The 104,690-nt window shown below is 38.6% G+C and overlaps 4 protein-coding genes across 8 annotated transcripts; 1 reads left to right on the top strand and 3 right to left on the bottom strand.

Annotated features, from left to right (window-relative positions):
* Window positions 1-30,451: 30,451 nt before the first annotated feature.
* Window positions 30,452-39,768, bottom strand: LOC121511424 (monocarboxylate transporter 12-B-like). The gene is made up of 9 exons (XM_041790106.1): window positions 39,651-39,768; window positions 37,946-38,164; window positions 34,346-34,449; window positions 33,830-33,973; window positions 33,078-33,173; window positions 32,786-32,942; window positions 31,510-32,055; window positions 31,169-31,428; window positions 30,452-31,017 (listed from the first exon to the last, which is right to left on the bottom strand). Exons 2-9 carry the CDS (start codon window positions 38,077-38,079, stop codon window positions 30,875-30,877), a joined length of 1,584 nt encoding a protein of 527 aa, XP_041646040.1. The 5' UTR covers window positions 38,080-38,164; window positions 39,651-39,768; the 3' UTR covers window positions 30,452-30,874.
* Window positions 39,769-44,491: 4,723 nt separating this feature from the next.
* pank1a (pantothenate kinase 1a) lies at window positions 44,492-80,832 on the bottom strand. 2 transcript variants are annotated; one of them, XM_041788837.1, is made up of 8 exons: window positions 79,935-80,832; window positions 63,452-63,598; window positions 62,945-63,150; window positions 58,270-58,523; window positions 55,268-55,444; window positions 53,737-53,860; window positions 50,164-50,289; window positions 44,492-49,626 (listed from the first exon to the last, which is right to left on the bottom strand). In XM_041788837.1, exons 1-8 carry the CDS (start codon window positions 80,212-80,214, stop codon window positions 49,567-49,569), a joined length of 1,374 nt encoding a protein of 457 aa, XP_041644771.1. In that variant the 5' UTR covers window positions 80,215-80,832; the 3' UTR covers window positions 44,492-49,566. The 2 variants fall into 2 exon arrangements, with proteins under 2 accessions (XP_041644771.1, XP_041644772.1); XM_041788838.1 differs by lacking the exon at window positions 79,935-80,832 and adding an exon at window positions 79,171-79,366.
* On the top strand, window positions 79,530-98,841 carry nphp1 (nephronophthisis 1). Of its 4 annotated transcripts, XM_041788834.1 has the most exons (21): window positions 87,699-88,009; window positions 88,625-88,686; window positions 88,877-88,937; window positions 89,048-89,181; window positions 89,346-89,526; window positions 90,389-90,490; window positions 92,386-92,501; window positions 92,578-92,629; window positions 92,752-92,839; window positions 93,027-93,121; window positions 93,271-93,399; window positions 93,534-93,608; window positions 93,769-93,879; window positions 94,050-94,132; window positions 94,691-94,767; window positions 95,013-95,112; window positions 95,265-95,377; window positions 95,467-95,540; window positions 96,212-96,256; window positions 96,442-96,741; window positions 96,973-98,841. In XM_041788834.1, the coding sequence occupies exons 1-20, from the start codon at window positions 87,944-87,946 to the stop codon at window positions 96,718-96,720; spliced, it is 2,043 nt and encodes a 680-aa protein (XP_041644768.1). In that variant the 5' UTR covers window positions 87,699-87,943; the 3' UTR covers window positions 96,721-96,741; window positions 96,973-98,841. The 4 variants fall into 4 exon arrangements, with proteins under 4 accessions (XP_041644770.1, XP_041644768.1, XP_041644769.1 ...); XM_041788836.1 differs by lacking the exon at window positions 87,699-88,009 and adding an exon at window positions 79,530-79,595 and having other exon boundaries at window positions 96,442-98,841; XM_041788835.1 differs by having other exon boundaries at window positions 92,581-92,629; window positions 96,442-98,841.
* On the bottom strand, window positions 84,233-87,160 carry zgc:65997 (uncharacterized protein LOC794398 homolog). Its single transcript, XM_041788839.1, has 4 exons — window positions 86,812-87,160; window positions 86,007-86,184; window positions 85,052-85,146; window positions 84,233-84,935 (listed from the first exon to the last, which is right to left on the bottom strand). Exons 1-4 carry the CDS (start codon window positions 87,151-87,153, stop codon window positions 84,744-84,746), a joined length of 807 nt encoding a protein of 268 aa, XP_041644773.1. The 5' UTR covers window positions 87,154-87,160; the 3' UTR covers window positions 84,233-84,743.
* Window positions 98,842-104,690: the final 5,849 nt, after the last annotated feature.

Raw genomic sequence — 104,690 nt, 5'->3', positions numbered from 1 at the left:
TCCTTCTACTGCTGGTATCCCCTTGTGTGAAAATACATTTTCATCTTCAATAGGGAAACCTTTTATGACTTCTTCTTCTCAGACTGAATGTAGCTGATCCTATAACAGATGTGGTGGCAGCTCTCACTGCACTACTGAATTGTTACACAGGGTAAATAATCAGGATCTGTTTGAGCAAGTTCTTAGAACCGGCTTGTTTGCAAATGACACATCATTATTTTATTATTATTTCCAGCTTTGTTATTATCTTCTGCTCATTCATATCTTTCACGACAGGCATGCACGCTTTTGTCATGGGGATTTCAGCTGCTGTCTGATAGTTTAAAAAGAAAAAAAAAAAGGCTGGGAATCAGCTTTCACTATGCAAGAGTGTACAGTCATACAACCAAAATCTGATAAAAATATATTCCACTAGTCAGATGCAGCTGACAAAACTATGGTTGCCTGTTGTGCTGGTACACGGCATAGCAAATGATGCATGCTAAAAATCAGACCGACTGAAAACCAGTCAAACATCAGGTCAGAATAAGGTTTGAAGTTATGAAGTGTACACCTGACTTTAAATTAAAAAGCTGCATTTTAGTCCAGTATAATGATTTAACTATTCTTTATTATTGATATGTTTATTGTTCCCTATAAGGTGGTATTTATCAAGTCAGAAATTCAATATTCCCACCACTAATGTGGCCTCTTGTTTAATTTCTAAACAATTTATTATTTTTTTGCACCCTTGTCTTATATCCAACTTAAAGTGGGGGTATTTTGCCTTTTTTCAAGGCTTTACACCATCTCTCTGATACCCACGTAGTAGCTTTACATGGTTTACAGCTCAAAAAACTCCTCATGTTTCTCACACTGGCGTCCTGAAAAACCCTTATTTTAACCTCCGTCTGAAACGCTTCGTTTTTGCTGTTGTCTCTTTAACCCCCCCCAGCTTTCCTCCGATTGGCCAATTTTCCGGGGCTGGCCGTCGACAGGACTCAATGTTTTGTGCCCGACCCTCCAATATGGCAAATGTTATTATGCTAGTAGTTGAAAACTTTGAATGAACCGGTCCGACTGAGTAAAATATGGCGAATTTTGATATACGTCCGTACGTGTTAGACCCAGAGTCTGATCCTGATAGTTTGGAGAGAGAGGGGGAAGAAAACCAGCAGTAGCGAAGGATAGAGCAGGACGTATCTGTTGGGTAAGTGTTTAATTACTCTGCTAAGTGGCTAAATGGCTAAAAGGCCTTGTGGGGGCGGTCTGTTCCACTTTACCGGCAGCACGGACGAACCACGAACCAGTCAGGAGATCCTATTGTGATGACCTCATCAGTTTGGTCCATCGCAGTCTCGGTAGAATCTCGGCAAGATTTTCAACGAACCATTTTCATCAGTTCACACGCTAATTCCAAGATTACTGCCACATACATCTATCTTGCGGTTTGAAAATTTGCATACGTGGAGTATGGACACCTAACATTTTTGACTTTATATTTATGTTTTAAAAATCGGAAAAGTATAACACCCCCACTTTAAGGTCTGTCTTCATTAAAAGGTTCTGTTTAATTAAAACGTTTAACAAATGCGCTATCAGACCTTTTCATACATTAATAATATTCCTACAAATTTCCCAACATTTTTATTGCAAGTTGCACATGTGAAAGCAAACAGACGCATTTTCACCCAACTTTATCCAAATGTTTTCCAGCTGGCCCCCTCATAAAATTTCCAAGAGAAGTTAGGGTGAGCTGATGTGCAAATGTAGCAGATAGTATTGTTTAATGCATGCTGAATCTGCTTCATTATCTTTTCAATTTGCCAGCATGTTCTTTTCCACTCTTTTGTTGAGACAACTATCATCTAATAAGACACAGCACTAGTATAAAAGCAAATTCTGGTGTCATAGATCATAAAGATAACGTCTGTTTTCTGTCCACTGTCTCACACTGTTTCATCACAGCATATGAGTGACAGATATTAAGTTGCATTGTGCAGCATCGCATGCTGACTGTCCTCTTTGCATCCATCAGATAGTCAATTCAGTGCTCTGTAAATTTCTTAGACAGTATCTAGACAGTATGATATCTACTGCATTTATTTTTGAATGCTGAAAAATGAAATGTGGGGTTTATATTAAAAAGTATTAAAGCACAATTAACGAAATAGGTTGCATTCACGTGAACACATGGCACAAGAACAAGCACAGCATTACAAGCACAGATGTAGATAATATTAATGCAGCTCTGCCTCAACTTTGTTAGAAGGAAAAGTTAACAAGCTTTTTGACACAGGGAGTTAAAAAAAAAAAGAATACATTTCTGTCAGACAGTCCTTATTCAGGCATCTCCTTCTTTCCTTGTATCTCACACATCTCACCACGATTGACAGAGAGAAAAATAGATAAAGCGACAGGATTAAAACCGAGTGCTGCGTCTTACGGCTTCATAATGCATTGCTTGTGGGCTGACAGGACACTGTAAAAGGAATCGATGTAGTTTAGCTGCTGATGCTCACTTGTATCACATGCTGTTAGGACATGCTGCCACATATATTGTTAACCTTCTGTCTTTTTTTGTTTGCCTCCCTAGACTCCTGGACAGAGAAAAGCTCCTACTGTTAGGGGCATGTGTGAAAGTGACACTCAGGAAGATTTCAGGGTCAGGCTGTTGTAAAAAATGTCCAAATTCTAAAGAGGGCATGTGTGGAAAAAGGCTGCATTAAAAGTTTTCAAGTATTTTCATGGAAATTTTAGGGATGTTTGGGGATATTTAAGAGGATTTTATTAGAATTTATGAGGAAAATTTACTTTGATTTTCTTTTTCTTTTTCACGGGAATTTGTTTGGATGTTCTAATTTATTTGAACATTTTTTTGCATTTTCATGTAAATTTGTGAAATATATTTGAAAGTTTTTGGGAATTTGATTTGGAATAAGAGGGGGTCCTTCAAGATTTTTGAAAATTTTCACAGAAATTCCAGGGGATTTGTTTGAATATTATGAGGGATTTTCCGTCATTATCATGATATTCGGGGGAATGTATATTTGTAAAGTTTTTGAAATATAGTTAGATTTGCTTGAAGGAATTTGCATGCAATTCTTGGGAATAATTTCATTGGGACATTTGGGCTTTATGGAAAAAATTTCACTGAAACATTTGAACAATAATTGAAGACATTTGGAGTACTTTTATGATGTACTTTGATGTACTTTTAAATAATATGGTTAAGAATTTTCACATAAGTTTTAGGTAATTTATTTGAAATTTTAGAGAATTTTGGAATGGAAAATGTCAAAAAAAACATCTAGAACTTTACTTGTACTTTACAAGTCCCTGTGCTCCATCTGTAGACATTTGTGTAATAAAACTGTGTTTGAATTCCAGCTTAAATGGAAACACATGTATGATGTTAAGCTGTTGCAGGAGGAAATATTTTTGTTTGTTGTTCTATGATAATTTACTGATATTCCTTTGATTGTGTGTTTTTAGCAGCTCACTGAGGACACTGCTTTGAATATTGAGCAATTATGAGTAAATTGCACTTCTTCTACTTTGAAGAGTTATTCATCTCATTTCTGAGTAGGCGATAGTTAGTCGCAGCTGTAATGAAATGACGGATTCAAACAAAAAAGAGAAAAGGTGATTAGCTTAATGTGTTTCTCATATGAACAATGAATGAAACAAAGACTCAGAATCAATTCCCTATTGAATCCATCGAACCAACTGCAGGGCGTGCGTGTTTGTGTGTTTGGTAATTTAGGCCTAATGGAAGCCAATTGGTTCCCATGCAGTGAACCAGGATGCCCCCATCAGACAATACTGACCACCTGGAGCATAAGTGTGTGTGTTCATCTTAATATTGACTAGTTGTAATGTGAGAGGTCAGGACACAATAGCACTGTGACTCTGAAGACCTAACAGCATGCTGTGAGAGGTCACAGCTAAGTGTTACACTGGAACACACACACAAACACACACACCCCTGTAACACTTGTCCATCTTCATGTCAGCTCGGCTTTACTCACACTGAAGCTGTTTTGTCTTCACATGTGACTCCAATTTCTTTCTCGTTCCATCTGGATATGCAGCATGAACATCACTGATGACTGACCATTACTCTCATTTTTCATGTTTATAGTTTTGGTTTTTAATGGTTACTGGTAATTATGAGCAAATACACTAGTATGTGTGTTTTATACAGACTTTCATCAAGCCTTCAATTGATTGCTGCCAAGACATCACATGCTAGCTTGAACGTAAAAAACCCTGGCCTGACAACCAGACAAATCTGAGATTTCAAGCTCCTCTGGAAAATGCATTGGTCCCAACAAGACTGATTCTGAGATGACCTGATTGGGGTCAAGCCAATCACATCCAGTTCTTGTTTAAAGATGTTGGAATACTGTTTGGAAAGTGTAGTTCAGGCACTGGCATGGACTGTTGAAATGTTCTAAATTTACAAAAATGTCTGTATTTCAACTTACAGACAAAAGTGTTGCTAATTGATCATCTCATTTTAACGCCCAATATTCAGTTTTTCTTTATGTCAAGAAAGCAAACACAAGCATAAAATACCCAAACTGACAATTTTTCATTTGGTCTCCCTTCAGCCGTGACTGTACTGCACATTAAAACCTCTCAGTCCCAGTAAGGTATGTTTACATTTTTAGTTCACTTTAGTTTTAATTAGGGATGTCTAACAATTACAATGTCTGATCGCAGTTAATTTTAGAATTTCTGTTATTAATCGCGATTAATTTTATCCTTTATCACATTTTAAAATTCCACTTTTTTGCATTTAAAAATTTTTCTACGGTCTTAAACTAAGAGTTATTGACTTCCTCTTTGGATACAGATCTACTTTTATAGGTAAACTGAAGTTTATAACATGAACTCAACCATGGAAAAAGGAACCTGTTATTGATCATAAAGAAAATAAGAGGATCATTAAGGGAAAAGTATTTAATAACATAATGTGCAGATGATTTTAAATTTATCCAGCTGTGTGAGACATTGAGGAGAAGTGGGAGACTTATTTTATATCACTATGGCTGCAGGGAGAAGATGCAGTGGCTTAACCAAAGTGTGCTGAGAGCGATCATGTGATTAACTGCAGTTAAAAAATGTGTGCATTGATTGTGGATCTTAGCGAATCATGATAAATGCAATTAATCTTGACAGCTCTAGTTTTAACAGACATCAGTTTTGGCCTTATAAAATGCTGGATTTACAAATGTTAGGGTACATTTCTGGATCATTCAGAAGGTATTCAGACCCCATTTGCTTTTTTGTTTGTCTTATGTTGCAGCCTGATTAAAAAAATATTTTTTATTCTCATTAATTTACCCCATCATTACAAAGTTAAAACAAAATTTTAGCAAATCTCGAAAATGTATTAAAGATAAAAAACTGAAACTTTATATTTACCTAAGTATTTGCAAAAACATGCTGTTGCTGTACCCCATTCATGTTGTGTACTACCTACTTGTGATGGACTGTGATTATTCGCTGGCGTTAGCATGCCTGCTCAGCTACGCCCACATCAGCAACTTACTTCTAGTTCTGAAATCAGGACTCTTTGAAAAACTGCACTCCATAAAGTGAAGTAAGAAAAAGGAAGAAAAGCTGTTAAAATAGCCCTCTTGGTTCCCCATGCAAAAACATTAGGATTTCTAGTAGTGATAATGGTCATAGCCTAAGCCAGTTAACGCTGTGAGCAATCCCAGAATGCTTTGCGAGTTGCTCCTCGTGCAAACCAGGGAGGCAACTGTTAACACATTTTCTCCCTCATTATGTTAATTTCATCCATGAAATGAAGTTAGTTTACTGTTTGGTAAATATACCTGATCACGTGACTCGCATCCAGCTTATTCAGTGGTCTACTTAAAGGTCACATATTTCACCCCTTTAAGACAAGTTTACATTGGTCTCAGAGGTCCCCAAAACATGTATGTGAAGTTTGTTGCTGAAAAAACACTCCAGTATTGGATTTTTGCATGTCTGAAAAGCCCTCTATTTCAGCCATGCTCGGAATGAGCTGTTTCTGTGTCTGTGGCTTTAAATGTTAATGAGCTGTCCCTGACCTCGTCCCTCTTAGGAAATGGACGTGGCTTAATAGATGATCCTGAAGATCAGGAGAGGAGGGTGGAACTTTCCCCCAAGCGGGGAGGGCCAACTGAACCTGGGGGCGGTGCTAACTCCTCACATGACATCATGAGGGTAAAATCTGAGAACGGTTTGTTTTAGCACACATTTTCTGAAAAGTGGAGGGGGGGGATATTTTTGGGGTAATTGTGGACAGGCCAGGGGCACATATTTTTGTTACAAAAAACTGAAAAAGTGTATCTTGCATAATATGTGACCTTTAAGCTGCAAGATTTCCAGTCTTCCTCTGCTCTGTAGTTGCCTGCTCTGCTCTGGATCGACACTGTGCTCTCACGTTCAACCCACCTCCACCCCAGCATCCACCTCTTGGCTCTGACTGGGGGTTTAAGATGTTATCTCATCAGACCTCAAATTCTGCATGCAAGATGAAACTCTGGGGAGAGATGAAGTCTGAGCCTGACTCCAAACATGTTACGTTGCCATAATAAATGCTTGATTTAATTACAAACATGAGATGACTGACTGAACCAAACATTTGGAGATATTTACAAATTGTTTGTTTGAATTGATTATCTTGTATTCAAATTTCAACTGGAGGTGTACATAGTGCTAAAATAGATTTCATCAACCACCCAGCTGTATATTCTGATTCATTCTGATGTTTCACTGTCAACTATTAGATTCGCTTTGTTGTTGACTGACATGCGTCCTGCTGTATACATACTAAGTGGAGATTATTTAAATGAATGGTGCAAAGTTTATCATGAAAACCACACTATTCCCTGTGTTTCATTGTCTGTCTTTTTTTTTTATTATTCCCATCTTTTTTCCCTACCGTTCCATCAGCCTCAACCCTCAATCTTTATCTCTAAACTCTGTCTGGAAATCTGCTTGTTTATCTCCATTAGGTGGTGTGTTGTGAAACAGGATATGCTGGACAGACTGAAACACATTGCTGCATGCCTGTTTGTGTGTGACTGAGTTTGTCTGGTAGTCCAGTTATTCTCACTCTGCTGTGATCAAACAGAGGTGACGGACACACTCTTGTACACACACACACTCTATGGCATGCAGTGTACTAATTAAACACTTTTTGTTTGTTTAGGCTGATAGGCTATTCACCATGTTGTCATTCCTTACTAGCTATTTCCTAAGAAATAACTAGTCTTTAATGTGTTCCCCCTAAAAATACAGAGAATAAAAAAGGCAGTGAATCTTACAAGGAAAAATGAAAATAAGATAGATGAAATGATTAATGACTGCATATGACGTCTAAGGGAAATCATGAACTAAACAAATAGATGCAGTTTAAATAAGAGAAAACACATCATTTTAAGTCCCATTCACTATACATTTAGGGTCCTTTGAGTAACTTAATATGTTTAAAGGTTATGGTTAGTTTGAGCAGGTTGCTCACTGAAAATTAGATTTGAAAATGTGTGTGTTATTGTAAATTGTATACTGATGTCTGGGCCCCTATGTAGACAGATCAAGCTAGTTTCTAGTCCAGTTAAACAAATAACTGTTTTAAGAATAACTGACTAAATGTATTTGGATTTTAATTATTTTGTGAATAAACCTGTGATCAAACTGTTTTCAAAGCGTTTAACATGCAGTCATAGTTTTGGCAAGAACTGATGATAAAATCAGCAGCCAAATCATTTATATGCAACAATTAGCTTGTTATATCATTGCATAGTTTCATGCTTGGTGGAAATAACCCTGTTTTCTGGGGCTGAGTTGCTAAGGAGAGAGCCATCTTACATAAATACAATCTTTGCTGGTGGTTGCACACAACAGTCCCCAGCCAAATTAAGGACCGCCCACACTCTTTGGTTCCATGGCTAAGATTACATGAAGTTACAGATGACCTGCACCTTACACCCAACTGATTTAAAATGTATGTTTTCTAGTGTCTTAAATAAACTTCTTATGCCATTTTAAACAGGAGAATTCATTTTTAATGATTCTTGTTTTTGTTTTTTTTTCTTTTAATGTTGCCAGACTTCCCCCTCACTTTCTGACTATTGCTCCTCTATGTTTGGGGATTCAGATCTTTGGATAAATAGCTCCCCAAATCAGTACAGAGATAAATATATGTTAGTTTAATTTCTATCCATCTTATAAAACATGCTCCACCAAACTACATTTTTGCCAAAACTGTGGATAGTGCATATGCAAGTCTTCAGACTGACAGAGTAGATGTAACAAACTCTTAGAGGAAAGTAATTTGGGGGGCTGGAAAATAAAAGAATGTGGTTAGTGAGTTACCTGAAAGGCTCTGTGTGAAGAGAGGAAATGGAAAAAATATACATGGTTTCTCTAATAGATGGTTTCTGAAGAACTTGTGTGTAAAAGAGTCTGAACTGCAGCACGAGTTCAAAGAAGTGAGTGGAAAAAAACAATGTGACATGCACACACACGCACACACACACACTGCTCTTTGTTATCATCAGACTCAATTTCAAGAGAAAAGTTGTGAGTGTGCATAAAATTGCTTTTTTGTAAGTTCTTGATTTGACTGATGATTTTTTTCTGTCATGAAACTATTGCAGACTTGCACACAACTTTACATAAAGTTTAAGTTTGGGTGATATAGTCTCCTAATGCCTTCATTCTGTTGTGATCTGAAGATCGTGGTTTTAATGTTGGATCCAATAGGCTGAACTGGACACAGTGAAGCAGTTTTAAAAGGTTTATTGAAGGGAACTCAGGCAGAGGAGGGAGGGGGGAATCCAACATGCGGGGTGGGAGGGGCTTCGTGAGGACTGCAGACGTGAGGTCTTGAGGCGAGAGGCAGGTGAGTGAATCCGGAGTGAGAGTTAGGCAGTGTGGCAGAGACTGAGCTGCACTGGTGGCTCTAGGAGGCACTGGAAATAACAGAGGAGAAGGCGGGATTAATATCAGGCAAACACAAATAGGAGAGTTACTCAAATTACTCAGAGAGACAACTAGAGCTCGAGAAGTCGGCCGATACCACTCTGAAAGCAGGAATCATCTGGCGCCGGAGAAGACAAGGAGCAGAGCTTAAGAGCGGGAGGTGATTGCAGTGATGAGACTCAGGTGTGCAGGTGCCGGGAGAGCCAGTGCGGGGGAGGTGCCCAATCTCTGTGAAGAGAAAACAGAAGACTCCACACGGGAAATAGTCAAACAGGAAGTTACCAAAATACAAGTGAAAACTGCAAATCACCACACATTGCCTTCTTACATTATAATTAAACCCATATTCATTAGCGTATTTGAGTCAGAACTGTTTTACTTAAAGATGCAGTTATTGTAAAAGTTTATGCTGATGTTTAAATTAACTATTTAGCTGATGGCCGATACTGGTGCTGTTTTTTAATCTCTTTTTCAGTGCAACCCTCCCACAATGCCAACATTTTCTCTAATGTTTGAACATGAAAACAGGTCAGTTTATTCAACAGGTCCCATCTTCTACCCAATAATACATCTCTTCTGAAAATCAGTTGGCTGGTGACCATTCATCTGAGATGCTGTATATCTCAAATTGTATATACATGCTTAACTTTCCAAATAAAATCAGATGAAACTTCTGTTTGGGATCAGGGTAAGGGTTGACATAGGGGTAAGGATAACAAAAATTAAAAGTTAAAAACCTCACTCACAAAACCTGGTTACAAAACATTTAATAAAGCTGAGTAAACAGTCCGCTTACTGGAAGAAAGCCTAACACAGAAAGCGTAGCTTAAGTAGCTTACATACCTTTGTAAGCTGCGTAAGTTACGTAGATCATGTAACTACATAGCTAACCTAGCTATGTAGCTAACATAGCTACAGCTAAGCTCATAAAGCAGCTATGTAAGCTATATATCTTCATTGTATACAAACCTACTGTATGTTAGCTTTAGCTAAGTGCTCAATCTTTGGTTTCTAAATCTTACTTAGCCATAGATAACAAGGCTTCATAACTAATGGAGCTATGTAGCTCATGTAGCTAATGCTAAGCTCACAAAGCAGCTATGTAAGCTATGTAGATACCTTATCTACATAGCTTCATTAGCTGACTGCTGAAACTAACTAAAGCTAAAGCTAAGCTAAAACTCCCTTCGCTAATGCTAACTTAGCTATAGATAACAGAGCTACATAGCTAACATAACACATGTAGCTAAAGCTTAACTCACTAAGCAGCTATGTAAACTATGTAGATACATTATCTGTGTAGCTATGTTAGCTTTAGCTCCATTTGCTAAAGCTCACATTGCTTAAGCTACCTTAGCTACATTGGCTTATGTAGTATAATTTATAACATAGCAAGAATAGCTTTGTTAGCTTTAGCTTAAGCTAACAAAGCTAAAGCGAGCCACTGTTTGTGTAACTACTTCCAAAACTAGTCCACACATAATTGAATCTATGATGACACCTCTGACCTTTTTCTATAGTTTATGTATGAAATGTCTCTTAGTCTGTAATGTTTGCAGGGTTTTTTTTTTTTCAAAAATGTTACTGCCAGACTTTGTTTATAAATAAAGTTGAATTTAAAAAAAACAAATAATCTAAAACTGGAAATACATTGTACCGGCAAATTACGGCACTTCTGTACTGAGATAAACACCACCTCAGTTGAATGGTCTGTGAGAGTAGCCATCAGAGATGAACGGTCTGCAGCCAGACCCCTCGCAAAAAATTAACATCTACAGTTGAAACCAGAAGTTTACATACACTATATAAAAAGGCACATAAACTTTTTTTTCTCACCGTCTAACATTAAATCAGACTAAACTTTTCCTGTTTTTGGTCAATTAGGATTACCAAAATTATTTCTATTTGCTAAATGCCAGAATAATGAGAGAGATAATTTTTTAGACAATTTTTTATTATTTTCTTGAGAGTCAGAAGTTTACATACATTTCGTTAGTATTTGGTAGCATTGCCTTTAAACTGTATGACTTGGGTCAAACGTTTTGGATATGCTTCCACAAGCTTCTCACAATAGTTGCAGGAATTTTTGCCCATTCCTCCTGGCAGAACTGGTGTAACTCAGCCAAGTTTGTAGGCCGCCTTGCTCGCACATGCCTTTTCAGCTCTGCCCATAAATTTTCAATGGGATTGAGATCAGGGCTTTGTGATGGCCACTCCAAAACATTGACTTTGTTATCCTTAAGCCACTTTGTAACCAGTTTGGCAGTATGCTTAGGGTCACCGTCCATTTGGAAAACCCATTTGCGCCCAAGCTTTAACTTCCTGGCTGATGTCTTGAGATGTTGCTTCAGTATTTCCACATAATGTTCTTTCCTCATGATGCCATCTATTTTTTGAAGTGCACCAGTCCCTCCTGCAGCAAAACAACCCCACAACATGATGCTGCCACCCCCATGTTTCACAGTTGGGATGGTGTTCTCAGACTTGCAAGCTTCCCCCTTTATTCTCCAAATGTAACGATGGTCATTATGGCCAAAAGTTCAGTTTTAGTTTCGTCAGACCACAGAACATGTCTCCAGAAATTAAGGTCTTTGTCCCTGTGTGCATTTGCAAAATGTAATTTGGCTTTTTTATGTTTCTTTTGGAGTAATGGCTTCTTCCTGGGAGAGTGGCCTTTCAGTCCATGTCGGTACAGGACTCATTTGCCTGTTGAGAATGACACACTCTCACCAGCTTCAGCCAGTATCTTCACAAGGTTTGCTTTTGTTCTTGGGTTGAGATGCACTTTTCGGATCAAAGCACGTTCATCTCTGGGACACAGAACCCGTCTCCTTCCTGAACGGTATGATGGCTGGACATTCCCATGGTGTTTATACTTGCGTATAATTGTTTGAACAGATGAATGTGGCACCTTCAGGCATCTGGAAATTGCACCCAAGGATAAACCAGACTTGTGAAAGTCCACAATTCTCTTCCTGATATCTTGGCTGATTTCTTTTGATTTTCCCATGATATTACACAAAGAAGCAGTGTGTTTCAGGTGTGCCTTAAAATACATCCACAGGTGTGCCTCTAATTAACTCAAATGTTGTCAATAAACCTATCAAAGGCTTCCAAAGACATGACATCATCATCTGGGCTTTCCCAAATCGTTTAAAGGCATAGTAATCTTAGTGTATGTAAACTTCTGACTCCCAAGAAAATAATAAAAAGAAAATTCTAAAAAATGATCTCTCTCATTATTCTGGCATTTAGCAAATAGAAATAATTTTGGTAATCCTAATTGACCAAAAGCAGGAAAAGTTTAATCTGATTTAATGTTAGATGGTGAGAAAAAAAAAGTTTATGTGCTTTTTTATATAGTGTATGTAAACTTCTGGTTTCAACTGTACATCTGATATCTGTTCATACCTACATTATTTGCTGATGGCTGATGTTTGCCAAAAATAATGCTTAACTGATGCATCTTGTTTACAACAGAAATGTAAATGAGATAAGAACTTTTTAAAGAAAATAATAAAGTTGTAGACAATTTTAGCAATGTTACAGAATGGCCTTCCTCAGAAATTTGCAAGGTATCAAAAGGTTTGGAAACAGAGAAATGGTTGATTTTGAGCAAAGACTGTCAAAGCATTTATACCTTACGTTTTTTGTACATAAATTACATCAGGACTATGAAAAAAATCAAAGGAAAGGTTTTCCCCAAACACTCCAGCATCCAAATTCAAGTGTGCATGCAATAGAAAATCTCATGCCAAAACAATTATCAATAAAGCAAATAGCAGGATTCACGGTCAACAGTATGACTGCATAAGACTTTCTCAGCAGAAACATCAAATTCTGCTGTATGTGAAACTTCAGATCTCAGTTTCTTGCTTTTTAATCTCAAGTACAAACCCCCACACAGGTACATACTTGTCTAACATATGTTAGGCAAATAAAACCCACTACAAAGACAATTAAAAAAACATGATATTTGAGAGACAGGATGTAGATATTAAGATGAAAGATGCAGAGGTACATATGTTTGCACTCGGTGTTTCCCCTGTAGGGGGTCTGGTAGGGTTTAGTCCCACACAAACATATACCCCAAACTGTTAGTGCATGAATGCTGACATTCTAAGTATAATCAATGTAGCTAGCTTTATTTATCAAACTAATAACAGTAACGTGATGAGTGTAGATGCATGAAAGGAGGATTTTTAATGGCACTCGTGTGGAATTTATGGTGTATGATATGTATGTATCTGCCCTGACTGGTGGAGCCTTGAGCATATTTATCATTTTCCCTCATTTCATGAGGAAAAACGGGTACAAAAGCTATTGAGTGATGCAAAACGTGGACTTGAAAAGGGCTAATCATGCCTGCTCCCTTTGCAACCTGACAGAGCTTGAGCAGTTTTGCAAAGAATGGAGTAAAATGTCAATCTCCTGATGTGCAGATTGAGACCTATTCACACAGAATCAGTGCTGTGATTGCAGCCAAAGGTGCATCTACTAAATACTGACTTGAAGGGTGTGAATATTTATGCAGTCACTAACTTTCATTTCACTTTTGTTTAATTTACATTACTTTTTAGAAATCTGTTTTCACTTTAACATTAAAGAGTTCTTTTCTTTTTTTTTTTTTGTCCAAAAAGCCTAATTTTATTGTCCATGATTAATGTATAAAATCAATAAAAAGGCAAAACATCCAAGGGGGTGAATAATTTTTATAGGCACTGAACATCTGCATATCCTCCTGTAATACTCTGCCTTTTAAACATATTTGCCTTGCCTTGTGTCTTTGTCTTTGAATTATGTTTTGTTGCATTTGGGGTCCAGACTGCAACTTTATTCATTAAATAAATTTTAGTGGTTGGAAATTTTCAATGAAATGGTTTGCAATTTGTCTTAAGGAGGTGGTCCTATGTGTCTGCATGTGAATGTGTGTCTGTTGTGTGAAGTTTCCATAGAGAAGAGTGGGCTGATTCAAATAAGAACCCATGGTTTCTTTTTTAACCCGAGAGACAGATGATGAGTGGAAAACTCGTTTTACACACACAAACCTACAACACTATTTAAGAAAAAACGACACACACAACCAAGGAACATGCCCTCACCAAACTAGAAGCAGCAATCTCACATGCACATGCAAAGACACATTCATATGGCATATATATTGTGGAAGAGGCATAACATTACACCCACCTGCCCACACAAACACACACACCTTTGTTAGCAGGGAGCGGTAGGCACCGTTCAACAGCCAAAGCTAACTGCTCCAGGGTAACGACTGAGAAACACACGGGGGGGGGGGACACAACAGGAAGACTGCGAGAGGTCAAAGATCAACATATGATCCAACACAAGACAGAATTCACACAATATGGATGCAGTCACTGGAGGAGCAATAGAAGAATTGTGTGTTTTGAACAAAGAGAGATTATTACTTGAAGGAATAAAAACCAAAGCATTACAAATTTGTTCTCTTTGGAATGAAGATACATTTTACCCTCAGAATATTACACCTTCACTTTTTTGTTATTTAAACAGCACATTAGATGAATGGAATCCTACACTATGGCCAGAAATACACACATCTTTGCTGAAGAACTGAGAACTACCATTAGGACTTGGGTGAACTCATTCTGCTGTCCTGTGAAGTTTTTATACATTTCTGTGTAGCTGTAACCATCATCTGGAGGTGAACCAAAACAGCCAACAGCAAGCTGTCTTTGTTGTTTCTTGCACACTGTGAGGTTTAAGTAATTAAACAGAAATTTTGTTTCATGCAGTGACTGTTAAAAACAAAAAAAAAAAAAAGAAAGAAGTGAAGTTGCCCCAAACCAGGGTTATTTAGTTTCATTTTGAATGGCTTCCATTCTCTCTCTCTCTCTCAATGATAATACTTTATTTACTCAAAAGAGCAGTCAGCTTGTTAGAATTTTTTTATGATCATGTCCTCATTCTTTTTTTCTCTCTGATCATCTACGACAGTAGTGTCTGTGTGTGTGGGAGGGTGGGGATGCAAGACTGGAAAGTATTTGTATTAAGGTGTGAAAAAAACGTCTGTGGTTTCTTTAGGCCGGCTGGCTTTAAAAACGTGCAAGAAAACAAGAAAAAAAAGATTGCAGTGTAAATTTGCAGCAAAATTACCTACATGTAACCACCCTTATGCAGGCACACACTTACATTTGCACAGACTCACAAACACTCACATTAAACTGCTGAAAGGAAGCACATGGACACACACTGACACAATTTAGGCATTACAAAGTAAGAGGTTTATGAGACAAATCCATGATCTCTTAGTCTGCTTCTGTTGAAGCTACTGTATAATGCGTATTCTGAGAACACTGTAGTAATTATATGGGCAGCAGATTTGGCATGTCATCAGATATTCTTTGTGTTTGTGCATCTCTTCAAGCTCCAGGAACTGTGTCACTGGGAAATGTTACAAATGTTACAGCCTGGTCATGCAAAAACTACAGACGTACAAAGAAGCCTCTTCACTTACAGTGCCTTTAAAAAGTAATCCCTTGGATGTTTTGCCTTTTTATTGATTTTATAGATCAATCATGGTCAATATAGTTTGGCTTCTTGGACAAAAAAAGACCAAAAACTTCTTTAATGTCAAAGTGAAAGCAGATTTTAAAATTTCATTGACATTACTTTGTTTAAATCCTTTTTTCCTCTGACATTAAAGAGGTCTTTTGTCATTTTTTTGCCCAAAAAGCCAAACTATATTGACCATGATTGACCTATGAAATCAGTAAAAGGCTAAAACATCAGAGGAGGTGAATACTTTTTATAGGCACTGTATAAACACAACGTCTCACAGCTTTCTGAATCAGTACCATAAGGATAACAGTGCAGTTTACAATAAAAGTGCATTTAAGAACACTTGCATGAAGAATCTGACATGTACAGCCCTTAAATTGGTCATGTGGAGCAATAACTCATGTGGAGGGTTGTCCTCACAGAATCTGCTGTTGAACTAACTCCCTCCTCAGGCACATGCGAAAACATCTGAGTAATAAATACCTAAAAGTATGATACATAAAGAGGAGTTTGAGCTTGGAGGAAGCTTGAGATGTTGAAGTTTGACAAACCATTTGGACATGGTATTCCAGATTTGATTCCTGTTGGGGAGTCCACCCTTGATCCATGGTGTTACCACTCTGTTCTTGTGTTTTGTAACAACTATGGAATTGGCGTAAAATACTAAATTGGCATGTGTTCTTTTTCAAGTTAGCAGTTGCCAATCTTTGCAGATCTTAATATAAAAGGCACAAGCAACAATATCCTTCAAGTGTTGAGAGCTCATGGTAGAAAGACAGCCTTAAACAATTTGTGTCAACATGGTCCCTTTGCTTGTCCTGGAGATGTGATTTGTGAGGTTATATGACCATTTTACTAAGATGTGGTGAGTTGACCTGATTACAGCTTTGTATCTCCACATACACTATATTGCCAAAAGTATTCACTCACCTGCCTTGGCTCACATATAAACTTAAGTGACATCCCATTCTTAATCCATAGGGTTTAATATGACATTGGTCCACCCTCTGCAGCTATAACAGCTTCAACTCTTCTGGGAAGGCTTTCCACACAGTTTAGGAGTGTGTTTATGGGAATTTTTGACCATTCTTCCAGAAGCGCATTTGTGAGATCACACACTGATGTTGGACAAGAAGGCTTGGCTCTAATTCATTCCAAAGGTGTTCTATCAGGTTGAGGTCAGGACTCTGTACAGGCCAGTCAAGTTGATCCACACCAAACTCTCTCATCCATGTCTTTATGGACCTTGATTTGTGCGCTGGTGCACAGTCATGTTGGAACAGGAAGGGGCCATCCCCAAACTGTTCCCTCAAAGTTGTGAGCATGAAATTGTCCAAAATCTCTTGGTATGCTGAAGCATTCAGAGTTCCTTTCACTGAAACTAAGGGGCCAAGCCCAACTCCTGAAAAACAACCCCACACTATAATCCTCCCTCCATCAGACTTTACACTTGGCATCATGCAGTCAGACAAGTACCGTTCTCCTGGCATCCCCCAAACTCAGACTCGTCCATCAGATTGCCAGATGGAGAAGCGCCATTCGTCACTCCAGAGAATGCGTCTCCGCTGCTCTAGAGTCCAGTGGCGGCGCGTCTACACCACTGCATCCGACGCTTTGCATTGCACTCGGTGATGTATGGCTTGGATGCAGCTGCTCGGCCATGGAAACCCATTCCATGAAGCTCTCTACACACTGTTCTTGAGCTAATCTGAAGGCCACATGAAGTTTGGAGGTCTGTGGCGCAGAAAGTTGGCGACCTCTGCACACTATGCGTCTCAGCATCCGCTGACCCCGCTCTGTTTAATTACGTGGCCTACCACTTCATGGCTGAGTTGCTGTCATTCCCAATCGCTTCCACTTTTTTATAACACCACTGACAGTTGACGGTGGAATATTTAGGAGCGAGGAAATTTCACAACTGGACTTGTTGCACAGGTGGCATCCTATCACAGTACAGTAGAAACAGTCTGCAGCCTAGGCGCTTGATTTTATACATCTGTGACCATCGAAGTGATTGGAACGCCTGATTTCAATTATTTGGATGGGTGAGGGAATACTTTTGGCAATATAGTGTATGTTGAGAATCACCAAAGTGGCCCTCTGAATCTATCTCCTGAGACTGTGCTTTTAAGGTCATTGCTCCAATTCTTTGGAACTCACTTCCATTGGGTTTAAGATCAGTAGACACTGTTGACTCATTTAAAAAGCAACTTAAGACCTACTTGTTTGGTCTGGCCTTTTACCTAATTTGTTGTGTTGTGCTGTGTATTCTTTTATTGTACCTTTGCATCATGGCCTGTGTGTCTTTTATCTCTTTGTAAAGCACTTTGTGACTTTGATGTTCTTGAAAGGTGCTATATAAATAAACTTATTATTATTATTATTATTCAAAACAAGAAGAATCAGATTTTTTCATATTGTAAGCGGTCCCTTAATTCACTCTGGTTTCAGCTGATGACAAAGGTTGCTTTCAACTGTCCAGTGGAGCAAGTAAGCCTTGTGACTAAATGTGAAGCCATCTCTGCCACATAAAGGAGCAAAGAGCTCAGTTTAGATCACACTTGCAGGACTGCACAGTCAGTTTAGCTATCTTCAGTTAAATAAACCTGATTATCTTCCTCAGTTTGGGAGGGCAAACTGGTTCAAACTAGCCTCTTCATTCTCAGCTAGAGCTAAGAAACAAGAATCCATCCTATTTAAGATCAGCCTGTAGTATGTTCTGTGGTTTCTAAACACATGACTCCCTAAACCAGGTTATATAAAAAGGAGTATTCTTTAATTTAATTATTGTAATAGACAAAGATCCAGAAAAAATCATGAAAATGGAGAAATTCCAAGATAGGTTAGCCCTAAGGACAAGCAGGTCAATCCAGGTTAGCTTATCAGCCTTTATCAGACTCTTGAAAACAACCATTACATTTGGGTCTTGCAAATAAAATGACTTGTTTACTTCCTGCAGCCTTTGATTCTGACCTCAGGACTATTCAGTACGATGGGCAACTCCCTAAGAAAATTAAGTAAATTGTTAACACAGAAATATTGTGAGAAAAATCAAAGTAGGTCAGCAACCAGAGCAAGAAATTAATTTTAAACTTCAGAGGGGGTGGTGAGTGAGAAATATGTTTCAGAGGTCAGAAACTAAGTTACACCAGTAATACTGAAAAGATGTGTTCACCCTTGTCCAAAAGTTTGGCACTTACTTTAAAAAGAAGAGATATTGAACTTTGTAAACCTGTTAACCTGGACAAACACCACATCCTGAACAAGTGACTACTGAATCACACATATCAAACCATACCATCCATTAGTTCAGTGTTTCTCAACCTTTTCAGCCCACGACCCCCAAAATAAAGGTGTCAAAGACTGGGGACCCCCACTGTACCTGAAGGTGGTTGAACACAGCCATGCACAAAGAAATATAATGATGTGCAGACAAGGCTGCCCATGAGGGGGGAGAGCTTTCTGGGGCCCAGCCAAACTGAGGATCAATGGAGGTCAGCAAAATCATGATCAATTGTTAAGTTAAGCTGTGATATCCATATTTTATATTCAACCTGAATAATAACCACTATTATCAAATAAACAAAAAAAAAAATTTTCTGCCATAGAAAATAGCCTCCTTAAAAATGTAAAGCCCTTTTCTTAAAAACAGAATTAAAATAGGAAAAGAATGGAAAAAAATGGTGGTAAACAGGATGAAATGTGGGTGAAAAACTGGTTCAAATGGGGAAAAAATGGGTTAACTGTGGCAGAAAAATACGCAGAAATGGGTTAAACCAGCAAAAATGGGCATAAAAAATGATGAAATGTGGTTAAAATGGGCATAAAAAGTGGTTAATAGTGGCAATAAGGGGTCAACAGTGGCAACAATAGGCTGAAAGTGGCAAGAATTGTTTTAGAAGTGGCAATAACAGTCAGAAAAAAAGTGGTGGAAAGACTTTGAAATGAGTTTTAACTGGCAAAAATGTGCTAAAAGCAGCAAACTTGGTGGGAAAAAGTGATGAAAACAGGTCAAAATTTGGCAAAATTGGTGTAAAGTTGCAAGTGTGTCATTAATAAAACATTCTTAGTTTTTTTAAGGCATTTTGGAGACTCCTTCTAAGTGTCTCACAACCCCCAATGGGGTCCTGACCCCCACGTTGAGAATCAGTGCATTAGTTAACCACTGTGTATCTTTACTACAAGCCAATCCTACCTGCTGACTGATCTAAGCTGAGTATAACTTAACCTTTGTTTAATTTTGATGTTGGGTTAATTTCAGTCAGATTTGCTGTGAATTGTAAGGTACTGCAGTAAGTTTTACAAGGCAATATACTGTAACATGTCCATGTACCATTTACCTTTATAATTATGGGCCATATGAACTTTATTAGTAGAATTTAGTGTGGTCCAATAAATAATGAACCACAGGCCACTGGTGGCCCACATGTAGTTTCTAGTTTCACATATAAAGAGAGCATAAATGAGCCGTACTACCTCACTAGTGGTGGAAAGTAACCACTTACATTTATTTAAAGTACTGTAATTGAGTATTTGTTTTTGGTGTATTTGTACTTTTTTTGAGTACATTTTGAGATCAGTTCTTTTACTTCTGCTTAAGTAAGTTTTAACCAGAGTAACTGTACTTTTACTAGAGTAAATACTCTTGGGCTTTTTCCACCTCTGTTAACTACACAGTAGCACATAGTGAGAGAATGACTCCACACACCATCCAAAAACCAGCTTTTGTAAACAGCAAAGAGTCAGGGTTAAACATTTCAGAGTTGATTTCAACTCCCAAAGTGTGATTTCACCTTCATTCTGTGTTGAAATGGTGTTAGTTGACAGTGTCGATCCACCAGTGTGAGTTCAACTCTGTAAAGACTCAATTGAACAAAGCTCCACCAACTGCGATTTTGAATTTTGGTGTATGTGTGAGCTTTCCCCATCATGCCCTTGGGAGGTGTTTAGATGTGTTATATATGTGCTTATTTTTAGGTTTGAATGTTGTCTGTTGTACAGTGATCCCTGTTGGGGTTCTTTTGCTCATGTTTTTGGTGGACTGTTGTTGTTTATTTTATATGAGACACATTTGCACCATGAGTGAAGTTATCTATCGAGTTTGAGGTCTCAAGGTGCCAAGAAGACACATATAGCATTAGTATGCATTACCTTACTATGAAGATGACTGCTTTGTTCTTGCCAGAGGGGACGCACCTTACCCAAATATTTCATACATTTTAAAGTGTAGTTAACTATATGAAGTGTGGATTAATAATGACACTTTAATAGTGTTAGATTCAACTCTATTGTAATGATTGTATTAATCTGAAGTTTTGTGTGTGAACCCAAGAGCAGAGCCGGTGACTAGGAAGCAGTTTTAAAAGGTTTAATGAAGGCACACAGAAGTGAGGGAGGGGGGAGTCCAGGTCCGGGGAGTGAGAGGTTTCCAGTGAAGCAGAGGCTTGAGGGGGGGGAGGTGAGCGCGAGGATCCAAGAGCTTGAGTCGGTGCGAGAGTGAGGCAGTGTGGCAGAGACTGGGCGATACTGAGGGCACGTGGAGGCACTGGAAAAGGCGAGAGAGAGGCGGATTAGTCGAATATCAACAAACAATTCAAAAGGCAGTAATAATCTTAATCTCTGAGGAGAATCTCGAGACAGCCACGATACCACAGTGAGCGGGAATCTTCTGGCGTCCGCTTCTTCTCAGAGGAGAGCTTAAGAGGGAGTGGTGATTAAGGTGATGACGTGCAGGTGCAGTGGTGCAGAGGTGCCAGTGCCCAATCAGTGCAGGTGCGCCCAGTCTCTGTGAAGAAAACAAAAGAATACTCGCGGCAGGAAGTGGCTCGCAGGAACTTATCAAAATAAAACAAAGAATGTGCAATCACCACAGTACCTCCTCCTCAACGAACGCCTCCTGGCGTTCGTCCAGGTTTGTCCGGATGTTCCGCATAGAAGTCACGAAGAAGACCAACATCCAGGATTAACTTACGAGAGATCCAGGACCTTTCTTCCGGACCGTAACCCTCCCAGTCAACCAGATATTGGTACCCACGTCCACAGGGTCTTACGTCCAGAATCTTGGACACCGTAAACGCTGGGTGGTCGTCGATGATCCGGGGGGGTGGTGGGGGAATGGTCGGAGGGCTGAGGTCACTGGAGGCTACTGGTTTGAGGAGGGACACATGAAAGGTGGGGTGAATCTTGAGGGACGAGGGAAGCTTCAGGGTCACCGAGGAGGGGTTGATAATCCGGGAGATGGGAAAGGGTCCAATGAACCGGGGAGAGAGCTTGCGGGAGTCAGTCTGGAGGGGGAGATCACGAGAAGAGAGCCAAACCATCTGTCCAACCTTGTACTCAGGGGCGGGGGAGCGATGACGGTCAGCCTGCTGCTTACTTGTAGCTGAGGATCTGGTGAGAGCCTCCTTAGCCCACCTCCATACCTCCTGGATATGGACAAGATGGTCCTTAATGGAGGGGATGGCTATTTCATGTTCCTGGTGATGAAACGGGGGGGTTGATACCCGTAGCAGGCCATGAAGGGAGACATACCAGTAGCTGTGCAGGTGAGAGAGTTGTGGGCATACTCAATCCAGGGAAGTTGTGAGCTCCATGAAGCAGGGAAATGGGCAGTAACACATCGTAAAGCTGTCTCCAGGTTCTGGTTGGCCCGCTCTGTCTGGCCGTTGGTTTGGGGGTGATAGCCGGAGGAGAGACTGGCAGTAGCGCCCACTGCCTTACAAAACTCCTTCCAGACTTGTGAAGCGAACTGGGGCCCCCTGTCGGAGACAATGTCGTGAGGGATGCCATGCCATTTAAAAACGTGGAGGACCATGAGTTGAGCTGTCTCCAGAGCAGAGGGTAATTTGGGGAGAGGCACGTAATGCACCGCCTTGGAAAATCGGTCTATCACCGTGAGAATGACGGTGTTTCCTTCGGAGGGGGGGAGACCGGAGACAAAATCCAGAGCAATATGGGACCAAGGGCGACTGGGGACCGGCAGAGGGCGCAGCAGGCCAGCAGGAGGTTGGTGAGAGGCTTTACCTCTGGCGCAGACAGAGCAGGCTAGGACAAACTCCCGAGCATCCTTGCTCATGGAGGGCCACCAGAAGTGTCGTTTGAGGAAGAGGAGGGTGCGTGTTACTCCAGGGTGACAGGCAAGCCGAGAGGAATGGGCTCAGTTCAAAAGGCAGTAATAATCTTAATCTCTGAGGAGAATCTCGAGACAGCCACGATACCACAGTGAGCGGGAATCTTCTGGCGTCCGCTTCTTCTCAGAGGAGAGCTTAAGAGGGAGTGGTGATTGCGGTGATGATGTGCAGGTGCGGTGGTGCAGAGGTGCCAGTGCCCAATCAGTACAGGTGCGCCCAGTCTCTGTGAAGAAAACAAAAGAATACTCGCGGCAGGAAGTGGCTCGCAGGAACTTATCAAAATAAAACAAAGAATGTGCAATCACCACATCTTTATGAGTTTCATTAATTCAATTATTCAATAGTCATGTTCTTTTCCACCTCCTGTTGCTACCTGATGGTAAAGCGGATATCTATGGCTGTGGCTGGAGGAGGCACTAGTTTCAGGTAACACTGGATCTTTTGAACAAATATCTTGTGCACATCCCTAGATAAGGACACATAGGGAAATGTGTTGTTTATAAAATTGATTCCATTCATTTTAAACTGTAAGCAGCAAACTTTTTGCTGCCTTGGAAAACTCAAACTATGATCCCTTGGGTGCTGGTGTAGCTAGGTTAGTAGAGCAGGCTCCCATAAGCAGAGGCTGTAGTCCTCAACGCATGCATCACAGGATTGTTTCACAGTCTTTCTGCATGTTTGGTGCATCTCTTCCCTCACTCTCCCCTCTCTCTTCAACTATCTTATCAAATAAAGGTAAAATGCCACAAAAATAATCTAAAAAAAACAAACAAAAAAAAAAAAACCCAAAAAAACCCATAAACTTCCATCCCTTGACACATCACTCACCTGAGAGGACGTGCGACATGCTGAACCTTCAACACATTTGTCCTCTTCACTGGCAAGTGAAAAGAGGGATTCTTTCCCCATTAGGCCAATGGAACACTGCAATGAAAACAGTTGCATTACCAACTCGTCTTCAATGTACACAGCCAAAACAAGCAGAGAGGTGGTCTTTCACAGCTGCTCATTACATAAGCACTAACTACAGTAGCAGGTAGAGGGATTACATGACCACACACATTGGTGGAGGCCTTGGAAGTCAGTTGGAACACAGTTCATAGAGACTAAATAAGCCAGAGGAGAACCAAAAATTGTGCTGACCTCACTTGCCAGAGTCTCAACTTTCACACTCTCAAATAAAGAAACTGCTGACTGGACAGGTTTAAATGCCACAGACTGACTTTATGGTCATTTACATACACATGAATATACAGAAGCAACATGCATTGAATAAGGGCGTTGAAGACAGGTACATATTTTTTAAAAAGCCAGTAGGTGCTTGTTGAAGACCTGTGCATCTTTGACTATACCAGCAAATGCTCAGTCAATCCTGGTGAACTGTACTCCCTGTTTCTATGCATCCATTTGATCCTAACCATGAGGAAATTCCTGCTGACACATAAAAAAAACAGACACACAAAAAGCAGTATCTTCTTTAAGCAACACAATTACAGTTTTTCGTTTAAGAAATTATTCTTACTCATACAAAGATCACATTCGCTGCAGTCAAGTAAATATGACTATACAGTCATGGACGAAAGTATTGACACTCCTGGAATTTTTCCCCCCAAAAAATATACAATTTCTCCCAGAAATTTACTTCCTTTATGTGCATTGGAACAACACAAAAAGACAGAAAAAAAGACAAAATTGACATAATTTTACACAAAACTCAAAAATGGACCAGACAAAATTATTGGCACCCTTTTAAAACTGTTGGTAATCATTTTATTTCAAGCAGATGATGCTCATCTAAACTTACCTGTGGCAGTAACAGGTGCTGGCAATCTAGAAATCACACCTGAAGCCAGTTAGAATGTATAAAAGTTGACTTAACCTTTGTGTTGTGTGCCTGTGTGTGTCACACCAAGCATGGAGAAGAGAAAGAAGAGCCGAGAATTGTCTGAGGACTTAAGAAGCAAAACTGTGGAAAAACATGAACAATCTCAAGGTTTCAAGACCATCTCCAGAGATCTTGAAATTCCTTTGTCCACTGTACATAAAATAATCAAGAAGTTTATAACCCATGGAACTGTGGCTAATCTCCCTGGACGTGGACGGCAGAGAAAAATTGACAAAAGAATGCAATGCAGGATAGTTGGAATGGTGGATAAACATCCTCAGTCAACTTCCACACAAATTCAGGCTGTCCTGCAGACTCAGGGTGCTAGAGTGTCAGCTCGGACCATACATCGTAATCTGAATGAGATGAAGCTGAGACCGAGGAGAACCCCACTGCTGACAAAGAGACACAAAAAAGCCAGACTGGAATTTGCAAAAATGTAGCTGAGTAAGCCTCAATCCTTCTGGGAGAACATTTTGTGGACAGATGAGACTAAGGTAGAGCTTTTTGGAAAAGCATGTCATTTTATTGTTTACAGAAAATAGAATGAGGTCTACAAAGAAAAGAACACAGTACCTACAGTCAAACATGGTGGAGGTTCAAGGATGTTTTGGGGTTATTTTGTTGCCTCTGGCACTGGGTGCCTTGACTGTGTGCAAAGAATCATGAAATCTGGAGACTATCAAGAGATTTTGGGCCTCAATATAGGGCCTAGTGTCAGAAAGCTGTGTCTGCGTCAGAGGTCATGGGTGTTCCGGCAGGACAATGACCCCAAACATACCTCAAAAAGCACCAAAAATGGTTGGAGACAAAGCGCTGGAGAGTTCTGAAGTGGCCAGCAATGAGTCCAGATCGAAATCCCATTGAACACCTATGGAGAGATCTCAAAATTGCGGTTGCAAGAAGGCACCCTTCAAATCTGAGAGACCTGGAGCAGTTTGCAAAAGAAGAGTGGTCCAAAAATCCAGTTGAGAGGTGTAAGAAGCTTGTTGATGGTTATAGGAAGTGATTGGTTTCAGTTATTTTTTTCCCAAGGGTGTGCAACCAAATGTTAAGTTGAGGGTGCCAATAATTTTGTCCAGCCTATTTTTGAGTTTTGTGTAAAATTATGTTAATTTTGGCTTTTCCTCTGCTTTTTTGTGTTGTTCCAATGCACATAAAGGAAATAAACATGCATGTACCCAAAACATTTGTAATTGCAACAATTTCTGGGAGAAATTGTGTATTTTGTGGAAAAAAATTCCAGGGGTGCCAATACTTTTGTCCATGACTGTAGAAAGATAATGAGTCTTTTATAAAGGAAGATTAAACTTAAAAGAGGAGCTCTGACATTTACAGTATGCATCTGTGTGGAAGTGTCACATGTGTCCTTTTCATCTGAGCTTCCTCAGGAGTATTGTGTGTTTCGAAGAGTGTTTGTCTTCCCACAGTGAAATGTGTATGAGTGATGTGGTAACTCAAACACACACAGTGGCAGTATGCACCTGGCTGCAGCATGACGAGTGTTTATCAGTGAGTGAATCTAGTGTAAACCATCATTGCAGGTGTCTTGTGTTATTGTGTGCATGCCTGTATGTATGCATGAGATCACATTTCCTGGCTGACATCAGCAGTGGGTTTCTGCAGTTTGAAAATGGCCATACCTAAAGGAGCAAAAATGTGATGATCAGAAAGTGCAGATAAAGCTGTGGTAGTTTTTACAACAAAGAATCCTTTTGGATTTTGAATTTTAAATGTGGTTTTAATTCCCTTAAATTTTATCATTTCCTCCTCAAAATCTGAATAACAGCAGCACTTTTTGAAGAGCTATAGTTTCAAGATTGTAAGAACATGTAGTACAATTTAGACAAATATCTCACTTGACAATGCAAATGGCAAACAAAGTTTGCTCTTGTGAATCAAAATTTCCTGACTGCATGAGAGATTCAAAAAAATCAGAAGCAGGTCTAAAGAATAATCTTGCAAAATTAATCAAGGTTTTTCCAGTACTTTAAAATGCACAAAGCACATGCTTCTACGTGGTCGCCATGTCTTCACTCAGCAACAATATCATTTGGCTTTGCCTCCCCCCTGTGGATTAGAAGTTAATAACCAGAGGGGTGAACCATGGACACATGCTTGCTATGCAGGTTCTGACTTAAAGGATTTATTATCATATGTATATCATGTCTGAAGAGGAGTTTGCTGTTGGAAAATATTTGGTTCAAAGAACGGCAAACTGTATTAAGACGGCATCATTTGTGTGGAACATATAAAACTGATATAATCTTTATTTTGTCTATGTTGATCCATATCCATTTTTAAAGCTGCGGTAGTCATAGAAACTGGATTTAAAGTGATACTGCAGGATTAAGAAGATAAGGAGTGTAAGAGAGGCTTGTCGAGCACAGTCAGAGAGACAGACCAGAAAGCACCATAGATTAGAGAAGGTGGTAGAGGATAGTCCTGAGTACAGAAGTATTTTATAGAGGAGATGCACTTGAGGCTATTTTGTGAGAAGTAAATGTTTCAAGATCAGAGCATTCTAGGGACACACAACACACAGCTGCAAAGTCATGTAGTGAAATGCATAAGTTGCATTAATGTCTCAGTATTTGTTTTAGTATCAGATGCAGTATACAAAAGCTGACCTGTAAAGACATTGCACATCGAGATAAGCTTGACACAATGTGGTTTCTTCAATGGTTTGAATTCAACTGAATCCAGATACTACATAGGCTTGTTTGTTCCTCTTTTTATATCAGACTCTGACAATCTATAGCATTTTTTCCCCAGATTTTCTGACTCTAACAAGTTGCTTTCAAAGTGATTTAAATATATAACAAATAACTTTGAATCTTCCCAAAATCCAAGCACTATTCTAGCCCTGACTAGGTGTAATGTTAAGCATAAACAAGTTTTTATATTCCTCACAAAATTTTTAAAGATTTTATTTAAGTTGTGGGTGTTTATTATAGACCTATAAGATAGTATGTACATTAACATGGCATGCCTATAAAAGTATTCAGCCTCTTTGATGTTTTACCCTTTTATTAATTCTAATAATCAATCATGGTCAATATAAGTGATTGTAGTATAAAGACACCTGTGCCTGAAAGGTCCAGTCACTGGTTAATCAGTATTCCTGGCTACCATTACACCATGAAGACAAAAGAACACTTCAAATAAGTCACAGAAAAAATGTTATTAAGAAGTATAGGTCAGTGGATGGATAGAAAAACATTTTCAAGGCACTAAACATCCCCCAGAGTTCAGTTAAATCCATCATCAAGAAATGGAAGAAATATGGCACATGTATAAGTCTGCCTAGATCAGGCCTTCCCTAAAAACTGTGTGAACATGCAAGAAGACTAGTGAGAGAGGCCAACAAGACACCTCTGACTACTCTGAATGCAAAATATAGGAAAATCCTGAAGCACAATGTTTAGTCTGCAAGAAGAGCTATAGCTTTGTCACTTCTCCTTTGTTACAGACCTGACTGCAAACAGGTTTTCTCTACCTAGTATTTGATGTACTTTGGTGTTTCACATCAATTAAAATTATTCAAACCTGTGTTTCAGGAGGACTAAAAAGAGAACAGAGGCTTTTTCAGTTTGAATGTGTGTCTTTGTTTGTGTCATTACGGATGCAGGGGGAAGTCCTTGTCTCTTCTGAGTCTCGGGGATGCCAACCTCAGAGGAAACCCCTCCTCCGCCTGCCTCCCACGCATCCACCTACACAGTGGAAACTTCTGTCTGAAAAAAAAAACCAAACCAAACGCACGCAAACAGAGAAAACAGTGTTTGATCTCAAAGCCTGCCCGCGGACAATTTCAGATGATGTAGAAATGCATCTTCTGGCAGCCATATTGAAAAGTCATGCAATAGGGGGCAATGGTAGGATTTAACACTTCTGAAGGCTAATTAGCACCAACAGTTTGACACAGCCTAACATCCCATTAATAGCTGTAATGGTCACAAAACTGTGGTTGAGTATGGATTTATAAATTATGACATAACTGAGAGTATAGGCATCATTCATTTTAGTAACTTTGAGACACAGACTGATGAATATCTAGTTTTGTTTTGATATAAGAATGCTATTTAAGTTTCTCTTTAGCTAAGGAAGTGAGAGGCATTTTGTCAGTAACACACATACTATAATCATTCAGATAGTTTCAAAGTTAATGAAGACTTCTACAATGTAAACGAAACATCAGTTACTAACAACAGATCCACAAACCTGGAAATCACAGGAACAAAATTATACCAAAGCAGGCAAAGCACGTACATTGTGACTGATAAAGACAAGAGCCAGGAGGATGCAAAAGACATGCAACATTTCTTGCACCAGCAAAACCATGTAGACCTCTTCATGTGTGGGCAGATACAAGAACGGGATCTTCTCTTTGGTAGAAACACACAATCACACACAACCAGAGCAAGCACACAACAGCACAGCAAAACAAGCATGTTCAGAAACACTTCTGAATTCTCCAACACATGTAGGCATAAGAGTAAACCGGTAGAAAGCTAACAATTCTTTGAACAGACATGGCAATGCTGCACATGATAATGGTACACAAAAGAACAGCTTGTTGTTTGTTAATGGTCTGATATGTTGTAAACTCACTGATGTATTTTTGATATAAAAATGGGCAAAGAACAAGAAACAACATCAGAAACCTGTAGCAGATTCCAACAGAAGATGCAACTGATAGAAGCAACCTGTGCCAGACTGATCTGCCAATTCCTCATTCACATAATAAATATAAGAAAGCTGCCCTCAGTGCCTCTTACTCAAGACTGCCAACTTCCATTTGTAATTTCTGAAGACAGCTCTAAACCTTCACCCAGTGTTGGAGAAATCACCTGCAGCTGCTGCTTAGAATAACATGTCTGCAGTGTTATTTTTTTAGATATTAAATTTTCCTAGTTTGTTAATATTAAAATCCCTGTAAAGTGATAATAAATATTTATTTTAGTTTGTTGTATGGCAGGCCACTATGTTATGAACCACAAGGCCAAATTTCAGTCATGAAAAACATATCTAAGTTTATAAAACTAAGCTTCAAAATCATGAAAAATTAAGCCGTGATATCAGTTCTAGGATGGTGTGGGCATGTCTGTTGAATGAGCTAAAGCCACGCCCACTCACGAGAAATATGACCCTATCAGAATTTAGAAAAATGCTTCTGATCAGAGCTCAACTTTTGGCTCTGTGCAAGAGAAGAGAGACAGAAGCTGGGGATTAAATTCACTGTTTTCTGGCAAAAATCTCTGTTATGATACCTGTAGTCCATCATGGCTGATCGATTTGGGATATTTACCTCACAACGACCAAAAACACAGCATGCAATTGGCTGTTAACTTTAAATTGAAAGCAGTGACATCAGCTAACAACAGACTGTAGATGAACTGCTCAATGATTTTATATCATTGTTGTGTTAGAGTGGTGGGGTAATTTCCCATCAGGACTGGTGATGTCATGGGCCTAGACTTTTGCCCTTCCCAAATTAAAACAAGCCAGGAAAGAGTTAAACAACTTTCTAACCGTCCAAATTAAAACAATCAGTCACACGTAGGTCTCAGAGTTTTCACAAGTTGACGTGTTGATGTTATTCCAGCATATCTAGTGTGTTAAGACTCAAAGTTTGGATTTCACTTTACAGCAGCTCTAAGAATTGTATGACAGTCAAAATGTTTTAAAAGTGAAAAACAGGGAGTATATGTGTCAGTCCAAACAAATAATTTACTTTATTCTGATGATTCAAGCTCGAACACTGTTACAAGCATATATTTTTGATTTCCTGTAATGCATTACTTATATGATTAATGATAGAAGATATTTAACTGGCTGTGTGATTCACAATAAATTACACCTAGCAGAGAATTAAAAGACAGAGCCAGAGAGATTTTTTGAATGTTGTTGGAATGAAGTTTAATTCTGAAATTGCTCACATTTTGAAAACACAATAACAAAATATAATCTATCTGTAGTCAGTTTGTAAATATAATTACTTTTAAAAAACATTTTTTTTTCAATGTCTCTGAATTACAAATGGGCATCCATGTCACAAACTTTGGTTTCAGAGAAGAAAAACTTTAGTTTTACAGAAATAATACTGTCATTACAAAATAAACATACAAAAATATAACTCATTGTTACACAATCCCCTTAGTCACAACTTCTTTTCTTATGAAATCAAAGGCACAGTCTGATAGCTTTGGTTTCTTTGGAGCATTCTGAGCATCAACAGTGACATATGACATTAAGCACTTTTCTTTGTAAACCCACATAGAAGTCAAGGTTGATATACAAAAGAGATAGGATAAAATCTTTTGTCATAATGCTGTGCTAAGCCACATCAAGTTTGATCTGAGTTTGATTTGACCCTTTGACAGTGTTTGACTAACACGGCAGCTGCTAATATCACAGAGCTGAACATGAAGGAAGCCCCACTGATGAAGAAGGTGGCAGCGTAGTTTCCTGTCATGTCTACAAACCAACCTAGAGGCAAATGAACAGGAAAAATGTGTTAAACTGTGGCCAGTGGAAAAGGAAATACAGCATCTGAAAGAATGAACTTAAAGGAGTAAGACCATTCAATTTAAGATAAGAAAAATTAGCCATCACTCTTTAAATTTAACTGCGCACTTACCTCCTATTGGTGGGCTGACTAGGTAGGGAGCAGCATGCAGGAAGTAGACCACACCGAGAGCACAGGTCAGGTAGGTGGAGCCCACCACATCAGAGGTAACCACTGGGATGAGAGTGACATATGCCCCATCAAAGTATCCATAGAGTATAGAAAACATGAGCAGGAGGGAGAAGGAGTTGAGGAGGGGGAGGCACATACAGCAGAGACCCTCCATGCCAACTGCTACCATGTAGGTCAACACGCGGTATCTTTTCAGACACCTGGAGAGAGACAAATCTGTCAGAGTAGGGCTTTAAGTAAATGCTGCCACAAATAACACAATCCCCCACAATCTCCCTTACTTCCTGTCCGTGATCCAGCCAAAGGTGATGTTACCCACAATGCCACTGACTCCAAATAAAGACATGAGGAGGGCAGCCTGCTGAGGTCCCACCCCCACACTGAGGGCATAAGGGACCAGGTAAACCATTGGAGTGCTGCAGCCATAAGCCAGAAACAAGAGAGAAACTGACAAAAACAGAAAGTCAGGTAACAGCAGAAACCCAAACTCCTCTGTGGACCTCAGGCAGAGAAAACGGCCTCTGGATGAAGTTTTTGTGTTCAGTAAAGCCTCAGTGGAATGGCTATTGGTGTCATCAAACACATGGGGATCCAGTAGTTTGGCTTCTCTAAGTCCTGATTCTTCTTTTTTAGCATTGAAGTCAGCTGCTTTGTTCTTTAAGTTCATATATTTCACTGATTTTAAGTCCACAATAGTGTTGCAATTTGCTATTTTAGAATTTAGGGGACTGATCTCTTTTAGTGTTGTCTCTTGTTTCGTGTTTTTGGAATCCTGCATTGTTGTTTTGCAGTCCTTCTCCAGGTTTTCCATGTTCTTCTCCAATATCCTTTTGAGAGAACAGAAAAAAAAACACAAGTTAAAGTGACTCAGGCATATAATCGGTTTCTAGCAAAAAGTCATGAAGATAGGGGCAAGACACGGTCAGCTTAGCCTAGGAAAAAGGATGAAAGCAGGGGGAAAGAGTTATCCTGGCTTTGTCCAGAGTTTAGACATAATTTAGCATCACTTTTTGAGTGTGTTCATAACTTCAATTAATTATGCTGACAAAATTTAGGAAGAAATTACTCAATGCGAGACTTCAGTTGTTTGTGTGTCAAATCTACTGTAGACAGAATCAGTGATAAAAACATATCCTTTTTATGCATTGATCTGCAAAGTTTTAGGTTTTAATGAACATCTTTTCTGTTTCATCTCCCTCTCAGCACTAAATGAATTGGCTTTTCATATTAGCACACTGACAGATTTTTGTATTATTATTTTTTTTAACCTAAATCATAATGACCCAACAGCATAAAACATCTAAGGGGGTAAATAAATGTTGTAGTTTCTACTAGGACTAAGCTTTGATTATTTATATTCAGTGGGTTTATCAGCTGTTATACAAATAAGTCACTACATTAAACATTCAATTTAAAATATTTGACATTAAGCTGTCTCTTTTGTATTTTTTATTGTCAAGATTATAAATCCTATCTGGCTTTAGTCCTTTTACAAACTAAAATAATACTTAACTTGATAGAGATTTTAGTACAGCTACATTTGAGCTTAGGACTTACCTTTCACCTTGTCTTGATGCCAATGGCCTCATGAGAGCTCCACAGACACACAGGTTTGAAACAAATCCTCCCAAAACAAGCAGAGCTCCCCTCCAGGAATAACACTCAATAAGCAGCTGGACTGCAGGTGCCAGGATGAAAGTCCCGATGCCATTACCTGAAGATGAGGAGAAAGTAAATTTGGGTGGATGAGGCACGAATAAGTCAAGAAGATTAAGAGGGACAGGCAGAAAAACTTCAAAACAAATGTGTAAAAGAGAAAAGGGTAAAAGGGTAGTAGGGATGTTGCTACCAGACAGGGCGAGTCCATAGGCCAGAGCTTTCCTCTCACTGAAATAACTCCCAACCATTGCTACTGCTGGTGTGTAGCTGAGAGCAAAGCCAAGACCTGAAGAGGATAGATACAGCGGTTAGAAGTGTAGGGAAATATGGTAATGATGTCAAAATCACCTCATGAACCAGCTTGAACACATTTGATTCAATACTCATCTGAAGTTACTGCAGTAACTACAAATACAAATCAATACAGCAAAGCCTGTTTTTGTGTGTACAACTCTAAAACAATCAAGGAGAGGTGTATGTCACTGGCAGTGATTCAGGTTACAGAAATTATAATGTTGAATGTAACCAAAAAAATGGGAACTCAGGGAATATCTCTTATGACACCTCACAGCACATCCAGAGGATGTATTTTGCACAGCTGGTAACATACTTATTTTGCTGTATCTGAGTGTAGCATTACATTTTGTTATTGTTTAGTTAATTAGTAGTACTAAGTGTAGTTAGTGGTAAAAAAGGAGGTGTGACTGCCTTTTCTTCAGTGTAAGCTATACTAAGCTTTCCAAGATTCAGAAATTTACCCCCCTGCACAGCCAGCTCTTATTTAGTTAGGGTAATGTTAAACAATTCAAAATGTTCCAACATAAATGGGTAAAAGAAATCACTCTTTAAACAATCTGATCTTTCTCTGTCCTTCAGAATTATTTAGTGCTTGTTGAAGACCCTGTTTAATCAATTGTAATGGTTGATAAGGTGGCTGTTTACCTGTGAGGATACCCATGGTGATGTACAGATGCTCCACACTGGAGGCAAAGGAGCTGAGAACCAGACCAGTAGAGGACAGCAGACCTCCAAGGATCACTGTAGCTCTGCAGGAGAGACGGTTGCCAAGGAAACTACCCAAAGGAGCTGGAGACACAGATTTAGTGGATTACTCATGTAACACTGACTAAAGGGTTAAATATCAGTCCAAATACTGTATTCCCCAACAGTATTTGGTGGCTGCAACTTGTATGACATCCAGTCATTTTCTATACTACATACTATACAAACCATATTCAATAGTGTCAGACTATCACAGTGATTCAAAGCTAAAATTAAAAACATTTGACCTTGAGTTTTATAATCTTGAATCCTGATCATTGTGTAATACCTTGCAGTATTCAATCTGCATCTGGATCAGTATCAAGTGCGAGCAAATACAGGATGATACATCAAGCTTTTCTTAATTAAATCTGGACTGCAGCCTAATTTTCTTTCATATGATACATTTATACTGACCACAGAGCATGGTGGTGGAGTCGACCAGGCTGTGGATCCAGGCTGTTGTTGAATAATCTTTCTCAAAGTGCAGCTGGAACTCCACAAAGAACATGGAAACACATCTGGATTCAGAGGTAAGAGAAGGCTGCATAAGTACACTTTTACATCATAACAGTGAAAAATATTAACATTAATTAGCACCATTTGAGTCTTCTCTTTAGTGCACTGATGCATTTTTAAAATTAAAGTCTTATCACAAAACATTGTGATTTTCTGTTAAAGTGTTGTTGGAGACTGTTTGGAGTCTCCTCTTAAGAAAAATCCTCCACCGGACACACGTGAGTCATTTTGTTTGAAGCATAAAGAAAAGTACAAAGGTTAGCGTAAGCACTTCCTTAAAGGAAATCCAAGACAGTTATGCTTTTAATATCGTCACATTAAGTTTTATGAGTCTGCATGTTTTTCATTACATTAAAACATATCAAATTCAAAGAGGAATTAAAATAGTGCAACTGATGAGAACAGAAATCTGAGAGTGACTGAAAATTAAAAATCAGTGTTTTGATTTTCTGTCTCAGGCCAGAATGACCATGCAGCTAATACATTACTATATATTACTGCTGGTTGACTTGAATCATATCACCTACTCATATTGGGCATCATAAAGCTAGAACTGAAATGAAAAGTTAAGTTTGATGTTTATCATTTTATGGTTGCCATTCATATCCACCAAAGAGCTCTGCACTCCATGACCTGTGTTTTTATGCCTTTCATATCTATTATGTAACTCAAGACAGGGTTCTTCCAGGTGTCACGGCATCCTACCACTGTACCCATACCACTGTTTCCTTTCCTAAACTTATTCCTATAGCTAGCCTTGAAGAATGGCCTACAGCGAAACTAAATACATGATATTGTCTACTATTAAATACTTATTGATGGCATTTTTGGGGAGTGTTGACAAAAATGAACCCATCTTCTGTTGTCATTGGTATGCATTATATGATAGTTCACATGAAACCAGCAAATACAGTCATGGAGAAAAATATTGGCACCCCTGGAATTTTTCCAGAAAACACACCCTTTCTCCCAGAAACTATTGCAATTACAAATGTTTTTGGTATACAAATGTTTATTTCCTTCATGTGCATTGGAACAACACAAAAAATCTGAAGAAAAAAGACAAAATTGACATAATTTAACACAAAACTCAAAAAATGGGCCAGCCAAAATATTGGAACCCTTTTAAAACTTTGGTAAATCATTTTATTTCAAGCATGTGATGCTCATTCAAACTCACCTGTGGCAGTAACAGGTGCTGGCAATATAAAAATCACACCTGAAGCCAGTTAGAATGTATAAAAGTTGACTCAACCTTCGTGTTGTGTGCCTGTGTGTGTCACACCAAGCATGGAGAAGAGAAAGAGGAGCCGAGAACTGTCTGAGGACTTAAGAAGCAAAATTGTGGAAAAACATGAACAATCTCAAGGTTTCAAGACCATCTCCAGAGATCTTGAAATTCCTTCGTCCACTGTGCCTAATATAATCAAGAATTTTATAACCCATGGAACTGTGGCTAATCTCCCTGGATGTGGACAGAAGAGAAGAATTGACTAATACATGCAACACAGGATAGTTGGAATGGTGGATAAACATCCTCAGTCAACTTCCACACAAATTCAGGCTGTCCTGCAGACTCAGGGAGCAAAAGTGTCAGCTCAGACCATACGTCGTCATCCGAATGAGATGAAGCGCTATGGCAGGAGACTGAGGAGAACCCCACTGCTGACAATGAGACATAAAAAAGCCAGACTGGTGTTTGCAAAAATGTAGCTGAGTAAGCCTCAGTCCTTCTGGGAGAACATTTTGTGGACAGATGAGACTAAGGTAGAGCTTTTTGGAAAAGTACGTCATTCTACTGTTTACAGAAAATGGAATGAGGCCTACAAAGAAAAGAACACAGTACCTACAGTCAAACATGGTGGAGGTTCAAGGATGTTTTGGGGTTATTTTGTTGCCTCTGGCACTGGGTGCCTTGACTGTGTGCAAAGAATCATGTATTCTGAGACTATCAAAAAATTTTGGGCCACAATGTAGGGCCTAGTGTCAGAAAGCTGGGTCTGCGTCAGAGGTCATGGGTGTTCCAGCAGGACAATGACCCCAAACATACCTCAAAAAGCACCAAGAAATGGTTGGAGACAAAGCACTGGAGAGTTCTGAAGTGGCCAGCAATGAGTCTGGATCTAAATCCCATTGAACACCGATGAAGAGATCTCAAAACTGCTGTTGCAAGAAGCACCCTTCAAATCTGAGAGACCTGGAGCAGTTGCAAAAGAAGAGTGGACTAAAATTCCAGTTGAGAGGTGTAAGAAGCTTGTTGATGGTTATAGGAAGTGATTGGTTTCAGTTATTTTTTTCCGAGGTTGTGCAACCAAATATTAGGTTGAGGGTGCCAATAGTTTTGTCCGGCCCATTTTTTTTAAGGTTTGTGTAAAATTATGTCAATTTTGTCTTTTTTCTTCAGATTTTTTGTGTTGTTCCAATGCACATAAAGGTAATAAACACATGTATACCAAAACATTTGTTGAATGTAACAATTTCTGAGAGAAATGATGTATTTTCTGGAAAAATTCCAGGGGTGCCAATATTTTTGTCCATGACTGTATATATTTAATCTGGTGGCCTTTCTACTAGTCTCCCTCATATCCTCGTCTAGGCAAATTTACACATGTGCTATATTCCTTCCATTTCTTGATGATGGATGAAAATGAAATCCAGGGGATGTTCAGTGCCTTGGAAATGTTCTGTCTCTATCCACTGACTTATACTTTTCAAAAACCTCCCCTCGAGTCGTTTGTCTTTGTCTGAGTATTCTTTTGTCTTCATGGTGTAATTGTAGCCAGGAATACTTATTAACTAATGACTGGACCTGCCAGACATAGGTGTCTTTGTACTACAATTACTTGAAACACAGTTGCTGCAGGTGATCCCATTTCACTAACTGTGAGACTACTGGCACCAACTGGCTTGACCTCTGTTGAAGTAAGTTAGTCACTTCAAGGGGTTGAAAATTTTTTCTGTCACTTGTTTTACCTTACATCATCATTACCTTAAATAATTTTATTAAATTTTAGAAATCTTTTTTAACTTTGACATTGAAGAGGTTTTAAAAAAAGCCAAATCATATTGACCATGACTGATTTATAAAATCAATTATAGGGTAAAACATCCAAGGGGGTGAATACTTTTGAGAGGTACCGTAAAGCCCACATGCCACGCAACATGACAGTTTGTTTACAAGTTTTATATTTCAGATAGAATCAGTCTCCCTGTTCCTTTGTTGTTCCAGGTAAAAGTGTTTCTTCCTTTGTTTTTGCATTTTGAAAGAGCTAATAACTTTCACCTAATTGGCAAAAAAATCCCTTCCACTAACTTTCCCAATCCTTTAACCAAAATTTGACCCACGAACAGAAAAAAAGCTCCTCTAGTTATGTTTACATCTTATGTGAGGTTTCTCCTTTGGGTCTCTTATACTTAACGGTTCTTGGTAGGTATACTGTAGTAGTTCCAGCAGAGGGGAATCAATGCAAACATACACAAACTCCCTCAGACATTCACCTGGTGACTGCTCGAATGCAGATAGTGGCGAGAAAACATCCAGCAACAATCATCCAGCCCCAGCCTCCCTCTGGAGGGGTGGCGACCTTGGACACCCTTCTGGCCCCCTCCAGCTTTTCCTTGCTGACTGCCATTGCTCCGGCCAATCACAACACAGATTGTCATCAGTGGCTGGAAGTTATGACTCCACTCCTCAGTTTTCCATAGGTTATGCTTGCTCTGTTAAAGTTTAAAAGCAGATTCGAGTGACAAGAGCAGAAAATGAAACCATGAACGTGAGCAACAGAGTTAACTTTTCTCTCCTGTCCATCATCAAGTTTATACTTCACTAATAAGGTGAGGGGTTATATTAGCTTTTGTTGAGTTGAAATACAAAATGTATCTAATACAGTTTTGAATTACTGCAGCAAGCTAATGAATACTACTTTAAATGTATACACTGGTACTACTTTAAAGTAAATTATTTACAGGATAAAACTTGAACCCTCACCAGACAGTGGTATTTTAGCTCAGCTACTGTTTAAACAGAATGATTATAATTATTGATCACAACTTTAAACAGTTGTTTGCATAATTAGGAAGGCAATATTTTATTTCCTAAATTTAAATGACAACCAGTAGCTAATATCGTTATAGGCTGGACTAAAATGAATGACTCAGCAGCTGTTCTAGCAGCTCAATAGATACAGTGTTGACCTGCAAACAGTAGATCCTGTTCGTTTGCATTTGATTATCACACCCGGAGGTTAAGCTCCACACTCTCAATGTATCTAAAATACCTGCTGGTGCAAAACCAGCAGCAGCGAATCAGGTTGTTTCCATTTGAAAAGGGCAGACCCTCATCACCAGCTGGGCTGCTTTGAGAGTGTAAATCTGAATGAACATGCTAGGTATTGTTATGTGTGCTGATAGGAAGTTTGGGCAGGGAAGAAACCTCAGTGACATGGAAGCAAAATGTTGCTTAAGAGATAAAAATAAAAAGTTGGCATGCTTGAAATGCTGAAATTACTCTCAAGCTTCTTTCATTTTAAGTTATTTTAACACACCAAGTTGAAAGTTTGTATTGACTGACAAATTTAAGTCTACATAGAGGATTCCCTTCCTTTATATAGATTTAATTATCATAGAACTAGGAAATCTGACTGGTTTGCTTAGCTTTATCAAAAAATGTTCCCCACCATCGATCAGCTTAGGTTCAGGGATCAAGTTTGAAAACCTTGTAGTAGTTTTAGACTCAAACAGAATGGATTTCAGGAGAAAAAAAGTGAAAATACTTTTCAATTTTCAACTGTGTTGTTTTGGGAAACTTTGTATAAAAATATGTCATAACTGGAACGTGCTTAGCCCTGCCAATAAACACCAAATTTTACAAAATAGACAAAACAAAATGCTGTTTTACACCAGAAAAAACATTTGCAACTACATTTATTTGAATCTGTGAATCTGAAAAATACTCGAGTTTAAACGTAATGTCATCTGCACGTTCTTTTTATACAAGATGAACTCTAGGACAGACCTCTGAATATTGGAAGAAAAAAAAAGGCTCAGGCGTATGATACACTGTATCTAGGCCTACATCTTTCACGGGATTTCCGGTACTAATGCTTGAGAGAGAAACGAAGATACAAAGTATAAACTGATATTCTTAATGCAAGTTAAACAAAATAAAATAAACGCACACCCATATAAAGCGTGTTTTACTTACATTAGCGTCCAGTTTGCCTGCGCTCCTCCTTGCAATCACTCGGTTGAAGCACCTACAGGCGATTTACCATGATGTTTCACTGCAGCCTGACCTGCAGACACCACCGAGGTGCTGCTGCATCAACACTGAGCTGCAATCTTAGGATAAGAGACCTGGGAGGCGGGGGGGGGAGGGAAGTCCCTAAATACTCCCTCAAAGACTCCAAAGGTGTCTCCCTGCAACACTTTTAAACTGCTTTTATTGCTATATTATATAATAATGTTGCGTTATGGTCTGGAACAATAGGGCCCTTAAGTTATACAATTTTGAAACTGTTAATCTCATGTGGTAAAGATAAGGTTGTAGCTATGGCCTTATGAGTTTTGTTAACGCCATAATTATTTGATTCATTTAGCTTGTGTTTTTTTCTTTAGATTTTCAACTACCCATACAGCATCCAAAAATACTGATGAAGTTTCTCTGATAAGTAAACAGATCAAATGAGTCAGACTTGAGATACTTCACCCCTAAAACCATAGGTAACTGTCATTTCCCTGTGATGAATGGGTGAAATATGAAACAAACCAGTAGTATAAAGCAAATTAAAAACCCCCTTCCATTGTTAAGTTCCCTAGGACCAGAAATGTATTTAAAACTTGCTAAATAATGCTGGATTCAATGCTGAAAGCTACAACAGAAAGCAAAAATAAAAAAGCTTCTAAGTCAGTGTGAATCTAGGCAAAGAACTTTTCATGGTAATGCAAAAATACGAATAAAGTCTTCTCGTTTTTTTTGAAATGGCTGTTCAAAAACTCCGTGTATAACTTGCAGTTCACACTGTTTTATCCAGCAAGTTAATGCTGACAAATGACCGTTAGCTGCAGAGAGCTAGCTTGCTGGTAGGCTAGCTAACTATAATGGCTTAGGGATGATTTAATGTATTTTTGACCCATCAAATTAGACTCTTCAACTTATGAAAAACTTGTAATGACCTATTTCACTGTTATATTTATTTAAATGACACTGGATACATCATTAAAATGTTTTAAACATGGGCTAATAGAAAGCATAAGGCGATTTGTTAACTGAACTGTGCGTGAAAAATATATTTTCATCAACTCAAAAACAACATAAAAACACTTTAATCAACATGTAAAAATGACTAACTGATGATCTACTGTAAGCAGCTTCAACACTTTTAGTACATACGGCTACCTGCAGGGGAGAGTGGGGTGAGTTGTGCCAGTTTTTACTCAAAGTGACTTTAAAGTGAGGCCATGACAGTAATGCCTCCAACTTAAGTACAGTGCTTACCAAATTTATTAGACCACCTGTCATATTTGTCTCAGAGACCACCCAGCATCATGAAGTGCTCTAATGCGGACTCTTGATTTTCAGTGAGCTCTCCACGTTTTACCATTTTGAACAGGAATGAGGAATTTCAAACTGAATTCACCTTTTTATACCCAAATTTGAGCTGGCTCACTGGGCTTCTCTGAGAAGTCAGAAATGAATCAAGCATAACATTCAACCACTAAAACTCATTTTTTTCTGTTCAGGAATGCAAGTAAATAACTACAATTTGACATATTAATCAAGAAATAATAATGTGCTTTACTATTATTTCAGTTTTTTTGTAAATCAGTAATTTGAAAATTCATGGATAACAATAATAATTATATTTTAGCATTAAAAATATCATTTGGGTTAAAGAGCTTCTACATATTGGTGTATTAATCATTGCAGAAAAATAAAAAAATTATTTTGGTAATTACCAGTGTTGTTAATTTAGGGCAGCTGTGGCATAAACCTTACTTTGGGTGGTGGTCTAATAAATTTGTTAAGCACTGTATGTACATATATTTCAAGATGTAGCGCATCCCTGGGGACAATAACTTTGGATCTGAAAAAACTGTTTAAGAAATATAGCTTTCAGAAAAAAAGTGGTCTCGTGGCACAACTTGCCCACGGTGCGGGGTAAGTTGTGCCTTTGGGGAAAATACGTTGGGGTAAATTGTGCCAGTGATTACTGAAGATTATTGAAGTAAAACAGAATATTTTAATGTCATAAACTGTAATGCTATATAAAAGCAAGACAAATTAAATACAAAATTACTAATTTAAGGTTTATTTAGATATCGTCACCCTATTAAACTAATGGCAAAAGACATATTTTCTAGTTTTTGGGAAAACACAAAAAATTTAAATATACAATATATGATATTTGTAAATCATTTCAAGCAACAAGGCTTTGGCAATAGATGCCTGTTGACAAACATAGAACGCTGTCTGTAAATTATATAATATATACAAATAAAGTGACTTAGGCCAGTTTCTGAACATCTCATTGTGGCTTAGGCCTTTTAAAAACTGAATAAAACTGCTCTTTAATAACATAGTGCAAACTCAAAACTGAAATCAGTGTTGGCTAAATTAAACAAATGGCAGGTAAATCAAACACTGATGAGGCATGTCCATCTCCTCACTTCTCCAGCTGCTCTTGGACCTTCTTTGCTGGGTTCTAGGTGTGTAGGTCTCAGTGTATGGTTATGTGGATTTGCTTGGGTGGGTGTGTCGGTGTGTGTCTGGGTGAGGGGGTGTATGGGTTAGAGTCTAGGTCTGTTGGTCTGGGATTTGTGTCTCTGGGTGTGTGGGTCTGGATTTGTGGGTATTTGGGTCTGGTTGTGTCTGTGGGTCTGGGCTTGTGGAAAAAAAAAAAAAAGAAAAACCCAAAACTTTTTTTTAGAGCTAAAATGTGATTACCTGTCATGCCATGTGTCTCTCTTTTACGCAGGATGGGTTAAATTTATGGCTCTTCAAAATATGTGGTCACATGACCAATTTCTTCTATGGTTTTCTATAAACAAGGGGTGGCACTACTTCCCCACTGGCACAAATCACCCCACTCTCCCCTACCCATTTAGCCTACTCCTCCTCACTTTACATATAGACGCAGACATTGTTAGGCACAGCCCCTGTGACAATGTCATTTTTCCAAAGTTTTTCCCATGTGCTGTTAAACAGATAAAACAGGATGTTTTACACAGCTCTTCCAAACATACTGTTATTTCATTCTGCACACAGAATCAGAATTATTTCACAAAAAACAAAAACTACCAGGGTTAAAACTATTAGCCCCCTTTAGAGAAGACTTTTTTGTTGGGCCATAGCATAAACCACTGTTGTGCAATGATGTGCTTATACTGTCTAATGGTCAAAGCTTGTAAAATCAAGTTAAAACCAAGGGTTATCTTCCAATTTACACACAGTAGGCTATATAAGGTTCAATAAGGGCTTGAGCTGTCACTGAAGAAAGCATCATGGCTAAACGAAAGAAATCGGTTTAGGCTTCAGAAAAAGATTTGTTGATGCTCACAAAGCAGGAGATGGGCATACAAAGTTATCACAGTGTTTCCAAGTGTCAAGAACTGGAGTACGAAGTTTGCATCAAGAAGTTTAAAGAGAGCCACACAGCACAGATCAAGCCTGGCAGAGGTAGGAAAAGAAAGTTTTCAAAGACTCTGGAAAGAAAATTAGTGACAGAAAGAACAACCACCTAACCTGGCACACCAGATGGACACCACTCACAGACAGCGTTTGGGAAAGGACAGAGCCTTTGAAAAAAAACTCGGAGGGTGATTGGATGAATTTTTTGTCTGTCACATTTTTACGGGCCAATCAACAAAACACATGACATAGCCGCTAACAAGCTGCGCCCTTACCAAAGGAGTGAACTCCATAAAGAACGTCATAACGTGAACCATGGCGACTGTAGACAGGTCAGTACATGACTTTTGTCGTTTTTGAAAAGAAAATAACATGCTGTTATTTGTTCTTCTTTTAACGAAGAAATGTCAAGTTCTGATAAAACTGGCGCTTTAATAGCATCCATGCCAATGTCTTCCTCCATAATTGCACTGGCCTCTCCTCACTGCTTGCTTACATCACAACTCTGCTGCGCCCGAAAGTACTGCCCCTCAACGCTGATTGGTCCTGTCACTTTCTAACCGGGCCCAAATGGTTCAGACTGGAGCTTTGCCAAGATGGATTCACCAGTGAGAAAATGGTGTATCCATCTGCTTTGCAAGGTTAACAACTGCCAAGACTTTAGTGAATGACTTAGCCAAGTTGGGGATTTTAAGACAATCACTAGAGCTCTGCAAAAGAATGGACTGTGAGGTTTCAGACCAAGAAAAACTCCACTTCTGTAGAAGAGACACCTTCAAGCCAGACGGAAGTATACTAAGGACAACCTGGAGAAAGATTGTGGATACTGGAAGCATGTCCTTTGGTCAGAGACCAAACAAGAGCTCTTTGGCCACAGAGACGTTGCTTATATTTGGAGAAAGAAGGGAGAGGCATGTAATGAATGAACACCGTCCTCACAGTGAAACACAGCAGAGGGAGTGTTATGCTATGGGGATGCTTCAGTGGGTCTGGAAATTTTGTAAGGGTGGCACAAATCATGAAGAAAGATATTTGAAGATTTTGAAAGAAAACTTCAAGCAGTCAGCATCAAAACTGTGTCTGGGTTGTCTCTTTGTCTTCCAACATAACAATTCAAAACTTACATCTCTCCTGGTGAAGAACTACCACCAGAAGACTGTTACTGACTGGCCTGCAGAAAGCCCTGACTTGAATCCCATTGAAAATCTGTGGGGTGAACTGAAGACCAAGGTCCATGCCAGAAGACCATCAAATCTGGACAAGCTTGAGAGATTTGCCAAGAAAGACTGGGCTGGGATTCCTCAGATTTGTCTGATTCTTTTTGAAAACTATAACAATCAACCGCAGGCTGTAGTCCTGCAAAAAGGTGACACATATATAATTAAAAAAACACCCAGAACACACATTTCATCCAGTTTAGTTTAATTACTTTTTAGAAAAAAAGAAAATCTCTTCACTTCAGTACATACAGATTGCACAAGGCAGGGAAACATTTTTTTTAAATTGCCATTATTTTCTTTGTAACCCCTTTCTGTTTTCAAACCGGATTTAAAAGCAGCAGCAGCAGAACTGACGCAAACAACCAGCATTGGGTTTCCCGAAACGATCACATTTGAAGCTGAATCACAGAGGAGCTGATGTGAACAACTGGCACAAAAATCCTGCAGACAGAAGCAGACACCTGAACTTAGGCCACTACCACTGTAAACATTTGATTGAACACTAAAAGTTCTTATTTAATATTTCCAAATTTCCCCATTAGTAATTATGACGATTAAAGGTGAATACAATTAATGTAGAGTGATCATTTGTGGATAAAATAAAATGGACATGAATGGGACCAAAATAGAGCCAAATAAAAAATACATGTAAAATAACTGGTTGTTGTATTACACATGCTAGAGCTTACAGCAGGGCCAGAAATTTTAGATAACAATAAAGAAACTATTTTTTAAGAGGAAAATCACATCATATACAAGGATTTAATTAAACCAGACCCCTTAAAGTATCACTAACTCCATTACAGCTCTGATAAAGTTAGACTGACGAAAGCTGCAGAGGGAAGTGGTTCATCTAGATCTGTCTCCTGCCTGCTTTTGGATTTGTAAATGAAGTGCCGAGTCATGTTTGGGAAACCTGGCCCTGAACAGTTGAAACAACTTTATCAACAGACAGATTGCTGGTGTAGAATATATCATAATAATATTATTTACAAAATCTCTGTACAATCAAATACACAAGGAGGAAAAAGTCTGTCCTGACAGTCAAGCATTTCAGAAGACAGTTTAAAGGCTGGATGGGGTTCCCACGACAGGATGTTTGACCACACAGAGAATCTGAGGAAATCCTGAAAAGTTTAAGAAAACCAATTTGGTATGCAACATTTAATAACTGTCAAAGGAATTGAGCCTTGTTTTTTTAAGCCTGGATTCATCCAACAAGATCCACAGTTTGGATGAAATCAAGGTGACTGTATGATTAATGACTACATACTATAGGGCCATAGCTCATCAAGCATGGCTGAAAAGACCCACTTGGTATGCTCATTCTGGTGCATAACTTGGCCTTAAACATCCTGATGCGAGCATCCACCTTAAATAGTTAACATGTAAATCAGCAGGACAAACATTGGGAGGAGAAACTCTCTCCATCAAGATTCAAACAGGATACCTTAGGGTAAAAGTTACAGGCTTGCATATTCTTTTCAAAAAAACATTTACACACTAGTTTAACTCTGGTAGCTGTAGAGAAGAGGTGAGTTATTTAAGAAGGACAAAGAGATTTATGGATGAGTTACTGCATAGCCTGAAGGTCAGAGTTCATTGTGGATGGCAGAACATTTGCCAATAGGTTTGATGCTTCCAACCAAACCTTGAACCAGTTAAGAGTACACATGGTCCCGAAGGAAAAGGAACCCAAAACTCCAAATCAGTCACTTAAATGACCAAAGTCTTGCTTGATACTGAGCGCTGTAGTGGATGAAAATGTGTGAAAACACTTTGGGTAAACTCACAAAAAGTCAACTACAATGCATGCTGTGATACTGCTTAGAATGATGGGTTTCATGAGTGCAGTTAAAAACACTGGAGCTGCAACAGTAACATGAAGTCATTAAGTTCCCATGATAGTTTTACATCAGTTGAGTTTGGAAATAATGGTACAGCTTGCAACTCTATTTTCACAGGAAACACACAAGTACACTCTAAACACTTTGCAGAAACACTATAATCTCACAAATTTCCCATGTACGCATGTCTTCATACCTTTGTTCACAACAGATTTCTAGTTCTGACACATGGCATGGGGATAAGCAGTCCAAACTGGCTTCCATGAAAAGAATCTCAAACAAAGTTGACATTTACTTGTTTTGAGGTTTTTTATATAATCTAGATAACAATGATGGATGTTGCAGTGAGATACTGATCTCTGTCCTTAAGTGCTGCAAATCTTCATCAGCATGGCAGAGCATGAAAGCAGGGAAAAACAATCACACTGGTTCTTTTGTGCCAACCACAAACAATCAAAACATGAAAAGAAATTCAGTACAATGTTTTTAAAATCACATAGGAAATGAACTCACTTTCCGTACTTTCTACTGGCCAAAAACAAGGATAAAAAATAAAAAGGACAAGTTTATGAAACTGTTCCCAAACCAAAAACAAAAATGCCAGAAAACTCAATTTTTCCAATCCAGTTGTCATAATTTCTGATCCGTGACACAGGCAGAAAGGAGTCTCTTTCGGAATTATGTTACCGTACACGTGTGAAAAGTAAAAGAAAGAAGAAAACAAAAACATAAAGCGAGGGTGAAAGATGAAGATGTTTCTGTGTGCACAGCATTACAAAAACACTGAGGTGAAGGTAGACTACTGAGAAGTGAAATTACACAGGAGACTGAAGGGCACAAACATGATGTAAACGGGCAAACACAGTGAAGGCAACTGATGGGGTTTCAGCTGAGTGGCACCTGACAGCTCGAGGCCACTGACTATCCAAATGTGTTGGAAAAAGGCAAATTAAAAAGAAAAGAAGCACAAAAAGAACTTTTGTGGTGTCATGAAGCTCAATTAACCACTCATGATTCAATGTTTTTGAAGGAAATTACGTGAAAAAAAAAAACTAAATTAGTGTTTTTTTTGTTTACACTGGTGTAAATGTTGGCATGTATACTATTATGGCATATCATGGGTAGTTGTTGAAGTATGCACAACAGAGAAATACTAAATGCCAGTGTAATAAGTCAATGTGAATTAAAAAACACCTGCTAAAAACATCAATTTCCTTGCACTTTTTAGGAACAAACATGTAGAGTAAGTCAGAGTAAAGTGGGTACTCTAGACAGGAGGAGGAAATTTGTCCAAAGACTTTCATAACCATCTACTTATTTGACAAGCATTTTAACCTTGTTAATATATCGAGGGTCCAGTAAAAGAGATGTATTACTTTGTATATCAGGCTCAGAAACACATAAACTCACTCATGACAAGGTGGGGTAGTTATGATTTGGAGGTATTTTCAAAGAAAGTGTTCTAGAATAAAAAAAAGCTACAAGATGGATGTGATAAAGGAAAGAGCACAGTTTCTCTGCAGGAGAGTAAAGGCATGTAAAGTTCAGACACTTTGTTATTCAGCTTTATAGTGTAGCTGCTTTGACATTATGCTGAGATGAGATGAGAGGCTGTAAAGGTCCAAGCTGGGGGGAGGTGGGGGCACAATGGCTATGATCTAATGGTTACATAATGTGACTATAGGATGGGGTTTTAATTTCATTTCAGTTCTAGATTCTCTTAATTACTACAGCTCCACAGCTGGTTTAGACCACCACACATCTGGGGGAGTATTCTGGTCTAGGACCACAGCTTTCAGGGTGATTGGCCCAGATCAAGCTGTAATGTGAGGGTTTCACAACTTCACAGATCCAACCTTAAATGTCCAAAACTCCTAACAGGCTCTTTGGATATGTCCACTCAATATCCAACATGTTTGATATTAGGATATTAAATTTAAATGAAAAGTTCTGTACTTTTCAAACCAAACCATGACAGCCAATGAGAGAGACAATAAGAAGAAGCTGACAGTATTTCCTAGCTTTTAACCATACCACCGTTGGCAAACATTTGACGGCTGAATCTCCTCAAATGTTTCTCATCTAAACCGGTTGAATGATCTATATTTGTTTCTTTCACTGCAGAAGCTTTTCTACAATGGTGAATCTACTTACATGATATCACTGGAGATTACAACAGATGCTAAGTTGCTCCCTCAGGTAAAAGTGACAATAATCAACAAGAGCATGAACATTCTTACTGAACCAGCCTGGTCCTTAAATGTGTTACTATGATCTACATTTACATCCGCAGCAGAAAAGCTAAACTTTTTCAATGCTATGATTCATATGGTCTAAAGAGTGCATTACATTACACTACAGTATTCAAACAAGGCAGCAGGGTGTAAAAGAACTAAAAGGTGTGGGAAAAGGCCTGCTGAAGTGTCATCTTGCCAGACACACTGATAGACAGGGAGGGGTGGGACTACAATATCACAGCTCTGAAACAAGACTGGACTGAAGTTGCAGTGAAGCCAATCAACAGAAATAAACACCTTAGACAAAGACTTGGTCCCTTCATCTATCACTAAACCCAGCAGGTTAGCTCGCTATGCATATGAGGGCATAATATAGTGTTGCTAATGTTATGTTCATGTAGGCAAATGAAGGAGAGACAAACAAAAAACAAAAGGCCATGAGCAGCAGAGCAACAAAAAAAGAATCAAAAATGCTTTTTCAGCATACTGTCTGATCTAAAGGAGGCAGAATTAGTATGAATCACAACAGGATTTGGCTTCAATGCACTCCTTAAAAGACTGCAGCATGGTGGGCAACTTTTTGTCCAACAAAATGCCTCCCAGACCTTTTCTTTTCTTTTAACTGTTCCTCATCTGCAACCTACAGAGTAGTTACCAGTGACTGCAGCCCCTCTGAAAACACATTTTAAAAATTACATCCTTTCTGTGCAGAAGTCCTGCCCAAATATTGTTGCCCAAATAGTCACCAAGGCACCACAGCCTCCATAAAGCTACAGTAGCTATTCACACAAACTCACACAGTAACAAAAAGAAAGGAAAAAAACGAAGACTAAAATCCTCAATGTTTCCTGACACCGGCCTGAATCCAGGACACAACAGAGGTAATTACAGGAAACCATAAATTAAAGATTACAATATTAAACCTCTATAATAGGGGGAACTCTGGGAAATGTAGGAGATGAATGTTAGAGGTTATTACTATTTACAAGAGTTAAATTATTAAAATGGCTTTTCTCAGTTTCTGTGTCTGTCTCTTAGTGTTCCTTCAGCAGCCCTGTATGAACGGAACTGCTCAGCAGCGTTAAAAGTTGATGATGTCACAGCATCAAGTTGATGACATCACAGCGTACAGGGGTTGGGTGACATCGTCTTGTTGACAGTTGATGATGTCTGGGCAAGACCTCCTTCATGGGTCCTCTGTTGTTTTAAGCAGCTCCATCAGTGCTCCGACAGCTCCGAAATAACCCTGATACAAAAACACATACAACAGTTGTTTAAGCACTTACAGGTGTCAGAAATAGTCTATTTAACTGCACGCCGACAAGTGATTGAATAATGTTTTTTTAAAACTCTTGCGGTAACACCGTATACCCCAGTAAAATCTGGGGAGGGTATGATAGAATTTAAAAAATGATTACCTCACAATCCTATGATTGGCTAAAATAAATTTATAACTATTAACAGATTGGTTATCAGCAGAATTCCAATATCATCTATCTCTTGTCTGCAGGTATATTGTGTGTACTTTGTAGTGCAATAAATGCCTACAGAAAGCAATGCAAATAGTCAAATCTTCTTGGCCCCTTCTGTAAATACTGTAGATGCATCCATGCATGTGCAAAAAAATCCCCTGCCCTCTTAGTATAATCAACTGCTGCTCAGTTTTTATCCACTCCTACATAATGCACTAAGTTTTACTTGCCATGGTTTCCTGAAACACAAACAGGAAAAGTCAGGATCTCAAGGCCAAAGCTTAACTGTGCTACTTTTTATACTTGCTCACCTCATGCTCCAGGAAGAGGGCCCTTAGTTGTCCTTTAGACCAGAAGTCCATGGCATATGCTAGCAGCTTTGTGGACACCGTGTTAATACGTAGGAAGTTACCAACAAACACCACACGCTCGATTTTCTGATAAGAAGAGAGAGAAGGGAAAATGTGAAGCCCTCTATAGAGTATTAAAAGTTTAATCAAGTCTAAAAACAAATAACACACTTTAGAATAAGTGCTGGGCCCTCAGTAGACTTATGTTGTTGAAATAGTGGGTGTGACTCAGTAGGCATAGACGGTGATCTCTCAACCAGGTTGGAAGGATTTAATCACTACCTCCTGCATTCATGTGTCCATATATCCTTGGGCAAGACAATTGACCCAAAATTGCTCCCAGTGCAGTGTCATTGGCATGTAAATGTGTATGAATATGTATAAATGGGATTAACTGACACCAATGGTCAATCTACATGGAATGCTTCGCCATAGGTGTGAGAATGTGGAGATAATGGGTAAGTACGAGCTTTGGTGTAAAAAGCGCTTTGTGTAGTCAGATGACAACAAAAGTGCTATTAAAGCTCAGATCTGTTCAAGTTGATGTTCAAATATTCCTGCCTGTTAACAGCTTTGAATTCAATGAGTCTTTGTGTATTGTGAAAAAAGGAGGACAAAGGAGGATGACCATTAATATCAATTTAATTTTCATCCATAGATTCTACTTAAAATTTACAATCTGTACTGGAGGGTCTGGATTGTTACCATGGTAGGTGTTCTGTTTTGTAGTATCTTTTTAATCTCAGCTGTTCTGACCAATCATGTATTGCATTAATAATCTACATCATAATGTTGTTACTTTGGCAAACTAAATTTCAGTCAGTTGCAAGTTATTCTCAAGAAAACTGGTTTCTCTTTAGGCTCATTAAGCTAAAGTGAGCCAGAGTTGAAGCCGCTGTGTCACTTATTATTCTCTGCCGAGCTGACAACAACCAGAGTCCATGAACAAACATTATCCCAGAGAATGTCGTGTACCAAGAATTGACAGTGTTTGCAGTGTAGATGTAAACACTGTTTACACTGTAGATGTAAACACTGCAGGGAAAAGAGAGTCTTTGCCAGAAGTCACAGCAGGCTTTATGGAGAAATCAGTATCTGCTCCAGTGGACAGTTATTGTCATCACAAGATGATAGACTACCAGATCAACTCTCTATTCCAACATGTCCTTCTCACGTCACAAACGACTCCAATAAACACATAAAATAACAGCTGGAATATAATAAGTTAACAGAATTAAAGATAGGCCAAATGGGCAAATGTGACTCTAAACACAAAAGACAGATGGCACCGTGTTGTTTATGTGAAATAAACATTGTAAATGCTTTAATCAGCACAGGGATTCCGTAAAAATAATTACATCTTTAAAAGTCGTTATTTCAACAAACACTACATGTGCTTCGGTTTAAAACAGATGTAATCTTTTTTACGTGAAAGAGATAGCTGAGCATAAAATGCAATACCCACTGCACACCACATGAGAGAGCTACTGAGCTGATAAACTGGTACCAGTGAGCCTCCTGCTCTGTAACAAGTCAGCCTTACTTGACACTGCACAAAGTGAATGCTGTAGTTACCTTTTATAACTATAATTGTGGTGCACTGATATAATTATTCATTTTTCTGATCAAATTCACTTATTAAATTGGAGAACTCTGTCGAATCATTAAAAAATTATTCATCAATAGACATAACCACAGGAGATCCCTTCAGCAGCTCCAACTCAGTTACTGATTGCTGCCGAGTTTTGTTATCTAACTAAACACAGAAAAAATACCAAAATCAAAGTCAAAGTCAAAGAAAATCATTATTAAAATTAAAAGGCTATTTATAAATTATTGTGTGTTATGAAAAGGGGTCATTTGCTCATCCATATTTCTATAAATAAACCAATGCAATGACACGTTTTTGTTTTTTAACACACATGTAGGAAAAGAAAAGAAGGCTGAGTGAAGCTGTACTTTGAAGATTAAATCTTTTACTCCACCTGAATTTGGTTAGAGAATGGTCTGTGGTATTACCACAAAATGAATGATGAATGAACAATGTTAATGAATGGTTTAAAAGTCATTTGGCTAGTGAAACTGTGAGCGTTGTTGACGAGAATATGGATGAAAAAAATAGTTCATTGGTAAAGTGTTGTTAGGAATTTGTTCTCTTGTGAAGATATGTGTACAAGTCAGAGGTTATCTCAATGCTGTAAAATGCATTATGCAATTTGATAACTATCTCCATATGAACTTAGAACAAGATGAGAGTGTATTTGTTTTTTTGCAGGTCTGTTATGGCATCACTGGAGCAGTCTACTGACATGCTTATATAATGAGCAAATACATGACTTATTGATATGCAGTTATCAGGTCATTTACCCCGACAGGATGGAGGTCTGTCCCATATCTTAGTGTAAAACACTTTTTTGTTAAAGTGCTCTTTGATGCCTCTTATAAACATATTTACCTTTTCATTGCAAGGTTGGAAACACATATTTACTTGTCCACTAAGTAGGTTTGTAGGGTGACTTGGTCCTGAAGCCTTTCAGGTTTTGTTTCTGCCCTTGATCCCTTTAACTATTTCTTACATTAACATCTGACATGTAAAATGGGTGGGTTGATAAATGTTCCATACAAATATAAAGATATCAACCCCCAGGGTTCTTTTGTGTTTGCTGCAGCTCAGTGTGCAGTGATAGCCCTGTACAATGCTGCTTGATCGCCATGCCACAAGGCAACACTGTAAAGAAGCTCACAGCACACAGAAACACTCCCGGCTGGTCCCACTGAAGAAAAATTCTGAAATCCAGCTTTAGCAGTTAATCCATTTTTGGTTCCTTAAACTGTTAACTCCACAGTTGCAGTCCATAAACTATTCAGATAAAGTATGTTGGTTCTGTTTTGGTTGGGCTGACATATGGGTGTGTTAATCATAACATTCATTTATTTAAAAGGCCCCATCATTATTTCATCAGAGTAAATCTGCTATTGTTATGCCTCAGATTTTCTACTGAAACGATAGTTAGAAAAGAGAGTGTAGATTTGTGGTGTCTGCTAAATACATCCTTTTAAAAGACAGACTTTTTCAGTGGCTACTATAGCTCCAGTATATTTACTGAAATGTCATCAGTCATTTGGACTTGTAAAATCATGGACGGTCTGTATTTGGCGTTAATTCAGCATTAGTAGTTCAAGGTTTTCTTTGGCTTACATTCCTCAGAAGTTTATAGCCTCTAAGTTTGCTTCAATTATATACAGTGCTACTGGCTCTATATTACACCTCCTCTCCTTCACAAGGGTGACTAGAAGGGGAAACACGGTTTAACTGCAGGTATCTGTGTTACTTTAATACTGTAAGTTACACCTAGTAAGATGTGAGGTTTTAATAATCCTTTTATGGTATTCTAAATTCACAAACAGCAGTGGCGGTTTGGCTATCTTGGAAGTGGAACCATCACCTTTCATGTTGTGGTATAAACCAATCATTCCTGTTGTTCTTTTTGTGATAAATGATGACAGACCAGGATCCTTTTTGTGTTTGTGTACCTCATTGACTGCACACATCCGTGCAATGGATCCTATGTTGTTAGTGATGGTGACCAGTGTGGCTCTGGCCAGGTCTTCTTTACTGATGCTGTCCCGTTTCTCTTTGCTCATCATGTGACCGAAACTAAAAAATAAACAATAAGAAAAAAAGTAAATGAAAAAAGGCATCAAGTACAACAGATAAAAATAAAAAACTCCTGATCTGCAAAAATATATACAAACAAGGACACTCTCACAATGGGTACTATACCAGTGTACTGAACTTTTATCAAGTTGACAGAAACAAGATGAGAGCCAAGAGCAAAGACCTTTACATCTGATAATGTCACATTAACCTTCAGAACAACACTACACAAGTGCTATTTGTCAATCGCTATGTGTTGTGTGGGGTTGTTTTTTTATGTTCAGCAGATGTTAAAATGGAGACCCATAAAAACAAAATAAGGAACACAGACTACTGATCGAACTATCTTTTCTCTTTATGGTTCAACCTTTGAACACAGAGCAGCAGGTTTATCGTACACACACACACTAAACCTGAATGAGCTGTAAAGGCTTGGTTATGCCAGTGCATGCATGTAAACTTAATTCTACTATTACCAGGCAGATATTGGATAGTAACACGATTTGCTGGTTTGTGTGTTAAGTGTTTCTGATATTAATGTGTGTGACTGTGCAGTTGTTCTGTTAAGCCAGTGTTTACTGTGTGATTTCAAGCTGACTTTATAACAGTTGTGGTGTAATTTTAGCTCACACTGTGTGACTGAATCCTTACAACACACTGCCAATGCACAGTACTCAAGGTAAGGGTGGGCCACAACCTGAGTGCTCACACTGTATGAGTGAAGCTGGAAGGGACTGTAACAAATGTCAATGCCGTCTTCTTTGAAAAGTCTCGCACATGGAGGTTGAAGTCAGACCTACTGTCTTGTTTTCACACTTAAAATAGCTACCAGCAGCGACAAAACTGCTCTTGCCATCACACAACAAAAACTCTGAAACAAACAAAAGGCATTCCTGCTGTTTTCATAGTGCAGGAATCCAAGTGCAAGAGTGCGCAGTTGTACAACCAAAATAACAAATGTGCCTTAAATCCATCCAACCAGTCAAAGTTTTGCAACTAACAATCTATGTTGGCTTGGTTCCCCTAAAGGTGAGGGTCTTCAGCCCCTTACATCCTGCATCGCACTTTCATGCTTTGCTTTGTGTGCAATAACACAATAAAAAAAACAGCCATTTTCGGACTTGCAAAATTTTGTTTGCCTCATCCATGAATGTTTACAGGTACATTCGAAATTTAAAGAGCTCAGATTTGAAGACTTTAAGAGAGAAAGATTTGAATAGGACATGTTTTCTCCAATTTGGGTTCTGTCTTCATGTCTAGTTCTAAGAAGTATTTGATTTGAATTGTTCCACACTTAGAGAAGTCATTACTCATCACATTCAACAGGGTTAAGAGTTTCTGTATAATCAACCATGTGATCATTGTAAACTATTGCAAGGCTTTCAAGAGGACCATTCCAGTGCTTACCTGGATGCAACAGCTGACCCCTGCAGGCCAAAGCGCTCATAGTCTCCACCATAGATATCTTTAACCAGTTTGTCCACGTTGGTAGAGTCACCCTTGCTAGCCATTTCCAACGCCTCCTCAAACGTCTCGCAGCCCGTTAGCAGACAGCAAAGGCCTAGGAATGTACCACCTCCAAGACTGGGCGAGACAGACAGAGAGAGGATAAAAACACATAAAGGGGCGTGTGAGAGGAACAATATCAGACAGAAAAGGCAGTAAGGAATTAGAGAGGGAGAAACTGGAGAGTTAAAAGAACATGTAAGATGTCCTGAAATGCCTCCATTAAAGAATTCTGTTCAGCTACTCCATGAGTTGTATGAATCCAGCAGCATAAAAGCCACATACACAACAGCTTAAAATGTTATTTACTATACCCAGAAGAGAAAATGGAATAATATTTGGAATAGAGATGCACCATATTGGATTTTAAATGTAGTTAGGACCTAAAACTTTAGTTCTTTGAACACACTCTAAAGTTTGAGGATGAAAAATTTACACATTTCAGCCAATAAAGCACAGTTAAATGGTTCAGGAATGATGGTAAATTAAGAAAAAAGACTTCGGCTGACATGTCTGTTGGCCCAGACTAAAACTTTACAAACATATTTGTTCCAATAACCAATATAGCTGATACAGGCATATTTTAAAAGCCAACATATGTGTAATAAATATGAGCAGAAATGATATCAGAGTTGGTTTTGTGAGCTTACATCTGCCTATACTTATACCATGCCAATAATGTGTGACAAAAAGGGAGGAATTAAATGAATATTGGATATCTACTTTTAAGCAGAACCCATATTTTTAGTTTCCAAGCTTTATAATGGCCCGCACCTATTATGTTCTGTAGACAAAGAAGTCATGTTAAGTAAATACAAACATGATATAGAGAATGAATAAACAGGATATATGGCATTTAAAGACTAAAAACCCACACACAAACTTAACATCTGACACAACCAGCCTCCTGATATGACCTCACACCCACAACATCTAAGTTTAGTTAACATCTTTTCCTCTTCATGGAGCAGTTTGAGAACTGTGAGCCTTCAAAATGTACACATACACACAAAAATGTCGCCATAAACACAGGCTTGACAAGTTTAATGAATGACTTGTGTTGTGAGTGATAACAGTTTGCTAATTTTAGATAAAGGAAAAAGTAAATGTAAAGCAACTTAGGTGGATCTTTCTTTAATTCTCCATTTTAACCACCTTATCAAAATGGATGTATGAAAGTACCTAAAGTCGGGTATACACTGTGCGATTTCAAGACGACTGTATGATGGTCGTCTTGAAAGCCAACGGTCGTGGCAGAATGTCATCTCACACTGTGCGACTGTGTGTGCTTGTGTGCTTACACTGTGCGATCCGACGGTCATGCACGACCTGAGTGCTCGGGACGGACTGTGACAGAAACCTGCGGAGTTTCCTTTTTTAAAGGCTCACAGATTCAGGGTGAAGCATCTCAGGTCATATCCTCTCTCTCTCCCCCCATATCTCTCTCGCTCTCTTTCTCTTGCACTCTCTCTCTCTCACTCTACCTCTCCCTGTGTGTGTGACACAGGAAGCACCTCTGTGTCTGCAGCTAGATTAGCAGATGGGAATATTTCCTGCTCATTTATTTACTTTATCATAGTGGGGTGCATCAAAAAGTGATTCCAGACGTTGTCATTGTAATTTAGGACGTTGTCTGACCGTTTACAAAGGAAAACAATCCTCCAAAGTTGTTTATTCTGCTCGCATTTCTGCTCTGACTGTTAAGTGTCTGGAGTTGTACGACCAAATATCAAACATGCCAGAAATCCTCACAACCACTCGGGAGCTGATCGTAAGGTCGTAGTCGGGCCGTGGTCGGCCGTCGTATGACCCTGTACACAGCACGAGAAACGACGCCCTATCCGACTGAGAGTTGCACGACTTCAAAGCAAGTCATGCGACTCCAAATTCGTGGCTAAATTGCAGGAAAATCGCACAGTGTACACCTGGCTTAAGATGAATGCAAATTAAGACTTTTAGGAATTCAAACATCTGATTCTTCTTTATCTGTGGATCTACAGCAGTTATAAAACTATTAAGCCACTTTCACCTTTTGCACATATCCATTTATGCAAAATAACCTCAGGTTCAACACGCATTGATTTAGAGCTCAAGGTGAACAAATGAGTTTAGTCTAATTTGTTTTTACCATAACTTCAAACTCTTTGCATCTGAACTGAAGAGAAACTAAATCATGAAACAGCTGCTTTCATTGGAGGCTTTTACAGACAAGGAGTCACAGTGATCTTTATTTTCCAGTAATATTAAGCCATAAAAATTGACTGACACTGTTTAGCATTTTGTTTTTTTTCCTGCACATACAGATTAACTACTAGTTATAATGGTGCTAAAAAATCTTAAAGTTTCAGTCTAACCAGATTGAGCTTTGGTTGTCAGGCCTCATTCAAGAGGCTGAGACCAGGACTCGATCCCACTGCCAGTGCAATGAGGACTACAGCCTTTGTGTATGAGCACCTGCTCTACCAGCTGAGCTGGTGCCCATGACTTAAAGATTTAAGAAAAATATTAAAGAAATACAGAAGTGTTTTGTGTCGACTAGATCATCACTCCATTTCAACAACAAGGAGCAATTTGACTGATATACTATCAAAAGAAAACACAGTTTTACAAATTCTGCTCTCCCAGCTGCGTATCAACACTGTCAGTGGGCTGTTCTTTTCTCGTCTTATCTCTACAGTATATCATATACAAGTTTGTGTCAGAAAACTAGTTTTACCATTTTATGTCAAACCTTTTCATCTTTGTTTGTCAGAGATCAGCTCAACTTTTTGTTTTTTTTTCTATTGGTTTCTAAAGCCCAAAGTCTTTTTTAAGATAAAATCATCACACAAATTAAAGATTTATATAGTATTCTTATGGGTACTGTTTTTGTTTTTTAATGTCTAAATGTCTATCCTCTTTACCTGGTTCCAGTCACGCGCTTGTAATTGTTCTCCGAGTACACTGCCAGTATGGATACCCCAGACCCGATGTTGACCAGCAACATGGGGAAGGGGTTGTCCAGAGTACAGGGCTTCTTCACGCAGCTCTGGGTGTCTGAAGGATTCTGGAAGTAGTAGCACTCTGGGTGTCCATTGAAGCTCACCCGGTCAACAAATAGTAGACCACGGATCAGGCAGTCGAGCTCGTCGAGCTTCAAGAGCTCCAGGTCGGCCATCTGCAGCACAAAGGAAAGTTAAAGTACTTAGAGGACTCTGTATTAACAGCTGAATGCTGTCAGAGGGTTTTTAAGAGTTCAAGATGATTGAAGGTAAATAATTGTTACATTCCATGGAGGCATTGATTTTTGGTGTCATAAAGCAAAACAGATTTTTTAAAACACCTAAAGACTGGTGTGGACAAGCTGTACAGTTTCCGTGCATGTACCGCAGTGCTTAGAGAGGGCTCATTGATCGTACTGCACTGCAGATAGGGTCAATGAACTCAGGTAAACAGGCACTGGGGCAGACGGATAGGATTTCAAATCACAAGAAAAAAACAGCAGCATTGTAGGTTAGTGGAAGTCAAATGCAGAGACGTCAAGACAGTACATTTTGTATTAACATGGATAAATATGCACAGTTATCATTAAGGCAAGAGAAAACAGTACAAGTAATGCCTGGTATAATGCTTTAGCACTTAGAGTTACATTAAGTTTTGTTTTAGCCAACCAACAGCAAAATCCGATTGAATCTTATGAAATTGAATTGAGAGAGCCTTTAAATATTAGGCATGTTTTCTTTACACCTAATTAGGTGCCAGTTGACAAATTTATCAACCCTCGCATGATCACCCTGAAAATTAATTGTGAAAATCTAGAGACATTGGCCATGAGTTAAGGTGAATCAAAATACACTATATTACCAAAAGTATTAACTCACCCATCCAAATAATTGAAATCAGGTGTTCCAATCACTTCCATGGCCACAGGAGAATAAAATCAAGCACCTAGGCATGCAGACTGTTTCTACAAACATTTTTGAAGGAATGGGTCACTCTCAGAAGCTCAGTGAATCCCAGTGTGGTACTGTGATAGGATGCCACCTGTACAATAAGTCCAACATGAAATTTCCTCGCTCCTAAATATTCCACAGTCAACTGTCAGTGGTATTTTAACAAAGTGGAAGTGACTGGGAACAACAGCAACTCAGCCACGAAGTGGTAGGCCACGTAAAAATGACAGAGCGGGGTCAGCAGATGCTGAGGCGCATAGTGCACAGAGGTCGCCAACTTTCTGCACAGTCAATCGCTACAGACCTCCAAACTTCATGTGGCCTTCAGATTAGCTCAAGAACAGTGTGTAGAGAGCTTCATGGAATGGGTTTCCATGGCCGAGCAGCTGCATCCAAGCCATACATCACCAAGTGCAATGCAAAGCATCGGATGCAGTGGTGTAAAGCACACCGCCACTGGACTCTAGAGCAGTGGAAACGCGTTCTCTGGAGTGACGAATCGCACTTCTTCATCTGGCAATCTGATGGACGAGTCTGGGTTTGGCAGTTGCCTGGAGAATGGTACTTGTCTGACTGCCCTGTGCCAAGTGGAAAGCTTGGTGGAGGGGGGATTATGGTGTGGGGTTGTTTTTCAGGAGCTGGGCTTGGCCCCTTAGTTCCAGTGAAAGGAGCTCTGAATGCTTCAGCATACCAAGAGATTTTGGACAATTCCATGCTCCCAACTTTGTGGGAACAGTTTGGGGGTGGCCCCTTCCTGTTCCAACATGACTGTGCACCAGTGCACAAACCAAGGTCCATAAAGACATAGATGAGAGAGTTTGGTGTGGATCAACTTGACTGGCCTGCACAGAGTCCTGACCTCAACCTGATAGAACACCTTTGGGATGAATTAAAGCAGAGACTGAGAGCCAGGCCTTCTCGTCCAACATTAGTGTGTGACCTCACACGTGCGCTTCTAGAAGAATGGTCAAAAATTCCAATAAACACACTCCTAAACTTTGTGGAAAGCCTTCCTAGAAGAGTTGAAGCTGTTATAGCTGCAAAGGGTGGACCAACGTCATATCAAACCCTATGGATTAAGAATGGGATGTCACTTAAGTTCATATACCAGTCAAGGCAGGAGAGTGAATACTTTTGGCAATATAGTGTATTTGATGATCTCTAATCCACTTTCACAATATCTTAATTTCCAGCCTTCATTATAGTGAGCTTGATGAGAGGTACTTAGAAATAGATAAATGTCTTATGCTACTTTATGCTGCTGTAAAAAAAAGTTGCTGGTACCTTAAAGGTTATCAAAAGTGTTGATCCACCTAGAAAATTGCCAAAAAATGGTTACATCAACTACAATTAGCTTTCAACCAATTCCTCGCTTAAACTTAAGATAACTAAATAACTTTACTATTAGATGGATATAAATGCTTTTGGTATTTTACATGTAAAATTATCAGGTACGGGGTGTGGGTGGTCTGGGGCCTGCCCATGTGCACAGTCAGCCTGGGTCTGGCCTATAGTGCTTTCCTGCATGTCCCTCCCCAACTCTCTCATTCCTGTATCTGATTCTAGCTACTGTCCTCTGCTATCAATAAAGGCATAAAAAGCCCAAAAAGAAATCTAAAAAAAAAAAAACTATCAAGTAGTTCTGTTAAGTTATGATTTAAAACAAACATTCAATGTTGTTGTACAGAAGCTGTGGAGGCTCAATGTCCTTCAAAGTCTCAATAACCAGGGTCTGACATTACAAGTTGCCCGAATGCCCGGGAAAACTTTAAAAAGCTGACCGGCAGCAAAACTTGTAAGGACTTGCCCTATCAGGCAAGCACGACTCTGAGCTTTTCTATTCATTAATTTTATCATTTTCCTTTCTTGTTTCTGTTACTACGGAGCACTCGAGTAGCCAGATGCAGTGCGTCGCTGCCTCCATTGGCTGAGCGTGTCTGCTGACGTGCAAACAGCTGCACAAACTTTTACTAAAAAACTTTATGAAGGTAAACACTGTCATTAGTAAAGAGTCATGGTAGGTCACATCAATAAATCTGTTACCCACATGAAGAAGACAGGCTTTAACTTCCAAATTTAAACGTTTATTATTTTAAATCCATATTTTATTACCGTCAGATGCGCTCGACGGAGGAGCGTGTGTAAGAGAAGAGTGCAGAGGAAGAGAAAGGTGGTGCGTCTCTTCAGTAAGCTCATTCATTGAGGTGTGCTGTCGTGTTTAATCTGAAGCTTCCCATTTCCTCGTTTTAACTTTTTCTCCAGCCACATCCTGCCGATGCTCTCTCACACCCAGATCTTTTGACAATTATGCCCCATAAATGCCCAAATGTGAGATATAAATGCTCAAATAGCCAACCATCATTCATAATTTTCTTTGAAAAGCATCTCAGACCTCAAACTCAGAACATTTGAATATCTTAAAAAAATCTTAAAGCCAGGTGGAACTTTCAAAACGCTGGTGATGTGCCAAAGATTAGTATCTCAAAAACGATCATTTTTCAGGGAATGAAAAGTGATAATTTATAAAAATGATACAAATATGATTTATAAAAACAAATTAAAATCATGAAAAATTGAGACACAATGTTTTTGCCTGCTGTCAGTGATAAATAAAATAAATATATGCTCATTATCAGTGACAGATTGGTTCTTCTGACTCTATACAGACATTTGTATCCCATTTAACCTCATAATTATCCACCAATCCACTGTTTTATTTCATTTCAACTACAGATTAACTGATCTATTATCTACCTTACATTCCCAGTTTGTATTGTGGCTCTCACTAAAGTATTTCTTAGATAATGTGGCTCTTTGGTAGAATAAGGTTGAGTACCACTGGTCTAACTGTTACAGTTACAGGGTGGAACTGTGAAATAGCACTTTAAAGTGGCACTATGTAGTTTTGGGGAAGACATTTTTAATCAAACAAGAAAAATCTTGATTGGTTGATTTTCACATGTCGGCAAAATTTCTTCTGTTTTATGATGAATAAACCAAATAAAAACAGAAGAAAAGCAACATTTTATACTTGGCGCATATGTAGCAGACCCCTCCACCTCTCTAGTGTTAGTGTTTTGCTGACCTCATTTTCCTCTGAGGACAGTTGGTTGCATCAGTTACGAAAATATATTTCTGAGATTGTATTATTACCTTATTAGTATAGTAAATTTGAAATTCCTGAGTTTGAATTTCTTCAGAAAACAACCTGGTGCAGCTTTCACATTACACTGATCTGTACAAAGTTAAATATAATTTTCAGTGGGCTAGCACATAGCTAATAAATACAGTTTTCTTAAGAAAGAAGTGTTGTGTATTGCTTTCCACAGTCGACAGGCAATGGATTTTAGTTCTAAGTACGTTGTGAGCAAAATGTATGCACTTGACAGAAAAAGTACCTCTAGACAGGGCAAGTAGGAATTTAGATGGGACAAGTAGATTTGGGAAGCACTTGCCCTGAAGGGCAAGTAGGAAAAAACCTCAACGTCGGATTCTGTCAACATCTATTGTCTTTTCCGTTGCTGATCAATCAGGATGTGTTGAAGGTTTACTGGATTAGTTGAACTGTAGCCAAACAGGATGACATAGGAGCAAGATTTGAGTTTTACAAATACAATCACTGTGTGAATATGCTGAATTCACTCACTGTTCTGAAGTCATTTTCAAACTTGTATGCTCCGCCTCCCGTAGCGCAGAGCGTTGTGTGCAGGCTGGAGAAGTTCTTGTCGTGACCCATCTGGATGAACCGAGGCATGGCCTGTGTGGGGAAGCGGATAAAGTGGAGGTTTCCCGTCCTGCCGCACATGGTAAGGTTCCTCAGCTCCAGATGGACGTCGCGGACGCCTGTTTTACCTGAGTGAGGGAGAATTTATCCACTTTATTTTCTATCAAAAATGTGAAGTTTTTTGAATAATGACAAGTTTGTATTGTCTTGTTTTGTGATGTTGTTTTCAACCTTATAACTTTAAGGGTGATGGATTTGACCAAAGCTTAACTTTAAGCTTCAAGACAAAAAGACTCTGAAAACTCCTCCTTAATCTTTGCGGAGAAAGAGAGACACATTGTAAAATACATCCTGGGAACTTCTGGTAAAGTGACCCCAACCATTTTACTATGTGCTTGCTTGTGTGTATGTGGGTGTGAGTGGTCATACCATAGGCCACATTTGAGGTGAGATATCGGCGGATAGATTTGAGATTTTCCACTTCTTCTTGTTCTTCCTCAGCAGTTATATCGACTGGCTCAAAGTACACCAACTTCACTAACGTACCACCGATGTCCATACCAAACCAGGGGAAGGCTGGAGAGGAGGAAGGGAAAATGAAATTACATATTTACTTTCAAAACAAACTCTTTTATATACACATTGCATGGGAAATATTTCACATCCATGTGAGCAACAGCCCATACATCCTACATGGGAAGAGAAGAACCTTCAGAACAACTCAGAAAGTGATTGGACAAACCTTCCGTCACAGCCATTAAGGGCCAATCTGAGGGACCAAACATGACATAGTTGTTATGCACCGCCCCAGGGAATGAACTACATAACGCAAGCTCGACATGCAGATACTACTGGGGATCACTATCACTGGAACCAGTTGGTATATAAAACTGTGCCAGAGCTGGCTGTGAGAAGAGTCAAAGCGTCTATTCCCCCTAGAAAATATTTCAGTGTGATTCCTTGCTCTTCCTTTAATAAAGAAATGATGCCCAATTCTGATAGGACTGCCACTATAGCTGCATCCACGCTAATCTCATCACCTTCTGCCTTTGTTTACAGACCTGCAGTCACTTCACTAAAACCACACTGGTAGCTACTGCCTCATTCTCCTGAAACGAAGCTGATTGGTGTGGTCCTTCTCTGACTGTGAACCAGCATTTCAGCTTGAAGCTGTGCACTATGGATCCACCTGATGACATACTCAGAATCTGACCAACCTATCTGCTTTGCATGCTTAGTTCTTGTTCTTCCCCTATCTGCTATCAAAGTGATACTGGTAGCGCAGATAACTTCCTGCACAGAGGAGTGGAGAGAGGCAATAGTAAGTTGGGTAGAACATTGGGTTCTGCACAAAAAAAAAAATCTCCCAGCACAACCAGCTAGGAAAAAAAAACACAACACAGCTCTACATGAGCCATATCACCATGGAAACAGACAACCCCCCCCACTCTTCCATCATCTCCGTCTCTCTCACACTCCTCAGCCTATTTTCTCTTCCATTTAGTGTTTCCTCTCCATCTCTCTGCATCCATCACATTCTCATACACACCATCCATCTTTCTCCCTCCATCTCCACCTCTCTGTCTGCACCAACCACATCACCCTCTGACACTGGCTTTCTTCCCTTTTCACGTCTTATTTCTCCTTCCTTGAGCCTTAAGTTCCTATTTTTGTTTCTTATTTGCTAACAGCATTTTTTCCTTCTTGCATCTGTATCTTTGCTCTGAACCAGTTTTAACTCAAATCAAGATTTACTGGTCGATAAGGAACTGGTACTGTAAGATGGTTTCAGTGCAACTATTCAAATAAAAGATGTACATCAGTCTTTCTTCTTTTGACTTTGATAATTATTCATCAAACTGTTTTAATAATCAAGTAATATTGAAGTTTATTTTTTGAACACAACAGACATTCTTGGGGTCCTCCTTGTCTGTTATAAAGCGAAGGTGCCATTTTTTTTATCTGTTAAACTATGCCACATTATAGTCATTTCTGGCAATAAGACTCTCCTTTAAATGGTTGTAAAATGTCAAAAGAGGCTGACAAACATGTTTTCCAGATTTAAATCTAACTTCTTCAGTATAGTAAATAGAGATATTTCTTTTCTTGGTAGTGAATATGTGCTGCCATTTGCAACGTGTTAGCCACTTGCATTGATAAACTTCTCTTTGCATTGGCAGTTTACCAATGATCAGGTTTAGCACTTTGAAGTAGAGAGCTTAATGTCGACAAACATTTACTTTAGTGAAAGTCAAGTTGTGTCAATAAGTTCAATGAGGTTCATATTACAGAGAGCGCCTCAACATTAATGGTTCAAAAATTGCTTTGCAGTCAATAAGTGAGAAGGAAAACTGAAGATCTCTTTTTTTATAACCCTGTGAAGCCGTTTCAGACAAAAATGTTCAATTTAACATATTGTTGCAGCTGTGAGCAGCAGCAGCAGAGTTTAACAGAGTACCAAGACTTGATCCCAATTCATATGGAGAGTCGTGAATTAATATAAAGTAGGGGTATCAAAACTGGGATTGATCTCTCTTTTCTTTGTCACGTGTTTAAATTCTATTATTTGCATTTAAAACAGTATTTGCTTCATTTTTTATTTCTGTACTTTCTTATCCAAGGGTTACTGACTTTCTCTTTGGATACAGACATGCTTTTGTTTTGAAAGAAAATAAGGACTTTTGGGTGAATTGAAAATCATGACATGAAATTAACCACATAATAAGAAACTTATTATGGATTGAGAAGGAAATAAGGGACCAGTAAAAAGGTAAATGCTTGATAACACAAGTAGATGACTTTTGACTGGTCCACTGAGTTGTCTGTGAGTTTTCTTCAATTGAAATGAGGGCAATCAGTGGTGGATTTATTTAACATCACTGTGGCCTCAGGGAGACTTTGCAGTGGCTTAATCAAAGTGTGCTGAAAGGGACAATGAAAGATGAGATTAATGAGATTTTTAAAAAATGCTCTAAATTCTGACCTTAATTGCTTCATAATAACTGAAGTAATGCTGACAGCACTAATATGAAACCACTGTGTTATGTTATTTTTATTTATATGGGATTTGAAAAGCTTCTGCTACCATTTCATGCTATGGTAGCAACAAGGCAGAACATCTTGACAGAACAGTCTGATTTATAGATGTTCATACAGGCATCTTTAAATAAATCAAAGAATTCTAAACAGGTTAACTCATTATGAGACATAATAAGACATCAATATGATATGCCAATAGTAAATTCATTAATCATTGATTGTTTTTGTAAGTGCAAGAAAGTCAATTTCTTCTGCTGTCTTTTTATTTTTTTCTGTAATAATACCAGAAAATCAGATCAAGATTTTCCATATCTGACTGGACTTTGCTAAACTAAATATCTGAATTACTGTTAGGGCACTTTAATCAGAAATGGTTTTTGCGAGTAAATGTTTAAATCAAGGAAAGAAAAAAAAGGTAAAAAAGCTTACCAGTTTATCTAGTCTAAAGGGAAGTGACTACAAAAGAAAAAAAATAATAAAAACTGATGAGTGGTACTGAGTGAAGGGAAAATTTGCAGCAGATAAAAGGAAATATGTGCACACTTTCATTTTCAACAGGTCTCGTTGTGCCACCAGCTGATTTTTTTTATTAATCTGATATGCCACTGAAAACAAAGAACCATAGAAGCAAAAGAAATATTCTCAAAACTGCCCATTTTCACTTGTAAAACATTTACATTTACTCAACTAAAGCAGCAAATTATCAATAATGGGGCATTTTCTCCTGGCTTTTGTCCACCTTTAACGATAAGCATCATTCAGAGACCATTGGAGACATTCTTTCTTCCTTGAATGTGATAACACTGTTGAAAATGAATTTAACAACGATGAATCAGCATACCAGATCTGTCTGCATGTGATTGGTGACTAGTTAACTTCTGTTGGTCTTCAGTCATGGCATGATGATAAGGAGCTGTGACTGTTTCACAACAGACTTTTAAAGGAACAAAATGATTCTGTCTGGCTTATGAGGCAAAGTCCACTTACAGATTAGAGGCACCAAAAGTGAGTTTGGGATTTCAAGTCATGGGTGAATTACATGAACATGCATGAAATGCTTTTGTGCTTCATATGGTGTTAGAAACCAGAGTGTGGGTATACATTTTCTCTTGGGAGGGCAGTAGCTTAAAAAGTCACCCATCACCTCTTTTAATGTTTGAATGACTTTTGTCACCATGCCCTCTTACCTACCGACCCGCTCTAATCTTAGTAAACATGAGCATAGAAGCAGATTTTAATGATGACAGGTTCAGTAAACTTCTGAATTTGTTTTGGGTGCAAAGAGATTTGGAAATCATCTGACAACAACTTGAACCTGCTGTATGTTTTGCTAAGAAAAGCTTAAACTCAACAAACCTATGATATTTTCCACTTTCCAACTTTAAAGACCTTTGTAAAGTAATATCTACTACAACACATGTACATCTTTGCTTCCCACAACTGAATTTAAGCAGCTAATCCATCCTAAACCATGACACATTAAGATTTTACACAAGCCTCAAAATTTAGGCTGAAGAGGAGCACAGTGGAAACAGAAACCTGATCTCCTCCGTTTTAATCATGTGTTGCTCAGAGCGAAGCCACAGAAGCCTGCCAAGGAACAAACATGATGTTGTGTGGCTAACGTGACAATCTCACCTTCCTTCACAACCTCATCCAAAATACACACGTCAACAAAGACCTTGCTCTTCACGTGATCATACTAATAAATATGCCTCTTCTATATTGACACCATAGTAGTGCAAGGAGATTAATAAGACTCTATTTTAATTACCATTTTGGCTTCCATGATCATGAAAACAAGATGATAGAGACTTGACAATTACTGTGCCACTGCCATGTCATTTTTTCCATAGGATTTGTCATGAGTGGTAAATGGAGAGCACCTGTGCTTCTTTCACAGCACAGCACAAAAGAATCTTCTCCCACCAAAACAGCTCTCATCTTAATTTAAGTGATGAGCAAAGGGAGCTACCACACATACTCTAGTTAGTTTGAAAAGCAAGAGTGCAAAAGAAGATGACAGAAAAGGCAGCTGGTGGGTCAAAAAAGATAAAATGACCATTTTGAACCACTTTTGTTTAAAGAGTCAGACCCCAACAATGCAATGCAAAATATTTGTTTCAATATTTTGACTGCCCCTAAAAGCAACATGACAAATGTAACTAATTATTTGAAATTCACACAAAAAAAGTGGTATATAACCAAGCAATTACAGAACACATAGAAGGTAAAAGCTGCAATGCAACCACAGCACAGTTGGTTTTTTAAGGACATATTCCAAATTCCCCTCTGGGGCAAAAAAGTATATCTTATCTTATATTATATTAAAGAAATAACAGAGGATGTTACATCCATGCTAGCTAAAGACATTCTCCCTAGAAAATTCATTAGCAAAATGGGGTTCAAGAAACTGGTCCTATTTAGGCCACATGAGAACATCACAACTATCTACAAAAATGTAGTTATTTTTCATTTTCTTTCATAAATTATTTTAATATATTATACTTTAACTTATTGTTATTTATTGCCTATATTTTAATTTGTCCAGATTGTTTAACAGTGAGTTTCTGGGAATGTATGGGATGCATTTGGATTAAAAAAAATTAGTATGTAATCATGTCTAATGACTGGGATCTCACTATCAATCAAATGGTTGTGCTATAACCAAGCAGTGAAAATAGCTCGACACACAGCCATTATTGTCAAATAGCTGTTAAAAAAAGTGATTAAACCTCACAGTGAACATGTCCAAATTGTGCCCAAAGTGTTAATATTTTGTGTGAGCACCATTGTTATCTAGCACTGCTTCAATCCTCTTAGGCATGGAATTCACCAGAGCTGCACAGGTTGTTACTAGAATCCTCTTCTACTCCTTCATGATAACATCAGGGAGCTGATGGATGTTAGACACTTTGTGGTTCTTCACCTTCCGCTTGTGGATGCCTCACAGGTGCTCAATTGGTTTCAGGTCTGGAGACATACTTGGCCACTCCATCACCTTCACTTTCAGCTTCTTCTCTTGTGAGCCAGCTTCAGAAGAGGCTTCCTACTGGGATGACAACCATGCAGATCAACTTGATGCAGTGTGCGGTGTATGGTCTGAGCACTGACACACTGACCTCCTGTTTCTTCAACCTCTGCAGCAATGCTGGCAACACTCATGCGTCTGTTTTTTGAAAGCCAACTTCTAGATATGACGCAGAGCACAAGGACTCAAGTCAATCCAAGTTTCATTTCTTTAGTATTGTTCCTTGAGAAGATGGTTGCTGAAATGTGAGGGGTGTACTCGCTTTTGTGAGGTACTGTATCTTTAAATAAAAAACAGCTGAAGAAGTAACATTTCTTTTTGTTGACATTGAAGCTGGGACCTTACATTGAACCTTTGACACATGTTTGTCAAGAACCTGCATTTCACTTTCCCTTCCTATAATCAGACACCATGTTGTCTTAGTGGTATTTCCCCTTGTGGAAAAAAACACTACAATGAAACCATCAATCACTTTTTCTATTTAGTCAAACAAATAAATGACAAATCAAACTGGCAAGAAGTTTTTCTTCTTCCAACCAGGAAGTTGCTTCAAAGCATGACATCAAAGATGAAAAAAACTTAAAGCTAAAGTGTGGGATGAGGAATGAGTAAAGAGCTCATTATGCTCAACTTAACAGTGTCATCACTTTGGGATTGTTTTGGTTAGTTTTGATTCCACCCTACCTCCAGTAAAAATATGCTGAAACTTCCAAAGTTAAGACAGCACTTGCGTATTTGTTGATGAAAGTGTATTGCCTAATCAGTTTTGTCAATGGTAGGTCTGAAAAGGTTTTGGTCTCTTCCTGAATTCTCTTTTTTTGCATATTTGTCATACCCACATGTTTCAGATCATCAAACTAATTTTAATAACAAAGATAACCCAAGTAAATAAAAATGCAGTTTTTAAATGATGATTTCATCTAGCAAGGAAAAAGAAACACCCAAACCTAACTGGCCCTTTGTGTAATTACCCCCTCCCTTATTAAATCATATATTAATTCTGATTAACTACATTTTTTGGAAAGCTGAGTTCAGTTTCACCAGACACACACAGGCCTGATTACTGCCAGACCTGTTGAATTAAGGAAGACTAAAAGATTTCAAAAAGCTACACATCATAACACATTCTAAATAAATTCAAGAACAGATGAGGGACAAAGTCTTCTTGAATTTCTTTCGGGATCGATATAGTAACTATTTAATCTAGTCTAATCTAATCTGACATCTATCAGTTTGTACAGGGTTACAAAGCCATTTCTAAGGTTTTAGCCAACCACAATGAGAATCATTATCCACAAATGGAGAAAACTTAGCCTTGCACAGCAGATGGATATGCCCATTTCCGCTTGGCAAATCCATCTTGCAAAGCTCCCATCTGAAGTGTTTGGGCCCGGTTAGAAAGTGACAGGACCAATCAGCGTCGAGGGGTGGTACTTTTGAGTGAGGCAAGGTCATGATGTATGCAAGCAGTGAGAAGAGGCTGGTGCAATTATGACAGAAGACATTAGTGTGGATGTTGCTAACGCATAAGTTTGACCAGAACTTGATGACATTTCTTCGTTAAAAGAACAAAGAACAGCACTGGGTTGTTTTCTTTTCAGAAGCGATTAAAGTTGTGTACTGACATGTCTACCTCGGTGGCAGCTACGTCACATGTTTTGCTGCTATGATTGGCCCGTTAACATGTGAGAGACAGAACCTTCGTCCAATCACCCTCCAAGTTTTTTTCAAAGGCTCTGCCCTTTCCCAAATGCTGTCTGTTGAAGATTTCCAGGTTAGAGAAAACTTGGAACAGTGGTGAACCTTCCCAGGAGTGGCTGGCCAACCAAAATTATTCCAAGAGTGCATCTACAAATCATCAAAGACTTCACAAAAGAACCTTGAACACAATCTTAAGACCTGCAGGCCTCATTTGACTAAGTCACGGTCAGTGTTCATGATTCAACAATAAGAAAGAGACTGGGCAAAAATGGTAACTGCCATGTTCCAAGGCAAAAACCACTAGTGACAAAAATGAACACAAAGGCTCATCTCACATTTGCCAGAAAAACATCTTGATGACTCCCAAGACTTTTGGGAAAATATTCTGTGGACTGACAAGACTAAAGTTGAAGTTTTTTGGAAGGTGTGTGTACTGTTACATCTGGCATAAAACCAACACTACTTTTTTTAAAGAGAACATCCATCATACCAATAGCCAAACATGGTGGTGGTAGTGTGATGGCCTGGGGCCGTTTTGCCACATGAGGACCTGGACGACCTGCCGTAACGCAAGGAACCATGAATTCTGCTCTCTACCAGAAAATCCTGAAGGAGAATGTTCAGCCATCAGTTTGTGACATCAAGCTCAAGCGCTCTTGGGTTACGCAGCAAGACAAGGATCTGAAAAAACCCCAGCATGTCCACCGCTGAATTGCTTAAAAATGATGGTTTTGGAGTGGCCAAGTCAAAGTCCAGACTTAAATCTGATTGATGTGCTCCAATGTGGCTGAGTTTAGACAATCATGTAAAGAAGAGTGGGCCAAAATTTCTTCACAGTACTGTGGAAAGATTCATTGCCAGTTATCCCACACACGTGCTTGAATAAATTCATTAACAAATAAAATCAACCTTTAAAAATGGCATTTTTATGTACTAAGGTCATGTTTGTCTATATCAAAATTTGTTGGTTAATCTGAAACATCTGAGTGTGACAAATATGCAAAAAAAAAAAAAAAAAAATCAGAAAAGGAGCAAATACTTTTTCACAGCACTGTAAATATATTTGCTGCATTTAAAAATAAAACATCTGCAGAAACACAGGATCTATAGTGGCCCAAAGCTTCAGCAATTTTTTGTCAATCCTCTTTCCTGAACCTTGCATTTAAATCTCTGACAGTCAGTCAGGTTAAAAAGGGTGAATTCTGAAAAATAGGCTACTGAAAAAGTAAAACTCTGAAAGTTCAAAAATCAAAATCGATTTAGATCTCTGTCTTTCCCACGTGTCCAACAAATCCAGGGTTTCTATTTAAAAAACACACAAATTCCACCATGTCCAGCCAAAGGTCAGTGTGACAAGGAGCGGGGTCAGGTTGCGACTGGTATTCATGTAGGTGAAAGGTCTCTGGCTGATCAATCCTCCACACTTGTAAATATATAACCTATATATTTATATATACAGTCTGACTCAATAAAAAATCTCAGAGAGGCCTCAAAAATATTTTTTGATCATGTCAATTATTCAAACGTTCACCATAATCTCTGGTATTATCTGCAGCAAACATTTCAATTAAAGTTTCTATTGCCTAACCTTTAATCTCAGGTTTTACAGAGAGCCTGCTCTGTGTGTTACTTCATTGCCCAAAAAGCACAGGACAAGAACTGCACTGGCACAGTACACTTGTGTGATAAGACAAGAACGCAGGCTGCAGCAAGCTGCACACTGTGTGTTAAATATTCAATAATATTGTCCTACTCATTACAGGAAGTTGTTTGATGTTATTGTCATCACTCATTCAGAATTCACTGTATTTTTCAAGGAACTTCTAGATGTATTCTTGCAATATGACTAACACATGACTCCCAATATTATGATAATATCACTACAGGCTTTTGGTTCCCACTACCTCCACTGCTCAGGCCTCTGTCACTACAGCTTTAAGTATGAGTTTCTACATAAGATCTGCTACTATGAGTAGAATTATCCCTGGTCTGTTGATAAGAGATGAACAAAACAAGATCTGTAATACTAATTTTAATGACTTTTCTCCAAGCTATAAGGCAATTTTTTTTAATATTTGCAGCTTCTTCCTGTGTCCTACTTTTGTCAAGTGAGTCAACAATTAACTAACAACTTTAATTATTTGAAGGACTACGTAATCTGAAGAAGAGATGCAACATTAGGACTAATAGCAATGTTTTACATCAAAATTTAGCCAACTGACAATTCAGATACCACAGTTTTTTGGTTATCACTTCTTTTGAATTCTTTGAGGCTGTTTTTCACAAAGGGGCTGTAAGATTTATGATTGGATGGAATTAAAATGTTGCTAGTAACCTCTGCCATTAAATTTCCAAAGGTACGTGTCTTAAGTAGGATGCACACTACAAGATAATTGTGCTGACTTTAAGCCTCAAAGTCAGCAATGGCCCGATAATCAGACCATTCAAAAAATTATCTTGCAGGATTGTCCTTCAAGTATCAAGTGTGATCTTTCCCTCTTCATCCTGCTCAGAGTGGCTACCATTTGAAATTGTAAATATTAAACATGTTCAATATCTACAATCAAAAATTCTGTTGTGTGAGAGACACAGAGGGCAGCTGAGTACATGCTCAGTGACTTGTCATGTGGAATGGAACAACAGCCAATCAGGGAGCAAGCTGAATAAAGAAGGAAAAACAAAAAACACAGCCAAGGCAATTTGCAGTATTAAGTCAGAAGGGTGTCAGAAATGAAGGAAAGACTTGCTGATTTGTGAAAACAACATAAGTATTTATAAAACATGTCCCATAAAACATACTATAATTGAACTGACAAGGGAAGGATCAGTACTGAAATTGCTACCACAATGAATGTAACAGCAGCTAGCAGCTAGCCTAGTTTGTTTATTCTAAAAAAATATTGGTATAGTCAAATATAAAATTTCTGCTGATATTTACATCAGATATATTGGCCATTCAATATCTGCAGTATAAATCATACATTGGCCTTAAATAACAGCAAATGTAACATTTGGAATGGTTTGTTGTCTAGGCCACACACTTAAGTAGTCACCTGGTGAGCCCTGAACAGCCCATGAAGCTCCAAAACATAAAACAAAAACAAACAAACAAACAAAACAAACAAACAAACAAAAAAAAACAGACTATCTACTTCCCAACTCCTCTCTCAGCTTTGCTTGGTTTAGCCTCTCTTTGCACAAGAGACACTTGGTGGCTTTACAAAATAAAAGGTGTGTATATATCGGCAATAGCTCAAATTATTTTGAAAATAGATATCGGCAAGAAATAAATAATGTGCAATTCCAACCATTTCCTTTTACATTTATCAGTAAAAAATAATCAGAGTTTGTTAAACCAGTTATAACTTCTAGGGCATCAAATACAGTCAAAACAGTACACCTGTACATGCATGCAATGTTTTTTTTACATGTTTTATTGTGTCACAGTGTGAAGCCAAGCCTTCTTGACGATGATTAAGCCTGTTGCATCTTTGTATAACCAAGCATTAAAAATAGTGGCTAAATACAAATAAAGAAATAATTAATAAAACAAACTTCTGCTCAATAAATGCTAGGGGTGGGTATCACTAGTGGTCCCACAATATGATATTATCACAATACTTGGGTCATGTTTCAATATTATTGCGGTTTTAAACATTTTGCGATACAGTAAGTATTGCGGTTTATCGCGATGTATACCATTTTTTCAACTGTCTACCTGATGTAGCACTAGTCTTGCCCTCATGTTTGTCATATTTCCGCAGTATTTCATTTTCATGTCGCACTTCTTGCAAACCTCATGTGCCATGTCCATCTCATTCATGCACTAATTGCGTTCCTAAAGTCCTTCCCCTGGTGCTGCCATGTTTGTTGTACTAACTTTCTCCTGCTCTATGACCGTCACCTCTGCTGACCTCACTGGTCAAATAATTGTCCAAACAATTGATTTTATTTTTCCATTATCATAGACTTCAGTTTATATTAGCAGTTAATTTGAAAAAAATCGAGACTTGGTGGACAAGACAATACGATATATCACCAGACAAAATATCGCGATACTATGCTGTATCAATTTTTTCTCCCACCCCTAATCAATGCCCAATACATCTTCTCTGAATCAGCAGTTAGGCAAACTAGCTAGCCAGCATTAAATCAATGCCAACACTACAGATAAACATGGACTACATGACATTGATACATGCCACATTATTTGCAAGTTAACCAGAGTTTGTCAACTGGGCTGATATCAGACAAAAACAATTTTCAACAGTTTACAGCAGTGCATCCCTACTCTGAAGATTATTTTCACTAATAACACAGAATATTTAAATAAACAAAATAAAATAAACTACCATCATGGAGGAGCAAAGGGAATAGAAAATATTCACATTCAAAAAGTTGGATCAGAAAATCACAACTTCTTTCTTGAAGAAATTATTAAAAAGGATTAATGATGAAAAAACACTTGTGACTGATTAAATAACAGACAGCTTATGAGTTGTCAGTAAATCTTTCTGCTTGTAGTGCAAATATTACTGTACATCAACTCTATTACTGTTACTACAACCACTACTTCTACCACTGCTGCAATGGGATTACTGCACAAATTCTTTAATACTTCCTTCTAACATTTTCCCTGCAGCTTTGACTTCAACTAGGCTTACACTCGACTAAAAATGAGGGCTTTCACTAAATGAAATCTGCACTGGCAGGTTACATGCAGATTATCAAGGTGTAAGTATCCGGTAAAACAAACCAAGAGTTTGGCTGCTGTAAAAGTAAAACAGCACGTCATTTCTTATTTTACTTTAGTTTTCTGCAAGTTTCACATAGGAGGAGCTGTTTCAAATGGTTTTTGGGTGTGCCACAGATCAAACAGTTCCCCTCATCTTGATTTACCTGAACCCTGACCCTCACACAACCATCACCCCAAACCCCCCACGCCCTGATTGATACTAGAACGCACGCCCTGTTTGTGATTGTCTGCAGCAGACTGTAGCTGTAGAGCATTGACCTAACCTGTGGCACAACTTTTGACCAAGCAGTATCTTTTTATGAGAGTTATTCTTTTACTACATTAACATACACACATTAGAGCTGTACCTGCTGATCGAAACCAGTTGTATATTGGGTGTGTAAGAGGATGGAATCAAAGGTTCTTTTCTTTAAAATAAACTGAATTAAAATCTGTATGATATGTCAGTGATTTAAAATAACTTTACAGAACCGTAAACCAAATTCCTTAGCCTGCTCACTGAAATCCCCCTCAACCCTTGTGTTAAAACACAATTTATCACTAAACACATTCTCAGAAATATTTCTTTCTCATCGCTTCATTGGAAGGCTTCGTTATCAGTAACAAATGTGAACTGCAGTCAAAACACTAGGTAACACAATACTAATGAAGTCACTCTTTCTTAAAAATGTGGGAAAACATTTGCAAAACAAATAAGCAGCACTATTAATGTGTAATAAATCCAATTTGTATTCTCTCACAAGGTTTGTCTGCAAACACCTCTGTGTTTGGCTCTTTTTCTAATTTCTAAATATCTTAAACTTAAACTTAACAACCAACATTTACAGCTGATATTGGCTCTGCTATTTAAGATTGTTGGTAAAAAGTAGAGAAGCTTTCAAATCTGCTGTCAAATTTTTTACCAAAAGTTGCCACAAGTGATAGAGAGAGCCCTGTCTAAACTGCACAAAAACATTTGCAACTTGTACAACTTAGAGCCTACGATGTGTTTGGCTGTTTGGTTCTCACTAAATATGTATCAAAGTTAGCACAAATCTAGTGTCGTGACAACCCTTCTATTGAGTCTCCTGTTAATGTTAAAGTGATGCCACACAGCTGATGAGAGCACTGCCTTAAAGCCAGGTATCTCACAGACATTATCATGCAGCAAGCATGGCAACAAAGAGGACATTTTAAACTCTGTTAAACTTGATATGATGGTGTTGTGCTGGGATACGTGCACAGTGTGAATCTGCCCATTCACCTTTTTGACCACCAGTGCCCACACCCACTAGACCACAAACAGTGAGTGCCATAACGTCTCAAAACCAGTTTGGGTTGAGCTGTGAGAGTGAGGAGTATGCTACAATAGAAAATGGCTGCAAATGAATATGTCTTGCTGTGAACTAAGCATTAAAAGAGAAAGTGCACTCTGTGATAAACAACCAAATGTTTAAGATCTAAATCACTGTTTGTGTGCACATTTCCTGTCTTAAGTCTTCATATCTTTATAGTTGTTGCTCTCCGATGACTCATGGGATGAATGCCCATGAACTTAAACATTTTTTCATTCACACTTTTTATGTTTTGTATGAAGGGATAGCAGAAATTAACTTATGTCTAATTACTGAACATCAGAAGCAAAGCAGGTGACAATATAGTGTATCTTCAATGTTTTGAAAAAGTTAACTTGTGCAGAATGAGGTTCAGAATGATGATTAGCTCTGATACACATAGGACACAATTAAGGAATTTGAATCAGCAGTTTCCCATGAGTGATGGAGCATGGGAATTAGCCAGCTGGTTAAAATACAGGCTGGAGACAGTCAATGAAAATTCTTGCCAAGTTGTGTACAAAAGATACCACAGGCAGCGATACCCCAAGCCACATGACAGCCTTAGTGAAAAAGAAAGAAATCTGAGGACAAAAGTAAATGTGATGTGAAAAATCACATCCCGGAGGGAACTACGTTCCAGGATCGCCCCACAGTGGGGAAAGGCTTAGAGCGTTATCCGGGTTTATCAGAACAACTGGCCTCCATCCAAGGGTAACTCAGTCATAAAAAGGAGAGCTCTGATCGGACATTTACAAAGTTTACCGACAAGGTCTCCCTTTAATTACGTAATCTGGGACAGTTCTAGTGTGGGGCCTTTTTCTTAGTCAGGAGAGAATACATCACAGCAATGAACCATTGTGCTATTGGCTGTCCGTTTATAACAACATATATCTGCAGTAGACTGACTAACTGTATACACAGCAGTAAAGGCCATGTCAATGTAGGGTTAAAGCCTTTCCGAGCAGAGGAGTTTTCTCATCAGGATTTCCCTTCTGGCTAATTTTATATAAAGCTCTTTATTACTTCAGTGTGACTCAAATGATCTCACACAGACGTATGATGCACTGAACATGCTGTATATCTACAGCTGTCTCACAAACTGTCAACATGACTCTGTTCCTTAAAGAAGTTCTTGTACATTTATGTATGTGATAAGTCAGTCTTGCAGCATTCCTTTTTTTTTCAAACACAAACCACCTCATCTTTTCTTATTGTTGAAGGAGGAATTTAGTTAGTGCATTAGTGCAAACTAACAATCTTAACTTTAAATGTCAATGTTTTGTCTCTCTTAACTGCATGTTTTTTTTTGCATTCAATTGACCAAAGTCAAGATAACATTTATGAAGACATACCTGAAGGCTAAAGCCTTTGTTTGAAAGGTATTGTGCAGGTATAACCTGTCAAACCCTGAGAACATGTTGATCTTTAACAAACACTTTTGCGAGGAAATTATAGGCTTATTAGCCTAAAGCGGAGACACTGTAAAAATGCAATAAATCCTAACAAATACTTGTAGTTGGAGTTACATAATAAATGAACGACTGTACCACAGAGCTGTAAAGTGTTTCTTTAACCATGTTACTCCTTCTGAATGTGCCATCTGATTCCTTATTGTTCTTATGGAAATTACAAACATTTTGACTGATTTAAGCAGAACTAAACATGTTTTTTTTTACTTAAAATGATTAATGTTGATATCCATGTAATATAAGCGTAATTAAAGGCTCATGCTGCAGGACAATAAAATGATAATATTTAACTTTGCAGGTGGTTGCTTTGAGTGATGCAACATGCAGACTTTACAGAGACAAAAATTTCCTTGAGAGCAGAAACCAAGTATTATGTCCCCACCTAACCTCCCTCTCTGTCTCTTCCTAACGCAATTATTAGTAGATGTGAAGAATGCTGACTGGGTGACTAAGCAACAAGGACCCTACTATTGCAGCTGGTTGCTCTGCAAACATTTCAATGAACAAGAGCAAGTTTTACCATGACAGTCACACTCTGTCACAACAGACCCTGGGTACTTAACTGAACAGCAGCAAACAGGAGATTTGAGGGAGTTTTGCTTTTATTTTAATTTTAGACATACGACTTGCTCGCAAGTATTGTGACATTATCTGTCTTGGTGTAAAAACATTATTTTCTCAGGAATAATAAGATGTTTTATTATTACAGTCTGACATCATTTCAAGAAGGGAGATCTTACTTAAGAAAAAAATCAGGACCCGGTTTTACATTGTTCCACCTTTGATTTCACTCTTCTATCTTCTCAGTACAATGAGACATATGAAGTCACACTTACCAGGCTTCTTCTCACTTATGAGCCTCATAGTGGTGAAGAATATTAGTTCACAGGTGTATTCAAAGAGTAAAAAATATTTACAATAACTGTAATAATATTTCCTTGTGAAGCTTTGGGGGCTTCTCAATATTGGAGATACTGTGACTTCACACAGCGAAGAAACTCCACTTTTCTACATCCTGCGGTAAAAATGCAAAGTTTCCCCGGGTGATCTTTACTCACATCTTCTGAAACGCTGGGTAAATAACGGGGCGGGGTCCCGGCACATTCACCCTGTATGTTGAAGACAAAGGTCGGGTATTGATTGGCTTAGACAAGCCAGGCCCACTTATCAGGAGCTTTTTCACCACCGGGAACCAACCAATCAGAGGCCAACAAATGCAACCTGAGGGCTCGTGAAAACAAGAGGGGTCTCCCTGACGACGGTAGGTCTGAACACTGGCTAGATCTGCCTGCCGGAGCCACTAACCACATAATCTGATCGAGAGACGAGGGGGTGGGGGGTCTGAAACACTAATTATCAAAGAATAATAAGAGGAGAAAATAAAGTGTGAGAGGAGGAAACACGAGGGGTAGTTACTGTCATTGCGACACGGGAGGGTTGTGCAAAGCCCGGCTGATCTGTTGTGACACAGAGGAGGGTTGTACTCAGCCGGTTCACTTATCACAAAAACATAACAGCTTCCTCCATCATAAAATAATCACGTCAGACCATACGTATGATTTTATGACCCTGGCTTATAAATAAGCTGGTTGACACTCACGGGGTCTGTGCCGTCGGACCGACTCCGTCCTCCGCCGTAGCCTGCACCTCTTTGCCGGGGAGCCGTTGCACTCCGCATCGTCTCCGCGGTGCAGGAGGTGCATGCTCTCAAACGGTCCGTTGCTGGCTCCGGTGCTCGTGCCGAATGCATTGCTGCTGCAACAGCTGCCGTTGGGGGCAACCGCTACGTGCCCATGAAATCCCCTCTGGCTCTGCCCGTTGTTGACATGAAAGGGTCCCGACGCTCCTTTCTTGTCCATCATTGACTTGGCTTTATCCATGGCAGAAGCTAGCCTAGCTTAGCTTAGCTTAGCATCTGCAGGACAGGAGAACGTAAAACCGCTAGCGACGAGACCGAGCGAGTACAGCTTAGCTAGCTAGCATTAGCACCGCTGCTTTCAAGCTAGAAAGACAGTCGCGCGACTTAAACGTTAGACCCGGCAATTTTTCGCAATTTAACGTGCCTCTAGCCACAACATCAAGCTAAAAACGTATACATATAATACAGTCAAAAATGTACATATGAGCGGTCGCTAAAATACAGTGTTTCCTTTGAGGTCACTCGCGGTCATTTCCCCACATTGAGACTGTAGCAGGCGCAGCGGCAGCCGGTTTGTGTATGTGTTGGTTGACGGCTACGTCACAGCAGCTCCTCCAGCCGAGGCCCGAACTCGCTCACCTCCTCCGACCGGTTTTATCTCTGCTGCGGTAAAATAACACTGTAATATTAGTACTCGTTGCCAGAAAAATATGCAAAAAATGAATCGACATGTGCCGCTCACAGCATAACAATGAGCCTCGTTTGCTCCCCGCTGGTATATTAGACAAAAACAAACACACGCGTACACAGCACCAGCTCGTGCAGCTGTGTGCTTTATTTATAAAACTCGCTGTTCACCACCATCCTCATTCCCCACAGTCCTCTCTATGCGTGATGTGCGCACAAAGCTGCCTGTCAGTGTCAGTGGAGAAAATGTACTGTAGTAACCCTGCAGCTGCATGCAAAACACGAACCAATCTTAGAAATGCTCTTTCAGGACCAAAACACGTCTCTTTACTACCACACATAGCCTGTAGTTTTTTACAGTGTCTGCAATCACAGATCATTGGCATAATTAGGCTTGTCGATGTATAATTTAACATTTTAACGAGCAACTTTGGCCCTTTAAATTGCCGCAAGTGACACACGTAGCTTTAAATCTATTTTAATGGGCTTGATGTGTGATTTTTTAAGGGAGTCTGATATGAAACAAAGGATTAGATTGCAAGAATCAAAGGTTAAGCAACAGTAATCTCAGCTTGATAAAGAATCCCGAGATCCAGTAAGAGCATAATACTTTTTCGAAGCGTAGAGTTATCTTTTTAAAACCCAGTTTTGAAATACCAAATACGCATCCAAAGATACATCTCACGTTGTCTTACGTTCCAAAAAATCTATCTAAATAGAAGATGTGATGTTACATGTGTGCTATGTTTGTGAAAAAAGCACAAGAAATTACAATGATATAGCAGGGAGAAGCAGCCAAGTACTCTGTAAAAGGTAAAATTTGAAGCCTCTGTTCAATTTTAAGAGCACTGTTAACCACTGAGGGAATGTTATAGTATAGTATATTACTATTACTAATGTACAACCAAAAATGTTGAATTAACCAGTATTAGGATTAATATATATCTCTGAATCAGTTTAGAAAAAATCCATTCATGTAAAGACCCTCAACTTTACACAAATGCTGCCATCACGTGGCCATTAAGAGTAATTGTCAGTGTTTTACAAGGAGTGTTGTCTGACCTTTAAACAAAAATGGGCACTATTTTAAATTGTAGTTGGCTTTTTGATGCAGGGGGAAACTCAGCTTCTTATGTGACATTAGGTGTATTAGTGATGTCTTCATGAGTTGTAACAACAGTCCAATAAATTAGCCTGGTAACCCAGACTTGGAAAGAATCAGGTCAATGTTGTGTAAAAATCCCTTAACAGGATTGAGTTCACTCATTACCTGGCCAATTAAAAGCAACTCTCTGGGCTGCAAGTCTCCTCCCTCCCCTTTGTCTAAAAACACTGTCTGCTGCTTCACTTCAGAAAACACCTCTGTATTTATATTAAAAGGTTGAAACATTAATCTCAAGTTGTACCTTTTACCTAGTGAGCCAAATGCATGCTTCCCTGGTGGAAACATGTTTAAAATCAAGCAGGTAACATAAAGACCGACTTTAACTGCTATACCTCATTGGTCTTTAAAGAAAGTAAGGGAGATGGCAGATAAAGTAGATGAATACCACTCATCATCTCTAAATGAGGAAGTAGAGTGAAGTAGGGCAACAGCCTAATGAGATGGGGAGCATGCTAACCCTGCTCAGGGTACCTTACCCCATTTCTGCTTTCTGTCCTCTGTCTAAGCTGTCTCATCTCTTTTCCGTTTTCTATATTTTCTTATTTGTTCTTCTTCTCTGTTTTGGTACCAAGGAAAGTTGTGTTTGCTTGTGTGGGCTATTAGCGGCCACGGCAGCAGTAGACAGTAGAAGCTTAGTCACTACCTGGAGCTTGCATGTACAAAGCCTGGGGCTACTTAAGGAGGAAGTGCTGTTTTGGCTTTGATGGTCCATGTGGATGGGTAGGTAAGATAAAGAATGTCTGAATGAAGGGAGGTTCCCACTTAACAACCCTATTGAGCTTTGTGCTGGCTGGCTTCATGCTGTCCATCAAATCTTTGTGGTTGATTTGTGAGGGCCAATATGAAAGGTATACAGTCCCTATAAAAGTATTCACCCCTTGGATGTTTTCCCCTCATATTAATTTTATAAATCCATCATGATCATGACAATTTGGCCAATTTGACCAAAGATATTACAAAAAAACTCTTTAATGTAAAAGTGAAAACATGTTTCTATGAAGTAATGTCAATTAAAAAAATATGTAAGATAAAATAAGTAACTGCATAAATATTCACCCCCTTATTCAACAGAAGTCCAGCTAATTGGTGCTAGTAGTCTCACAGTTAGTGAAAGGGGGATCACCTGAGTGCAGTAAATATGTCTCAAGTGATTGTGGTATAAAGATACTTGTCTCTGGAAGGTCCAGTAACTGGTTAATCAGTATTATTGGCTACCATTACACCATGAAGACAAAAGAACACTCTAAGCAACTCAGAGAAAAAACTACTGAAAATATAAGTCAGCGGATGAATACAATGGGTAATCACATCAGGCCGTCCTCACCAACTGAGTGACCATGCAAGAAGGAGACAAGTGGGAGAGTCACCAAGCCACCTATGACTACTCTGAAGGAGTTACAAGCTTCAGCAGAGGAGATAGGAGAGACTCTGAGTATGCGTACAACAGCTGTTGCCCGGGTTCTTCACCACTCAAAGTTTTACTGGAGAGTGGCAAAGAAAAAGCCGCTGTTGACGAAAAGTTATAATAAATCTTAAAAACAGTTAGCAAAAACCATGTGGGAGAAAGTTCTTTGGTCTGATGAAACCAAATGGTGCGTTTTGGCCATCGGACAAGACGCTATGTTTGGTGGACACAAACACTGCACATAACCAAAAACACACCATCCTCACTGTGAAGTACAATGGTGGAAGCATCATGCTGTGGGGATATTTCTCAGCAGCCAACCCTGGAAGACTTGTGGCTGGACTTGAAAAGGGCTGTTCACGTCTGATTCCTGTGCAACCTGACAGAGCTTGAGCAGTTTTGCAAAGAAGAATGGAGTAACATTGCAATGTCCACATATGCAAGTCTGATTGAAACCTATCCACACAGACTCAGTGGTGTGATTACATCCAAAGATGCATCTACTAAATACTGACTTGAAGGGGGGGAATATTTACTGTCACTTATTTTACATTATATATTTTTTAATTTTATTTAGATCTTTTTGTAGAACTGTCAGTTTCACATTTAAGAGTTTTTGTGTTCAAAAAAATCTCAATTATATTGAACATGATTGATTTATAAAATGAATGGGTAAAACATCCTAGGAGGTGAATACTAGTTATAGGCACTTTAGGGATTTCTTCACTGACTATTTATCCTTTCAGCAGGGTACACATTTGTTGTATTTCTTCAAAATGGTGCCAGTAAAATGTTGCTGCCAAGCAGCTGTCAGGCATCATAAAAAGCAGTCACCAAACAGCTTTTTTAAAGAATTTCAGCAGCAGGCGTTATGATTGGACTGTTTAAAACAATATTTTTCTCATCAGTGCACAATCCTCATGCATGCACAGGACAGGATCAGCAAAGATAAAAATGACCTCTTTATCAACAGGAGACAACAAAATTGACACAACCCATGAGTTAATTAACAAATGCTTTAAATCAAGCACCATCAAAATCTTAATTGCTGTGCCATGACATCATTGCCATCCCATCACACTCTTTGACAACAAAGGCCTTTATTTGATGGCAATATATTCCATTTAAGTCATGTTTATTTAACATAAGCCACTTGGCTATATTGACTGATACTTCCAAAATTCCCCAAGAATGGGTATATTTAATCATTCGGCTACTGAAAACAATCTTTGATGTGCTAGGCAAAATCATTAGCATAGTGTCACATCTCAAGGCTACATGAGGATTTAATATGATGATGCTGTTATCATTATAAGTGTAAATGGTTATTTTAGCACTTCAGCTGGTTTTTGAGGTAGCAGAAGTCATCTCCCTATGACTCTGACCCCTCCCGGCTGCAATTTTGATGACTTAAAAATAAAGCCTGGCCTTTTGTACAGCGTAGACGCTCCTGAGAGATGACACATCTTGGATAGTCATATTAATTAGCTCTGTCTTTGACCATCTGTTGATTCTACCAAGGAAGTTCAGTTCCATCCCAGCTGTATGCCTTGCCAGTCTTTTCAATGTTCAGTGTGTCTATGATGCTCATCAGACAGTTCACGGAGTGTTCAGTACTGAACAGCTTGTCTTTGGGCACATTCTTGTGATATGGCCGAGAGAGATCTGTGTTCACTGTTCCTGGATGTAAAGACACACACACCACCTAGACAAGTCAAGGAATGATGGAGAGAAAAACAGGTTACTGATCGTCTCTTCTGCTGTGTTTCAATTGTGTGCTTATGAGACAGACATTGGTACAGTGAGAACTATCGTGTTTACCTTTGGTCGACTGCGGCCCAGCTCTATAGACAAATTCCTGGTAGCCATGTTGAGAGCTGCTTTAGACATTCTGTAGCTGTACCAACCACCCAGACCTGAGGAGGGAAGAAAACAGTGAAACCTCAAGAGAATGCATAAATTACCACAGGTGTCACAATGAGAATATCTCATTTGTGATTGTGGGTTAAAATTGTAGGAAAACAGTGTATTGCCCCCTCTGGGTGAGAGTGAGTCCCTGTCTTAAGTGAAGGAGTTCAAGTATCTTGGGGTCTTGTTCATGAGTGAAGGCAGAATGGACCATTGACAGGCCGATTAGGGCAGCGTCAGCTGTACTGTAGACACTGTACCAGACTGCTGTTGTAAACAAGGAACTGAGCCAGATGGCAACAGTCTGAATTTACCTTCTGATCTTCACTCCAGCACTCACCTATGGCCATGAGCTTTGGGTAATGACTGAAAGAATGTGATCGTGAGTTCAAGCGGTCAAAATGAGATTCTTCAAGAGGGTGGCAATGCTCAGCCCTAGAGAAAGGGTGAGGAGCTTGGACATCCAGATGGAGCCGCATGCTCCTTTGCATCGAAAGGCTAGTTGAAACGGTTCAGGCATCTAATTAGGATGCCTCCTTGACGCCTCCTGGTGGAGGTCTTACGGGCAAAACTTGGAGAAGACCCCAGGGAAGACACAGGACTTACTGGAGAGATTACGCATCTCATCTGCCCTGGGAACGCCTTGGAATCCCTCAGGAAGAGCTGGAAAATGTCACTGGGGAGAGAGTTTTCGGGGTTGACTTGCATAGCATTCTGCCACCGTGACCCAACTCCAGATAAGCAGAAAAAAAAAGGATGGATGGATGGCTTACAATTGACCTTTTTCATGTGTCTATTGTTTCTGGTGAAGTCTACACAGTGCAATTTTAAAATTATGCACCTCAACCACCAGTAACACATCACCTACCATTGTCCCCAATGGATCCAACTTTGGCAGTGATGTTGACGATGATGCCACTGTGTTGCTTGGCCTTCTCTGCAGGCTGCTGACCAAAACCACCTCTACCCTTCTGAAGCAGGGGGGCAAAATGCTTGGCCATGACCAGGGGACCCACTGTGTTAGTGGTCAAGGTAGAGATAAGTCCCTGAAAGTTGAAAAAAGTAAGTGTACAGAGATCAGTGGTTTTCATTTATTAATGACTGCATGCATAAATCCCTAACCGAGATAGACACTTTATTTTAAGTCCCCTCCACCTTTTAAATTCATTTAATTAATTATCATTATGTATTTTATTGCATTTAATTTTTTTGTTTTCCTGGCAGGCCACATGGTGATGGGAGGGTAATTTTAGGTGGTGTAAGTGTTCTTGTGTGGGTTAATCTTTTTGATATGTTTGTCAAATGGCTAACACAGCCACCTTGTTAAAAAGAAAAAAGAAAAACAAACAAAAAAACCCTCAGATGTCTTACATATAATTTCTTGTATCTTTGATGTCTGCACCACATGTGAAGTTTGGTCAATAAACATATCTTTGAATAAAAGAGTTTGTACATTTTCTGATGGTAGTCTTAAATCAATTCAAGTTAAAGCTCTAATGAGGTTTGTGTCTGTTGATTTTTTTTTAGTCGTACAGATACAGTTTCAGCAGACTTCCTTGACAGTAGTAGCAACAAAACTAAACTGCAACCTGGTTAACAACCCAGAAGACCGTACTACTTTAAAAACTATCTTTTCATGTCTAAAACGTGCTTATTCTGTAACCAAGCATTACCTGAGCAGAAACATCCCTAAGACTGGTTTCTCCTTTTCCAGAGGGGTGAAGCATTGCTGAGGAGTTGACAATTAGATCCAGCTGACCGAAACTCTGCTTCACTTGCATGGCAGTCTCGCGGATGTCTTCCTCCCGGGTCACATCTAGCCGGAGGACCGTCAGTCTGCTCGGGTGTTGTCCCTCTAGGCCCCGCAGCTCTGCCGCTCGGTCTGGGTTTCGGCATGTCGCTATTACAGCAGCAGAACTTTTAGTTTTCAGAATATGTTTGCAAAATTCAAGCCCCAATCCTCTGCTCGCCCCTTGTATGAGTGCTATGGGGGCTGCCATGACAGGTAATGACATAACAGTGGAGGTGAATGGAGGAGAGTGAAGTAGTGTTTGCTGCTTTCAGGTTCCCCCGAAAAAAATCATTTTTTTGTTTAAAGAAAGAAAGATAATGGGGGGTTTGCTGACAAATGACTTGTGAAGGTTACAAAAACCTTTATAATCCACTTCCACACAGCAGCTGTCTTTAAATAATGATTTTAAGCTTCCTGATTATTTTTTAATAAAAAGTTTACATAAAGAACTTGAAGGTAGCATGTTTCACAACAGAGAATCTACGCCCTCTGTAGGTCATTATGAAATCACTTACACAACCCTGCTCATCATGTATGAGAAACTGAACCTAACAATGCTTTGTTATATTGTCAGAGAAGCGGGTGGTAACGAAATATTGTCTCAAAACTGACCTCTTTTCCAAAACCTAAAAACTATAAGGCAAGAGAATTTAATCAGTATTTAGGTTGGTTGTCCTCAGCCCAGCAGGTGGCAGTAATTCAGTGCTAACCGCGTTGCCAACCGGTATTAAAACCTGCAAGGAAGTATGTTGAACCATCCACGGAGAGAAGAAAAACTAATGCGAGGAGATGTATTTAAAGCACCGACAAAATATCGAATTATTGTCATTATTTTTTTTAACAAACGTCCAATAAAAAGTTAAAGAATTTGGCAATTACAGGGGGCATTAAACTTAGTCGAACCCAGCTGTAAAGCGGAACCCTGTTGCCTAGCGACCAGGGTAAATGCAGCGTCTGCTAGCTAGCTTGGCGGTTTGCTACACATGGATAATTCCTCATAATTCAGTGAAAACATGCCATTAAAGAGAAAAGGACCTCTGCAACTCGTCCAGAGAGAGGTGGACGAAATAAAAAATCAGGTTAGTGCAAGGATGGCGTTACCTGCATGCTTTTCACAGCGCTGTTTTATGTCAGGATTGAACATCATAAACAGTTAGCTGCTAAATAGACTGATTGTTAAAGTTCCACATAACTTTCCATAATCAGTGCCCAGGATTCAATTCTGTCATAGCGTTAAGATTACTTTTCCCAAGAGGACTGTCCTTTAAAAGCTTAATTTGAACAAGTATAAGTCATTGTTGACTCTTTCTAGAAACAAATGGAATTATTATAAATCCTTAGACAGTCTTCTCATTTTCATGTGGTTGGCATTTCAGTCCCATATGTTTATGTCAGTAAGCCATATGACCACAGGTAACCAAAGGTAAAGGTTAGGAATGTTTGAAGAATTTGTTTCTTTTGTTTGGTGGGATGAGAACAAACTTTGTATTCTAAAGTGTATTCTACCAAAATACAAAGTGTATTTTGGTAGAATACACTGTTAGAAAGGCATCATTACTTGTTAGATTAAGTAGCCATAAGGGAACTCTTATGTGCAGAAAATGTGCAGATATAAATAAACATCCGCTGTTAAGTGGTGGTAACAAGTCCTGAGTTCTTTGTCAAGTAATCAGTTCCTTGTTCCTATTATTAAGGTTGACAGGCTGGTGAAAAATGTGCAGAATCATGAGGGATCCACTGAAGAGGCACTGAGGAGGTAAACAGCCGTAACAGAGCATAATGTTAATGCTTTCTCTAGCTGTTGTTCCAGGAACTTTTAAATAACAGTGGATTAGATCAGCTTTATTTATATTTCTTTTCAATCCCATTATATTTTGGCTGATTTTGATTAGACTTTTTAAGTGATGCATTGGTTTTAACTTTATTGTAACATCAATTCTAAACAGGTGTCAAGAATTGCAGATGTCAGCAGAGAAAACCCAAAGGACACTAAAGAATCTGACCAAGGTTAAGACCGGATAGCAAGTTAACGTTAAAATAAAATGATTAAGTATCTTCTTTTTTAGAGCTGGGGTCGCTCAATAAGCTTAATTGCTTTCATGTTTTTATTTTTTGAGGCTGATGAGCTGGCACCAGTGGGGAACTATGATCAGAGGAAACAGGAAGAAGAGAGACGACTCCAGACCCTTGTGGAGCGTATTAACATGCTCTCTCTGGAGCTTTCACCACCTGGACCCAGTGCTGTTGCAGGGTCAGTGAAATAGAAAGAAATGGATGCTATGGCTTCCTTATGACTGTTAAATTTATATTTTATATGCATTTCATTTTATATTTCATTTATATTTCACAGTACTTATCATATATATCCTAATTGTTGCTGTTGTTGCATAAATTTTGACATGTTTTGATCCACAGGGATGTTTCAAACGAGGAAAGCGAATGTGAGGAGGATGATGAAAGTAGTGATGATGAGGGTGATGTAGAGGATGCAGAAGATGAGAAGGAAGCTGGGAAACCACCTGCTCAGTCAGAACCTCGCCTCTACACTGTCCTCAGTGATTTCAAAGGGGAGCAGGAAGGAGATCTGTCTGTTCAGGTAAAGTTCTTTATGTTTTAAAAACAGTGGGACTAGGCCTAGGCGATATGGCCTTAAAATCTAATCCCTGATTTTCTTTTAAAAAATTCAATATACGATTTTAAATGACTTTTTTCTTATACTTGTTTAAAAAAACACAAATGACAAAAAATAATAATAGCTTGTTTTTTCTTTTATTTTATGAATTAAATGTAACGAATACCAACTGAATTTTCCTCTTGGGCAAGAGCAAGCTGTAATTTGGTCTTAAAAAATTGACTTTTTTACTGCAAAGAGAGTTGTTTACATCAACACAGAAGGGGTGCAATTATTTGCAGAAACCTGTGATGGAATACAGAATTCATGTCTGAGCCTAACATGAAAAAAATGTTGTTTTTTTTGTTTTGTTTTGTTTTTTTTAAATCTCACTTTGTTCAATATTGTGTTAACTGCTCCTATAGTTTTAGGTTTTACTTCTGTAAAGCTGAGGTGAGTCAAGCTTTAATCGGCTACACCTTATTTCCCACTGAGCTTAAAACAAACCGATGCGATCCAGACAGACCGACAGATACGCTCTGCTAAGCGAACACAGTCCTATTACAGACATTAAACTAAAAGAAAACTAATTTGGTGTATTTAAATTACTTGACAAGCATTTCTTATGAGGTGTACAATTTGAATTAATGTTGATTTAGTTTTTGATATTTAATTGAAAGCAAACCATCAAACAAGAAAAAACACCTCTTTGATTGAAATAACAACAGAGCAGTCTTGCCCTGTGGATCATATGCTCACAGCCCTGCAGGTGCATTGAGACTTCGAGAAAAAAATTGAAATAATGTAAATCTAAATGACTTCTTTGTTGTTTTCCTCATGTTTTCAGAGAGGGGAGGTGTTGAGGATTATCAGGAGGACAGCAGATGGATGGTGGCTTGCCCAGAACAATAAAGGCAACAGAGGAGTGGTTCCCAGAACCTACCTGAAAGTATGCAACCTGTTTCAACATCTGCATTACAGTCAAGTATTATACAGTTTGGTTGTAACTGTTCATTAAATGAGCATTCAGTCAAAGAAGTTGAGTAAAACATGTTATAAAGTAATAAAGAAAAGTCATATTTGGTGTAAACTGACAATTCCTTCTGCTTTTGGAGACTTACCTCCATAATCACTCTGGTATTTGTCATTTCTCTTGTTTCTTCCGTGTAATGCATGCAAAATATGCCAAGAAGATAAAGAATGAACAAACTCTTTTGATCATACTCTTACAGAAACTCATAGTGCAGGGTAACCTGACACACCAGATGGATGTGTTTCACACATCCATCTGGGAAAGCTTCAATAGGAAACGTTTGAGAAAAGGCAGAGGCTTTGAAAAAAACTCAGAGTGTGATTGGATGAACGTTCTGTCTGTCACATCTCTACGTGACAGTCAGAGCAACAAAACACGTGACGTAGCCGCTATCGAGCTGCGTGTGTTCAGCTGCCGAGGAATAATGCGAAACATGGCGACTATAGACATATAAGTACTCAACCTTTGTCGTTTTTGAAAAGAAAACAACTCACTGCTATTCTTTGTTCTTCTTTTAACAAAGAAATGTTGTCAAGTTCTGACAAAACTGGTGCTTTAGCAGCATCCACGCTAATCTCTTCCTCCATAACTGCACCAGCTCCTGCTGCTGCTTGTTTACGTCACGGCTCTGCTGCACCTGAAAGTACTGCCCCTCATCACTGATTGGTCCTGTCACTTTCTAACTGGGCCCAAACGGTTCAGATGGGAGCTTTGCAAGATGGATTTGCCAGTGAAAAACAAGGAAACGGGGGTATCCATCTGCTTTGCAATGTTAAGTGCAGGGGGCATCAGCTACATTTGTACAAGGGCCATCTTTTCCTTAACGAGCACTTTGGGGGCCAAACTTTCAAATAAAATTTGTCGTATTAAAATTGAGATAAACTTGTAATGTCTTGCACTGTAATTCTCGTATTAAAGAAGGTGCAATGTTGATTTGATCTAAAATGTGTGTTGAGATGTTTTACTCTACACGTCATACAAACATTCAAGTCTCAGTTTTTCTGCAATAATTTGCACAAACTCCTACTTTCTTTGTTTTGTTTTTTTTTTTACACATTTGTCTTATTAAAAAAGAGAAAGACATAAAAAATCATCATTCCCTTCAGTACAACAATTCATATTGAATTTGCTTTCAGTAAAAAAAAAATCACACTTTTTCAAAACTAATTAGGCTTAGTTTAATCTACCAAATATTATGTTGATTATAACTTAGAATGATTTATTACTCATTTGTTGAGAAATACATTAGACAAAGAAGTTAAAAAAATAATCAATATTAAATCATAATTGAAATATTGGGGGGGTTGCAATTGGATTATTTTCCCACATTGTTCAGCCCTAGCAGTGATAATTAAAACGCCTGAAGCCAAAAGTTGACACAGAAACTGTCAGTTTTCATACTGAATGGACTAATAAATATGTGTTTAACATGCATTGTGTGTGCGAGTAGTGGTTGACAGATGGATTTCTGAGAAATGGATTAAACATAAAGTCAATTTTGATTAAATTCTTTCAATCTCAGTTGTTTTTGACTTGTTTTAATAGTTGTATGGAGTTTCTAAATCAAAAATAAAAATTCTCAAAATAACACAACATATTTTTTCTCTGTACGTTTTAAAATTCATACTTTCCTGGGGGCCAGATTGGAAGATGTAGAGGGCCTTATGTGGCCCCTGGGTTGCCAGTGGATAGGCTTAGAGTGTATATATATTTAATCTAAAATATTCTTATGTTCTGTGAAATGGAAGTAAGTGTGATTTGTCACCCTGAAAGTAGGAATCTGTGAAATTAAAAACACTCTTTTTTTCCAGATTGGAATGAGTGTTGATGATGAAGGTGATGATGATGATGAAGAAGAAGAGGACGATGAGGAGGAGTCAGAGGAGGATGAAGATAGTGAAGAATTAACTGACAGAGAGAAACATAGGTTCTACATTCAAGCATGCTATATTTACTTATTAATTTATTTGCAGTTAAATTAATGGGATTTCTTTGCTCTTTAGTAGAAGCCTGTCACATTCCAACTGGGGCCCTGTCAAAAAGGCTTTAACTGAGGTAAATACTTAAAAAATGCATGGCTACTCTTACTTAAATAGACACCACTTTTCTTTATTGTTATTCTAGATAATTGTTTTCACAATTTACACCATGTATAATTTTGTACGTTTGTTTGACAGATTGATGCAACAGATGTGCTCTCTGCCATGGGTGCTATACCTTCAGGATTCAGGCCCTCAACTCTCAACAAGCTGCTGGTCGAAGAAGGTCATTATACACTCAGAATCAATCTGTATCTTAAACTGTTTTGAATCAGGGAGAAGCAGAGGCATAAAAATAGTATTTTGCAGAATTAATTCAAAATGTATATCTCCACCATTACATCTTATACCAGTTATTATTAGTACTAGTTTCTGTTTGAGCATAAACACAGTATGTCATGTATCTTTTTCAGGTGAAACATACAGAGGGAGTCACTACATTCAACCTGAACTCAGTGAATCTAAACTTTCTTTTAGTGACCTCTTCCTGGACCCTGACACTGGCAGGGTGAGTCATCCCCCATGTTTCTGTGTGCATGTATGACTGTTATTGTATCTGTGTTGAATTAAGATATTGCTTAAACATCATATCATCCTCTCGTGAAAAACACGGTTCATAATCCAACTTAGTTATCAATCTCCTGCTCTCTCTCAAAGGTACGAGCTCGTCAGGTCAGGATGTGTGTTTGTTTCTCTTTGTGGAGCTGCAGGATGATTCCTACTCCAGGGGTTGGCGTTCAGGTCCTTAGCAGACACATCCGCGTCTGTGCATTTGATGGAACTCAGGTGGGGTATTTCTTTAGTAAGTAACACAGTATTCCATGTTTACATTCCAGAGATTGTTGTTTTGTTAGCCCATTATATCTTCACTGTCTTGTTGTATTCCGTAGTTTTTTAGATGAGCTGTCCTTGTGTTTCAGGTGTTAAGTAACATCTATACTGTGAGGGCGACATACAACTCCAAAAGCCCCAAAACCTGGACTTTTTCTCCAAGGGTACGTTTATATCAGTATGAACAAGAGATTACACACTTCTGTTAGCAAGATACATCGCTGGAATTTTTTTGTATTAGCAGCTGTAAAAATTAAAACAAACAAAAAAGAAAAACCCACCAAACTTGATCTTGCCCTTAAGGTTTTTATTTGTGTGTTTCAGGTGACAGGTATTCTACCCACCCTCTTGGATGGCGAGTGTTTCCTGCGCTGCAACTCTGCATCTCCTGACCTGGGTATCCTCTTTGAACTAGGAGTGACCTTTATAAGGAATGTAAGGACAGACACACATGCCAGAGAGATAAGATTGAGTGAGAACAAATATGATGTATAGAAGCAAATAGAAAGGGGAAATGAGACTTTGGTTGTTGTCTACAAACAACAGCATACATAAAGAAGAGAGTCATTAGAAAGAAGCAGTGAGTTATTGTTTGTCTGTTTTAGTCCACAGGTGAGAGAGGAGACCTGAGTTGCGGCTGGGCTTTTCTCAAACTGACTGATGACTCTGGAAATCCAATCCCTTACAGGTACAGAAACAATACCATGTTCACAAACATGTCAGTATCCATGCATACAGTGCACACATGATACAGTGCCGATAAAAAAGCATTCAAACCCTTGGATGTTTTACCCTTTTTTTATTTTATAAATCAATCATGATAAATATAATTAGGCTTTTTTTTGCCAAAAAAACACATTACAAAAAAAACTTTTTAATTTCAAGTGAAAACAGATTTCTACCAAGAAATGTCAATTAAACAAAAATATGTTATGCAAATTAAGTGAAATGAGTATTCACCCCCGTCAGGTCAGTATTTACTCGATGCATCTTTATTTGCAGTCACAGACCTCAATCTGTGTGGATAGGGCTCAGTCAGGCTTGAACATCTGGACACTGCAGTTTTACTCCATTCTTCTTTGCAAAACTGCTTAAAAAAGCCAATTTATGTTGACCATGATTGATTTATGAAATCAATAAAGGCTAAAACATGTGTGGCCAGCTTCTTTAGACAAGAAGCTGATGACACTTGTATGTATGTATAAAATAGAGAAAAACTTTAAAATCTAATTTAATCTGTGTGTAGGACCTACGAGCTGCCAGTGAACGGTGGCACTCCCTATGAGAGGGATGTAGCAGTGGAGGCAACGATCAATCAAGGATGTAAGAAGCAACACTCACTGTCACATTGAGTCAAGTCACTGAGTTTCTACACAGGACAGTTGTTGGCAACAATGGTTAAAGAAGCAGATAAAAATATACACAAATAAAACAAAGAACTTCCCAATTTTTTTGAACAAAGCAGATTTGAAACTTTCTCAGAATAACAAAACTAATTGAAAAGTTGGATTTTCTTGAAGAATGAGAAAAATTGAAGTCATAAGTGAGTGTGCCTTCTCTTCTCTAAGCTCCAGCTGGTGTTTTCCAACAAATGCTTCAAGCGAGGCGGCAGCCTAAACTTGTAGTGAAGTTGAAATCAGTACACAACCGGACCAGAACACAGCTCAGGTGAGAGGACCATCAGGAAACAAACTACCACAGAGTCTGAATCAGTCATGCCGTAATTATGCAATTAGAATTTCTTATACTAGATTTCAAAAATATGTATGTGTCACTATATATGTTCGACTGTAATTTGAGCTTTATTTTTCCCTTTACAGTCTCCTTCCTGACACTCTGCTACACAGTCTCAGCTGCGTCCATCTGCTGGCGCTGCACAGGCAGCTGCTGGCTGATGCACTTCTGCTTGACAGACCAACCATGCAGAATGCAGGTAACACACTCTCGCTGCCCTCAGTTCAAAGTGAAGATTTTCAAGATTTTTGGAAGAATCTTTTCTGGAATCAAGACTCTCTTTTTCAGATCCGATATGCAGTCCTGTACTTACTACCTTTCCAAAGCTGTTAGACCAGCCAGACCTGCTGGATACTCTCAGGGTCAGTCATTATAACCAAACTTACCTTTGGCTCTGCATGACATATCAAAAACACAGAACAGAATCTTTAAATGTCCGACTTTGTCAACTTGTAATGTACAGTGAATTTTTAACAATGTTTTTGAGACTACGTGTACACTTTCCAAAAGATTATCTTTTTACAGTTTGTAATCAAATTTAATTTGCTTTAGGTTTTAAAAGGTATGTTTCCACCAAGTAGTGCGGTTCAGTACGGTTAACAATTATTGTGTTTCCACTATGAAAAGTTAATAACAACTGATCTGTACCATTCTGCTTTTTTTTGGTACTTCTCTGTTGGTATCTATTTTTCCCTCTGTTTTAGTTTTAGTTAAATAGACATAAAAAAGCCAAAATGCTCACAACAAAGAGCCATTTGGGAGCCAAAAGACTGGCTCATGTTACTTGGCTGAGTCAAATGATCTGGATCTTTGATAAATGCTGGGATCGCCATCACTATGAGAGAGGCTGGGTGGGCAATAGCTGTGGAAATGCAAGCAAGATGTGGTACCAAATTGGACCACTTGATGGAAATGCACCAGTTAAGAATATTTTTTTACAGAGTCAAAATTTCATACTGCCTACGATTTAGACATAAAGTTTCTGATTAATATCCCAGGAATCCACCACTGCTGTAATTGTTTGTCTTTGTAGACTGCCTGGCTGGGAGCAGAGACCGCAATGAGCAGAGCACAGAAGGTCAGTAAGTGGGTGTGTGTTTGTATGTAATACCAGCACAGTGCTGTAGATGGTGCTGACGGTTTTAGAAATCTAGTGGGTTTTCTCTGCCAACAAGTGAAAATATGTTTGTATATGACTTCAGTGCACATTACATCTGTAGATTTATTTTTTCACCAGCTGTTTCCCTCCCTGTGTCTTTACAGAGAGACTTGTCCTATCTAAAACAGGAGTTCAGTAAAGTTTACATGTCTTCCACCTATGTCCTCCTCCATTCACCCTTGCTGCCCTGCTATCACTGGGCTGACCTACCCTCAGAGGAGCAGCGGGCCAGAGTCATCTTCTCCACCCTGGAAGCCCTCAAACACAGCCAGCAATCCCCCAGCCAATCAGGAAGCCCAGAACTGTTTATTGACCCCACACATCAACATGTGGCTTTTGATGTCACAGAGTTGACGTTTGACCTCCTCCAAGTGGTCCGGTGACGTTCAGCTCTAATAGGGAAGGTACAGTTAGAACTTTATAATCTTTTCTGACTTTGAGAAGTATATTTAAATACATTTTAGAAATAATTGCCATTTTCAAAATGAAAAAATCTTTGTGTCTTAACGCACTATAGATTTGTTGGAATAAGGTTGATGTAAACGTGAAAACACTGAGATCTATGTCTGACTGAATTTTTGATTTAGAAAGTTGTTTACCTTTTGCCTGGCTTGATTTTTTTTTTTTTTGAACAGTGCAAAAGTCTGAGCCCATGACATCACAAGTCTTCATGAAGAATTACCCAGCCCCCCTTATGCTACAATGATATAAAATCCCAGAGCAGTTCATCTTTGTACAGTCTGTTTTCACTGCATTCATTCAAAGTTAACAGCCAGCTACATGCTGTTATTTTGTTCATTATGTAGTAAATTTCCCAAATCTATCAGCTACGGTGGCTTATGGGTCATTAAAAGTACCATAACAGAGGAATTGTACCAGAAAACAGTAAAATGAATCCCCAAATCTGTCTCTCTGCTGTGGCACAAAGCCAGGCAGCTGTGCTCTGATCAGACGCAGTTTTTTTTATTTGAGAGGATCGTGTTTCTCCTGAGTGGGAGTGACTTCAGCTCATTCAGCCAACATGCCTACACCATCCTAGAGCAGATTTCGTTTTTCATGAATTTAAAGCTTAATTTTATATGTAAACTTCGAGATATTTTTTATGACTGAAATTTAGCCTGGTGGTTCATAACACAGTGGCCTGTCATACAACAATCCTAAAATTATTTTTTTTATCACTTTACAGGGACTTTTAAAAACAATAACTGTAAAAATGCACATGTATTCTTCTCAAACTATAGCAGTAGACTAAATTTGTATCTTTTGTTTATTAAACTACCAAAACTTAAAGACTCATATGTAAGCATTGGCCAGCATGCATGTGTACATTTTATTTACTTCATTTTCCCATTGTTAAAAATAATTTAAATGTAATTTCTTGAGATCATGTCATTTATGTAATTTACACAAGATAATAACAATGATTTTTCTCATGATCACAGGTAAACTTGGGATGTTTTTTTCAAATCTTTTACTTAATTTTTGAAATGCACTGATTGCAAGAATCAGAGCCAATTTCAATACCAGTGCCAATATATTATTTTTATTTGTTGTGGCAGAAGTTTGTCAAATTGGCCAAGACTGATGTTAATGTTAAACTGATGTGTCTGTTCCCTTTTCCTTATTTTACCCATCTCTGTAAAACAAAGTAGCTTTTCCCCAGTATAACCAACTATCTGAATTTTTTTATCTCAAGATAATTAAGCTTGTTTCCTCTTTATAGCTAAATAATTTTCTGGTGATCTAGAGGAACAAAATAAAAGGTGATATGCCAGGCAATATTATGCCATTTTGATCACAGTGACAAAGGTTAAGGTGATTTCTCTTTGTTCCTATTGATGCATGTTTGCTTAGGGCTTCCACATTTTTGTTATTAGCATTAATTCATTCAAAGTAAGCAATCAGTCCACATTTTTATCTTTTTCAAATTGACACACTTTCTTTCAATAAATATATCCATCAACCAAATAACTGATCCATCTGATTTGTTTATAAATGCCCACTCCAAGAGTCAACCTTAGTCTGCCCATCTATCCAAAAGAACAGTGTTACCCTGGTTTGTTGACATTTTAATCATTTTTTACCCTCGTGGAGCACCACTGGATGAAAAGGAGATGCACATTAGCTACTTCATTAATCTATAATAGTGGACAATCACAGAAATGTTGCCTTATTCTTTAAGTACTAAATGTGGCTGACCACACTAGATTTCTCCCTAACAGAACAAGCAGTATTTTGCATCACTAAATACTGATTATTGCACATGACCCAACTGTTATTCCCTGATTAGTTGTGAAATAAAATGCTGAGAATATGATGACAATGCAAACATTATCATTGCAGCTCCCTCTAAATTAAACAAAAGTTTGAGTTTACTTGGCTGCTCTTAAACTAAATACTAAACCAGGTAACAATAATGAGGGTGTAACACTTTGTACTGAGACTAATGTCTGTAAATAAAGAAACTACTATTTAGTATCCATCAAAATATGACAGTGCTTTCTATCGCCAAATGTTTTTCAATTTTTTTAAATAAAAAATATTTTAAAATCAGTTTGATAAGACTTGTTTTCAATCTCTAACAACTGAGTGATCGCAGGGCTGCTTCATTCATCTCCACCCACTAGTTCAACATTTGTCATGTCTTTTGTGTGTCTATGTGTGTAATGTAGTGTAGAGTTTCAGAGTACTGATCAGGGTTAATAGTTAGCCTGCTGATGTCTTTTTATAGCCGGGTATAAAAGGCCCAGAGCTGTGAGTGGTTGGATCAGTCAGAGCGCAGACAGGCTCACATTATCCTTCAGTTTTGTTTTTACATCAAACATCCATTAAAAAGATGAATAATGAATCATCATTTGTCAAATACAGAGTTTCACAGCATTACATTCATGAAATTACACAAGACATAGTGTTTGACAAAGTAAAAGGTGACTTTATCCTTAGATGCTGGCTTATTGTAGTGTATATATTTATATTTTTACATATATGATATATATGTGTGTGTGTGTGTGTGTTATATATTTTACAATATGCCAGAGCTGCAGTAACTCTTAAAAATATGGGGCAAAGTGGGTCTCCTTCAGCAATAACAAAGCAGAGAGTCAGCCTCATGCTAAGGCAATTCATACTGATAACGAATACTCACTATGTGTCCTATAAAGTCACAGGCGGGAACTCCAACTGAGTGGATAACTTCATTCATGGTGCAAATGTGTCTAACAACAAAAACAACAATAACCCACCAGAAACATGAGCAAAAGAACCCCACTAGGGAGCACAACAGGCAACATCTAAACAACTTAGACACATATAAAACACATCTAAATACTCTGGCCAAGGGCATGATGAGAAACTCTGCCCACACATGCCCCCTGATTTTTCAATGGCAGTGGGCGGAGCTTTGATCCATTGACTCTACAGAGTTGACCTAACACTGGTGGATCAACACTGTCAAATAACTCCCAACACTGAAGACCATTTCATTACCAGTAGCATGTATTCTGCCGGTATCAAGCCTGAGTACTCGTACTCAAAACATGGCAGATACTGTACTTGGTATCATTTCAAAGCACGATGTTAGCCTCTCATTATGTGCGTTTGTAGTCAGAGTTGGAGTCATGTCTCCAGTTTGATGATACTTTAACATAAATGAAGATGATATCAGTAGAGGAGAAGGAAAACTAAGCACTAATACATTGTTTAAAGGAGGACTGAAGAATAACTGATGAAAAAACTAACTTTCAAAATAAGTTGAAGAACAGTTGTGGTTTTAATAACTCCTGTTTGTACTTGGTATTGTTGAGTGCACAAATGTGGAATCGGTGCATCCCTAATTACCTCCGCCAAGGACGTTATGTGATCGGGTGGGTTTGTTTGTTTGTTTGTTCATTCATTTGTTAGCAACATAACTCAAAAGTCATGGATGGATTTTCAGGAAATTTTCAGGAAATATCAGAAATGGCACAAGGAAGAACTGATTAGATTTTGGGAGTGATCCGGATCACCGTCTGGATCCAGGAATGTTTTTAAAGGATTCTTCACAATTGCGAGATAGGGCTAATGGCGGAGGTCTGCGCTCTCTGAGTGCTTTTCTAGTTCATAATGGAATTTAATAAATCATTTTTTAACATCCTCTGGTTTACCCTCAGTTATTTAGTTATTAGTCTTACTAAAGATAGGTATGTGGGGTTTTTTTTTGTTGGTGAAGTCGCGAGAGACCGTATTTTCATCATAAATCTGGCAATACTCTATGACATGAATGAAATTATATGATACATGTTACTGTCCCCTTGGCAAAATTTGTCTTTGGACTCCAAGTGCTGCATATGTACACTCATATGCCCCCAAAGTGGTATTAGTAAAATTATAAAAACTCCAAAAGCAAACAACAGTCCACATGTAATTGGAGTAGCACATACCACAGAAATGAAACATTAACAACAGACAGAATATTTCACATAGTTCAAAATGCCCTCAAGGACCATTAATTTCCTAAGAGCTCATCAAACATCCACATTGCAGCCCAAAGCTTCTCCTAACCATGAAACTAACCCACAATTTGACCACAGCTTAACCTCTCAACATCAAACAACCTCTTGCTCCACTAACCAAAATGTCCCCCTTATCTCTGGAACTCACAACTTTCAAAGTGTACACACTAACACACTGATCTTCTGTTTGGTGTAGTGTTTGCTGGATAATAATAATGCAGATCCTGTATTTCCACATTCCAGCGCTGTTGTCATGGCGACAGTGCCCGTGGTGACCAGACAGCGTTGTTTAGTGTTGAAAAAAATCTGGGTAACCATGAGGGCAATAGTAATAGAATATCTAGAAGCAACAATAAACAAAGCAGCTCTGAGGACTGAAGTTGCCTGTTGAGTGTTTCACAGTTGTTACTTTAAAACCATTTGTTTTATTTGCCAAAAATTAGACAGAATCAGTAACAAAATAATTAGCCTTGCTCTTCTACTACAGTATCAACACCAGAGTCAGTATATCTGTTTGAAATGGACAGTGTTTACTAATGTAGTGAACCTAGATTTGATCATCTATGTTTACATTTATTGATTTAATCTTATGTCTATGAAATGCAAGATAAAAAATACTCCTTGAAAGTAACATGTGGATAAATATTATCACTACTGTGAAGAAATATAAATTCCTGGCTAAAGCTTGGGTAGGCAATTTGGAATATTCTCTGATATATATCGCTGCAAAAATGGCACAGAGTGGTCGTTGGACAAGGTTGACAAGACAGCAATTCACTGCTGTCGTCTGCAAACACGTCTCAGTCAATTCATATAAAGATGGATTATGCATCCACACCTCCTCCTGTTGAACAAAAGTGAAGCCAAAACACCTTCACTGATGGGCACTCATGGAACCATAGTTACACCATATGCTGTTTGGGTTTTCATGTGTAACCCTTTTTTAACAAACAAAAAACAAACAACTTGTCAATAAAATGACAGAGATCCCTAAGGTTGGTCCAGCAGACACAATAATTCAAAGGTTAATGACTCCTGTTTCAGGATTTGTGTTTTCTCTTGCTGTTCCTCCAATACTCTATTAATTTAGCTCACATGAGTTGTATTTTTCGAAGAATTTCCAGTCATGGCATTTTATATTTTACCCCTTTTAATTAAATTAAATAACTAATTTAAGATAAGCCTCTCTAAATGAACAATTATATATAACAGCATGGGAAGACCTGACTTTTAAAACAGAAACCAAATTTGACACAAATTTATTTGACCTTATATTTTGACATACAGTATGTCCCATCTGTTAACATAGAGGAGGAGGTGGAGCTTATTACTTTTTCTGCAGGCAGCCAGTAGGGGGAGCTCCAAATGTTACTTGTGATGCTCTAATGTCAACAATCTGTGGTTGCAATGCAACAACAGCAGCTTTAGGTGTACAATAAAACAACCATATGCAACAAAACTAGAGAACTCATTACAGTAACAATGTCCTTGCAAAGGTGTGGAATTGTAACTCTTGCATTAACATTTTATTTACTTATTACACAATCATTTCAGCGCTAAAAATCAGCTCTTAAGTTATTCCTCTATCATAGTTTTAAAAATGTCATATTTTTACGCCAATTCTAGCTTAGAGAAAGCCCTTTCCAAAATCCCCAATAGCTCTAAGCAAACTGCAAGAGATCCATCTGCAAATCACTGAAGACTGACCATGATTGTGTTCAAGGGAATGATACTCAGCCACAGACAGAACAGCTCATTGTAAATGTGACTGCTATTATCACCTGGAAACGGTGAGACGTTCTCACCCAGTTGTCTTTGTTACTGAGGAGGACCATTGTGTCTGAGGAGAAGGAGGAGGAAGAGGAAGAAGGAGGGAGGCAAAGCAGGTCAGGACCAGTTGAGCAGGAAAGTGGGAGTTTCCAGAGAATAGTCATAGGTCGAAGCTGGAAAGATGATCCAGGAAGGCAAGAGATGTTTTCTTTGCACTTGAAAAAGTTAAACACATCCATTAGACAACACTCGATAAGTCATTTAAGATAAATAATATCAATGTGTATTGTAGGATTTTTTTATTTTTTTTTTTACAAAAAATATATTTCTATTGTTCATGGATTACAAAACTATAACAACAATGTACTCTGATTACTTGAGCCCACAGCAGGACTCGATAATGCATCTTAAAGTCTTTTGCTCATCTTCAGAGTTTCTTTTGAATGTACCATGTAATAATGGTAATCTTCACTGTTAAGTGGTAATCAATATATAGCATATGGCATCAGCTTTATAGGACCCAACATGGGTGGATTTATTAATTTGGAGGCCCAAGGAAAAGACCGACATGGACCCTTCCTCATTTCAAAGTGATCAAAGCAAGTGCAAGCAAAATATTTTGAAGCAGAGAACTACAGGGCATACCCAAAAGTAGTATAAACACTCATACACCCAAGAGTATTTCATCATCATCTCATAGAAAAGCATCATAACTCACTAGATATACAATTTTAACATGTTTTGTGGCCAGTTGTAACATTTGAAAATAGAGAAAATTGGTTTTCAATTTTAGTGCAATATCCATTCTCTTGCCACAAACCATATGTTTTTAAATTTACTGCATTCCATTTTACAACACAATAATCAACAAACCAATTGTTTCAGTACATCCATAGGGACCTGACTGTAATTCGCTTGAAGTGAAGACTTTGAGAGTCATGGACTGGCTGTTGGAGCCAGGTGACTTTTTTGGATAAAGACATTCAATTTTAATGCTATTTTGTTAACTCTTGACCCCATATTTACATTCAAAATTTACATCTTCATCAATTAGTTGTTTAGATTTCTACCTCATATTTGGCTCTCAACTATAATAACTGTACCTTGTGGCACCTTGAAGCAATTAATAGCAACACTTGTTGGCTGATTTGTTTGGAATCTCAACATGAGGTAACTCTGGGTCTGGAATAACATTGTAATTCATCTAAACATTGCAGTGACTAGTATTCATGTCTTTTGATTTCATATTATCCCCATTAAAATGTAGCTGCATTGCATCACAGTATGGCCCTTTATCTAATTAAAGCAAATTTTTGAGTTACTTTTCCAATAATTTAAATGCAATTGAAAAAAATTTTGTTCCTAAACTTGCAATCTGCCTGTGTAAAATAAGTCTGTAATAATTTTTTTTACTGCTACTGGATAACCCTAATACATTTAGGGCAGTATAGGGCAGAATAGCGCAGCTTTTTGCACACATTTAAGCTGTGAAAATGGCAAAGGCCTTTGCACACTGAGTCTGTTATTTTCGGATGCATTGTTTTTTGGATCCACAATTTGTAAAAATGTCACGCACTTGAACCTTGCACACTGAGTCTGTTGTGTTTTATTTCACGGTGAAAATTTTAAGAATGTGGAAAATTGTTTCGCACTGCAACAAAAAGAGGCAGCAAGGTCCCTCCTGTAAGATCACTCTGGATCCATCCATCCTGACGGAGATTTTCATACAGCACGATATTATTGGTTGTTTCACTGCTGATGTTTATTTGAAAAAAAAAATTAAAAAGCTTTATCTGCACCATGTGCATTGCCTTAACACTGCATGGCAGCACCTGTGTCTCATTGTTGTTTCTTCTTGTCTAGATCTTTGCTTGTGTTGTACTCAATCTCGAATGTACGTCGCTTTGGACTAAAGCATCTGCTAAATGACATTGTAACATTGTAGCACCAACTTGAGCGTCACAGTTGTGCTGGCATGATGTTAAAAGTGAAGTTTCAGCCATTGAAATGACTTAATAATAATAATAATAATAATATCTTGAATTTATATAGCGCCTTTCAAGAAACCCAAGGACGCTTTACAGGAACACATA

This window comes from Cheilinus undulatus, linkage group 6 (assembly GCF_018320785.1).
Source record: "Cheilinus undulatus linkage group 6, ASM1832078v1, whole genome shotgun sequence".
Lineage (NCBI taxonomy): Eukaryota > Metazoa > Chordata > Actinopteri > Labriformes > Labridae > Cheilinus > Cheilinus undulatus.
The sequence above is the reverse complement of the archived record's forward strand: the minus strand, read 5'-3'. Positions and strand labels throughout refer to the sequence as shown.

Bases quoted from the DNA above. Each gene is read 5' to 3' on its own strand.
- zgc:65997 (XM_041788839.1), bottom strand. From the start codon at position 87,153: ATGTCATTACCTGTCATGGCAGCCCCCATAGCACTCATACAAGGGGCG. The intron at 85,147-86,006 runs GTAGGTGATGTG...TTCCCTCCTCAG, and splicing joins TGGATCCATTGGGGACAATG to GTCTGGGTGGTTGGTACAGC. The intron at 84,936-85,051 runs GTAAACACGATA...TGACTTGTCTAG, and splicing joins TGGGCCGCAGTCGACCAAAG to GTGGTGTGTGTGTCTTTACA.
- nphp1 (XM_041788834.1), top strand. From the start codon at position 87,944: ATGCCATTAAAGAGAAAAGGACCTCTGCAACTCGTCCAGAGAGAGGTG. The intron at 92,840-93,026 runs GTCATTATACAC...TATCTTTTTCAG, and splicing joins CAAGCTGCTGGTCGAAGAAG to GTGAAACATACAGAGGGAGT. The intron at 94,768-95,012 runs GTAAGAAGCAAC...CTCTTCTCTAAG, and splicing joins GGCAACGATCAATCAAGGAT to CTCCAGCTGGTGTTTTCCAA.
- pank1a (XM_041788837.1), bottom strand. From the start codon at position 80,214: ATGGATAAAGCCAAGTCAATGATGGACAAGAAAGGAGCGTCGGGACCC. The intron at 63,599-79,934 runs GTGAGTGTCAAC...CCTCCTCTCCAG, and splicing joins GGTCCGACGGCACAGACCCC to CCTTCCCCTGGTTTGGTATG. The intron at 55,445-58,269 runs GTAAAGAGGATA...TGTCTCGCCCAG, and splicing joins AAGCGCGTGACTGGAACCAG to TCTTGGAGGTGGTACATTCC.
- LOC121511424 (XM_041790106.1), bottom strand. From the start codon at position 38,079: ATGGCAGTCAGCAAGGAAAAGCTGGAGGGGGCCAGAAGGGTGTCCAAG. The intron at 33,974-34,345 runs GTCAGTATAAAT...CTGTGTCTCCAG, and splicing joins CTCCACCACCATGCTCTGTG to CTCCTTTGGGTAGTTTCCTT. The intron at 32,056-32,785 runs GTAAGTCCTAAG...TTCTCTCAAAAG, and splicing joins GCATCAAGACAAGGTGAAAG to GATATTGGAGAAGAACATGG.